General features: G+C 38.3%; 2 protein-coding genes across 14 annotated transcripts; one reads left to right on the top strand and one right to left on the bottom strand.

Annotated features, from left to right (window-relative positions):
- Positions 1-34,777: 34,777 nt before the first annotated feature.
- Positions 34,778-78,392, bottom strand: TGS1 (trimethylguanosine synthase 1). Of its 2 annotated transcripts, XM_046641738.1 has the most exons (13): positions 78,119-78,387; positions 70,992-71,056; positions 68,670-68,842; positions 67,238-68,057; positions 64,836-64,953; positions 63,259-63,345; positions 60,801-60,975; positions 58,781-59,087; positions 56,476-56,634; positions 54,716-54,859; positions 50,628-50,844; positions 49,610-49,688; positions 34,778-37,375 (listed from the first exon to the last, which is right to left on the bottom strand). In XM_046641738.1, the coding sequence occupies exons 1-13, from the start codon at positions 78,220-78,222 to the stop codon at positions 37,247-37,249; spliced, it is 2,577 nt and encodes an 858-aa protein (XP_046497694.1). In that variant the 5' UTR covers positions 78,223-78,387; the 3' UTR covers positions 34,778-37,246. The 2 variants fall into 2 exon arrangements, with proteins under 2 accessions (XP_046497694.1, XP_046497695.1); XM_046641739.1 differs by lacking the exons at positions 34,778-37,375; positions 49,610-49,688; positions 50,628-50,844 and adding an exon at positions 52,587-52,848 and having other exon boundaries at positions 78,119-78,392.
- Positions 78,393-78,481: 89 nt separating this feature from the next.
- TMEM68 (transmembrane protein 68) lies at positions 78,482-118,293 on the top strand. 12 transcript variants are annotated; one of them, XM_046641742.1, is made up of 9 exons: positions 78,493-78,617; positions 83,399-83,449; positions 85,749-85,793; positions 86,397-86,790; positions 97,021-97,188; positions 99,981-100,174; positions 105,153-105,213; positions 106,998-107,137; positions 116,964-118,293. In XM_046641742.1, exons 4-9 carry the CDS (start codon positions 86,466-86,468, stop codon positions 117,066-117,068), a joined length of 993 nt encoding a protein of 330 aa, XP_046497698.1. In that variant the 5' UTR covers positions 78,493-78,617; positions 83,399-83,449; positions 85,749-85,793; positions 86,397-86,465; the 3' UTR covers positions 117,069-118,293. The 12 variants fall into 12 exon arrangements, with proteins under 12 accessions (XP_046497696.1, XP_046497707.1, XP_046497705.1 ...); XM_046641743.1 differs by lacking the exon at positions 78,493-78,617 and adding an exon at positions 78,698-79,059; XM_046641745.1 differs by lacking the exon at positions 78,493-78,617 and adding an exon at positions 78,698-79,639 and having other exon boundaries at positions 83,420-83,449.
- Positions 118,294-144,179: the final 25,886 nt, after the last annotated feature.

The raw sequence follows: 144,179 nt of genomic DNA, 5'->3' as shown, positions 1-144,179 counted from the left end.
TGTAGCTCTGGTTTCTTCCACTCTTCATCCATATTCAGATATTGGCCTAGTTGTGCATGTGTGTTAGGGTGTGTGTGTTCGTGCAGGTGTGTCTGTGTATATAGAGCATGTTATTTAGGGGTGTGTATATGTTACCGGCACATTGGGTTCCTGTCCCCGGGGATAGAAATCAAGAGAGACAACGGGAGTAGGAAAGTAAAAGTTTATTAGCTTGTGCACAGGACAGGCATGAGGGAGCCGGTGCGGAAAGGAAAGGGGCCGGCTGTTTAGGGAGCAGGATTGTGGGGCTTTTATTAGGCAAAGGCTGGGGAGGAGGGCCTTGTCATGGCATGTAGAGGCGGGGTTGTGCTTACGCCTGCACTGTCATGTAGCATGCTACTACAGGCAACACATGTATCATTGGCATGCTGGCTCTCCACCCTGGGTGTGATTTGTACTATGGTAATGGGGCTAGGGTCACCTTTAGTGGACTCCTGGGTGCTAGGGCGCATGTGTAAGCCCAAGAGAGTGGGGAGGCTGCGGAACGTGGAGCTTAGTGGTCTCTATCTGATCCTCCAAGCTTGCGGATTGGCTAGGGGCCTTATCTTGTTAGTCCAGGGGCCTTGCAGATGGCCCTGTCTCGTTAGGCTAGTTCCTGTCTCGTGTATAGGAATGGAATTTGAATGTGTGTAGAGGTGTGAGTATGTAGTGGAGTATGTGTGTATAGAGATCTGTGTGTACACAGATGTGCTGGGTGTGAGGATGGGTAAAGACGTGTGTGTGTAGGATGTGTGTTTGTGCTCAGGGGCATGTGTGGGTAAGGATGTGTGTATAGGGGTGTGTTGTGTGTAAGGATGTCTGTGTGTGTTTATGCAGGAGTGGGGGTCTGCGGGGATGTGTGTGTGTTATATCTGTGTGTAGAGGTTTGTGTGCATGCAGACACATGTCTGTGTGCCCAGTGAAGTGTGTAGGGATGTGTGTGTGTGTGTGTAGGGAGCGTAATGTCTGGGGAAGGAGGTTTGAAAAATGGGTCAGCTGTGGGGAGGGGTTGAGGGAAGTTTAGAAAATAAAGAAGACAGGGTGGCTTGAGGCCAGATAGTGCAGTCTTGAATATGGAGGTTACAACTTCGCTTAATGAACTCTGAGAGTCACTGACCACTGTTTCAGGGGCAGGATATAAAGATGCCACAGGGAACTACTGCCGTGCTGCTGGTTCCTGCGGATTGAGAGGTTGGAATTTGATGGTGGGGGTTGGGAAGCGTGGGGTGAAGGAAAGGTAGAGTGGTCACAGCTGGGGGAGATAGGGGCTCAGTTATCCCTCAAGCAGAGGTCAAGCTTGGGAAAGTTAGTGAACTCACTAAACCTTGGTTTCTGATCGTTAAAATAGAAAGGACAAGACTTCATAGGACGGGGGTGAGAATTAAATGAGACACAACTCATAAAGGATGCAGCGTGGCTTGGCTCATGGGAAATTCTCAATAGATAATGTCAAAGGAGAAGAGGAAGAAGAAAATACAGGGAAATGAGAGGAATGCTTTCTTTTGGTAGAGAAAGAGGAACTATTCTGTTTTTGACCTTTCAAACTCTTTTTACTGTGTCTAGTTCAGAGTCAAAGTATGAATGCCTCCAGACTGCATGGGGTAAAACTTTCAGCAGCATTCAGACTGCTCGAGCTGGTCAGGGAAAGGAGAACAATCCCCTGGGGGAAATACAACCCTCCTGGTCCCCCCTCAACTGCTTTGTGCTGTAGCAGCAGGGGAGGGATGACTCACTGAGATTTAGGAGGAATTGCAAATGCACCTCCAGGATGAAGAGCTGAGTTTGAAGCCTGGATGTCTCTCCAGTGCACCAAATGAAATAAAAGGAAAGTATGATGGTTTGCGTAATCTAGCATATCAATATAAAGATGTGGGAAGGTTTGTCCAAAGGAAATGGGTTACAGTTCCTCCGATTTTTAACTTATGCTGTTACACCTCCTTAGTCCTTTACCCTATATATCTATAAATAGGAATAATAAAACTTGCCATTTATTTCTTTTTCTCTACTGCCTTTTTTCTTGATTCTTCTCTGGGCTAATAAGTGTTGTTGCAGAAGTTTTTGCGCTCTTCAGGCAACGCGCTGAAGTATTTGCACACATTATCTCTTTTCGATTCTCACATTTATTCCACACTGTTATCGTTGCGCATTTGCTGTGTGCTAGGTGCCCTGACTGTGGCGATTGTTCCCATTTCATGGCAGAGAAAACTGAATCTCAGGGAGATCAAGTCTTGCCCCAAACAGCCCAGCTGGAAGTTGGCGGAGCCCAGCTCTGCAGCCTGAGCCCGCACACTGCGCACTCCCACTCCCCGAATTTGTTCACCCAAGCCTAGGGGGAGAAGCTTTGTGAAAATTCCTCATGACAAACATAAGTTACCCTTGGCCAGAAGGTCAAATACCACACTTGTGTTATCCAGCATAAAATGTAGATGAGCGTGGTGGAACCTCAAGACAGTGGGCCTCTCTAGCTACCTTTAGATAGCATCCTCTACCCCGAAAGGGGCTTCCTTGGAACACTGAAACCAAAGTGGGAGAGAAATTCTCTGGTCTTTTTCAAACATTGTGCCACATGAAGGAGAAAAAAGAGGCTAGGAAAGAAAAGGAACGGAATAGCTGGTTAACCATAAAATCATTTTGAATTTATTATAAGATGAAATTATTTTCTTTTCTAAAAATAGCTTTCTGGTTGACTTTGAGATAGCTGGGAAGTTTTAGTCTAACGGATACCAATTTGTAAAAAAGCAAGATGGAAATAAATGAAGAAGAAATTTGTTTCTGTTCCAATACAGTTTAGACGTTAAGAAAAAAGTGAAACTTGGTTAAATGTAGAACTGACAATACTGTGGAACAAAGAATAAAATTTTTGAGAAGTAGACATTTCTCAATGTTGTTTTTGCTTAGGTTGAGGGTCAATCTTAAACAATGAACTCTTAATAAATTTACAAATTCTAAAAGGACATTTTTCCAGGACATTAAAAGTAAAATTAAAATTATAAATTGAATATAACTACATTACAGATGTTATGAAGAATAGACTCCCACAGGCCTATGAGAATGGTCTAGAAGGGAAGGAGGTTGTAAACTGAGGACAGACTTGGCCCACTTCACAGTGGACTGGGCTTCCACACTAAAGGAAGGAAATATAATGCTTTTTGTTTCTTTTAAAAATCTTTATTGTTGTTTGTTCGTTTTGATTTAGAACATATAGACGTTTGCCAAATTGCATGCCGATTTTTCTGTAAATCAAATGTTAGGGGCTAAGTTATATCCACCCCCCCAAATTCATATATTGAAATATACGAAATATATATTAAAATATATGAAAATAGGTTCATGTGGGTGGGCCCTATTCTAATATGACTGGTGTCCTTATAAGAAGAGGAGATTAGGACATTACACACAGACCAAAGGAAGACCATGTGAGGACATAAAGAAAAGGTAGCCCATGTACAAGACAAGGAGAGAGGTCTCGGGAGAAAACAACCCTGATCTCACCTCGATCTCAGACTTCTCGCCTCCATAACTGTGAGAAAATAAATTTCTGTTATTTAAGCTCCCCAGTCTGGGATATTTTGTTATGGTAGCCCTAGCAGACTAATACAGCAACCAACCAATAAATAAACAAAACTCAGGGAAGAACCAAATCTTCAGGATCCCAAACCTAGTGGCAGCATCTCCCCAACATCTTCTTCTTCAATGATGGAATCACAGATTAGGGAAATGTAGACAGAGAAATAAATGTAAACGTAGTGTGTGTGTGTGTGTGTGTGTGTGTGTGGGTGGGTGTGGGTGTGTGTGTGCATGCACATGTGCCCATGCATGTAAGTACGTACTTCTATTCCCTCATTCTGCTCACCAAGAGGGCTTGGGAGCAGCATCATCCCAATAAAAATGAGCACACCAGTACCTAGATATTGACTTCTAAATACTATTCTCCTCTGAAAAGGTACAGAACACCATGGAGGAATGTCCAATTCCAGGCCTAGGGCAAGGAAAGTACAAGATGAGGTTGGAACATCTTTTGAGACAGAAAGCAAGAAAGTACTCAAAAAATGGTGAGGTGTCAAAAGGACACTGAAGTCACTTTTCAGGAACTGCCACTTGCCAAATCTGGTTCAATTTGGATATAAAATAAATAATGAGAGTAACAAATTTATAATGCATTATAGGTAACAGATTATAACCAACAAGTAAAATAGAAAACATGGGTTTATGCTGATATGTAAATTGAAAGTTTGATGAGAAACAGGATATTTACATAGTTTCAAAGCTTCTCCCCACAGACAAATTTGTTTTAGATCAGACAAAATAGACTTTAAAACAAAGACTATAATAAGAGACAAAGAAGAGCATTACATAGTGATAAAAGCGGTCAATCCAACAAGAAGATATAACATTTGTAAATATTTATGCACCCAACATAAGAGCACCTAAATATAAAGAGCAAATATTAACAGACCTAAAGGGAGAAATAGACAGCAACACAATAATAATAGGAGATTTTAATACCCCACTTACATCAATGGATGGATCATCCAGACAGAAAATCAATACTGAAACATTGGCATTAAACAACACCTTAGACCGGGTGGACTTAACAGAGCATTCCTTTTATGGACTCACAAAGCATTCCTTCCAAGAACAACAGAATACACATTCTTCTCAAGTGTATATGGAACATTTTCCAAGACAGATCATATGTTAGGTTACGAAACAAGTCTTAATAAATTGGAGAGGATTGAAATCATATCAAACATCTTTTCTAACCACAATGGAATAAACCTAGAGACTAATTACATGAAGAAAACTGGAAAATTCACAGTACGTGCAGATTAAACAACATGCTGCTGAACAAGCAATGGGTCAAAGAAAAAATCAAAAGAGAAATCAAAAAAACACCTTGAGAGAAATGAAAATGGAAATGTAACAACCAAAGTTTATGGTTTGCAGCAAAAGCAGTTCTAGGAGGGACGTTCATAGTGATAAATGCCTACTTCAAGAACCAAAAAAGTCTCAGATAAACAGCCTAACTTTACCCCTCAAGGAACTAGAAAAAGAAGAACATATAAGCCCAAAGATAGTAGAAGGAAGACAAATGACAAAGATTAGAACAGAAATAAGTGAAATAGAGACTAAAATGGCAGTAGAAAAGACCAATGAAACTAAGAGCTATTTCTTTGAAAAGGTAAACAAAATTGTCCAACTTTCAGCTAGACTCACCAAGAAAAAAAGAGAAAGGACTCAAATAAATAATATCAGAAATTAAAGAGGAGATGTTACAATTGATACCACAGAAATACAAAGGATCATGAGACCATTATGAACTATTATATGCCCCAAAATTGGACAACCTAGAAGAAATGGATGAATTCCTAGAAACATACAACTTACCAAGACTGAATCGTGATGAAATACAAAATCTGAACAGACTGATTACTCATAAGGAGATTGAATCAGTAATCAAAAACCTCTCAACAAACATAAGTCCAGGACCAGACAGCTTCACTGGTGAATTCTATCACACATTCAAAGAAGAATTAATACCAATCCTTTTCAAACTCTACCAAAAATAAGAAAGGAAGGCACTCTTACAAACTCATTTTATGAAGCCAGCATTACTCTGATACCAACACTAGACAAGGATGCAACAAGAAAAGAAAATTATAGGCCAATAACCCTGATGAACATAGATGCAAAATTCCTCAACAAAATATTAGCAAACCAAATTCAAAACCCTGGTAAAAGGATCAAACACCATGATCATGTGATTTATTCCAGGGAGGCAAGGATGGTTCAACATTGGCAAATCAGTCAACGTGATATATCACATTAACAAAACGAAGGATAAAAATCCTATGATCATCTCAATAGAAACAGAAAAAGCATTGGACAAAATCCATTTATGATAAAAACTCTCAACAAAGTTGGTATAGAGGGAAAGTATCTCAATATAATGAAGCCCATCTAGGACAAGCCTACAGTTAACATCATACTCAATGGTGGAAATTCGGAAGATTTCCTCTAACAGCAGGAGCAAGACAAGGATGCCCACTCTCACCGCTTTTATTCAATGTAGTATTGGAAGTCCTAGCCAGAGCAATTAGGCTAGAAAAAGAAATAAAAGGCATTCAAACTGGAAAGGAAAAAGTAAAATTGTCACTATTTGCAGATGACATGATATTATATAAAGATAACCCTAAAGACTCCACCAAAAAACTGTTAAAACTAATGAATGGATTCAGCAAAGTTTAAGGATACAAAATTCTGTTGCATTTCTTTACACTAATAATGAACTATCAGAGAGAGAAATTAAGAAAATAATCCCATTTACAATTGCATCAAAAAGAATAAAATACCTAGGAATAAATTTAACCATGGAGGTGAAAGACCTGTGTATTGTAAACTACAAGACATTAAAAAAAGAAATTGAAGAAGACACAAATAAATGGAAAGATATTTTGTGCTTATGGATTGAAGAATTAATATTATCAAAATGTTCATACTACTTAAAGCAATATACAGATTCAGTGCAATCTGTATCAAAAATCCAATGGTATTTTTCACAGAAATAGAAGGAACAATCCTAAAATTTGGGTGGAACCACAAAAAACCCAAAATAACAAAAGGAATCTTGAAAAGATGAACAAAGTTATAGGCATCACATCTCCTCATTTCAAACTTTATTACAAAGCTATATTAATCAAAACAGTATGGTATTGGCATAAAAACAGACATACACATCAATGGAACTGAGTGGAGAGCCCAGAAACAAACTCACATGTTTATGGTCTATTAATTTATGACAAAGAAGCCAAGAATATACAATGGGGAAAGGACAGTCTCTTCAATAAATGATGTTGAGAAAACTGGACAGCCACATGCAAAAGAATGAAACTGGACCACTATCTTACAGCATACACAAAAATTAACTCGAAATGGATTAAAGACTTGAAGGTAAGACCTGAAAACATAAAACTCCTAAGAAAACGCAGGTATTAAGCTCCTTGAAATAGGTCCTGTTGATGATTTTTTTAATCAGACACCAAGGGAGAAAGTAACAGAAGCAAAAATAAACAAGTGGGACAACATCAAATGAAAGAGCTTCCGTACAGCAAAGGAAACTATCAACAAAAGGAAAAGGCAACCTACTGAATGGGAGAAAATATTTGCAAATCATATGTCTCAAAGGGGCTAATATTCAAAATATGTAAAGAACTCATACAACTCAATAGCAAAAAACCCAAACAATCTGGTTAGAAAATGAGCAGAATATCTGAATAGACATTTTTCCAAAGAAGATATGCAAATGGCCAACAGTTACATGAAAAGGTATTCAGCATCACTAACCATCAGGGAAATGCAATCAAAATCACAATGAAATATCACTTCATCCTTGTTAGAATGGCTGTTATCAAAAAGTCAAGAAATAACATGTGTTGGCGAGAATGTGGAGAAAGGGAACCCTTGTACTCTGTTGATGGAAATGGAAATTAGTACAGCCACTATAGAAAACAGTATGGAGGTTCCTCACAAAATTTAGAATAGAACTACCATATCATCCAGCAATTCTACTTCTAAGCATTTATCTGAAAAAAATGAAAACAGTAACTCAAAAGGATATATGCACCCCATGTTCATTGTAGCATTATTTGCAATAGCCAAGATGTGGAAACTACCTAAGTGTCCATCAATGGATGAATACATAAAGAAAATGTATTTTATGTATATACACACACACACACACACACACACACATTGGAATATTATTCAGCCACAAAAAATGAAAGTTTACCATTTGTGACAGTGTGGACGGACCTTGAGGGCGTTATGCTAATTGAAGTAAGTCAGATGGAGAAAGAGAAACACTGTGTGATTTCACTTATATGCGGAATCTATAAATAAATAAACAAACCAAGGTTATAGATACAGAGTACAGATTGGTGGTTGCCAGAGGTGGGGGTTGGAGGAAGGGAGAAGTGGGTGAATTGTTTTTGTTTTTTTAGTTTAAATAAATTGAATTAAAAAAACTTTCTCCCCACAAAATGCTCATTAATTCTAAAGGGAAGAAGAATAACTGTTCAGTGGAAAAGCCTGGAAGACACAAATTTCATCAAGTGACCAAAGTAATGAGTTGAATTGATATTGACATGACCTGCTACAATACACTGAGAAGGATGTAGCATCATTTCTGTGATATTCCATCAAAGATGCAGACCCTGAGTCTAATCATGAGAAGAAACATCAGACAGGCCCAAACTGAGGAACTTTCTACAAAATAACTTGCCTGTAATCTTCAAAAGGGTCAAGGTCGGGGGCCGGCCCTGTGGCGCAGGGGTTAAGTGTGCACATTCTGCTTCTCAGCAGCCCGGGGTTCGCTGGTTCAGATCCCAGGTGTGGACATGGCACCACATGGCAAAAGCCATGCTGTGGTAGGCGTCCCACTCATAAAGTGGAGGAAGATGGGCATGGATGTTAGTTCAGGGCCAGTCTTCTTAAGCAAAAAGAGGAGGATTGGCAGTAGTTAGCTCAGGGCTAATCTTCCTCAAAAAAAAAAAATGGGTCAAGGTCATGAAAGTTAAGGAAAGACTGAGGAACTGTTCCAGTCTAAATGATGCTAAAGACACCCAATAATTAAATGTGATGTCTGATTCTGCTCTGAATCCTTTGCTCTAAGGGACGTTATTGGGACAATTGGCAAAACTCAAATGGGGTCTGAAGATTAGATGATAGTAATGCATCCAGGTTAATTTCCAAATTTTAGTATTTGTTTTGTGGTTATAAAGGAATTATAGACAAATTGCTCAGAGGCGAATGTCGTTTAATATAGGTTTTATTATTATTCAGGTATGGTGAGGCCAACAGATTAGGAGATGATTGCCATTGAAAAGATAGTTTGCTACTCACAGTTCCCAAGAGGAGGAGGCACATCGCTCCAGGCAGGGCCACATGGGGAAGCACCAGGATGGGTCAGGAGGTAGAAGGAGGGAGAGCATAAATGTGGGCAGGAGCCTTTACTGTGGTTCCCATGGGAAGGAACAGGCGAGGCAGGGTGAGCAGGCTTAGGATTGGCTAGTTTGAATCATTTCAGCAAGCTCTGGGGCACAGGGCTGTCCCTGATTGTCTGATACTTGACTCTGGGGTGATCAGGATAGGTGGAGAGTGGCCTGGAGTGTGATAGTTGGGGCGTGGACTCTGGATTGGTTGGTGTTCATTGAAAAGTGCCTTGCTGGCAAGTTGTTTGTTATCTCTAGGAACTGGCTGCCCGGAGAGGGGCAGTCCCTCAAGGGTCAGCAAGGCCCCAGATGTCAAAGCGTCAGGATACAGAAATAAAGGACATAGTTACTACAGATGGGACAGCAGGTCAATAACAGCGTAAACTGATGGAAGAGAAAAAGTCTTTGTATTGTACCTGCAATTTTTCTGTAAGTTTAGAATTAGTTTGAAATTAAGAAAACAAGTGAGAGAATGGTTTACAGGTGCGCCCACCTTCACTCCACTGGACTTTTGGAGGGCAAGGGGGATGTTTGACTCACTCTGCATTCCCCAAGGTGAATGTATTGAGTGAAGCAAAAGGTCCTGTTGTTTCCCGTTGTGTGGTTGCCTCCTCTGATGCTTCTGATGCAAGTTTCTGTGCTCTCCATCCATGGAGGACAGTTTGTGTTTTTCTCCTAAATCAAAGTCTGCTATTTTTTCAAGATTTTCTAGCAAGTATGAGACGTCAAACGTAAAATAAAAGCACCGTAGCGTTGTTACTCCCTCCTTTTTCAGTTGCTCGATATCTACTTAGACCCAAAAAGGTACAAAGTCAGAATTATTCTCACAGGTGCTAATAGCAACCTTCCATTATTTTCTGTACTGGGCAAGTGGTCATATTTTCTCAAATGAGAGTTAGGGTCTGGCAAACAGAAAATTTTACATTAGAACTTTCTGGAAAATCTGGTCATTGTATTTACATGAGATGGAGAAAAATTGGGGGCATGAGTTACAGAACAGTCTCTGTGGAGAATGGGAGATGAGGGCAAGGGATGCTGTGACGTGCCAGCTTTGAGCCTGAGATGGGAGGAAGGGAAGGGAGTGGTTGGTGGAGGGTTATCCACCTTCCATTCCTGCTGACCTACTCTCTACTGGTCCTGAGGATGGCCATGGGCTGAGGGAGAAGGGGGAGAAAGGGGAGAAGGAGGAAGAGACATCCCAAGAAGCTGAGCAGCGAAAGGAAAGGAAGCCCTATGGTCGTGGATCCACCTGACTGGGGCCCCATTCCCTGGTCTATTACTGTTTGAAGATGAAAATGGATTGGGACACATAAGTCAGAGGCCACCGCAGCTAATAATGGACCATAGTGCCACCCTGGAAATAACAAGGATGACCGAAATCGATGATGAAGTGTCCTTATGTGTGAAGTAAGGGGTATTAATAGATGATTTGGTCACTGTAGGTACATTCATGGAAGATAGAACCATAAGGAGGTGTTCAGAAACTTAAAGAGTTTTGAGGTACGTGATTATTTGAAGGTGACATCAAAGCTGGATTATTCAATAGGCAGACCATGCAGGTACACTGGGCACTTGCAAAACAAGGCAGGAGAAGGAAGGAAGGAAGGAGGGCGGGAAGGAGGAAGAGAGGGAGGGAAGAGAGGGAGGGAAGAGAGGGTAAGAGGGAGGGAAGGAGGAGTGAGGGGGTGGAAAACTACCCCAAATTTGACAAAGAAATCTAGAATGAAGCTATTTTGTTTCAGCATACGTGTATTTTTCGGTTATATGGACTGCTCATCCATCATTTTTGTTTTGCCTGATACGTGAAGTGTGAGCTAACTTGTCGATGCTGAGGGACACGTTGAAGATAAGAGGAGGTGACTGCCAGAGGCTTGAGTGGCATGGCCAGTGTGGGAGAGAACTCAGATGCCCCACTGGTCTGACCTAATGAGGCACAGTTTATGTTTACAGAGATAACTCTGGCTTTTCAAGCATTTACAACAAAACTTCATACTTGGTATACAAGTTTGAAAAGATCTGAAAAGCTTCAGTGTTTTTAAGCATTTGGAAAATTAAACAGTGGTTTGTTGTATGTTAGAATCCTTGTCCAATTTGCCTTGGACAACCATTCTCGGGGCGCATCTGCTCATATTCTGTTAACATGAGAGACTATTCCTTGAAACACTTTTTTGGGAAAAGCTACAGCCCTCTTCTCACTGAAAACAGACAGCAAGGCAACCTGTCCCAAGTCCCAGGACACAGGGACAATGGGGGCCTGGCAGAGCCCCGGTAGATATCTGTCACTGCAGCGGTCCCTCAGGGTCCTCCCTCAGAGCTTTCTGTGTTCCCTGGAGCTCTGAACCCTGCCCTTGCCATCAGCGTGGGGTGTTGGGTGACCTCTGGCATGTTCCATGGCCGTGCTTGAGTTCTGCCTGATTCCCTGTGTTCTCCACGTATGACCAACTGAAGCCTCATCCAGAACCTTAGCAGATGGTTTGCTCTGTGCTGTGTTCCGGAAATAACATTTTTGGCCACTTGGAAAAGAGACCATCAGTTATCAGGAGCCATCTGTATTTGGGTGTTGCTGCCTATTTCCTCGAGCTTCTACCATCAGGAACTGCCCCCGGACCGTGCTGCATTATCAGCAGTTGGTATCAATCTAGCATCCTACAGCCTTTTCCGATAACTCTACCACGTTCATAAATCTACAGCTGTCTTTTTACCAGGCCCAAACATTTGAATGAAAAGCTAAAACATTTATTCATCAGATTTTTTGGCATAGATGAAACCAACCATTTGGCTGTTCCCAGGATCCAGCTGTTCAGCATCACGTAGATAAATCCTAAGATCTTGTTATTTATCTCCCTGTCTTTCATCACTTACCAGGACTGTATCCCCTAAAAAGTAGGGAAAGTCTCATACCATAGGCAAGTCATAGTAAAAGGATTATTTTGTGTAGGCGCTGAAAGAACGTGAAGTTAATTTTCCTCCTTTATAAGCACCGAAAGAATATGAGTTAAATAGAAATCCAGACAAGATTAGAGCCGAGACGCCTGGTTCTTGGGGTCAGCCTTGCTCTCCCTCAGCTCTGTGGCATTGGGCAAGCCACAGCCTCATCTGTCAAAGAGAAGGCTGTGTCACATGACCTGTGATTCTTCCGTGTTGATAGGCCCGATGCATAGACTGTCTCAGTAAGATGGGGCTCTTAACTATTCAGCAGTAAATACTCATCCCGGATGTTACATTTTCTTTGGAAAAGGTCTGAGATGGATGTGAGGTTATGGTGGGAGGAGATATGATTCTCATGATAGGGTCTGATAGGGTCTGGGGATTACTGAATGGTAAAGTTAACTTGAAAGGGGCAAGCCATTCCTCCACTGCACAGAGACGGTCCTTTTTGAAGGGGGCCGACTGCGATGGTCCGTTTGGCTACCCGTGGATGAAGTGACTGTCTCAGACTGAAGAATAGAATTGAGTGGGAGGGCTGTGAGAAGTGGGGACACAATCAGAGAACTTTTGTGCTGGACAGTGGCAAGGAAGTAGGCAAGTCCCCTGGAGAAGTTTCCTGCAAGGCAGGAGATAAGGCCATTGTCAGAGCAGCATGTCAAATGGAAATACAGTGCCAGCCACACATATTGTTAATGTTCTAACAGCCACGTTGCGGAAGGTAAAAAGAAGCAGGTGAAATTAATTTTAACTGTCTATTTTATTTACCCCAAATAACCAAAATATTATCATTAAACATGTAATTGATATAAAAAATTATGAATATATTTTGTATTTCTTTTGGTGCTAGGACTTTGAAATCAGGTGTGTGTTTCCCCCTCAAAGTACATCTCAGTTTCACCGGCCACATTTCTAGTTCTCTGTAGCTGCGGGAGGCTGCGGCCGCCATACTGGACAGTGAAGTGCTGCAGACTTGAAAGGAGCTGAGTGGGTGGTCCCTGGGACCCTGATCTCCTCCTCTGGAAGCAGAGGGTATGTCATTAGTACTATCAGAAAACTGTTTCTTTCTTTAATTTATTTCATTTAATGAATTAATTTATTTTTGAGGAAGAATAGCCCTGAGCTAACATCTGCTGCCAATCCTCCTCTTTTTTGCTGAGGAAGACTGGCCCTGAGCTAACATCCGTGCCTATCTTCCTCTACTTTATATGTAGGACGCCTACCACAGCATGGTTTGCCAAGCGGTGCCATGTCCGCACCCAGGATCTGAACCAGCGAACCCCGGGCCGCCACAGAGGAACATGTGCACTTAACCGCTGTGCCACCAGGCTGGCCCTAGAAACCCATTTCTTTTGGACCATGACCTCAGTTATTCCCTAAATAATTCCTCCTTTGGTGGCCCCCTCCTTGGTTTTATGCATGCCAGTCTGCTGTGTATGCAAAGTGGAATCCTGGGAGTTCATTTATCTGAACCCCTCATTGGTATACTTAAAATAATGTCTAAGAGAAGTGGCCTAGGGCTGGGGCCAGTCACTAAGCGAGACGAAGGAATCACAAAGAGATGCTCAAGGAGCAGGAGCCTGCCAAGAGGGTCCTGCAGTCCCTGTCCACTGAGAACTCGTCCTTGCAGCGTTGGCTGTGGCCATGGCCAGGGGTTCAGATCAGAAATAGATGAAGATGGAGGGAAGAGGGAATGAAACAGATGGTAATAGATGGAAGATACAAATACAGAAATACCAAGCTGTTGTTTATAACTCAAAACCTGCAGAAGCCACATGCTGGGACTCCCCTTCAGGAGGCACAAATAAAACAGTGTATTGCAAATCTTTGGAGAGAAAAGAGAAGGGTAAATCAATAATTCCAACAGAAGAACCCCCTTGCCGGCCCAGCAGGCGCAGGTATAAGCAACCCCTGGCTCTCTCACGGGTCATTCAGCACGAGGGGATCGGGGGCTGCCTCCAATTAAACACTAAAGATTATTATCACCAGTAATAAAGGAAATAATTCCGCTGATCATGGTTTGGGCAAAACTTTTGACACTCCTTTGGTAATCAAAAATAGCATCATACGTAATTTAATGTACAAAAACAAAACAGTGACAAAATATAATCATGTTGAAAAAGAAAATCCTTTTTGTCCAAATTTCATTGCAGACCAAGCATTTGAAAAAACGTTTTATGCTGCGTAAACAGTCATTTAAAGTCCTCCCGGGGGGCAGGTGTTGGGATTAGAGTACTTCTTAGAAAACCAGCAATTTAGAACTGTGGCAACTTGCTGAGGAGTTCCAGTCCCGCATAGAGGCCCCAGCCGCTCACACGCAGATAGAGACCCGCCCAGGGCCGCCCCATTCCCGCCTGGGACCCGCGACGACTGCGGCTCGTGCGACATTCCTGCACAGCCAGAGGAGGACAGCAGATGCCAGCAGCGCTCCGCCCCCGCCCCGAGACGCTCTCCCGGGTGCGCAGAATTTTCTCCTCTCTCGGCGCCGCAGAGCTCTCCTGAATTCACCTTCACGGGGAACAAGAGAGCCTCGTTCAGCGAGTCCCAGCGCGGGGCTGGTAGGGGATTCGGTGATTCCCTGTTGGGGTTGCCCTCTGAAATTGCTCTAGAGTCTGAGACTGAAAACAAGTATTGGAGATACCGCTGGGAGCGGGGGATGCACACAAAAGGCATTCAGAGACCTATGTTTCTCTCTGAAGGCCTTCACTCCTTCCCTTGGAGCCAGTGGAGGCTTCTCGGGAGAAGAACGTCTGAGTGGCAGTTGGAACGACCATCTTCCCCGTCACTCTCTCTCCATCTCCTCCCTTGATTCCCCATGCCGGCCTGAGGCTGGGGATTGAGAATACAGACTGTGCAGTTACGCTTTCCTTAAAGTACATTTCTGCACACTTCAGATAGATGTGCATACAGAGTTTACTTGAACTGTACAAAATACCTCCCACTTCTCTATATGTAGAATATTCTGCATGTCCCTGTGCAGACCATGGAGACAGACGCGGAGCGGGGAAGAGTATGGCATCCTTTTTTACAGCCCCCCAGCCACACCTCACACAGATATCTGTTCAGAGGATGAATGAAGCTTCATTCAGCAACCTTTCCTGAGACCCACTTTGTTGGAGGAACTGTCCTAGGCATTGGGAACACAGAGACATCCGCTAGCTCACCTGGAGGGAAGCTAGCTCTCATCAAAATAAGGTCTGGGGAGATAAAGGGTTAAACGTGCACGTTAGATAAGGGAAGAATAAGGTCGGTGTGCTGTCACATTACAGATACACCTAGACAGGTGCCCAACATATTTTTGATGAGTGACTAGGTTAGGAAAATAAAGGTGCTACACTAATTATGGAATAAAATGGAAGCTTTTAGCTAGAAGTTGAAAGGCCGTCTGGGGTTTTTATGTTTAAGAAACTTGCAAGGTATCAGATCCTAGAGATTGAAGCTTGAAATCTAAAAGGTAATTTAATGATAAGCTAAATGGCTTCATCCAAATTAGGAACCAAACCAAACTGAGGAGGGGACAATGCATGGGATATTCTTTAAAACCATCAAGGTATCCCCCTCAAGTCGGCCTCTCAGCAGTCCTCCCGCTCGCTGTCCTGTCCGGCAGGCAGGCTCGGCTTTGCACCACCCCTGAGCAGCGAGGGGTGTGGCTTAGGTCTTCTCGGTGCCTGGAGGGGTTCCCGCGGTGTCACTCCAGGATCCGCCGCAGAGATCTAATTTATTTTCCCAAATGGTTAACTAATTTATAGGAGGAAAAAAACTCGCTTCCATTAGCAAATAAGCCCTTCCTTTTGCTCCACGTGTTTGGCAGCGATTACCAATCTGTTACGGCGTTTGTGAGGGGACAGAGGGCTCGCAGCCTCGGAGGAAGGCCGCACGGATCCCGAATTGGGCCGCGTGGAATCCGCTCACAGCACCTCCTGGCCGGAGCGCCTTACCACGTCCACAGAGAACCGCCAGCTGGTCGCCAGCTGGTCGCCAGGAGGAAGCCCCGGGAATGGAGAAGTGAGAAGGTTTCAGCATCGTAACGAAGTGCACAGCCCCTCTGACCGTGGCCGGAAAACCGCGAATGGAAAAAAAAAAAAACTGCCCTGAGAAACCCTTCGAGAACTTGCGCAATATCAGTACCAGGGCTTGATTTCCTTACCCGAATTAAAACACACACTTTTCTTTTTAATTGCAGACTCCTCTTCCGTGCTAGTTCAAGGTTCGGAATCTCACAAAGGGCTTAGTCGGGAAAGGCGAGACGTGCGGGTCCTCTGCTGTTTGGTTTTCAAGGAGGGCGTCGGTGCGCCTGCCGAACACAGCTGAGCCGAGGAGAGGATGGGGTCCCTCGGTTGCCGTCAGCCTGGGCCCTGGGGCCGCGCCGGCGTTTCCAGGCAGCTCCTCTGGTGCCCTGAGACCCGCTAACTTGTGTGACGGCTCTGAGCTCGATTTCCTCATCTGCAAACTGTAGCCATGGGTAGCGCTTCTCTCCCAGGGCGTTGTGAAGAGGACATGAGATTAGGGTCAAGAGAATCACCTTGTATAGCCTTAACGCACTATTTCAATCTTTGGTTAACTGTTAACTAAGAGAATCACTTTGGTTAACTATTAACTAAAAGAATCACTCATATAGAAATGTCAATGTCTACCCCAAACTAACTTTCCCCCTCTCTTTTCTCACTTCTTCTTTTTCACAGAATCAGATTACACATTTTGTTATTAGATTAAGTCAATAAACATCTAGTGAGTTCTACAAGGACACTGAGCTAAATAGGTTCGGGTTGAAATGCCCTCAAGAACCTTACTATCTAGTTGGGAAAAAAAACCACATAAATACACTAGAAGCTTTTAAGTGATACTCACATCAAATTATAAAGGAACAGTGGAGGAGGTCTGTCTCCCCATGGCGTGGTTAAGTACTGTATTCGTTTGCTAGGGCTGTCATAACAAAATACAGACAGGGTGGCTTTTAAACAACAGAAATTAATTTTCTTATGGTTCTGGAGGCTAGAAGTCCAAAATCAAGGTGCTGGCAGTTTCTTCTGAGGCTTCCCTCCTTGGCTTGTAGATGGCGATCGTCTTCTCCCTGTGTCTTCATGTGGTCTTTTCTCTGTGTGTGTCTGTGTCCTAATCTTTTCTTATAAGGACTCTACTCCTTTTGGATTTGGGCCCATCCCAATGACCTCATTTTAACTTCATTACCTCTTTAAAGACCCTATTTTTACCTTTTTAAAGACCCTAAGATTGTAGTAGGAGATATTCTAATACAGTCATATTCTGAGTTACCTGGGTTAAGGTTTCAACATACAAATTTTGGGGGACATAGTTCAGCTCATAACATTTAGCAAATAAATGGTGCAGACTAGGGGTCCAGATGCTGCCAGGGGAGTCCTGGATGAGCCACAGAGCAACCTCTCACAGGAGGTTCAGGCAGGTCCAGACATACAAATCCTTCTTTGGTTCTTTTGGGGATAGGCTGCCTGCAAATTAGTGCTATTTAAATAATTTGCTATCTTCTAGTTTAAAAGTTCAATAATTCCTGGTTTATTTTTATGTCTACAGGATATTGTATCAAATATTCAAATCAAATGAACAAGTTCAAAGAATCATTTGAATAAATGACTTTGCTTGTGAAAAACAGTAAATAAGTTCATTGCAATTTAATTATTTTTATCGTTCCCCTCTTTCCCTTCCTTATTCCTTTGGAATGGGGAGGGTGCGCAAGGCTGTGGAGATTTTGACCGTCCGTAGGCCATGGTAACAGCAGAGGTGAACTATAGATGCTGAACCGTGGGGCAGGAGATGTTGCGGGAAATTCGGTGATGTGGTGCCTCTTCACAGAGGAAGTGCCCCTCAAACTGAAGACTTGAGCAGATCAATAGATCAATAGATCCACTTCTACCAGATTGTCATAATGGCTGCACAGAACTTCTCTGCTGAGTTTTACATAGCATTTCCACAACTGTGCTGCATAGTTCTAAATAGTATTTCTCTATGTGTGTGTACCACAATCTATTTAAGAATTCACTCCTTTTGAGTATCTTAGCTGTTTTCAACTCTTTACTCAAAAGAGCACTGCAATGAACATCTACCTTATGAGTTTTATTTTGCATTTAAATTCTTACTCTCCTATAACCTGACTTTTCTTAAGCATAAGCAAAGTTCTCTGAGGCTTATGGTCTTTGACCTATGATAACATTCATGGCTTGCTTCTGGTGCCTAGTCATCAAGATTAGACTCAGCTACTGAACTGGTGTCGCTATTACATTCTCTCTCTCTGTCCTGCCATCCACAGACGCAGACACACAGACACACAGACACACACACACACACACACAGTAAGCCTCAAGAGTCTTGTAAAGGAAAACCTTTGAAATTCTAGGTAGGATTTCCTCTAGTCAACGTAATCTAGCTTACCTTGCGACCAAAGTAAAATAGAGAATTAAGGGAGTTATCTCAACAACCGCTGCTAAAACCTTGAATAATTTAGCTGAGGATTTTAATTTCATTTTCCACAGTATCAACTTCAGCTTCATGCCTAGTCAAGAACAACTGTTTCTTTCCTTTTTGAATAAGAGTTTCAGACACAATCATGGGATAGGGAGTGCATATTTGGCATTTGGTTTACAGAATAAAGATTAAATACAATACTTTTTGTTATGGTTTTCTCCTTTGTTTGGGTCAAGTCCTAAATATTTACAGATTAAATTCTGAAATTAATTTTTGACTTAGAGCACTGCTGGAAAATCACAATTTGTCATATTAGGGTGGAAGGATTTCTTGTTTTATTTATTCATTTATTTTTGTTAAACTGCATGGAAAAGAAACTTCCCAACTAATAGTGAAGCCCTGCACTTATATCACAAAAGCAACCAAAGACAATGTGTAAATGAATGTTCTGTGTTCCAATAAAACTTTATTTATAGGGGTCAACCAGGTGGCATAGCGGTTAAGTTCACATCCTTCACTTCGGAGGCCTGGGGTTTGTGATTCGGATCCTGGGGACAGACCTACCCACTGCTCATCAAGCCGTGCTGTGGAGGCATCCCACATTGAAGAACTAGAAGGACTTATAATTAGGATATACAACTATGTACTGGGGCTTTGGGGAGAACAAAACCAAAAAACCAAAACAAAACAAAACTTTATTTATAGACACAGAAATTTGAGTTTCGTTTCATTTTCATGTGTTATAAAATAAAATACTTTTCTTTTTCAAAATAACTATTTATAAATATAAAAACCATTCTTATCTGACAGGACTTACAAAATAGGTAGTGTGCCAGATTTGGCCCGTGGGCTATAGTTTGCTGACCCCTGACCTAGAAGAAGTGAGAAGTTTTGAATATGCATCGCTATCCTTTTTAGTTATAGGAAATTGAAGGACAGTTGGTGCAAGGTGAGGAAGATGAGGTACACCAGCCAGGGAGTGAAGCTTTCTCACTTTAATATTTCTAGAGACTGGCTATGGCCACAGTAAGTCTAGAATTGCTGGGTCCCCTCCTGGTTGCACTGGCTGCTTGTTGCATGGTGGCTTTGAACAAGGGCTACAACATGTTTTGAATGAAAAAACACCTGCTTACAATGTTAACCAGACTCAAAGGCAGAAAGCATAGCAAATGAAATCTTTCCATGCAAGCAGGCTTTTCCGGTAGTGAAACTAAAAAAGCAGCAGCACATACTGATGAGTCTGTTTTCACATTTGTACTTGAGGGCATGACATGGGGACCACACCTGGGAACTCTTCCACTCTGAGTTGCTGCACAGTAGAAACCAGCAGACTTCCCAGGAGGGGAGGCTGTCTCATGAGTGTTTCATGGAGTGGGCCCATAACTGCCTTTAATGTTGAATCCTAGTTTTTTGAATGGTATTTTAAATCCCATTCTTAAAACTTGTTTAGGAAGTAACGGAAATAATAACCTGTATTTTCTTAGCACTTTCACAACACTACAGCATTGTTATCATCAACATCTTCATAGTCAAATTTTTTAAGGCAATATAGTGTCTGGAACAGCACTAAGTGCTTTGAGCCCTACAGCAACCCCATGGGATCTGATCACCTCCATTTTACAGCTAAGCCAAAGGAGGGTCGGTGAGACACTGGCCTGTAAACACAGGGGTGAATGACTCTCAGACCTTTAACCACTACACTACACCGTCTCTTAATTTATCTCCCCAATTATTTTGTGAAGCCAGAATTGTTATTTCCATTTTAATGGGCAAAGAGTCAGAGACACCGAATGACTTGTCCACACTGGATTAAATTACCGTCTTAAGCTTTCAAGCCCAGTATTGACACTTCTTTATGATGAAAACAATGCAATCAGGAAGGTGAGGCTTTTAGGTTTAAAAACAAGAAGACATAACTCTAATATTCATGCCTTTAACTTTACTCATTTGCAAAAGGATGAAAAATGACAAAATTCTTAGGAAGGTAGGGTTTTTTGTTTTGTTTTGTTTGAGGAAGACTGGCCCTGAGCTAACATCCATGCCCATCTTCCTCTACTTTTTTAATATGTGGGACGCCTACCACGGCATGGCTTGCTAAGTGGTGCCGTGTCCGCACCCGGGATCTGAATCGGTGAACCCCGGGCCACTGAAGCAGAACGTGCGAACTTAACCACTGCACCACTGGGCGGGCCCCAAAAAGGTAGTTTTTATGTAACAAAATAAAAGGTTTCTCATTAACACCCTGACAAACATCTTTTTTTAAATTGAGATATAACTGACATAGAACATTGCATTAGTTTTAGGGGTACAACATGATGGTTTGATATATGTATATATCCTGAAATGATTAGCACTATAAGTTCCATCACCACACACAGATACAAATGGTTTTTTGTGATGACAACTTTTAAGATCTACTCTCTTAGCAACTTTCAAATATGTGATAAAGTATTGTTAACTATAGTCACCATGCTGTACATTACATCACCGGGACTTATTTATCTTATAACTGGAAGTTTGTACATTTTGACCGCCTTCACCCATTTCACCTGTCCTCCACTCCTGACCTCTGGTAACCACCAATCTGTTCTCTGTATCTGTGAGTTTGTGTTTTTTAGATTGCACATATAAATGAGATCATATAGTATTTATATTTCCCTGTGTTACTTATTTCACTTAGCACAATGCACTCAAGGTCCACACACATAGTGACAAATGACAGGATTTCCTTCTTTTTTATGGTTGAATAATATTCTATTGTGTGTGTGTATCTGTCTGTCTATCACATTTTCTTTATCCATTCATCCATCAGAGGACACTTAGGTTGTTTTCATGTCTCGGCTGTAGTAAATAATGCCACAGTGAACATGGGGGTGAAGATAGCTTTTTGAGATAGTGATTTGGTTTTCTTTGAATAAATACTCAGAAGTGGAATTGCTGCATCATATGGTAGCTCTATTTTTAATTTTTTGAAGAACGTCCATACTGTTTTCCATAGTGGCTGCACCAATTTACATTCCCACCAACAGTGCACGAGGGTTCTCTTTTCTCCACATCCTTGCCAATACTTATTTCTTGACTTTTTGATAATAGCCATTCTAACAGGTGTGAGGTGATATCTCATTGTGGTTTTGATTTACATTTCCCTGATGATTAGTGATGTTAAGGACCTTTTCATGTAACTATCGGCCATCTCTGTGTCTTTGGAAAAATTCGGAAACTCTGCCTAGTTTTTAATCAGATTTTTTTTTCTATTGAGTTGCATGGGTTCTTTATATTTTTGGATATTAACCCCCTATCAGATATGTGATTTGCAAATATTTTCTCCCATTGTGCAGGTTGTCTTTTCATTTTGTTAATGGTTTTCTTTGCTGTACAGAAGCTTTTTAGTTTGATCTTGTATCACTTGTTTATTTTTGTTTTTGGTGTCAATCCAAAAAATCATTGCCAAGAGCAATATCCAGGAGCTTACCTCCCATATTTTCTTCTAAGGGATTTATAGTTTCAGGTCTTATTTTTAAGTCTTTAATCCATTTTGAGTTGATTTTTGTGTATGCTGTAAGATAGCGGTCCAGTTTCTTTTGCATGTGGCTGCCCAGTTTTCCCAACACTGTTTATTGAAGAGAGTGTCCTTTCCCCATTGTATATTCTTGGATCCTTTGTCGTAAATTAATTGGCCACATATGTGTGGATTTATTTCTGGACTCTTATTCTGTTCCATTGATCTATGTGTTTGTTTTTATGCCAATACCCTACTGTTTTGATTACTATAACTTTGTAATATAGTTTGAAATCAGGAAGTGTGATGCCTCCAGCTTTGTTTTTCTTTCTCAAGATTGCTTTGGCTATTTAGGATCTTTTGTGGTTCCATATAAATTTTAGGGTTATTTGTTCTATTTCTGTGAAAAATGCCATTGAAGTTTTGACAGGGATTGCATTGCATCTATAGATTGCTTTGAGTAGTAGGGACATTTTAACAATATTAACTTTTCCAATCCACAAGCATGGAATATGTTTCCATTTATTTGTGTCTTCTTCAATTTCTTTCTTGAATGTCTTATAGTTTTCAGTATACAAGTCTTTCACCTCTTTCGTTAAATTCTTTTATTCTTTTTGATGCAATTTTTAGTCTTTTTGATGTGATTGTAGATGAGATTGTTTTCTTGATTTCTCTTTTTGGTAGTTATTTATTAGTATATAGAAATACAACAGATTTTTGTATATTGATTCTGTATCCTGCAACTTTACCAAATTTGTTTATTAGTTCTAGCAGTTTTTTGGTGGAGTCTTTAGGGTTTTCTATGTATAATACCATGACCTCTGTAGATAGAGTTAGTTTCACTTCTTCCTTTCTGATTTGGGTGCATTTTATTTCTTCTTCTTGCCTAATTGCTGTGGCTAGGACTTCCAGCACTATATTGAATAAAAGTGGCAACAGTGGGCATCCTTGTCTTGTTCTTGAACTTAGAGGAAAAACTTTCAGCTTTTCACTGTTGAGTATGATGTTAGCTGTGGGTTTATCATATATGGCCTTTATTATGTTGACATATGTTTCTTCTATACTCAGTTTGTTGAGAGTTTTTATCATGACAACCATCTTTGATCCTTCAGTTTTCCTTAAGAATAATAACAACGAATACTAGCTAGTCCTTACCACATGCCGGACACACAGAGCACTTTACAAACATTAGCTCATGTAATCCTCAGGACCACTCTATGAGAGAGGTGTCATTGTTATCTCCATTTTTCAGACGGAGAAATCAAATCGCAGAGAGGGAGTCTCCATTTCTAGAATCATCTCTGTATCCTCATAGGTCTAGGGCATAGAGGTCCCCAGTTTGTTAAGTCTCATTTGGGCAGAAGAGTGCAGTAATTCTGGAAATGGAGTACCTGGGTTACAATCCCTGCTCTCTCATTTACTAACTCTTTGTACTTAGACAAATCACTTAGTCTTCCAGTACCTCAGTTTCTTGATCTTCAAAAGTGAGTGAGATACTATTTAACTCATAGAGCTCTTAACGTGCGTTAACTGAGTTAATACACACAGAGCATTGACAGCAGTCTGCCTGTTGTGAGCAGTGCATTATTTCGTTTTACCACAGTTGGAGTTGCCTCCATGGAGCTGTTTCCCAGCCCTGATGATGACGTGTGCTGATGTCATCTAGTTTCTCTAGTCTGCTCCCTATAATCATCAAGGGCTAGGCTGGAAAATGGCTTAATAAGGAAGTAATGCAGGTAAGGCCACACTAAAAATTATAGTTGTATAATTATGTAATGCCAGCCCTGGTCTAGTGATTAAGATTTGGTGCTCTCACCACCATGGCCCAGATTTGTTTCCTGGTCAGGGAACCACACCACCTGTCTATTGGTTGTCATACTGTGGTGGCTGCATGTTGCTGTGATGCTGAAGGCCATGTCATCAGTATTCAAATACAGGCAAGTTCACCCATGGTGGACAGGTTTCAGTGGAGCTTCCAGACTAGACAGACTAGGAGGAAGGACCTGGCCACCCACTTTGGAAAAAATTGGCTGTGAAAAGCAGTGGACCATTGTCTGATATAGCGCTGCAAGGTGAGAGGATGATGCAAAAGACCAGGCAAGCTTCTGCTCTGCTGTGCACAGGGTCGCTGTGAGTCAAAATCGACTCGAGGGCACTAACAACAACAAAATTATGTAATAAGTACTACATATTGATGTACATCAATGTATATTTATATACATACTTTTGCATTTTTTTGTTGTAGTAAAATATACATAAAATTTACTTCTTTAAAATGTATATTTCAGTGGCATTAAGTACACTCACACTGTCATGTAATCAACACCACTCTCCATCTCCAGAAATTTTTCATCATCCCCAACATAAACACTGTACCCATTAAACAATAACTTCCATTCCTCCCTCCTCCCAGCCCCTAGGGTTATCTGGGTTACTGTTCTACTTTCTTTCTCCGTGAACTTGACTATTCTAGGTACCTCACATAAGTAGAGTCAAATTTAGATGTATAGATTGAACACGAAGAATTATGTGCGTGAGTTAGAGTTATCCACTCTATTTTTTTCCACTCCATTTTTTTCCTTTCTTCTTTTTCTTCCTCTACTTCATTTTAAAAACAAATCATCTTTTGCTGCTTTTTCATGTGGGGAAAAAAGGCCCTCAAAATCTGTGGGGGAAGGAACATAGACTTGGGCAAGGAAATCATGGCAAAGGAGAAGCATGAGCCTCATGAGAGAGGAAGAGTGGGAAGTCATTAGGACATAAAAATCATCCCTGTAAAAAAAGAGTAGTAAGGTGAAGAAGGTAGAAATCCCTTCCCCCTTGGTGGGCCCCTCCATTTTCTCATTCATTTTATTTTTTATCCATGTTTTTCTGGACTCTTTCTATACGATGGTGGAAGCAATTGAAGACATCCCCGAGAGCTGTTTTTAGGTCTGTACTTTTGAAAGGCACAGTCTGATGGATAGGGTCTTGATGGCCACTCTCTCTATTTACTTGTTTTAGTTAGAATGCCTTCAGCTGCAAGAAACAAAAAACCTGGCCCAACTGGCTTCAATAATAAATGGAATCATTACTAATGTTGAGTTGATCAGGAGTATGGTTTCGGGTGCGATTCGTTCCAGAGATTTGTGGCTGTGGTTTACCCTAGGCTGTAAGAAGGCTGCTCTACCCCAGGGGCTATAGCTTCTTATTTATGTCTTCTTGACCATATACAGCAAGTTCTACTTTCCTGCTGATTGAAGTGACTTAGGTTGTGTGTCCACTTCTGATCCAGCCATTGTGACAGGGCACATCGGCTTTGATTGGCTTTGGCTACTCAGGGCCCACCTTTAGAAGAGAGGAGAGGGTCCATCCGTCCAAATCACATGGCAGGGAAATTCGGGATTCTTTAGGAATGACTGGTAGGTTGGCAACCACTAATATCTTCTATGATAGTGCATAGGTTATTAACGCAAAGTCATGTATATTGTACTTCATAGGGCAACTTAGGGAATATCAAATCAGAGCTTAAATTAAAACATCCCAACTCCACCTTGCTGTTAACATCAATTGCCTTGGGGTATTTTAATTCAAGTGCTGCCTCGAGAGCCTTGTCCTGCTGCCTAAGATGTGACTCTGCTTTAGGAACTGAGTGTTGGGACTGGGTTTTAAACCCAAAATTAAAGTTGTGGCTCTAGCCTTTAATAACAAATCTGCTCTTAGAGCTGGGCCCTGGGCCCCATGCTTTAGAGGGAGCCACGTACCACAAACACCAGTATACTGACAGGCACAGTGTGTGGGCTTCCAGTGGTACTCTTGGCCTGGGTCCTGCAAATGGTAGGGGCGGGCCTGACCATGGATTTATTGAAACGCTCTCAATCTCTGCTACTGTGTGAAGGATGATCACAGCTGCCAAACATCCTCCTGGGACCGCCTGGTCGACCAGCTGAGGTAGCCAGCTCTGTGAAGGTGCATGCTGAACCGTGAAAGCACCACACACACAGATTAATTGCTACAACATACAGTTGCTGCTGTAAATATTCTCTGGAAGGATATAGACTGCTTTACAGGTTTTGTTTTTTTCAAGTGCCCAAATATTTAGTTTTGATTACAGATTTTTTTCACTGATTTATTGCTCACTTTTTCAACTGGAGTAGGTCACTTTCCTCTAAGGTGAGTGAGAGAGAAGCAATTTTAAAAACTTGTCACATTACAGTCTTCCATAATTCAAGAACTAAAAAATTATTTTAAAAAGAAATTAAAATTAAAAAGTTTAATGTAAATTTTACAATCACTTGAAAAGTAGTAAAATAGTAAAATTAAATCTTTAAAATTCTTTCATGTATGAACAGTAAAAAATCGGACAGAGCAAAGCTACAAAGTGAGCTCAAAATTGGCACTTTAATATTGATCACATGGTGATGCAAAAATGTCACTAATTTTTGTCATTTTTTTTTCATCAAGAGAATAGGAAAAGTAAATTTACCTTTAAGAGTCCTGCTGGGTCTGAATTTTTCAGATATGGTGAAAATGTTCATGTAAATAAAGACTTCCCTGTCAAAGTGTCTTTGGGACATATGCAGTGTTTGGTAAGGCTGGATGGGTGTTGCCTGTATTATGGGCAGAAAGGAGAAATCAGTGGATAAGTGAGCATGAGTCGAGAAAGTGCTCTTAGGAACTCAGGGCAGAAGACAGAGATTTAAGAATTGTATGTACTATTCTTGATTTTGAAATGAACTGATCATCTGATTGTGGGTTAACCTCAATTTCTCTAAACTAAAGAATTAGACGATGCCAGAAATGCTTGCCATGTATTGAATGGAGTAATTTGTAAGAAAAACTTTTTGCCATCTTTCCAGGAAAGTACAAGGACAAGGACACATAATTATTCTAGCTGCAGATATGAAATGCAGTGATTCTTAAGGGTTTTACATTTTAGCAGAGGTTTTTTACTCAAGGTTTCGACTCAAAGAAGTGGTCCATAAACTGTCATAGGACAGTGTGATGGTCTGCAGGTGAGTATGCAGGAATTCATGGGAGCTCAGGGAGGAATGGATCCTACAGAGGGTTTGGGGAAGAAAGAGGGGACTGGAAGGCAAGGCAGTGACAAGGAAGGCCTCCTGAAGTAGTGACGTCTGAACAGAGACCTGAAAGCTGAGTTGGTTTTAGTCAGGTGAATTACAGCTCGTTGGGGGAACATTCCAGTTGAGGCAACAGACTGTGCAAAAGCTGGGAGGAACTGAGAGCAGTAGGATCAGGGTGGGATGGTAGGACGCAGAGGGTGAACGGTGTGGCTGGGACGTAAGCAGGAGCCAGACTGTGCTGGCGTTTTAGGCCATGGGAAGGCATTTGAGCTCTATCGTGAGGGCAATGTGAGGCAGGATTCATAAGTGATACTCAGAATTTTCACTTGGGCAAAGACAAGGATGGAATAGCCATGAAAGAATTTTAAGTTGGGAGAGATGTGATCAGATTTAGCATTTAGGAAGAGCACTTGCTCTTGCTGCAGAGTTGGAGGATAGATTGAAGGGGAATGGCCCTGGAGTCAAAAATAACAGTTAGGAGGCCACTGCAGAAATTGATGCTAAAGACGAGGATGGCCTAAACTAGGATGTTATCAGAGAGACTCAGTGGAGAAAAGATGATTCATCAATTATTTAGAAATTAAAAATTCTTGCTGATAAGTTGCATACGAACACTAAGTCAAAACTTCTTTGATCAACCAGGTGGACATAGTAGCCTCCATGGCTTCCGTACTGCGTTAGTATCTATTGCCATGTAACCAATTGTCCCCAAACTTAGCAGGTTAAAACAACATACATGTTCACCTCACAGTTTCTGTGAGTCAGAAATCTGAGTGCAGCTTGGCTGGCTGTCTCTGACTCAAGGTCTCTCATAAAATTGCAGTTAAGCTATTGGCTGGGGCTGTGGTCTCATCTGAGGGCTGGGCTGGGGAGGCATGTGCTCCCAAGTTTGCTCACTCACTTGTTGGCAGGCCTCAGTTGCTTGCCACAATGGCTGGTTTCCTTCAAGGTGAGCAATCCAGGAAAGTGAACAAGAGAGCCCAAATGGAAGCTAGTCTTTCTGTAACCTAATCTTAGAAGTGACATACCATCACTTCTGCCAAATTCTATTTGTTAGAAGAGAGTCAGTAAGTCCAGTCCACACTAAAGGGGCGGGGACTCATACAAGGGTGTGAATACCAGGAGGCAGGGATCATTGGGAGGCCGTCATAAAGGTGGCTCACCAGTTAGCAACTATACATTAAAGGCATCACCTTAGCTTAGGTTGTCCATTAGTAAAGATTTTAGAAGGCACTATTGCAAAATGATGCAGAATTCCAGAGAAAAAATTATGAAAATGCAAATCAGTTTTTAATGTCTCATTATCGGTGTTATTAAGAAGCACTAATGATTATCTGATGACAGTGTAAAGATTTACTTCTCATACCATTTGTAGTTTTTTATCCATTTTTTCTGTCTCTTTTCATGCTATACTGTTCACTGGTTTTATTTTCATATGCTACTGTACAAAATCTTAAAACAGATGGTCTCATCTGATATAGTTGTCTGGTAAAATGCAACTAGAAACTACTTCTCTCTAGAGAGAACCTTGATACCAAATGGTGAGACTGTCACCAGAATCTAATTAAAAAAAATTAAAAGCCCATTTTGTGAAATTCAATTCTAGGGAGATAAGCCATAATGGCTTCAAACTGTGGTTTACATTTTCTCCAAGAGAAGAGCATGTGACCATTCCAAGGTATGGTATCTTTTCTGGCACAGGTGTTAATTTTGTGGCACGAATAAATACGTGTGGTGAGTCCATGCAGTGGGCACAGAGAGAACAAACGGGTTGGGGTCCCAAGGGGGAGAACTTGAAATCTCCCTCTTCAGCCCACTCTCAGCTCTCCTGGGCTCTCCAGTGTTTGTCTTGAGGTTGAATAAGAACAGAGAAGGACAATGTAGATGTGCTGGGCTCTGCAAGGCTGAGCAGACAGAAATCACAGGGCTCACTCTGATCACCCGAGAGGTGGTATCAAGACCGAAGAAGGGGGCCTCAGAGTGCACTATTTGTGCTAGAGAATATGCTGTCAAAATACTTTTGAACTGTAAACATTTTGAAAAAATGCATTTATGTGTTTTCATCATCTTAGTCAAAATACAAATAGCTGTATAATATTTCCTTGAGTAGAAGAAATATAATTTACTTATCTATTCCTCTTCATGGAACATATGGGTTGTTTTTAAATTTTTCCTTATAATCAATAAACATCTTCATGTATATATCTCCCCCCGACCCCCACCACCCCACTCAAGTGCTTCCTTAGGACAGATCCTCAGGAGTCAGATAAGTGACATAAAGTTAGTTTATCCAGGCTGGACTGAGGGCTAAAGATCAAGAGGCCAGGATGGATGAGACCATGGCCAAAGACAAAATGGGAGTGGAAATGGACAGCTGTGCAGCCAGTCCAATGAACGCATCAGTGGAGAGGGCCCAGGAGGAACAGCATAATCCGGGGACAAGGCAACAGACAGACACAGGGACACAAGACAAGAAACTGTGTATTTGGAATGAAACGTACCTGTTGGAACATAAATCATTGAGTTGTGGCCACAGGCTTGGGTTGGAAGTGAGCTTTAAAGAGCTCTAAGCCATTTCAGATTCCATTCCACTGCTTTTGCAAAAGGCATTAATGATGACCAGCCAGTGAATGACTGAGTTATTTTATCATGACACACTGGCACTGGATGTTACTACTTTTAAATTGCTAACTGATGAGATACAAACTAGTATGTAAAGGTTGCTTTAATTGGTATTATGAATCTCTGAAGTCTACCAGGGCCTAACACACTTATTTAATAAATGATTACTAGGGTGAAGAAATATATTTATTGTGTTTGCATACTATTTGCATTTTATCATGTAAATTAATGTTTAGATGCTTTTTTTTCTATTTATTACTAGAAAAATAACTTAAAGAAAATGAATTTGGATGAAGGGAGCACATGTCTTAAACAGAGTTAAACGCTTCTCTGGGCCCTTGCTGCATGCAGGTTGGGAAGGGATTCCCCAGAATGGCTTCCTGTGGAGCCTGAGTTCTTTATTAGGTCCCAGGGAGAGGTGGTCAGGCCTCCTGAAAGAATTCAAGCAAATTCATCCAAGATCCATAGGCAGTCTAGGCTCAGGAACAGGTGGCTGCAATAGATACAGCAAAAACCTTCAGCACATACGTATACTAAGTTTAATCTGTTATATAATTCTTAATTATTTAAAGGATTAAAAAATCAAGAATATATTTCAATCGGGACAATTAAACTATTACAACCTTAATTTAGGACTTCCTAAGCTCTTATCTGAGATAATGTGAAAGACTGATTTTCACATTTCCGTTTGGCAGGAGGAAGACTTTTACAGTATTTCATCCTGTGCTGTAAAATGCAGATCTGGTAATTTTACTTTCCAGCTTAAAGTCCTATGGCTCCCTATCACTAAGAATGAAATCCAGGGGCTGGCCCCGTGGCCAAGTGGTTAAGTTCACGTGCTCTGCTTCGGTGGCCCAGGGTTTCACTGGTTTGGATCCTGGGTGCGGATGTGGCACTGCTCATCATATGCTATGCTGAGGCGGCTTCCCACATAGCATAGCCAGAGGCACTCACAAGTAGAAATATATAACTGTCTACTGGGGGGCTTTGGGGAAAAGAAGAAGGAAAAAAAACAAAACAAAAAAAGAAGAAGATTGGCAACAGTTGCTAGCTCAGGAGCCAACCTTTAAAAAAAAAAAGAAAAAAAGAATGAAATCCCAATTTCTAAGCATTTTAGATTTAATTATAAAGTACCAAAAGCCTCAAAATGAAAAATAGCGTTCTTTTCTGTTCTTCAGAAATCTAGACCTGCACTATTGAAATGCGAGCCATTAACAACTAGTCACATGTGGCTGCTGAGGATGAAGCGTAGCCGGTATAAATTGAGATGAACTCTAAGTTTAAAACACACACTGGATATTGAAAACTTAGTAAGAAAAAAAGTAAAATATCTCATTAATAATTCTTTATATCCTTTACATATTGAAAAGATAATATTCAATATGGTTAAATATATTATTAAAATTGATTTCACCTGTTTATTTCTTCTTTAAATGTGGCTACTAGAATACTTAAAATTACATTTGTGGCTCATACTGTATTTGTGGGATAGTGCTGATCTAGATGATTCTCATTAATATTCTTTAGTATTTCCACTAGGCACCTTGCTTAATTACAGAATGCCTTCCCCAATCAAAGCTGGAGACTTAACCCACTCTTCTCTTGCAGAAAAGATAGTTTTGTCTTTCTTCCAGGGTCTCCGGGAACTCAGCATCTAGTGGGGAGAGTGAGTAAGGAACTGCACACAGGGCTGACACTAACTTGCCTCTCTCCTGCGAGCCCCACCGCCTACCCTCTCTCAGATCTGCTCCCCCCACACCGCCTCCCTGCTGCGGGCACATCACTGATTGCGGATGAGGACTGCCTCCCATGCCTCCCACTTCCAGTCAGGCCTAATGCTTGAGCTAGATCTCTCGAAAGGGGATCTTCACCTGGAGTCTGTGGGCCACTGTGGGGATCAAGATAGAATTCAGGCAGTCTGTGAACGTGCATGGCCAACACAAAACAAAAACAAGCTTTTAGCAATACCTGTGCTCTGCCATCAAAAGAAATTTAGAAGTTTTCATGTAATATTCTAGTTGTGGCAGCTTTCTTGACATATCATTTACACGTATCACTACTTAGAAATTGCTGTAGCCAGTATATCGTCCCATAGATTTTACTTAATGTGCTAATAAAAAAGGGTCCTGCTGGGTTCAGGATGCAGTTGGTACTCCCTAGCATGGCACAGGATATCCTGCGTACTCTTTAGCAACTTCTCCATGAATTTGACATTTTATATACTCAGTATTCTTTTGCCTTTGTTTCTCCTAAATGTTGTTTCCTTTCTTGGAATGTCTCCTCCCAATTTGTTAACCTGCAAAATTTCTATTTCTGTATCTCCTCCTGTGATAACTTATCACGCTGTTTAAAGGGCAACCTTTCCATGGTACACAGCATACTATGTCACACTTCCCAGCTCCTTGAGGGGACAATATGAGTCTTTATCATTCACCATCCATTCCACTGTTTCTCAAAGTCTGGTATGTAGCATTCTTCTAGGTAGTAAATGGATGAACATTTTTTATATTAACATACAAATACTAAAGGGGATAGTGATTTTTCCTTTATGGCACTATTTGAAATTCTTTTTTGAATAAATTTTAGGTTTTTAAAAATTAGCTGAGTTAAAAAAAACAAACAGCACATATTGACACAGATGTGGCAACATTATGATGGTAGCAGACAGTGGCCTGAAGTTTGGGAAGCACTGGCGTGGCTGAGGTCTTCCCTCTGCCTGGTTAGGCTGTGACCATGGCAGGTGAGGGCTTGGGGAGTATTTCAAGTTGCCTCTTAGATTCCTCTGCTATTTCCTTCAGTATTCACCTGGGTCCACTTCTCAGTAGCGTGAGATAAGATTAACATTTGGGAAGATGAGTGAAATGTATACAAAAATCTTTTGTGCTAGTTTTTCAACTGTTTTATGACAGAAACTACTAGAAATGAAAAGTTAAAGAATGAGAGCAAATATCAGGAGATATGTACTAACTTTATATCAATAAACAAAAATCTAAGTGAAAGCAGATATTTTCTAGGGAATTATAAATTATTAAAAAAATTTTGAAGGCATTAAGAAACTTGAATAGAAAGGTAACTTAAGGGGCTGGCCTCATGGCTGAGTGGTTAAGTTTGCGTGCTCTGCTTTGGCAGGCCAGGGTTTCGCCGGTTCAGATCCTGGGTGCAGACCTAGCACCACTCATCCGGCCACGCTGAGGCGGCGTCCCACATAGCTCAACTAGAAGGACCTACAACTAGAATATGCAACTATGTACTGGGGGGGCTTTGGGAGGCAAGAAAAAAAAAGAAGAAGATTGACAATAGATGTTAGCTCAGGTGCCAATCTTGAAGAAGAAAAGATAATTTAAGAAAATGCTACCATCACAATATCTTGCTTAAAAGGTATCAGGCCCAATTTTCCTGGAGTTCTACCAAGGGTTCAATGAACAGATATTACTAATGTTATTTAGGACACAGAAAAAAATGGAAGATTTTCCAAAGCATTCTGTCAGAATAGTGTAACTCTGATACCAAAACCAGGCAAGGTGCACAAAAAACAAAACTAAGCAAAACAAAGTAAACTTATCAAGTGCAATCCCAGAGTGAACTAAAATAATACATTATGATAAAGCAGGATTTAATGGTTGAATAATTTGAAATTTTTAAAGCAATTTGGTACTTTATTAGATTAAATAAGAACAAAAAGACTCTGGAAAAGTAATGTCTTTAATTTTAATGCAAGCTACAATAACATTTAATAGAAATGCTTCTAAACTTTCACTGCAAAATGAAAAGCAAGGAAAGAGTGCCATTATCACAACATTCCTGGCAGTTCTAACCAATGCAATAGGAAAAGAATAAGAATTAAGAGGCACACATATTGGCAAAGACAAAAACTCATATGTGGATGCCATAACTGCCTATTTAGAAAATCGAAGTCAATCAATTGAAAAGCTATTAGAACTATTAAAAGAGTTCAGTAAGGTGACTGGATATAAGAAAAACTAAAAGCATTATTACATACAAAGGATATATCTACTAGAAAAGTTAACAACAAAAAAGATCCCATTCAAAATCAGACAAACTAAAATATCAAGCAATAAACTTGGCAAAAATATGCAAGATTTATACAAGTAAAATGATATAGACATAAAAGATCAGAATAATAGAGGGACACATTAAGACTTTGGATAGGAAGATTCAATGGTTGAAGATAGCTTCCTAAACTAAAATTAAAAATCCCAAAGGATTTTTAAAATATACCTTGAGAAATTCCAGTGCATCTAAAAAAGTGAAAATGCTTAGAAAGAGCCAAGAAAATTTTAAGAGACTAATGATGGGGGGGGTGGGAGGTGGGGAATACACAACAGTCAACACATATAATGAAAACTACAGCAATCAACAACATATGGCACAGGAGTGGACAAGTGATCAATGGAACAGCAAGAATTTCAGAAACAGAATTACATACACACACACTGGTTAGATTTCAAACTAACAGAGAAAGGTTAGCTCATTTAATAGAAAATGACGTAGGAATTAGCTATTCATTTGGTGAAAAAAATCAGATGCCTCACACATGTATTTGGGTAATAAATATATGAAAGGTTGCTTATACCTCACCAGTAACCAGGACATGCAAATTAAAATAACTTTATTGTCTGTTGATTACTTTGGTAACAATAAGTGAAAACATGCAATGTTTTGAGGGGGTGGGGAAAACTCACCCCTTTCATGCATAGTTGGTGAGAATATACATTTTCGGAGTACAACTTGACATTATATACTAAGTAAAAAAATAAGCATGAACTTTGACCTAAAAATGGCACTTGTAGGAATTTATTCTACTGAGAAATACACATTGCAGTACTACCTGCAATTGGAAAAACCAGGAACAATTTGAATGTTCACAATTGAGTAATGGTTAAAGAAATTCTCATAGATTTGTACTACGTGACTATTAAAAATGATAACGCAAATGTGTATGTATTGATGTGAAAAAATTTCTAAAACGTATTAAAAACAAAATCAAATGTCAAAATAACATAATCCCACTCCATCTCACTGTGGGACAGCTTTCATTGCATAGGGAAATGCTTCAAAGGATTCATACCAAAGTGTTAACAGTGTTGGCCTCTGGGAAACGGAAAGGAAGCTGGGAGAGGGGGTGCAGAGAAGGGGCTCAAGGCAGGGGGTGTGGGGGGGGTGTTCACTTTATATTCAAATTGTTAAAATATATATCCATTTTTACAAAAATGTGTTTAAAAAGTTTTGCAATCTAACAAGAAAAAAAAGCCTGAGTTGGGCTAGAGCAGGGCTGTCGGCCTCGCTTCTGCCTGACGCGGAGCAGCTCCAGGGCTTTACTTTTCAGTCACTTCACACATTTGGCTTCTTGGTAAGATTTCACTTGAACACAGGGGTCTCCTAACAGACTAAGGTTCTTGTGAGCACTAATCATCTATCAATGAGTGTATAAATCAGTTATATGTGCTGTGATTAGTGGGCAGGAATATTTTAATCTTGGTTAGGCTTCCTGTTACTCATCTCACAGAAGATCATGTATGTTCAGGAAGACAAATTAGTTTTCATATTAACAGTACACAATTAAGAAAATGTATTGTGGAAAATGTGTATGCATGAAAGGTTAAGTGACAAAAACTAAAAATAACTGGTGATTTTGGAAATCTGCTTTTACCCCTCAACCTCCTACCCCAGAGGCTAAGTCTAAGTAGTTCTAGGGGCCACGTATAGGACAGTTTATCACCAACGCTGCCATTATTTAAAAAATGGTGACAAGTTTATGATATACACACTAATACTCCATGACGAAAAATTACAAAAACTGAGAACACTGACAGATTTTGATGTTGTAAATTAATAAAAAATTAATTTAATACTTAACGACCAGCTCAATTGCTACTGTACTGCAGGGCAATCACACACACATAGTAAAGTTTCCAGAAACTAAAGTTAGCATTGTCTCCATTCTCCAACAAAGTTCCTTTTATTTAATAGTTATTTTTTCCAGTACTTACTGTAAATCCCCTCAATTTATTTTGATTCCCCCAGCTCCATCCCAGCTGAAGCCATGTTTTCTTTGATGTTTAACATGCTCACACTGTTAAAAGATAAAGGTCCCAGATCCCCCAATGACCAGAGTCCTTTGTCTCTGTCTTTTTACCTACGTGTAAAAATGAATGAACACACCTTTTAGATGAATGAACAAGCAACACATATTCTTCCTCCTTTCATGCCATTTTAATAGAAAAAGAATACAAACTCCTCTATTACAAAATATATTTCATACTGTTTTTGCAGTGTAAATTTTAAAAAATAGTAACATTATAAAAGGATGTTAAAAAGAAAATTCCAGATGGAACAAAGACACAAAAACAAGAAAGTTCTAGAAAAAAGCTTGGATAAATATATTTATATTCTAGGATTGGAAAAGATCTTTCAAAGGATGTAAACCCAGAAACAAGGAAGAAAAAAGACTGCTAAGTCTGAGTACACAAAAATTAAAAAGTTATGCATGAAAAAAAAAAAAAGAAATCGCAAAGTAAGTCTAAAGGCCAACAGCTAACTGGAAAAACACATTTTTAACACCTACTAAAGACAAAGGGGTCTTCAATTTACAAAGAACTCATACATATTAATAAGAAAAAGGTACAAATCCCAAAGAGAAATTGATAAGACAGGAATAGCCAGTTTAAAAGGGGAAAACTATTTTAAAAAACCCACGATATATGGAAATACTCTCAAATCTCATTCATAATTAAGGAAAAGCATACAAACAATAAGATACCATTTTTCTTGCACACGATAGCAAAAATTAAAATGCTTGATGATGGGGAGCTGTGGAGGGGCACTCTAATCAGAGCACAGAAGAGCTGATAACTGCAAAAATCTGAAAACAGCCCAGTGCCCATCATTAGGGAACTGGTTAAATTAATTATGGCATATCCAGAAGATGGAATACAAGCTGGCCATTACAAGCAATGAGGTAGATCTGTATGCAGGTACGACTGTGGAAAGGTCTTCAAGATACACTATTAAAAAAGTAAATACTTAAAAAAAAAAGATACATTAAGTAAAAAAAAGGAAGGGGCTACTGAAGAGTGCAACGATAAGGGAAAAAAGTATATTAGGGTATACTGCAATTCCTTTCTGCCCTCCAAGGAATTACACAACACAGGTGTGGTTATCTTTAGACAAATGAAGAAAGGGCAGGAGAAGGCGGTGGGAGACTTGTACTTTTCATTTTGTATATTCTGTACTGCTTATGTTTCTACCCTTAAAGGTATAACATTATTTATTTCAGCAGGGGTTAAATGGGTGGATAGACTTTTTTCTTTCTGTCTCTCTGTATTAAAAAAACCACAATAATTGTTTACACACACACACACAAAGGTGTTAAACCAAAACATACGAAATTAAAAAAATATACAGATACACGCACGTACATACATAAACATACACTGACTGATGTTAAGCACAAAGAAGAGACTACCTTTTCCATATCAGACACTCACTATCCTAACATAGTTAAAATTATCCAAATATCTCCAAGTGCATCATTAAAAGTCATTTAACTTTCAATTTCATATGTGATATAAGACTATGGGTACAAAATACCAGTGACTACAGAAAAGAAATTCCGAGTGCCCCATCTGAATAACGTTCTGACCACTGCCTGATCTTTTTGTTTTTCTCCCAGCTCACAGAGATGATTCAGGGGCTGATCTTCGGATCAGGTCCCCAAAATAAGCAGTGATTGTCTTCAGTTTGTTATTAAGAAAGTTTTGTTCTATTTCCACTTGCCCTCCAGGCCCAGCTAAGGACGCCACCTAAAAAAAGGAAGAGAAGAAAGTCACACATAGATAAGTATGATTTCAAAATAAATCTTTCATCCATATGCTTTATCAAATAAGATGACTCTGGCTTTTTCTTTAAGTCCTTCAAATCATGAGACATCTCAAAAGCTCATTATTACTTTCCAGGTAGGTGTTAATGAATATTTGGTGGCAGAAATACCTTTTTCAGAGACTTTTGATATTATGGGAAAGACCATAGGGCTATCTTACTGTACAGGACCTAACCTCTCCAGGGCCAGAAGCTAAAAAACTCAGAGGAAGAGAAAACGAACATTACCCTTCCCAAATATCAGATTTATTTATTAAGATAGAAATGTAAAGAACGACTCCCTTTCCTGAACTTTTGTCCTGTTTACCTTACCTTCTGCCTCTTGCCCTCATCTTCACTCAACAATATTTGTTGAGTTCCTGCTTTACGACACTAGGAATACATCAGAGAGCAAGACAGATATGACCTCACTCTCACGAGAGTTCTAGTCTCTACTACCTAATTTTTCCTTCTCTAATTGGCCTCTTGTGCTGTTCTCCCAATTTGGAGCACCTCCTCCACCTGCTGCTCTTTTGCGTACGTGTGTGTGCATGTGTGTATTTCTAATGTTCCCCCTTTCTTATTGTGGTAAAATAAATATGGCTCTTTTTAAGGTCTACGAGAGTACAGTGAGCAATCCCTTTATTAGGAAGCTAAAAGCACCAACCCCCCTCCACCTCCACAGAGTTAACATCAAAAGGATGCTTCAGACTAGCAATGCTTTACCCTAAATTCTTATAAAGTTTTGTTTTAGTCCAACATTTTTTCATCCAACCTCTCAGGTCTATTAACTAGCAAATATATGACCTTCTAACCCATGATTACATCACCAGAGATCAGCTCACCAGGGTAGCAGTGAGAATGATTAAGGGAAAGGGGAACGTAGTGGGAAGCCCTGGGTGTCAGAGAATTGGACACACTGAATGTTGGAGAAAGGCATACCCAAAGTATCAGGGACAGGTACAAACAACAGGAGACATGCAATTTCTGTTACAAATTCTGTAATTGTAATTGGCAAAACTGTAGCTGTGTATTTTGCAAAGAGAGGTGTGGTCAGTTTAGTTTGGTTTGGAGGCTGCAAGCTCTACTGTCACAGGTATTACACATATGACACCAGCATCTGGCACAAGGTAAGATTTATTGTGCATCACCAGTGAGTATGTATTTTAAAGCACTTCAACTTCCTCTTATAAAAAAAAGTCACAGATACAGAAATAGGGAAGAAACAACAGGTCATTCTATGGTACATTCTTAAAATAAGAAAAAAAAGAAGCTGTCCCACCAAGGCAGTAACAGTGTCAACATGAACCCTCGCCCACAATGGGACATGAAAGAGATGGCTGTGTTTTTATCAACAGGAATAGATGGTAACAGAAGTTAAACACAGTATTATAATTATTAAAGTAAAACAAGAAATTAAAAATAGCTTAGTAGTCTTAGAGTGACAATTATTAGGAATAATTATTTTATTTTCTATCTTGGTAGCTTCACGTCAGTCTGATTTTTCACAAGGAAAGGCAAAATGAAGAATTTTGTCTTTAACCAATAAAAGGCATTTTTGACTACTATATCTAAAGTACAATTGTTTCACAATTTACCTATGAGTTTTACCTACAATTTTTCTATGAGTTAAGATATACCTTAAGTACAGTACTTCTCTTGTTCCTTTAAACAGAGATTTATTTAAAGAAGGTGAGGTTGGTGAGCCGAAGCTTTCTCGGGGAGTTGGTGGGCTGAGTAGGGGTGGGGAATGAGAAGGGAGAACAGGTCAGGTTCAGAGAACCCAAGTAGACCTGAAACAACAGCAAAAAATCTGCTACGGTTGGCCTAGCAGGAAAAAAAGCAAAGTCAAAGGCAAATTTTAATACCAGTTCTACCAATAATTTGCTACATCAATTTAGAAAGCCATTAAGATAGGCTTTGGTTTTCTAGATCTGAAAAATAGGAACACTACCTGTCTCTCTGAAAACAGCATTTTGTAAGCCATAAACAGGATTACATTAAAACAAATCTGAGAAGATAGGGTAGTTTCTTTTCTCTCTCTACTTTTTAGAGGGTTGCCTGGAGTTGGGGGCTTTGGATAGAAAAAGGAATGAAGACAGGCTTCATGGGAGTTTTCTGAGGTCCATTACAAAATAGTTAATAAATTATTTTATTCAACAATTATTTACCGAGTGCTTATAGTTTTTTGTTCTAGGCAGTGGAGTACAGCAAAAAAAACCCCCAAAATCCCTGCCTTCATGAATCTTATATTCTAGCCGGGAGAGTCAGATGATGGACAAACAAAGCAAGTATTGCTCTTGATACTTCAGGAAAAGGTAAATCTATGTCAAAATATAATGAGCAAACTCTTATCTGGTTCAGTGTTTAGAAAGAAACAAAAAAGCCAATGTTACTTTCAAGTGTTCTAATTAAAAATAATTTCTAACTTTGGCCTTTTTGTACTTTTCCACAACTATATATATTTTAAAGGTCAGAATTCTGGAGTTGGAAAGACTGTAAAGATTACGTAGATCAAGCCATTAATACTTTGCTTTAAGCAAACAATGCCATCAATTTCCATCTGTCTTTAATTTTTCACTAGCAGGTTTAACTGGCAAAACGTTATTTGGTTCCTTCCCCTTTGTCAGTTAAAGTTTAATAAATTGAGAGAGAGAGAGAGAGAGAAATAGAGGGAAGGAAGAGGGGAGGAAGAGGCAAGGAGGGAGGAAAAGGTAGGTAGGTAAACATATAAAGATTAGCAGCTGTGGTTTACATGCTAAGTTTTTGGCATATTACCTAAACATACTAGATTTACCAAAAGAAATCCCAATTAGCCCGGACTGGAACTACAACTAAGGACTGAAGTTCCAGCAACTAGATTTTATACCAGGCAAAAATTTGTCTTCAGGGACTGGGAGGGGAGAGACAGGTGAAAATCACAATGAAGGTCAGAACTTTAGTAAAGGGTAAGGCACAGATGATTTAAGAGTCAAAGAAACAGTAAAAACTGCACTTTTTTCAAAAGCAAACTGACAAAGTAAAAACGTATGATAACAACGAATGAGAGAGCATAACTTCCAAACTGGATAGTAATGGAAAAAGATATAATAAAGACTAAAGACAAGAACACTTCATTATAAAAAAGATGCAGAAGAATTAGAGCACTGAAAAAATGTGCTATTATTATACTGGAGAAGTGATTATCTCTGTAATATGCAAAAGTTTGCTCAGAAGCAAATTACACTGGGTGAAAATGAAGCGCACTTTTTATGGGGCCTACAGATCTGTCGATTACAGTAACAGGGGCAGGAGGCATCTGAAATACTGGCTGTGATTAGAAACCTAAGGCCAAACAGGAAAGTGTGGTACCCATGATTCCTTTTTGCCCTCATGTTTCCTCTGTTACATCCAACTAATAGCTACACAGAAATAAACGTAAGTTGGGTAAAAATATTTCTGGCGAACAGTTCTCTGGGAGATAAAAGAAGAAAATATTTTCTATCAGTGGAAAACCAGGCAACACTCAAACTTACAGATATTTATTAAAATTAGTTTCATTTCTCTATGTGGCAGACAGAAATGAGATTTCTGTGCCTAAGTGAATAAATCTTACTTTTTTGCTGAGAGTTTTCCAGATAACTTTACTGCTATCTCAGGCTCTCACAGATATTATTTCCTCTCTTTTCTTTCTTTTCTCAAATATTTGCTTGTTGATTAAAACAAATATGATTTTAAAAAGCCATCTTTGTCAACAGAAGCACACTGGTGACAGGTTGAAAAACCTGGGCACCAAAAGCTCCCCTATGTTAGTCTATTAGGAGAAGGCTGTCACTCACCAGTTCACTAAGCTTAGTCCCTCACTCATTCTCAGAACCCGACACCGCAAACATGAAGACTGCTCCCAAATTCAACAAGTCACATACGGCACAACAGACCAGAGAACTGGGAAGCCCCTGGCTATTAGCACAGGACCTGAAGGTAGTACCATGTGTGGCATCCTTTTATTTTCTATCTACATCATTTATTGAAAAATTTATTGAACGGAGTGAAAGAAATATAAGCTTATCTTCAGAAGCACTGTGCCTTCTCAATTTGACTTACAAGGCCAGTGTTCCCAGCCCTTCTGGAGAATGATTATGTTTGCAATACAAGAATGAACAATATTATTCTAATTGTCCAGTGGCAAACTTTGAGGGAAAAGCTGGCTAACAAACACTAGAAGCTGATCAACTGCATCCTTAATTGCAATGTATGATTAAGTAGTGGATTTCTGTAAGAACAGAGTTGGTCCAAAAACCTGGCAACCAGTTACTAGAAGAGATGAAAGAATACCTGTGGCAGATAAAGCTCAGCAGCAAGTGCCTTTCATTTTGTGGCGAATTTTTAGCCCTCTGTTGTCTTTCTCTCCAATCAGGAATGGAAAAGAACTCCTGCAGCAGAAATTCTTTATAATTCCCTTTGCTTCTCTTGTCACCTCAACTTCTATTCACTGCTCCCAATCTCATGGTGGGCTAACTCTCTAACAAGAGATGAATCTGCTCCTTTTTGGCAATGAATACCTCGTCAATGGAAGACAGCAAGGCACTCTAACTCTGCCCTTGAGAGCCAGAATGACTTGGCAAATCACTAAACTTCCCTAGTTCACTCATCAATAAAATCAGGCTGATAACCTGACTTGCTTACTCCAGAGCTGTTACAAAGATCCAATGAAACATACAGGGGATCCTACAAACTCCAAGAATGCCATTAAGACAAGAAAGATTTATTAAGCTTCTATGTTGTATATAAACGCAGGGTACTGGTCCTTTGGAGGATGAATGCAATTTTGAGGGTTCTTTTTAAAATCTGGGTATTTTCAGGTTAAGCAGTTTTAGAGTTTACTATCCCTACATGTACCAAAAGTCTAACCCACTTCGTAGCCCTCCTTCTAAACTCTCTCCTGCTTCTGGTGTCTACACCGGTTGGGATGACATCATCATACTTACCACATGGATATAGTCGTGGCTGTATGAGAGTGCTGCCATTAGACAAGATTTTCACCATGGAAATTTCATTTAGAACAATTTGATACAAATTTCTTATCAATCTCAATATTTAGAAACAGTAGGCCCCAACTGTCCTTTTATTAAATAAGCAGATACTATAATAGCTTAGAATGAATACTTGCAAAGAAATTAGTGGTAAATGTTTATTGTATTCAGCCAAAAACAAACACTAAAAATGCTAATAAACTCAATTCAATTATATTTAAAATGTTTTTCCAAATAACAGTATTACTCAACAGTTTCCATATTTATAAAGCTTTAAGTATTCAAAGGCATATATATATATATACATATATGAAACTATATTCTTCTATATGGTAAGTTTTAGAAATATTGCCAATAAATAAGTCCTCCCTCCCTAATAAAATAAACTATTAGAAGTGTGATGACTGCTACAGGTAGAAACTTTTCCCTGCCTAGACACCGTGTATTGGCTCCAATGGGAGCCTCAAGAACCCTGCCAACTAGAAAGAGATCTGTTGATTAAATCTAACATTAATTTCTATACTTAAATATAAAATTTAAACAACTGCAGGATAAGTTTTTACCTACAGTATTAGGTCAATCTGTAAACATTTTCCTGCTTTATCAAGAAATAAAGGGGCCAGCCCGGTGGTGCAGCAGTTTGTTCTGCTTCAGTGGCCTAGGGTTCGCCGTTCGGATTCCAGGTGTGGACCTATGCACCACTTGCCAAGCTGTGGCAGGCATCCCACATATAAAGTAAAGGAAGATGGGCATGGTTGTTAGCTCAGGGCCAGTCTTCCTCAGCAAAAAAGAGGAGGATTGGCAGCAGATGTTAGCTCAGGGCTAGTCTTCCTCAAAAAAAAAAAACAAAAAAGTAGTAGTAGTAAACTAGATGGGGTCTAGACTCATTGTTAGCATGTCTACTATCTGGGGGAAGTCATGGAAAGGTGGAGTATATCTACTACACGAGTGCCAGAATTTATAAGATGTAAGGCCTCCTAGTTAATGTTTTCAACACAATTCTTAGCAATGATGCTCAAAGTTGCCCTGCTCTGTATATAGAAATGCGTCACGTAACAATGTTTTGGTCAACTATGGACTGCATAATATGACAGTGCTCCCGTAAGATTAGTACCACATAGCCTAGGTGTGTAGTAGGCTACACCATCTAGGTTTGTGTAAGTACACTCTATGATGTTCATATGATAAAATCGCCTAATGACGCATTTCTCAGAACACATCCTTGTTGTTAAGCGACTCATGACTGTACTGATATAAACATATTATAAGGAAAAGTAACTAATTTGACCCAAAAAGTACAAATGCTATTACTTTTCTGAGGCTAGACATTTTAAGAGTTATGAAATCAAACAAAGATAAGGAGGTACTATCTCAAAGCAACCAAGAGCCATTCCTCTCACCATTCCTGTGTCTGCCTAGGAGACAGGACTCCTGTTGGAGATTCCGCTCACAGGGATTTCATACAAAGATGGGGTCTGATAATCGTTACTGCGTAGCTTCCTTGGGGAGACTAACCATTCTACTCTGCTCAGAGACCTCTATCTGTATTGTACATGTTTACTACTTAAAAGAGAAGCTTTTCATGTTTGGAAAGCATGGTAGATCCAAAGCTAGTACTGGCTGTAATTCTATGGCTGCCAAAGGAAAGAAAGAAAAGAAAACACAGCAAGATACAGGCATCACGGAGATAAAATACTTTTACCCTGGGCTCTCTGAATGGAATATAATCAGTTCCCAAGTTTCCATAGTGATTTCAGAGCGTGAGATATACCTCCCCTCCAAAGAGCCTATCACAAAAAGATTGTCTAAATTATTCACTTCTTGAGTTTGATAGAGAGAGTATGGATAACAAGGGATACATGTCCTGGAATAGCCCCCTAACAGAAAAAGGGAATAAGAGATGTAGGTAGTAAGGGACCTAGAAAAATATTTTACTAGATATAGAAAACAATTAGACTCATCTCCTATATGGAAAGACTACAAGACAAGTTATACTGGTACTGAGTCCATACTCTGTTTAACTATTCTCAATATAAATATTATCCAGAATACAAATCTCCCTGGATGGGAAATGAATTGTTCTTTATAGACATTCCTATGGGAAAAATACAGCCTGAGCTTCAAAAGCAGACCCATAAACTTTGGGAACTCAACCCATTTGTAAGTTCAGGTTGTTGTGACATTCTAAAGGTTCCTTAACGAAAAAGTTGACTTCTCTGTAACTCTGCTCTCTCGATCTTGTAGTACTGTCTCTCATTTTTTAAAATCCTACATATGGATAGATTTCCTTCACTTTAAAAAGAAAACTTGACTTCCCACCATAATTTGATCCAAATTCAATACCAAACAATATAATGTACTTGAAATCTCAAGTTTCCTTTTTTGACTTTTATTATTCTCTAGTGTCGTTACTCCCTCTAGAGGTAGAAAATTTGAATCAACTACCAACTGTAATTCTGGTAGGTTTTTGAAAGTAATAAACTAAAAACACAAGTTAAAGAAAAAGAGTTAACTTTCTCCTTGGGCAAGTGTTAATTTAACTAGAAAAAAATTTACTCACTGTAACTTTTACAATAAATAGTGAATTGCCTATTGTCATTCAAGTACCCAAATAAGCCCATCTAATGTTTAATTTAAGAATCATATAGCTCTAATGAGACTAGTAGGGAGTATAATATTTACATATGAGAACAATAAGAATTATAGAATCAATAGGCTCAACCTTATCTGGGAGTCTAGAACGCAGATCTTAGTCACAAGAGCAGCAGATATTAGGTTTAATATCAAATTTGGTATGTAAATGCATGAAGCAAGGGGAGAGTGCTTTTTCTTGTAACCGGTATAGCATACAGTATTTGGGAGGCCTAATGTTTAGATGAAATGGCTTATAAATAGATGACAGGCAAGATCTAATTCCATCTTCTTCTAACTCATAGAGTACGACCTTAGGCTTGTTAATTTTATTTATTTTTTATTTAACCCAGAGACTCTCAACTCTGGCAGCACATTACAATCACTTGGGGAGTTTAAAAGATTTATGCTTGGACTTCAACCCACAAAATAAATTAAGAGAGAATCTTTCCTGGTGAACCAACATCTCAGTGGTTTAAAAAAGCCACTCAGCTAAAACCATAAAACTCTTAGAGGAAAACATAGGGGAAAATTTTCATGACATTGGATTTGGCAATGATTTCTTGGATATGACATCAAAAGCAGAGGCAACACACAGAAAAAATAGGTAAGTTGAACTTCATCAAAATTAAAAAATTTTGTGCAGCAAAGGACACTATGAAGAGAGTAAAAAGGCAACCCATGGAATGAAAGAAAATACTGGCAAAGCATATATCTGATAAGGATTAATATCCAGGATATATGCACATAAAAAGATGGTTAACATCACTAATCATTAGGAAAATGCATGCCAAAACTACAATAAGATAACATTTCATACTTATTACTATGGCCATCATTAAACAATAACAACAAACAAAATAACAAGTGTTAGCAAGGATGTGGAAAAACCAGAATGAATTGCTGGTGGGAATAGAAATGGCTCAGCTTACGTGGAGAACAATATGGTGATTCCTCAAAAAACTAAACACAGAATTACCATATGATCTAGCAATTCCACTTCATGGTATCTACCCAAAATACCTGAAAGCAGGGACTCCAATAGATATTTGTATACCTATATTCACAGCAGCATTATTCATAACAGCCAGAAGGTGGAAACAATCCAAAATGTCTGTGGTGAATGAATGGATAAACAAAATGTGGTATACACATACAATAGAGTATTATTCAGCCTTAAAAAGGAAAGAAATTCTGACACATGCTAAAACATGGAAGAACCTTTAAGACATTATGCTAAGGGAAATAAACTAGACACAAAAGGACAAATACCGTATGATTCCACCGAAATGAGGTACCTACAACAGTCAAATTTATAGACACAAAAAGTAGAATGCTGGTTGCCAGGGGCAGGTGGTGGGGCAATGGGGAGTTAGTGTTTAATGGGTCTAGAGTTTCAGTTTGGGTAGATGAAAAAGTTCCGCGACGGATGGTGGTGATGGGTGCACATAATGTGAATGCACTTAATGCCACTGAACTGTATGCTTAAAAAGGATTTATGGTAAATTCTGTTATGTATTTTACCACAATTGAAAAAAAAAAGCCACTCGAGCAACTCCAACTTGCAGCCAGAACTGAGAACCAGTGTTCCAAAGACTAACCAGAGAAGCCGAGGATGGGGAAGAATAACAAATTAACATGAAAATATGTCCAGTAACAAGTGAGTGTATCTGGTTTCTGACAGGAGGAAGAGAAAAATCTATAATCTGGGATATGTGTATAAATTAAATTCTATCATTTCACAAATATTAAAGTGGTCTATTCTTCCCTCTGGAGAAAACGTTATTTTTTCATACTGGTCCTCTTCAGAATCTTAGTCACATTTACATTCTTTTCGTAATAACTTTATAATAGGATCTTCTACACAACAGACACGAGACTTTATTGAGGGTTACAGGCTAAAGGTACTGTGATAAATGCTTTACACACTTATTTCATTTATTTCTTAAAACCACCACCTGAAAGCTATTAAGTGGCAGGGCTGAGAATAAACTCAGGTTTGACTCTGAACAGCTTTTTTTTAGCCCATTACCTGAACATTATCCACATATTCCCACTTCCATGTCATCAATGTTCTTGCCACGTTCTCCGAACCTCCTACAACCAACTCTTCTTTACCTTTAAAGTCCAGTTTACATGCGATATCATCCAGGGCCTTTTCTGAAATCATCCACCAGAAAACCAGCGCATTTAATCTCTACCTTTCTTATGAGAAGGTTGCATTATAATAATAATTTATGTATTTATCCTGTAATCCCTCGGAAGAGGCTGAACTAGTATGACTGCTGACTCCTGTAAGATAGCTCTGGAGACACTAGAGGGAAACCACCAAACAAAAGAACGGTAGGATGAAGGGTAGTGCCTCTGGCCTGGAGCAGGAGGCAGGTGCTTGTGGGAAGATAAGACAGGAAGGAGGAGAACATGAAACGTGAAATTCTCTCTTGTTTCTCCTTGCCCAGTGCCTTGCCTCGTAGGAACAGTGTATGCCGTCTCACTTGCACACACTGAGAACTCCGGTCTATGCTCAGAAGTAAAGTTAGGGCAGTCTAAAAAGAAGTTCTGCTGTGAGACGCTGAGACAAACAGGTGGGACCCAAGCTGTGGCAGCTGCCTTCTCACTCCTCCCTGTCCAAACCCCAGAGCTAATGAATTACACTCTAAGATTAGAGTACAGCCTTTAAATGCTGCTTCTGTTTGGCCCCATACCAAAGAGGCGGGAGCTGTGTCCTGAGATGGTATTCCGTGATAAGTATCTATGGTCTTGTGTGCCTGGGTTAACCACCCCAGAGCTTACTTGCCTTCATCTCGAGGTTATCACTGGGGCCGTCACAGCCTTCCACAGGGGTTCTCATCCAGGCTACACACATCACAATGACCCAGGAAGCTTTACTAAACTGAGGCTTGGATAGCCACGGTTTTTACATGTGTCCCCAGTAATTCTAAAGCGCAGCCAGGGTTGACACTCACTGGATTCTGGCCTGTCTTTTATCCTTTTGCATTACCTGAGAATACCCAACACTCATGAACACAGACAGTTGAGGATTACAAGTATTTCATAGAAGAAAAACAAGCCAGATTATAAATTACATCAAATGCAGAAAGGACAGAACAGATTAAGAATTTAAACTTCTTATAATAATAAGATTAGGGTGCAAAAGAAGAAAAACAATGCAGAAATATTAACCATAAAGAATATAAAAGAAGTCTAAATAACAGTTGAATTAAAAAACAAAACACATGGGCCTGATAATAGAATGTACACACTTGAGGAATGAATGAGATGGGAGACCAGGTTGAGATAATTTCCCAGAAGGACAAAGGAGACAAAACACTAGAAAATATACTTTTGGAAGGTTAACATCCCCATAATAGATGCCCCAGAAAAAGGAAAACAATGGCGAGGAGAACAAAGCTGAACAAATAATGGAGATAATTTCTCCAGAATAAGATGGAAAAGCTCAGAATGATAAGGTAAGCTCTCAGAGCATCAAAAGGAGAGAGAGAAAAAACCCACACCTAGGAACATTGCAGTAAAATTTAGAATATGAAAGACAAAAGATTTTCAAAAGACTATTTAGCACAGAGTAGACATGTAATAAGTGTTTATAAAAAATCAACAGAGGCCGGCCCCGTGGCCAAGTGGTTAAGTTCGCCTGCTCTGCTTCGGCGGCTCAGGGTTTTGACAGTTCAGATCCTGGGCACAGACGTGGCATCGCTCATCAGGCCATGCTGAGGCGGCATCTCACATAGCACAACCAGAGGCACTTACAACCAGAATATACAACTATGTACTTGGGGGACTTTAGGAAGAAGAAGAAAAAAAAAAAAGAAAAAGATTGGCAACAGACGTTAGTTCAGGTGCCAATCTTCAGAAAAAGAAATCAACAAAAGCATGAAAACAGACGTTAGTTCAGGTACCAATCTTCAGAAAAAGAAATCAACAAAAGCATGAAATAAAGACATTATCAGATCTTTATGAGGCAGTTATGACACCAGATCCAATTCTACTAGGGAAAAAATAAGATGACTAAAATAAGTGTTCATGGTAAGAATGGAATAAGGATATGAATGTTAGAATGTCTGAATGTTAGTCAAGCATCCTATATCCCAAGACTATAGTTGAAACTGATCTTGGCCAAATTAAGGTTTCATCTGCCTGTATATTTCTATTTAGGCTACTAGTTTCAGGAATACCTAAAATCTCTATTCTCAAGGTAGGTTCCAGTTTAGAGACAAACCTTGGCTAGTTTAGGCGAGCACATTTGAATCATAACACATTCAGTTATCTTTTCAGAACATATAATTAAAAGCGCAGAGCGCTCTATTTATGTTTAATTATGCCAGGAGCCATGGAGATGAAGAGGATGAAACAGGCAGGGATTCAATGGCCAAACACTTCCAGTTTTCTAATAATAGTCAAAACCATGGACTTCTCATGAACACCTTCTCAATTAAAGAAATACTCTGTATCTTTTTCTGCCCATTCTTTGTAATAGCTATGCCAGGGGCTCATAGAAGTTCCTCAGTAATGGCTTACCTGGTCAATATCAGCATTTCTTGGAAGAAAATAAACAATGTTATTGGTGATCTTCTGAGACAGTCTGAAAATTTCAAAGGTAGACAGCATTAAGGAAAAATAACAAAAGCAGCAGTTAATTTCTGATCACAGATATGTTGTTTACTTATTATAGCACAACCCAAATGTATTTTGATATGTAACAATGAGGCGCACATTTAAATCCTCTAATGGAACCTAAGAGAGAATTAAGTAGCGGATTTTATAATTCCGCAGCATACTGCACTTGACAGATCCGAGGTTAGAGGTTAAACCTTTTTATTCAATTATCCTAGTGGTGGGCAACCAAGGGTGAGAAATATACATGCTTCCTCTTTTCTGCCATTTCCTAGTTATTGTGAAAGACAAAGAATAGGAAAACAGTACCACCGCTCTCCAGTTAAGTAACTGTCCATTGTAGTCTACATTCTGTTTTAATTAGCAATTGAGAAACACATTTCCTGTTAGAGTCAAACAGATGATTCCTCTGGGGAGTAGAGATTAAAAGGGGATAAATAATAAATAAATGCTATTCTTTATGAAATAAAGGTATGCTTCAGTATCTTGGAAGAGTAACAGGAAAAATCTGAAGATACACAGAGAATTCGCACACGTCAGTGTGCGCTGAAGAAAAGTTAAGCAATAATCACCCAGACTTTAGGGACAGGTCTTGAGGAAATTCCCAATTTCCAGACACTAACTCCACAAACAATTACTGCTTTCTAGTTCTTGTTTTGTAATGGTAACACTGGATAGTAACCAAAGTAAATATGATCTCACATTTGCCATAACTTTCGGAGATCACTAGTTAATTTTTACATACCTGCTTTTTAGGCAAAACAAACTGGACTCTATCAACTGCTATCAGCTAATATCTCTCCTCTTCACTAATTTCTTTCTTTCTCTCAAAGACACACACACGCACATACCCACACACACACAAAACCCTGCCTCTCCACAACCTCTGTTTGAGTAAACTCTTAGGTCTTTCAAAGGATATCCATCAGGAGACATCATCGTCCTAATGTCAAAGGTCTCTGCAGTAGCATAGTCTGGCCCTCCCCACGGAGGGCTGAGGAACACAACATCGGCCTTTAATTGAGAAGCCAGCAGCAGGAAATCTCCACAGATGAACTCTATCTTGTCTGCTATCCCATAAACTTCTGCATTATTGCGAGCAAGATCAATCTTAACAGGATCAATATCAATGGCAATCACTAAAAATGGGAACGGGAAAGACAAATCAAATGATACCGGGTTACATAAAGTAGTTCATCTCAGCAGTCTTTTTATTCTCTGTACAAGTACCTTTTTTTCAAAGACTAAGGGAGATTTGGCCATATATGCCAGAGACAGAGAATTTAATAAAAATTTAAATCTAAGTTACAATGTTTCACTTGTGTTGTATCAAGAGAATGCAACTGAAGGACCTGGCTTTCAGTTCTGACTCACTCAAAAAGCTTTACCAAAGCAAGTCGTATGTATCTATGCCACCATATATTTACTGAGAGCCACACATGTGGTCGGCCCTGCGCTCCATGCAGTGGACAGTCTGAGGAGCGAACAGCTGGAGAAGCCACCAACTGCACGTAAAGCCTATAAATGCCAAGATTGCAGAAAAGACCAATTTCCTCAGAACGAGGCAACCTCCAAAGGATGACAAATTCGACAACTTCTACAGAAAAGCAAAATAAAACACATTTTGAGAAACCTATATGGCCACCTTATGAAGAAGAAATGCAGAAACACCTGCTGATGATGTTTAATGAGACGTTTTAGGCAGAGGGAACAGACAATGTTATGTTTTCACCAAATGGGCTTTCATTTAATGTATTACAATTTCATAATTAGCAATGCAAACATGAGTTAATTTTAGCGCTCTCATGTCTTGCAGTAAATTACTACTCGAGTGCAGCTGTATGTGCACCAGTGGCAATATTTTATATCTGGAAGGGCTAAGTGCAACCCTGATGCATATACCATGGTCGTCAAGGAAATGGAGGTGTTTTCCAGAAAATGCTGGTTTTGAAATATGTTAACACTTTTGAGAAATAATGCACTAAATAAATTACTTGAACAATGAATACAAGCAGCAATTATATGTTGCAAAATCATGCATTTACGATGCTATTTTTCTGTTCTAAATGAACTGACATACATATTTATAAGAGGAAGGATGAAAATGTCCTTTTCAGCTGCTCAGTCTGCTACATTTATAGTACAGAGACAGATGGAAAGATATGCTGACAATACCAAAAATTCGATGGAGAAAATGACTTTCAACATCAAATATATTCAGTAATCCTCATGTTTTCATCTGCACTTCTCTTGGAGGCCGACTTTGTTTCTAGGTCTCACAGAATGTAAGCATTCAATCTATCATATAAATGAAATACTGACTAATGTTTGATGATACCATATTGAATTGCACTATCCAATAATGGTAGCCACTAGCCACATGTGGCTATTACCTTTAAATTGATTAAAATTAAATAATATTATGAATTTAGATCCTCAGTTATACTGCCACATTTCAAACACTCAATAGCCATGTGTGGCTAGTGACTACCATACTGGGCAGTGCAGATACAGTACATTACTTCATCACAGAAAGTTATACTGGATAGCACTGATGCAGAAATACTGGAATACATAAAAGGGAAAAAAAATCTTTAACAGCAAAACACAAAACTTCGTGGATTCTCTAACCATTCAGTTGTTATATGCATAGATAGCAAATATGTGGAAAGAAGTCTGGCACAAAGGGATCATGTCAATTATATACAATGCCATTTTCTCATATGTGTATGTATAAATGCATGTGTATGTATATATTTATACAGAGTTAAAGAATAATTGATTATATGCATATGTGTGTATATAAACACACACACACACACACACACACTACTTTAATCGTTTTGAATTCCCTAACATAAGGCAGTCAGCTCGACCACACTAGGGGTAGCATATCTAACTAACATTAGAGTACCTGTGAGCTACTATCTTTGGTTTGGGGAGAAGGTCATAGGACATCCTACGCTGAACACGCTTGAGGGTTTCTGAGCTTCCAGTTCCATACGCTGCAAGGACAGAAGCCAGACCATGACGACAGTGGGGAAGCACGGTGTTTACTCCCTGTCTCCTTTTCTTCCCAGAGGCTTGCAGTCCGTGAGTGCGACTGACTGGAAGACCCTGAGCGGCTGTGAAGGACGTCAGCTCTGTAAGGACACGGCAGAAGCAGTCTCCTCTCAGCTCCACATGAGACCTCGCCCTTCACTGAAGGCCTTGGTAACAGGCCTCTATTTGAAGAAATATAAATCTACAATACGGACTGTTTCCAGAATATTTTGAAAAAATTTCTGATCTATTTGCTGCTTTATCAGAGGGCAGATATTTTCATTGTCATGTTACAATACAATGCCAAAATGAAGACAAATTTTACAACTTTTGAGGAAAAATCATGTTCATGCAATAAAAATTGATTTGAGTTCGTAGAAAAGACAGAGAAGAACTTTAACAAGAGTAAACAGTGAATTGAAGGGGCAGGCCCAGTGGCACAGAGGTTAAGTTCACATGCTCCACTTCAGCAGCCCAGGGTTTGAGGCTTTGGATCCCAGGTGCCAACTTATAATCAAGCCATGCTGTGGTGGCAACCCACATACAAAAGAGAGGAAGAATGCCACAGATGTTAGCTCACGGCCAATCTTCCTCACCAGAAAGGAGAAAAAAAACTAGTGAATTGAAGGAAAACGAGAAAATAATTACTATTCCAGTAAATATGAAAAAACCTTTCATCCAGGCTACCACTAAAGTCAGCGAATGTCATACTCTGAACTGTAGGAGTGACTGGATAAAGTCATCAGTATCAGTCTTAAAATCAATGTTAAGTTTCACTTTATCATTTTCTAGCTTCTATATTATGCTTTTCAGAATCATATGCTCTCCTAGTTAACATTAACAACTTTATATAAATTAACAAGCCTCAACTGAAATTTTCAAAATGGAAGCTACAATAAAAAGACACTGGGGGAAAAAAAAGCATTTTCAGATTATGACTTAATAATTGATGTCTCTAAAATATCACATTATACTACACTTTAAAAATATCACATCATACTACACTTTAAAAGGAATTTAGAGGGCCAGCCCCAGTGGCCTAGTGGTTACATTTGGCATGCTCTGCTTTGGAGGCCCAGGTTTGGTTCCTAGGCAAGGACCTATACCACTCATCTGTGAGCAGCCGTGTTGTCATGTTGGCTCACATGCAAAAAGAGGAAGAATGGCAGAAGATGTTACCTCAGGGAAAAATCTTCCTCAGGGAAGAAAATAAAAGAGTTTAGAATGAAAGACAAAGGGTATCAGATTCCGAAAAATGAGTAAAAGCCCTGGCTTTACAACTCAGCTATGTCAATTTGGGCAGATTGTTCAATTTTTTACAGCCTTCTTTCCCTGGGGAAACAGCACACGGACTAGCTACTTGATGCAGTTCCTGGCAGATACATAGTAACAGAGGTTTTCCTTCTGGTGATTCCAAAGTCTAACCACCACCAGGATGCTCTAATAGTTAAAAGATGTTCAGTGTCTTAGAATGTTAAAGCTGAAAAGTATCACAGAGGTTATTTCAATTTAACGTCTCCTTTAAATTAAGGTTAATTGATGTCCAAAGTCATAAAGGTAATGATTGGCAAAGCTGGTACTCCGGGTCTACTCTTCTTGTCTTCTAAAAAATAGGCTCCCATTTTAACATTTTAAGTTTTATATAATGTTATAATCCTGGCTCCACCAAGCTGTGTCTGGGTAACCTTGGGCAAGTTACTTCATCTCTTTATTCCCGTTTATCTGTGAAACGCAGATAGTAAAAGATACACTTCACAAGACTGTTGACTAAATAAACGCATATCAAGCCATTATACCAGTATGTGACACAAAGTTTATGCTTAATACATGCTAGCTATTATAATTTTAAATATGTGGCATTAAACTTTTAATCATATATTAAATCTCAGCAAACGTCAGCTGAAGCAAAATGAAACATTTAGAATAAACCGAAAATAAATTACTTTTCTTCCATTGATGGCTAATTACCTCTCTTTCCCGTTAAGGCAAACTGAATGGTATTTCCTCCAACTCCACAAAATGCATCTACTACAGTGTCACATTTGAAGGACTGATTGACCCGGCCAGCAATGTGCTCAGCGATCTTCTCAGGTGTAACTGAAAACCAGCCCTCTGTGAAGGAAGGGGATTGCTGTGAAGATGTTCAATTTCAGGAAGCCAAGCCAAGCATAAACACAGCAAACGTTACTATATATTATATAGTTAAAAAAAACCCTTAGTTTCTCTTTTCAAAAACTTATAAATTACCTAGTTTAAAGAAAAGCTCTCTCTCTACAAAGCTTGTTATAAAAAGCACTAGTACCATTCCCATTCCAAATTTCCACACAAGCAATGACCTCAATTCTTGCCTGATTCTTTTGTAATATACTTCCAATAACTGAACGCAATTCCAATTTTTCTGTTAGAAGTATTAACTATTGACTATCTACTATGGGAAATGGGAAGTTAGCTAATCTAATAGGCCAGTTCCCCAAACTCCACTGAGTTTCCCAATTATTTCATTCCCAACAGGGAGGCAATGATCCCAATTTGTACTGGACATTTTGGAAAAGTTCACACATTTCTAAAGGGTCAGGAAAAGCAAGGAGCTGACAGCAAAAGGCTGCAGAGTTGCAGGAAGAGCAGAACCCTATCGTTTTCAGAAATGACGTCCTACACCCACTCCAGAGGAAAGAGGTTACTGTCCTCCTTCTTTCTTAATAGAAGAAATTTACATTTTTTGTAAAGATATTTCTCTGAATAAAATGATGCACCAATTTTCTGGTTGCCTTTCCCTACCAAAACTTTAAATGGCTCCTCATTGCTGGAAGAATAAAAATATAAACTCTTTTTATAGAATTAAAAGCTTTTACCTAGTCTTACTTCTCCTAACTAATTTCTATGTACTTTCCTCAAAGCACAGTATTTTGTAAAAAATTATATGAGGTTCACAGAACCCCTGAAATTCTACCACAGATCAAGTCCTCCTGATTTTGACAGTTAATAAAGATCAATATTTAAGTGGCCCCAATATGAAAATAAGCATCAGTGTGCTGAACAGCTGTTCGAGGTCACAGGAGGAAAATGAGAAAGAATTCAACATTTTCAGCATTAATTCATTAAATTACATCTTTCTGCACTAGGTATTTCTTCATCAGACGTTGTGTTTAATAGCCTATCAATTCCTTTTGCTATCTACCCTAAGATGCTACAAATACAGATTAGACCTGAGTCTGAAGTTTTAAATCACGTATAAACCCAAATTGAGAGACTGTAGAAAATAACTGGCTGCTGTATTTTGGAAAATGTCAGTCATGAAAGACAAAGAAGGCTGAGCCATTATTCCAGATTAAAGGAAACTAAAGAAACATGAAAACTAAATGCAATACATGATCCTATACTAGAAGAAAAAAAAACGCTTTAAATTATTTGATGAAATTAGAGTACGGACTGTAGATTACAATAGTGTAACAATGTTAAATTTACAATTTTACTGAGTACATAAAAATATCCTTGTTCTTAGAAAATACACACTGAAGTATTAAAGCAAAGGGGCAACTGGATGAGGAAAAAACACATACACACACATATATATATACACAGAGAGAATGATAAAGCAACTGTGGCAAAACATTAAAAACAGCTGCACTTTGGTAAAGGGATATGAAAATTTTCCTCCCATTCTTGCAACTTTTCTGTAAGTTTGAAATGCTTTTGAAATACAGGTAAAAATTACATGTATACTTTACCTCTGTCCAATTTAATCCCATCATCAAAACGGGAGAAGAGCCTGTATCTCTGGGCCCAGTACTTTGCCAGCTCAGGAACAGCAGCTATCTCCGGAGGCAGACCAATTATCTTTTTGTTCTTGTTTTTCTTTTTCTTCTTCTTCTTCTTTTTAATTTCAGCTACAATAAAAGAATATAAAGAATATAGATGCTAACTATGAAAAAAGGAAGGCACAGGTGACTTTATCTAAAAGTGTAGCCACATCAAATCATTATTTGGGACTGTGCTCCAGAACATGTATACAACACCAACACCACACCAACACCACACCTGGAGAAGCAGGAGGGCATAATGGAAACTGACTTCAGAGTACAGCCTCTAGTTTGCTACTCATTGGCTCCTCAAGCTTGGAAAAGTAACCCAGGCTCTCTAAGCTCCAATTTTTAATTTCTCAAAAGGAATGAAGGAATGAGTGGTATTTTATATACTTACTTCACAGGATCGTTAAGAGATATGTAGAGGTACTATCATAGGTATAAATGTTATTCTCTCTGTTAGATAAGACACTGCCTTATTTGGTGAATTATAGAATTCCAAACATTACCCTTCCCTTCTTTAAAATAAAACCTCCCAAGGACTGATTAAGCTTGAACTCTCAGCTACATCAATCCTCTGAACCCAGCCATGACCTGGAAGTCATATGGCCTCTGAGAAATTGAAACAGAGGTCACTAGCTCTATTCAATAGAAAAAGATCTCATTCATTCAGAGACTGACTTTTTCTTGGATAGACAATTTTTATTAGTTTTGTTATTTGGCTTCAGTTCTGAACAGATTAGAAGCAGCAACTTAGAAAGATGAGAGGGCTATAACAGCTAAGCACAGTGACAAGAACTGATGTTGAGAAATAAAACTCTACTACATTTAAATGGTCCTCAAGGATAGCACTGTATCTTAATATGGTTATCTGATCATTGCAAATAGCAAAAGGTGTCATCAACAGCAATGTGCAGCGAGAGCTTGTCAAGAGAGGGGACAGTGACATTTTGAAGGAACAATTCCTTAGTGTGCAAGACCCTCCCGTACAAGACTTAACATTAAGTAATCCAAAGTACTAACTGCCAGAATTCCCCAGGTCACTCTAACAACCAACATCTTCCAAATGCCCCTGAGACGGTGCTATCACCACACATAAGAACTACCAGCATCGACACAAATGGTGATGAGGGAAGTAGGGTAGAGCAGGAAAGGGGGATTTAGGAATCAGACAACTTGGTACCAAGTCCTAGCTATGCCACTTACAGCTGTGTGATCTCAGGCAAATTTCTTAATTTCTCTGAGCTTTACCTTCCATATTTATAGAACAGACATAATTACACCTACCTCCTTGGGCTAATTTACAGATTAAATGAGAATAAGGCTTGTAAAAGCATTTCAAAAATCTGCAAGTGCCACAGGAACATCAGTTGTACAATGACAGTAAAAATAATTTAAACTACTTTAAGTATGCTGTTTAGAAAGGCAAAGAATATGTGATTCAGAGATCACAGGTCTACACAGACACACACATACAAAGAAAAAAAAAATCAAGATTCAAATAAGGTATTTTCCTCAATACTAAGTTAAGAAAGAAACCATCACAATAAATATAATTGTTTCATTAGGGCAAGCTGAAGTAATTCATCAATAAAACTGAATATTATGGAAATAATTTTTACCTTATAAAAGCCTGAATGCTCCATTGAATACAATTATTATTTTGTAAATTATAAAAGAACATCTGCTGTAAAAATAAATTCAAATAGTACACAAGGGCATAAATTGAAAAGGCTACTCTGTTCTCCATTCATTATAGCCAATTACTGTAAATACTTTTTTATATCAATGTACTACTCAAAAAACAAACTATCACCACCAACCACCACCACCACAAAAAACCCAAAAATATAAAAAAGAACTATTAAAAAGAAAGCCAGGGCAATACTAAATTTCAAGAGGAATAAAAAGGACTGGCCACTTTTGGCCCATTGAACAGAATGTAGTGGCAGAGATCAATCTTAAGGGCAAAGACAAAGGTACTCAAAGAGTTCTCCCACATACTTTATCTTTTATTTTATCGAGCTTGCTCAGCCAAGAGTGAAGAGTGCTCTGGGGGCCAAATCATAGCCATTAGCACACTTACATTTAATATGCCTTCTCTCAATTTAAAAATAAATAGCAGTGAATCCTTAGGTCTAGATGTTTCATAAGTGAAAACTAAGGAAAAACATTTTAAAAAGCGCATTTATCTAAATCCATTAGCAAGTTCAAGCACATTTAGTCTTACCTTCAGTTTCTACCTGAAAAGACACTGGTGCATCCTGAGTAACGCAATCCTCCCTATCTGTAACAGCTGCCACTGTACTGTCCCCTTCACATTTTTCTGTTTCGAGTTCACCAGTTGAAGAGATGGCATGACATGTTTCCGGTTCTGGATTGCTTGTCTCCAGTGGGTCATCATCTTTTTTAACAGACGTTTCTTGTTCCTCTGAACCACTGCTTGTACAAGTGTCTTGCACATTGTCATGAGAAATTGACTCCTGCGATGCTTCCTCATTCATTGGTTCATTAATCCACTTTAGGAATTTTTCTACCTGAAATTGTAAGATGTTACAAGCATGAATTAATTCCAAATTACACAGAATATTTCCACCTGCTTTACCATTTGTGACTTGACTGACAAGCTGCGTCATAGTTATTAGCTCTGTTAAGTATGCTGTATCATACAAGCTAATGTGAGGAAGTAATTCCAAGCTAACTGCACTTTGTTATCTGAACATACCATGACTTTGGTAAAGACGTCTTTAAAAGGAAGAAAATACCAGATTAAACACAAGACTATGACCTTCCTGTTATCAATTAACACTAAGACGACAAAACTGTTCCAGTAGCTTTCCATAAAGGCTTCTAACAATGTAACTGTACCATTACAAAAGTACTTATCTATTGTTGAGTCATTAATTTTAGTTTTCCAAATCATATAGAGCTTTCCGCAATGGCCCAGGCCACAATCTGTGTTAAATGGTACTCAGCATCAAAGAGGAACTCTAAAAAGATTTAGTGCCAATCTGTCTATGAAGCAGGAGAGCCAGTAAAATGATTTCTGAAAACTAGGTTTCTTCTTAAATGTTAACAAGGCTCAAGGTCAGATGCCATATACTTCCTTGCAATCTTCTGGAACAAGAATATTCTTTGTAACAGATCTTCATGACCTTCCTAAGAGTTAAGAAATCAGAACAAGAGTGGTAGACAGAAGGTGGGCATGGACGACAACCCAGAATCTTCCTTTGTGGGGGCTGTGCCCATGTATCAATCAGATATCTAAGGACACAAGAGCCACATTTATTTTTTTGCTCAACAATACTTATTAGTTATGTTTCTGCTCTTCTACAGATGAACGTATGGGGACTATCACACCCAGCACACTATAAAAAGTCCTATATGACTGACTGGACTGATATTGGGAAATCTGTTCCCGATATAACCAGGGCCACCAAAAAATTAAAATATCACCAGCAACCAACCAATCTGAAATACAATGAAAACTAAAACCAGCTATAAATTTGTAGCATGGTCTGGAAGAATGCTGGAGTTAGGAAGGATCATGAATGTATCCTGAGGGTAAAGCCAAGTCCTCACAGGTTCTGAGATTTTCCTCCATTGCCCTGAAGACCCGCTGGAGGTGTGACTGTGACAAAGGTTCTGCTCACTAGAAGGCGGCTTTTTTTCCAATAATGGAGAAGGATCACTCATCAAACCAAGCAATAGCAACTGCAATTACGTTTGCTTTCCAGGTACTTGGATGGCAGGTACAGCAAAGCAAGAGAGAGAATATGAATATTCTAGTTAACAGTGTAAATCACTAAATCAGCCTTGAGCCTGATGCTGTTAGGACGAATTTGTCAGGGCAAAGGCTGATCGATCACCTCTAAATGACCTCAAAATTAAGGCTGATAAGCTTAATAAAAGCTTTGTCAGAACTGGACTTCTAGGATCCTACTTAGACGCAAGTAGATAAGAAGAGAACATCTCATTGTAACTATTTACACAAGGCAATTTTACCTATTTATCTTCCCAGACACTACATTTTGTAGCTTTCAGAATGTCCCCTTTTCATTTTATCCCCAACTTACTTTTCTCCAAATTTAGTTCACACAATTTTTGCCTTTAGGATGCAAGTGGAAAAGAATTTTAGGTACCCTTATACCTGGTAGAAACAGGGTTCCCAATTGAAAACAACAATTTCAATAAGTCAAGCTAACAAAATGAGATTCTACCTGTAAATATAAAACAAAATTTATGCATACCTTGCTCAAAGTTTTGCTTTTCTTGAAAAATGTTTTTTCTGACTCTTCAGTAAAGAAGATGTGTTTGTTTTTCATATTTATTTGCCTTCTCATGTCCAAGAACTTTGACTTATACTTCACATTCTTCTGTAGATACCTGACCCGTCGCTGACTGAAATTTGAAATTCCACCATATCTGTGACCAAACCAAAAGAAGCTGACTCAAACCTTAAGTTCTATGAATTTGTTTTTTTATATGACTAGAGAATATAACCACAATTTTCACTATTTTTCTATTTAGCAGATCTACTTTAATTTCATTTTTCTAAACTATGAAAATTATGAAATAAAGTTTAAAATGCAGAGGAGTTTAAGGTCTAGCTTGTATGTTAATTCTCAAGTAAATGTGAAACATCAAAGTTGGAAATATCAGCATATCTTATACAGAGAAGAAAGCAGAAATTACATAGTAAAACGTAATAAAGAAATAGTAGGAAAATATAACCCCATTGCATGTTGGGGAAATACAATTTTTTCTTATGGTGAGGTGATGCCAAACGTCTTTAACACATACCTGGATATGTTCAAGTTATCTTAAAAGTAGTCACTAAATTCTTAACCTAAATCAATCTGAACTCACCAAACAAGCAAACCCCTATTATTAAAATAGAGAATGTCTACTGATTTAACCATCTGAATTTTTCCAGTCCTAAAAAATATATATTTGCAATGAAGCCATCTTTGACTCTGTCAAGCTTCACTGACTGCCTCTCCTACAGACTATTAGGGACTTAGGGTGTAGTATACATTTTAGCACTTATAAACCCCTGAACAGTTTGATTTCAAATGTCAGATGTTTTCTTCTAGCCATATTATAAACTTCCTTATAAAAAGTATATCTTATCCTTCTGTTTTAAGTAGAATTGGGTTATTTAAACAGGAGAATAGTTAAGTTAAATCCCAGGTAACAGAATAAATTTCTGTGTGTGTATACCAGCAAGAACTACCCAAGAAATTTCTCAATAAAACCACATGTGGGTAGAAATAAATTCTGCTAGCAATCAAACATGGCAATATCAGGAAAACTCTTTATACTACTAATTTTTATGATTGTTAGCCTTAAATGGTTACATGAACTACAACTGCCTTCAAGTACCATACAGGAGAGATTAACTGATAATCTTTAAAAAAATATTCATAGATTATAATTATGAGATGTATTTCTGAACTAATTTGTATTCAATTTATGTCAGCCTTGAGACCTATGTCTTTTTTTTGCTGATTTCATAATGTGTAGGTATCCACTAAAATTTCACAACTAACAAAAATAAATCTCCATGCTTAGAAACATCAAAGACTAACCTTCATTTAAACCACTGGTGCAAGCTGACATAAATGGCAGGTCTTTAGTGTGTCTTATCTACTCAGTTCAGTCATCAAGTCACATGCAATAAAGCTTTCAAGTTTCCTTATATTTAATGCTTGGGAATTTAATCCCAGAGAAAACTTGTATTTTCTGTACACAAAAGTTCAGGGTAGCTTTATTTGTAATAGCAAAATACCACACAGGATCCAAATGTCCTTCAATAGACGAATGGTTGAACAAACTATGGTACACCCATACAATGGAATACGATTCAGCAAGAAGAAGGAATGAACTACTGGTACATGCAATGAACCAGGGGGACCTCAAGGACATATGATTAGATCTCAGGAAACAACCTAGATGTACATACAGGATGACAATTAACGCATGCCTCCACCAAAAGGGATGAGGTAAATGTATTGATAAGCAGGGTGTTCGTGGTACACCGTTGAGGGAAAAAAGCAAGCTGCAGAATATGTATAGTGTGATTCCATTTTTGTGTTTTATAAAAAGGCAGTAACGTATATATGTACATAATCATAAAAATGCACATTAGTAAATTTAGTAAGGATATATGCCAACCACTGCCTACCTCTGGGAATGATATGAAGAAAAGATTTTCACTCTTTACTTTTTACTTCTGCTTTGTTTGAGTTTTACCACTTTCATAGTAAAAAAGAAAAAAAATACTGCAGGTTTGAACTTTTCAAGGCATGTTCACTATACACTTTAGATGTACACAGAGGTAGATACGTGATATGCTAGGGGAAGAGACAACCATGCTTAGAAGTCTCAAGCGTTGGGCTTGAGTCCTCTCCAGGAAATGTTGTGATCTTGACAAAATGAAAACCTTTGTAAGCTGCAGTTGCTTTACCTATGAAATTGGAATTGTAACACTGGATTGCTATGAGGTGCAAATGAGTTGATATATGTGAACATATCAAATGTACGGTGATATCTCTAACATTCTTATCAAGACAGGTTAGTGTCTTAATTAACATCTCAGATGCGACCAAATACATAATCATTATTAGCTATCTGAATATCAGAGAGCTTTAAAATAGCTGAAGTGCTTAAGATTTCTGGAAGACAAGAGTATTTATGTATAATTACTTTTGTCCTGAGCCATGCTGGAATCCTAGAAGGGAACCATTGTCATCAAAGTCTGAATCTGGGTTTTCATCGATGTCCAGTTCATGGCTAAACAAATAAACAAAAGGCAAACAGTGATAAGCCATTACCTCCAGAGCACACCAGTACAGGCAAATATCAAAAGGTACATATAGCCAACCCATGCAAATTCCCCATCACAACAATCAACCGTGGCTCACAAATCAGGGAAGACAGGAAAGAGCACTTTAATCAGGATTTTTCCAAACAAGATAAAATACGTAGCATGTTTGGAACACAGCAATAAGCACTCAAATCTTAAACCATGTCAAGTAATTATCTCTATTCTTGAACATGGTACAAATATGGATCTCTCCATTTTCCTTTGGGAAAACACCAGTAAAAGCAGCAGCCTTAAACTAATCTCCTAGAGTGCTATCTCTAGAGGTTTTCCTTGAAAATAAACAAGGAAACATTTGAAAAGTATCAATCCAACCAAAAAAATTACAAAGGAAAAAATACTGTTAAGAAGAATAAAGTTGTGATACAAGTGAGTGACATTAAGTAACCCAAGATCATCCATCTACTGGGGATGCCTTCTAGTGAGCCCTACTACCTGGGCGACAGTAACAAATGAAAATGGTGAGAAATAATTCTTACAAATTACCTTAAGCTCACTGAAGATTTATGGAGGAACTACGAGGTCCCAGGAATCTAAGTACACACACACAGTCTCTGCCTCCAGGAACTAGCAGGAACTAATGGAGGAGTTAACAAGCAATGTCTACCATGTAGAAGGAACACAGTAAAGGCATGCTTTTATGCGCTAAGGTACTGAGCCTCTGAAGCTTGCTTACTGTTTTTCTAGAAGCTGTACGGAACATAAAAGTCTTATGTGAAACACTTCATATCCTGTCAGAGAAATGAAACGTTTCCAGCTAACAACCAAGTTCTGTAATGTGCATCTTTTTCTTGTATTTTACAGCACTAGCATTTGACCATATCCTACCTTACACTATTCTCTACTTGTTTAATTATACATATCAAGGGCGTAGCTAGAGAGTACTGCCTCTGAAAAAGCTGGTCTGGGCTCCGGTTTCAGAGCTGCCACTGTTGCTATATAAGTCGGGGCAAGGCATTTACCCTTGTTTTGTCTTAGTATTCCTATCTATAGAATGGGAGCATTACATTGGATATATCTGAGGTCTATTTTAGCAATAAAATTCTGTGATAATACATACTCAGACTTTTGAAAAAAAACTAGAACTTCCTCAAGAGAGACCATACCTACTTCTACATTGATAGCTACTGTGTCAGATCTATTACAAGCTAGTTCCAGTCTTCCCAATGATCTCGCAAAAAGGCATCAGTTCCTTTTTACAGATAAAAAATTGCGGCAGAATAAGAGGCAGAGTTGGGATCTGACCATGCTCCAAAGCCCAGGGTCTTGCCAGTGTGTCTTGTCTCTTCTCCTCACAGGATCTGCAATGTTGTAACATAACAAGTGCTTTATAGCCACTCACTCCTGGACATGAGTGCTTATGCTCACACATTCTGGAGAGAGAGTAATAGCAACTTGCCTCCTCTTGAGTTTGCTTGGCTTATGATCAGGCGGATCTTCTTCACTCTCATCCCCATCAATATGTTTGGGATGAGGTCTGTCTTTGACTGTGTTTGCTTCTGAAGACCTCTGTGAATCTAAAGAGGCAGAGATATTGCAGTGAACTTTCCCCTTGGTTTGACAACTCTTCTGCCATTTGCAAAGGCAATCAAAATATTTCAGTGCCTTTCCTGCAATGAACCCTACGTGCACATCAGGGAAAATGCCAGATCACATCTACCTGGTCTGTGTATCTACATGCAGAGTCTGAACACAAAAAATGGAAGCTATGTCTGTTAAAGTTTACAAGTTTCCATGATCTAACTACTTAAAAAGTGAACTAAAACTACCTTTATCTCTTGGCTGTCCAAATCTACACAAATTAATCCACACAGTTACCTTTGCGATAGCTGTTACCTAGCACATTTTGATGGAATTTTAATCTAAATGACTCTAAAGATGGCACGATCATATTGATTAAAAATAATCTCTCATGGCTGGCCTGGTGGTGTAGTGGTTAAGTTCATGCACTCTGCTTCATCGACCCAGGGTTCATGGGTTTGGATTCCAGGTGTGGACCTACACACCACTCGTTAAGCCATGCTGTGGCAATGTCCCACATACAAAATAAAGAACGATTGGCACAGATGTTAGCTCAGGGCTAATCTTCCTCACCAAATAACCAACCAACCAACAAACCAAAAAACCTCTTAAGAAGCAAATACATTTAATTGTCTCTAATATAGCTCTGAAATTAATGATGGAAGTAACAGAAAGATAAGCATTTAAAAAGCATTTTTAACTTGTGGTGGCTCCAACTGAGGCATATGTGTTTGTTCTATATTTCTTCCAACTGGAAAAAAGTGGGTGGGCAGGACTAGAAGTTGAGAGGTGTCTGCAACGTAGACAATGGGAAGCTTTGACTGCACGGGGACAGACTATTTCAGGAGAACAAGGAGGCACAAAAAGTAGAAAATATACTTATAGAGAAATGCAATAAATACCCTACGTTTTGATCTCAAGGGAAGATCTACAACAAAGCAAAACCTAGAATTCTCAAGCTGATCTGACGGCAGTCACACTGGAGCTACTTATAGAAACGGCCAATTAGATACATAACTTAGGAAACAGGCAACAGAAGGCAGAAACTATCAGGTTTACTATGTTTGGAAAAGGAAAAAAGTAAGATCAGAAAGGATAATCAAAAGGAGCAGCACGAAGCAGTAAGATAGGGGCCAACACGCTGACCAATACACATATTTCAAGTTGTATGGTCAAAAGAAGTAAAGAAAGTAATCAGGAGAGTAGTGAAGAGTATGAAAAGACTGATATAAAATAATCATATAGAAAAAGGATGGAAAAACAGCAAAAGAGAAAGGAATGAGAATACTGTACTGAATTGAGCTCCATTGTAAGAGTATAGAGAAAAGAGAAATAAAAAAGTAGATAGAGCACTTTTGTAACTCAGTAAAGGAAACTCTCAACTCGATGAAGTTAAGATCAGCGATCTGAGACAACAAAGCAAACCCAAGTGTTAAGTAAAAGGCCAAAGCCTTTTGCTTCATATAGGAAAAAGGCTGGGAAGAAAGTCCTTATAAACCAGACTTTTCCAGTACCAAACATCAAGGATGTCAAGACAACATCTTAGTGGGCGTCATAAAAAAATTCAAAAGTTATATAAAAATTTCCTCCTCCCCCGTTTTCCTAGTGCCATCAGTTGGTAGTATCCTTCTCTCTAGCGAGAGCATTCTCATTTGCCCTACCCTAACTTCTCTGAACAGACCTCTTGCTGGCTTTTAGTCCTGACAGTGGCACCAGTCTGCAAAATGATTTTTTTTTAAATCACTTAGGCAGGAGTCAACCAATTTCCTAATCCTGGATATTTTATGAGAATCCTGAGAGCAACCCTTCCACTTATAAATTAGTATTGTGCTCTGTTCAGATTCTCTGTAGACCAAGACTTCACTTGCTCTGACTGAATTCTAGATATGACTCACCTTCACACTGGCCTAATGTCAAGTGCGTACTCTCAATCACCCTCTAACAACCTCCCATGAGCTCACAGGAGAAACTCTGACCTTCCAAGCTCATGCTCAATTAGATTTCTCAAGGGATTTCCAAGTTTTAATTCACTGGCCAACAAGGTACAAGAGGAAGGAATGATAATTCCAGAACCCCATGCAAATATTCTTTTTATTTATATAAACGGTAATAAACAACTAGTGAAATAAAAATGACAGGATTAAATCATTTCATTGTTATACTAGAAAGCATCAGTTGGCATTATTTAACTCTACCATAAAGGATTAGTGCTAGTTATTTTGGGAGAGAGATTCATTTTGCTAACCATTACTCAGTAGGATAAATCTTGGTCAATCTTACCCTGAGCTGGTTGGTCTGTGCTTCTATTCCCAGATGAGCTCCTTTCCTTGGTTCCACCATTACATGGTTCACTTTGGCCAGAAGCAGGGCATTCTCTTCTGCTGTTAACTTCACTTAGCCCCTGACGTCCATCACAACTTACAGAAGAATCTAACTGGCTCTGTTCTACTTCCTCTGAATTCAGACTTATATTACTAATTCCATCAAGTATTTCACTATGATCTTTATCACCTGAACTAGAGCTTTTGCTACCAATTGATGAAGATGGAAGGGAAAGTAAGCCTGCTTTCATGCAATTTTCACCTTTCTTGTTGTCAACTTCTGTTTTAGACCCACAAGTATCTGTGTCACAGCTTTGTGAGGCATCAAACGTCCAACCCTGAGCTTCCCAATACTGAAACTGTTCCAAATAATACCAGTAAAGTTGACTATAATGTTGTTCCCATTCTTCTTTTGTATCAGGAACGTTCCAAGGTTCAGAGCATAACGTTTGACCCGAATGTTTTTCTTGCCAGCTTTGCCATAAGAGTACTCCACCATACTCGTTCCAATACTTTTCCCATTTCTCTGTAATTTCTAGCTTTGGAGATAACGTATTTTCAACAGGAAGATTTTCAGTTTCAATGTCTTTCTTGGTTCGAAGCTTACACGTTCTGGTGTTCTCACACCGTTCAACTGAAGATGGATCATCTGAAGCCAAAATGTCATCCTCTTCATATTCTTGTCTCCAAGATTCTCTCATCATTTCATCTAAGTACTTCTTTTGCTGCTTCTTCTTTTTCTTCTTTATTTTCACTTTATTCCTAGTATTCATAGATACCTACATAGATAAATAACTTGGATATGAAATGCACTTCATAAACTAAGTAGAACCCAAGTCTACTTTGGATCCAAGTCTATTTTGACATTAAATTAAACAAAATACCTTCAACCTCCTCCACCCTGGGCTTTCAGTTACACAAACAAGTGAATCTTACTATCTAAGTTTCTAAGAGGAGGAAAAATCATGAGACATCACAACTTGCAGTTTTGGTTAATTTATAAATATGGACATTTAAAAAGAGGTGGAGTGCTCTAATTCATAAGTGCATTAGATTTAAGATAAAAAAATTCCCTGTGTTGGACCTGGCCCCAGGCCTAGTGGTTAACGGTCTGCACGCTCTGCTTCAGTGGCCTGAGTTCGGATCCTGGGAGCAGACCTACTCCACTCACAGCCATGCTGTGAGCGTGTCCCACAAATAAAATAGAGGAAGACTGCCATGCATGTTAGCTCAGGGCTAATCTTCCTCAAGTTAAAAAAAAAAAAAAAAAAGGAGGATTTGCAATGGATGTTAGCTTAGGATGAATTTTCCTCAGGAAAAAGAGAAATTCCATGTGTTATTTTATGAAGAAAACTAAGAAATAGAAATAATAAAAGCAAATTAATATTTACCTCAAAATTTTTATGTGCAGATGTCCCACCAAACTGAAGTGGCAGTCCCATACTTCTCATGAGTTCAGCCTCGGAATCCAGTTCACTTTCATTTAGGCCTATGCTTTTGCTGTCATGTGATTCTGTAGTGCCATGGGAATAACCACCTTCCTCCTCTTCTGTAGCCTGCTCTCCTACAGACAGCATTTGTTAGCTTAGTTTTACAGAAAATTTACACACAGGTTTTATTATCCTCATTTTAAAGAAGAACCTGAGATATAGTTATTACATGATTTGCCCAAATAAAGATACATAAATGTTACAATTTTTAAGGGGAAGAAAAAAAACGGAAAAAAAGGAATTGATGGTAATATGAACTAGTAAGAAAACAGCTAACTAAGAATTAAGAGACAACGTCCAGTCTGGCTCTGCCTGCCTCTATCCCTCCAGCTGCCAACTCGGCTTGCACTTACTGAGCATCTCCTCTGTGCTAAGCACTGTGCAAAGTACTGAGGATGTAAGAGGGAACACGGCAGAGTAACCAGAGGGAAAAGATGTACATCTTCACATCCCTTACCTGAACTAGATCAGTGGATTTAAAATAATGATTTGTGGAGTTATTCTAGGAGCTGTTAACAAGAGAGGTGAGAGGTGAGTCTTTAGGCCCCTCACAGGTACTGCAATCACAACTGGGATTTACGCCCTGGGACTCCGTGAGAGAGCTGATTTAACGAAAGTGTTCTGCCATTAAAAATATGAAATCCACTGAACTGAAAGATCCTTTCAAGCTCCCTGATCCTAGGTCTTATAGGAAACCTGTTTTATTATAACAAAACCAAGTTTTCCTTTATCCGAATATGATTGTCTAAAAGTAGATCATACCACTAATTGGACTAATGCCATTCAAATGCTCTATTAACCACTTAAAATGTGAGCTAAAAATCACTTTATACTCAATTAGGGCTGAGCTGCACTCCCACTAAATGATTTTAGGCAACAGAACAGGGAATCTTACACAGCAAATAAGGAGACTGAAAAAAAGAGAAATCCTATATGCACAAATTCTACTAAAACAAAGAGGGAAATAAGATACCTATCTAAATAACGAAGGGCAGTCCACTCACCATTCCATTCAATGACCTTATGATAGCTCAGGAGAGAGCAAAATAGGAAAAACAAATCAGCTAAGTTTTACGTTTCTCTCACAGTGTGCGTATTTTCTAACGTGCAGTGGAAGTCTCGTATCTAAAAGAATCTTCTTTGTACAACATAACACTGAAACACGACCAAACATTTCAGCCACTGAACAAACAGTGATTTGCTCCATTACTGTGAGAATTAAAGGGCAGGTAACATGACACACTACTTGTGCTGATTTTAGTCTATAACTCATGCTGCAGTTTTCCCTCTGTCTAGAAAAACATAAAAGATCTGTGTGGAAAGAACAAATGGGGTCCTGATAGTGAAGTCTGAGAGAGAGCAAAATGGTTTTCAGGTAACTAGGTGAGGCTCAAAGTACAGAACAAATTCTATTTGTTATTTGAGAAAGTTAACCCAGACTGTGTCCTCTTTACTTCAGGCAAGACTATGGATGTTCACTTGGAATTTACCCTGAATCATTTATCTACACAACTGTTCAAGTATTTAAACAAGGAGGCCATCAGGGTGAGGTGGCTCTAATGTCTTGGTAGCCTAGCCAAACAAACCCAACCCTAAGCCAGAGTCAAAGCACTGGAAACTGAGAAAATGAAACTTAACACCAACCAATCACAAACAGCTAATTCAGCTTTCCCAAATAAGGTGACTGCTTAAACCATGGCCAATCAAATCATTTCCTTGCTTTGTTTCAGCATCTTCTCTAGAAAAATCCCTCCGGGAGCTTCTGTTGGTGGAGCGCTCCTAATCACCTTTGGTTTGGTGGTGCCCAATTTGAATCCATGTGTGCTCAAATTAACTCTTGAAAATTTTAATGTGTCTCAGTTTACCTTTTAACATAATAAAATTCTGCTGAAGAAACTGTACATTCTCTGCTTTTCAAAGCTTTAAATTTTAGGTTGCTTTTATTTAAAGACGACAACTGGGGAAAGAATGCTTACAAAGGGTAAAAGAGGCTACCTGGAGCCCACACAGGAGCTACCTACAGGAAAAGAAAACACCTGCTTTGATAGGGATTCTAGAACCAGATTATAATAAAAAATAAGGACTGTCTCTGATTATAGGATTATTTGCCATTTATAGTATTTTATGCTAACAATACAGTATTATAACAAATCATACTTAAATTAATACAGTATTATAGTTAATTTTAGCAAAAAAGGGCTATATAGTTTTACACTGTATTACCTGCATCACTGCCATTGTCTTTAACATAGTAGCCTTTTAATCCCAAATTGCACAATTTTCGATCTCTGTGAAGCAAATTAAACAGTCAATATCGAAAAAAATTAAACTATAAATTTAGAGAAAAAACAAGTTCAACGCAGCATAGATTAATTAGTAAGAAAGTTAAGAAACAAAAAAGCAATCTGATAATATATTTTCTTCATCTGTAATATAGAGGTAATAATACATCTCATGGGATTGTTATAAAGATTGAGAGTATATGTAAATCATTCAGTATACACCATATGTCAAGCATTTATAATTAAAACTACTAATTATTAAAATTAAGTGGTAGTTTTGGATATTGGGGGAAGAATCTGACCCTCCCTATGATATATAAACAATGAAACGTTCTCTAAGAAGTGAGCACAAAACTGGAAAGACTGTCTTACACATGTATAAAGCCACATGCCGACCCTAGACCATTTGCAAATGGGCCAAATTATTCATTGCCTAGCAGACAAGATGTTCAGAGGCTGAGCAAAAACTATTTTGGGGACTAACATAAAATGAAGTTCTTATTTAAATATCATCAAACTGAAACATAAATCAAGACAAAACAATTCAATGCCAATGACCTTTAAAAACACTGAATAAACTGTTCCTTACATACATACTTCTAAATTTTTCCTTTATTTTCTAAGATTGGAAACTACCTAACTAAAATAAACCTAACAAAACGCTTAAAAAAAGGTGGGGCAGGGGGGAGGGAGGATTTTGCTGTTATTACCTTCCTACCAGTAAATTCAACTCCATCATCACTGCTATAATAAGGCCATCTGCAAGTAATAGCTAATACTACTTTTCTAATGGAACTACAATAAATTCAACAAAAGAAAATTCTTGTGTACTTGATATATTTCATATCCTTCTGTTTGTTTTCTGATACTTTATAAAACAAAGTAGGTGGTGACACCGCAGGATAGTGAATGGGGGAGGGGATGAAGTGCAAATGTGATTTGGCAGCATGCCCACTGGCCTCCAAGAACATGGGATACTGGTGGGGCGAGGGAGGGAGTGGCAGCCACAAAGAGGGTATCAATGGCGTGCCTTGAGCACTCAAGGATATGGGACACTAAGGCGTCAGGTGGAGGAGAGTGCCCAATATGGTTGCAAGATTGGTTACATGTAGCAAATAAGTAAATGTACTGAGTGAGGATAATGATAGCCAAGATTCTCCTACACACACACATATTTATGTATGTATGTAAAATACATATATGTACTGCCTAACTTTGTCTGCTGAGAGGGCACAGAAGCATTGAAATTCCAGGAGCAATGAGCACAATGAGCACCCAGTACTTGGTTTCTAAATATTCTCCACTAAAAGGAAGCAGGGCACCTTGGAGAAATGGCAATTCCAGTTTGGAGCACGGACTGTAAAAGATATACCTGTAGCATCTTTTTGTACCAGAAGGTTAGGAAGAGTTCAAAGAATGCCAGGGACACATCAAAAGGATACAGGAGCCACCTCAAGGGGCCCCCACTAGCCAAACTGGAGAAAATATGAACATCAAAATGAATGATGATAGTAACAGAATATAACTCATCAGTAAACCAACAACCCACAGTCCATGTTAATATAAAAGGAGTAAACGAATACGGGGGAGAGAAGGGAAGTGCTCCATACAGAATGCTAACCAATAAGTGCAGAAGGAATGATGCAGACAGAGAATTGCTCTTTGGCAACCTCCAGAGGTAGTTGATTCAGGCAGCAACAGGGCACTTGACATTGGAATACCTCCCCACAAAACACTAATTCACACAAAGGGAACCATTGTGAGTTTACAGTAGAGAAATCTGGGAAAAGGAACACGATGAGTTAACGGAGCTCAACATCACTAATGGTGGTATGAGTCTATAGAAAGTGCCTCCAGAAGTGAAGCAGAGCTGAGCAAAGGATCATTTCTGTGGCATTCCTGAAGAGAAGGCTGGCCTGGCTCTTCTCCTGTTGAAACGTCAGACAGACCCAGGTTAAGTAAGGTCATCCTACAGAAGGTAAGGTCTGAACCTTTCAAACTGTTGAGGACATGAAAGGGAGAGAAGAGTGAGAAATTTTTCCAGATTGAAGGAGACTGACAAGACATTAAGTAAATATAACAAGTTCCTACATGGAACCCTAGGTTGGAAAGGAAAGAAACCCTGTTGGCAAAGTTGGGAAATTTTAATTTGAGTTCACTAAAGTGGTTATGTAGAACAATATCCTTGTTTGGGGGGAAATATACAATGAAATATTTAGGAGTGATGGGGAATCAGGTCTGCAGCTTGCTCTCAAATGGTTCAGAAGACTCAAGATTGTGATTGTGTGTGTGTGTGTGTTTATGGAGAGGGAGAGATGCAATAAATGCAGTTAATTGTTAACCGTTGCTGAATCTGGGTGAGGGGAATATGGATGTTCTTTGAACTATTCTTGTAAGTTTGAAATTATTTCCAAATGAATTAGTTTAAAAATAATTACATAATTAGAGCCTGTTATTTATAGCACAGGCAGCTTTATAACAAATATCTACCACTCCATCATTTTCTATTCTAGGCTTTGTATATATAAGGACACACAAGTTTTACGTAATTCTAATCATAGTATAGCTATTTTGTATTCTGAGATGTCAATTAACACAAGGCATTTTTCATGTTACTACAGAGCCACTTGTAACGATTATTTTTAAGAGGCCCCTAAAATTGTAATTATGTCGTCTTCATACAGATAATGTATAGAAAATTGAATGTGTAGATGAAATAGAATTATTACTCCAATTACAGAGTTCATAAGACAGTATGTTAATGTAATGTCCTCAGAAAGCAAAAATTAATTACAATACAATGTTCTATTTCCTACTTTTGAGAGGAAGTGCACAAGTGACCGTATTTAGTATGAGAATCAACTCAATTACTGAGAAGTTATTTGGAACCTATGCTAACACTCATTTTCTATGCTTTCTGCTATATGGTACTGATTTTTCAGTTTAATAATCTCTTTTAGAATTTTGCCAACAATCAAATCTGTTGTTGTGAGATTTTGAAACAGATTTTTCTCTACCTGGAAAATCAGGGTTACACTGAAAAGCCTCTGAACTTCCAGCATGTCTCCCACTCTGGAGGACTTCTCGACAATTCCAAGATCATATCTCCAAGTTCTTATTGTTCTAAAGGGTTATAATTTGAGCATTAATTGATCTAAAGGAAAAAGCCATTCTTTTTTCTCTACTTATTTTGAACACAGAATGTAGTTTCTGAAAGTGAAGTAGAGCTTGTAAGTTTTAAGAATATACATGAGAGGCCAGCCTGGTGGCATGGTAGTTAAGTTCGCACACTCCGCTTTGGTGGCCTGGGGTTTGTGGGTTTGGATCCTGGGCAAGGGCCTACACACTGATTATCAAGCCATGCTGTGGCGGCATGCCACATACAAAATAGAGGAAGCCTGACATAGATGTTAGCTCAGGGACAATGTTCCTCAAGCAAAAAGAAGAAGATTGGCAACAGATGTTCACTCAGGGCCAACTGTCCTCATCAAAAAAAAAAAAAAAGTATGAAATTACGTGTAATGAAAAGAGTGCACATTTTAATTCAAAAAGAATAAATTCAATGTAATTGGTGATTTATATGGTAGTTAAATTGTTTTAAATAAAGTCACTCTAATTGAAATTCCGTCACAAACAGTTTCCTAGAGGTACGGTATGAGAATTTTTCTCAACTTTTTATATTTTGTAACTTAGATTCCCTCTCTTTCTTTTCTTTTTTGGAAAGGAGACTTCACGAAGACAGTGCCAAGACTCAAATGGGCTGAAGGCTAAGAATTAAGGATGTAGCCTTGGCTGGCACCATATGCAAGCTGACTCTTTCTTGGCTTGCACATCCAACAATACAGCCAGGTACTCTCTTCTGGTGAGCTCCTCGGCCCCACCCACAGTGCTAGCCTGCACGCCTTTCAGGGTATGGGCCACCCCAATAGGTCAGGCCAGGTCCAGAGGATGGAGCAGAAAGACACTTCGTGGGTGAGAGGTGAAATAGGTGTCCAAAGTTACCACTAGTATATCACAAGGTTCTGGATAATCTGAGGCAGAAAGATTAGCAGCAAGAGAGAATGCTAGCTTCTAAATTTTTATGAAAAGTGTTTCTTACTTAGGGCAACTTTCAACAATCTCCAAGAACATTCATCACCAGAAAAGATGCATTTCTGATGCCTGGTATTCAAAGAATTTTCCATTATACTTGCTAAGTGTTCTCTATAAGGCAATCTTTGAGTTTGATCAGTGTAACTCAATCCACAGAGAATAATGATTCTGGAAGAGTATCTGGACCTGGCACATTGTAAGGACTAAATAAACCCTAACTGCTAAATTGAGTTGTAAAGCTGGAGAAGAGACCTGCACTGTAGTGACCCCACTAAGATACTGCTCCCCTCAGAGCCCTGACGAAGCAGCTCATCATCACATCTTTGAACACAACCATCATCACTACCATGCCTAAGTCATCCTGTTACTGCAGTACCTGACACATGGATGGCTAAAACACATGCTGAATAAATGAGGAATTTTGTGGGAAAAAACAGATGAAATGATTTTGTTGTGCTGTTTACGAAATACTAGAGGTCACCAACAGACACTGCTACCTGGGTATAATCAGAAGTAAATACAGGCCCTTCAATTTCCAGAATGGTTCTCTATCTCGACTAAAATACACTAAAGTATTTTAATAAGGCTCCAGCTGTCCTAGTGACTTGAGACCACTTACGTACCTCAGTCAGGAAGATTCAATAAAATCTTATGTTCTAGACAAATTAGAGGGATAGTGTAAAGACTATGGAGTCACACAGACCTGGGGTAGAAACCAGGGCTGCCATTTACCTGACAGTGTGATTTTTTTAGGCCATTACTGAAACTCAGTTTTCTACTAGGATAAAGTAATAACAGGACATTCCAGCTCAGAGGGCTGCTAGAATGCTTAAATGGAAAACAACAATAACAACAAAAAACCCCCACACATATATGAAATGTAAAACAATTAGTGCCTGGCACTGAGCAATTCATCAGTCTGGTAGATTATTTAAAAAAACTTCTGCCAATTCTACTGGATATTTTTTTAGTCCTCATTTTGCTTGATTTAGCAGCTTTGCAATGTACTCCTTCCTTCAACTGTTTGGTGACAGTATACTTGAGCTCGCCTTCTACCTCCTTCTCAGTTAATCCATCTCTCTTCTCTTTTAATCTTTAAAAAATGTTGGAATTCCTGAAGGATGGATCCCATTCCCTGACCCTCTCTTAAATGTTAAATGACTGGCTTCAGTTACTATCTGTACCAGAATGGCTCAAGTTTTTCAGACCAGCCCAGACTTCTCCAGAGCTCCAAACCAATATATCCAACCATGTATAACATCTACCCTTGGACATCTCATGGTACTCCAAAATCAAAACGTGCAAAATCGATTACCTTCTCACTGCCATTCCAAAATAAAAACCCATGGCTCTCCAGTGATCCCTATCTCAGTGAAAGTCATCAATACAAGCCAGAAACAGAAAAGAGGGAGTTACCCTTGACCTAGTCTCCTCCTCCTTTCTCTTCCCTTCATTCCCCGACATCTAATCCAATCGTAAACTCAACAATTTCTCTCCTATATTTCCCCCTTTCTCCATTTCCACTGCTACCAACTCCAATCCAAGCCACCATCACCTGTAGCCTGAAAAATGGTTCTAAGCGCTTCTCCTCCTCCAAACGATCCCCTCTGCTGCTGCTGGAGTAGCCTGTCTTCTACAAAGCCCTGCGTGTTTGACGCTGCCTACCTCATCAACCCTGTCTTCTACCTTCCTTTCCCGGTCATTCTGCTCTAGTTTCACAGGCTTTCTTTTGCTCCCTCAGGCTTTTATAGAGTTCTGCTTCCGGAATGCCTCCTCCCACTCAAACACATCCCAGTATATTTCCACACGCTCTTTAGACTTCTTTCCAAACACTACTTCTTCAAAGTTAACTCTCTGTGATCCGTGGAGAAAGGTTAGGTTTCTGCTGTCCTGGCATCCTGTACTTCTCTCCTATAGCACTTTTAACTATAATTAACCAAATAATTATGTAATTATGTAGTATAATTACATTAATTATGCAATTATGTAGTATAATAATTATGTAGTTGTCTTAATATTGATCTCCTGTGCTAGAACGTAAACTCAAAGGATGTAGGGACAGCTGTGTCTTGTTCCCCAGTGCCTATCAGTACTCAATACAAAAAGCACTCATTGAATGAATATGTGCATGCATGAATACAAAGATAATACTTTTTACCTTACATTTGACACAGTGTTTAATTTCTTTTTGGATTAATTTTCCGATTACTCCACAAAAACACATGACAAATAAGAATTTCTTCAAACTTAAATTCTACAACATTAAACTGTATAAAAGTCTATCACCTAAAATTCACTTCCACAAGTTGTAACAGTAACCCTGTAAAAGGATTAGGGTAAATATACCTGTTTTACAGAGGAAAAAAAGATTTAAGAAGTTAAACGCACACACCTAATATGAAGAAAACCATTCTTAGCATCCAGTTCTTTAGTCATTTTTTTTTACCTATCTTCCATGCAGGGTAATTTTTTACACAAAACAAAGATTTTCCAAAAATAAAGACAGCTCAAAAACTGATGTAATTATGGTTAAATCTTTTATCTCAGGTAGTCAGAAGTTCCATTTGTGCGCATTTGCACTTTAACAAATGTTCAGCTTTTAAAAAAGATGCTAACCAAAACAAGTTACTCATCTTTAAACCCGCACCTTGAGGTGTCACATCCATTAGACATTTCATTTTACATTTCACTTTCCCCCAACTTTTAAAGTCCCCTCAATTTATTATTATAAAATGATATCTATCAGCTACCACAGTTTTTCCTAACAGCTTACAAGGCAGATTTACTCCCTCACTTAACGGCAGTAGGCTACCACGCCGCAGTCTGAAGACGTTTTTTCTCTTTCTTAATCACCACCATGCCCAAGGGTCAAAGACTCCGGTCGTGGTTTCCGGGATCAATTACAACTAGCAAGCATCAACTACATTTCTGGGAAACGATGGTACCAGAAATGAAGAGGAACACGTTTTTACTTACTCCACAAACGCCCTGGAGCAGAGGCAAAGGATTTTATAATCCTCCCCTAGGTCTTCAATGAAGAGAAACATTTCGGCCACGCGGCTCCACTTCTCGCAGCACATCTTCCCACCTCGGAAGAGGCAGCCCTGCGGTCAACGGCGCGGGACCTGCCTCCGCCGGCTCTGCTCGGTTTCTGGAGACCAAAAGAAGCCTCGGCGACCAGTCCCGGAGCGAGGGGTTAAGAACTGGCCCGGGGCCGCTCGAGACCGCAGCAAGCAGAAGACCGCCGCCGGAAGTGGCTCCGGGAGGCCACGGGAAGGGGCGGGGCGACGGGCGGTGTCACACTCAACTCCTCCCGGGCTGCAGCCGCGGCGCCTTTTGGCTTTTTTCTCATAGGTGGCTCGGGGAAAAGCCGGCCGCTCAAATTTCTCTGCTTCCCTCGGCCGCTGAGCCGCCGAAGAGCTCCCGCTGCCGCTCGAGGGTGAGGGCGAGCCGCCTTTGCTCCCTCCCGCCCGAGGTGCGTCAGGGCCCGCCTTGGAACTCCCCGCGGTCCTCCCGCCCGGCGCCCGACCGCCGGTGAGACGCGCGGCGCTGGGAGTGGCCCGGGCCGCGCGTGTTGGGTCCCCGGGGCCGCCCTGGAGTTCCCGGACTCGGCTTCCCGCCGGCCTCGGTGTTCGGCTCTGGCACCAGAGTGGCCGGGAGGGGAGGCCCTGCTGGGTCACAGCGAGCCCATTCACCTCGCCCTGCATCTCCCCTCGCGCGCAAAAACCTCCAGTTCGGCGTGTTTCGTCCCAGCTCAGGTCACGGTGGGGCGAGGTGTCTCCGGGCGCCCTGGAGGCCTCTGGGCCTCCCGCTGACCTCCCTGATTCCGAGATCCGAACCGAGCCTGCTGTGTATCGAGCTCAGGGAAATTGTGTGGCGATCACGAGAGTGTAGTGGAGAGGCCGCCTGGGTAGTGGGTGAGAGCGCTCGCGTCCAGACAAGTCGGGCTTGGCATCCTGATTAATGCCCTTTACTACTATCTGATACCCGCGCAACTGACTTAACCTCTCCGAGCCTCATTGTGATTATCTGTAAAATGGGGATGATTAATAGTACTGCTTCCTAGGGCTGCTGAAAGGACTAAATGAAACCATGCTTATCAAACCTTTTATCTGTGCTATTAGTAGTTTGGACGGGTACGGGCTTTGTAGCCGCCGGACTGTCCCGGTCCTTGGGGTTTGCAGTTTGTAATACAGGTCTGTGCCCTCAAGCTGCTGATTAATAAGAAAATTGCGTGTGCACATAATCAGGATGTCGAAAACTGGAACTGCACTGCTAGATTTGAAAAAAGTCAGTATTTGGTGCGTGGGGTTCGCTGAGACTTCCCAGGCAGCTTCCTCCGAGGAGCAGGTTCGGACTTGAAGGTTGTTGGAGCAGTTAGGGCTTGGCTTGTGCTATTGATGCCGAAGTTGCTTTGGTCTTTCTTTAGAGGATATAAAACCTGAGGTAAAACCCAGACGTTTAAAACAGTCGCTGATGTTTTGCCCGCATTTACAGGTGGGTGGAAATAGAAGCTTAATTTTCATATGAAATGTTTATTTCCACATCCTTCCTACTGCCTTACTTTGATGTTGGAGAGTTGCTCGTTTTAGTGACTCAAGAAGGTAGGGGTGCTACACGGGTACGGATACACCAACATGGCTGTGCAACATTTTAGGGATGAGGCTAGGTTAAGAAAATAAGAGTGGAACAGTGATTATCAAACAGTGGAAGATTTTAGCTAAAAGTTGGAGGACATTCTAGGATTAAAAAAAAAAAGCCTTGAAGGGTAATTCATATCAGAACTAGTGTTTGAAGCTTCAAATCTAAAAGGTGTTGTTTTAAAGCTAATATGATTGGCTTTGCCTGATACCTCAACTAAAATATTAAACTTCAGCTTTACGGATTGTTTGAAGTAGAATGCTTATTCACTGCAACTGAGTACTAAGCACCTGTTAAATCATTATTAAATATGCAAAAAGGAAAAGGGCAAATTGACTTGTATTTCAATGAGTATTTCTTTTAATTCACATTTTCAGGATATCCTCAATGTGGCTCATATACTAAAAGTAAGAAATGGATCTGCTGCCATCTGTGGTAAAAGAACTGGTTTACTGTTAGCGCTGTCCAGTTGCTTCCAATTCCTAGTGCCCTTGTGTACAGCAGAGTGGAACTCTGCCTCACCTTTTGCTCCATCCTCTCATCTTCCAGCAGTACATCAGATGATGCTCCATTGCTATTCATAAAGTTTTCATGGCCAACTTCTTTGGAAGTAGGTGACCAGATCCTTCTTCCTAGTCTGTCTTAGTCTCCTCCACTGAAACCATGTCCACCATGGGTGACCCGGCTGGTATTTGAAATACCAGTGGCATAGCTTTCAGCATCACAGGAACATGTAGCCGCCACAGTATGACAGCTGACAGATGGGTGGTGTGGTTCCCTAACTGGGAAATGAAAGTAGGCCTGGGCAGTGAGAGGGCCAAATCTTAACCGCTAGACCACCAGAGCTAGCGAAAAGTACTGGTAATGGGTGTTCAAAAACAGGTTTATTCCTTTAAAGTTTTCTAGGAAACAAACTAAAAAGTTCTCTGTTCTGATTTATTAGTTTTTGAAATGTACTGATTTAAACATCTGTAACGTCAATTGTAGTAAATGTTCCTCACCATCAGTATCAACATGGTGACATTTCAGCCTGTCAACTTTTTCTTACAAGTTACATGAATTTCGGGTGAGAAAATTGAGATGCTTTAAATGTGATGCATAGGATTGCATTTTATCATAGATTTTTTTTATAGGAAATAACCTGGAATTTTGGTAACTAAAGTATTCTATCTCCCCCCAAAATCTTTAAACAATTACAGTTTTTATTGGATTAAAATAAAGTGATAAGGAGTCAAGTGCAGCCTGTGGTAAATCAGAGGAGGAGAAGGGCCAGGCATAAGCAGAGGGAAGACGGATATTGCAGTCTTAATATTTTCAGCTTTTCTATCAGACAGAGAGGGAGAGAGAGATCAAAGAAAGTGTAATGAATACCTGAGTAGGAAGTAGCAGAACTGGGTTTTAATTTTGGCTCTTGATTCTTCACTGAATTAATATAGTAACTTTGGGCAAGTCAACTTGGCTTTCTGTTTTTAACTTTTTTCCTTCAAAATTAAGAGGTTGCATTCAGTGAGTTCTAAAGCCATTTTCTCGTATTATCAAAAGTAAGTTAAATTTTATCAAAGCATGTTACTCAAATTCCTCTCATAGTTCTCTAGTGGCAAGTTTTAGGACACTGTCTTGGTCCACATTTTTGTAAAAGATTTGGATCTATAGTTCAGATCTATCTGTATTTAGTTGGCATTTGTTAGGTGCCTGCCATGTGCCAGACACAGTGTTCTAAGTGCTTTATGTGTGTTTTCTCATATAACTATCGATTTTGTTTGCTGCTGTATCCCCAGTGTTTAGAATAGTGTTGAGCACAACCTACTTGCTTGATAAATATTTGTTGTGTAAATAAATGCATAACCCAATGATGAAGTCTTCTTGGGCCATCCCCTTTCTTGTACACTGTGTTCTATCCCCTCTGGCCTAGTCAAGGACAGGCCCCAACAGTTCCCTCCTCTCCTGCATTATCCTTCTCTCACTCTCCCGTTGACAACATTATCATTGGTATTAAAAACTGCTGTGTTTTCTCTCATCTTAAAACAAGAGTAAACTTGACCTGCATTTCCCTCTGGATACCCATCTGTTTCTCTATTCATTTTTGCAGCGGTATTCCTCTGAAGAGTTGTCCATATCTGCTGTTTACAATTCATTTCCTCCCATTCGTTCTTGAACTTACTCCACCTGACTTTCATCCCCACTGTATCAAAGTAGTTCTTGTCAGGGCTTGCCAACGCCTCTGTGTGGTAAAGTCCAGTGGTCAGTTATCATTCCTCATCTTACTATACCTTTCAGCATCTTTTTAAACAGCTGAGTACTCCTTCCTTCTTGAAACACTTTCTTACTTTGACACACAGAATGCTGCTCCTGGAAGAAGGATGCTGGTTCTTCATTGTCTTCCCAACTTGTAAAATGTTGAGTGCCCCAAGGCTCAGTCCTGGACACTTTTTTATTCTAAATTCACTCCCTAGAGGGGTCTTCTTTAGTTTTATGTTTTTCAGTACTGTCTATATGTCTCCAATTTCCAGATATTTCTCTAACCCTGAACTTCCTGCTAAACTCTGCTTATGTCTAGCTCTCCATTTAACATCTTCACTTAGATGTCCAGTAGAATCTTAACATGTTCAAAACTGAGTTCCTGATCTCCATCCCACCCCAAACCTGTTCTTCCTGCAACTCTATCTTTTCACAAGCAAGCTAATGATGATGATGATATGGCAATGCTTATTTAGTACTTACATGGTGAAAGGCACTCTTCTTACCTTTTTTAACGTATAATCTTCACAACAGTCTTATTAGGTAGATACTGTTATTATTCCCATTTACAGATGGAGAAACTGAGGCAGAGGGGTGTTCAGAAACTTGCCAAGGTCACATAGTAAGTGGCAGAGGCCCGCAGGATACAAACCCATGTTACCAAAAAACCAGGTAGTCATCCCAGACCTCTTTCTCACTCACATTCTGCATTCATTCATCAGCAAATCCTGTTGGCTTTATCTTCCACATATATCCAGAAGCTGGCCATCTCTTAGGACCTTCACTCTGCCCCACTTGTCTAAGCCACTTTAATCACTCATCTCCATGATTGCAATGACTTCCTGTTTGCTCTTTCTACAGTATGTTCTCAATACAGTACTCATTTAAAACCCAAGTCAGGCAATCTCACCCTTCTGATGCTTTCTCCATCTCACTTCGATAAAAGCTGGCCTACATAGTTTTAGTTTCTGTGCATAGTTTCTCTCTGCGCATTGCTGTCTGCTCTTCCTGTCTTCCTCAGCCTGCCAACCTTGCTGTTCCTCAGACCACACCAAGCGCACATCCTTTGTACTTACTGTGCTTTTAGCCAGGCATTCTCTTCCAAATACCCGCATGGTTTACTTTCTCACTTCCTCCGGTCTCTGCTCAAGTGTACCTTTAGAGAGGTCTTCCCAGACTACGCTATATAACGTAGTGACCCCCTCTCCACTCCTACCCTGTTGCCTTCTATAGAACTCCATATTCGTCTTACCCTGCTGTCTATTTTTCTCCATAGCACCTATCATCATTTTACTGTTATTTTCCCAATTTTACAGATCTGTTATTATCTGTTATTCTCCCAATTTTATATATACTGTTATTATCCTAATTTTACAGATTATCCTGTTATTACCCCAGTTTTACAGATCCCAGCAAACTGAGGCACAGGTGGGTTACTCTGCATGTGTCTCTCAATATCAGGTACCTCAAGTCAATCACAGTGAGTGACCTGAATGATGAAAAATTATGAAACCAAAATATGAGGAGTGGTTGAAAGAATTATGGATTTTGACTGGAAAAGGGGGTTTTGCAGCTCATGATAGCTGTCCTGAATCTTAAGAGGTTATCGAACGGAAGAGGTTCTATGGTACAGAATTCTTCCCCACTAGGAAAAAGTTACAGTGACGTAAGTATAAGGAAGATCTTTTTAGCAGTTTGATGGATGGTTCTGAAGATAGAATGGGACACCTTTTGAGTTTTCTGGAAGGGTTTAAATCAAAATCAAGGGTGACCATTTGTGGAGAAGGTTCTCACACGCAGCACTGCGGCGCTATAAAGGGACTGCCGGATCTCGTGAAGGTTTCCGTGTAACCTCTCTCACTGGAACTCTTCCCTGTACTGTGTTTGTTAAGTATATATATTAAATCAGAATGCGATTGAGGTTAAGAGGTGTAATTCTGTTAGCAATTTGGGTTGGGGGAGGTACTAAAGAAGGTTTTAAAATCATAAGATTTTACAATCCTATTAAAAATGGGAAAGGAGACTAGATTACTGTGGGCAATTGTATTAAGCAGTAAGGGTTGGATATCAAAATGATTGGTTTTTAGGCCTTGGAAAAGCTCCTTTTAACATATTTGAGAGGCTATCATAGATTTTATTTTAACAATATTTAAAAGCTCTTTTTCTGTTGAGATATAATTCACCATAACATTTGCCATTTTAAAATGTACAACTCAGTGGTTTTTAGTATATTCACAAGGTTGTACAACCATCACTACTATCTAATTCTGGAACATTTTCATTATCCCCAAAAGACACCTCTGTTTCCATTAGTGGTTACTTATCGCCCCATCCCCCTGGCCCCTGACAACTACTAATCTTTCTATCTCTATGGATTAGCCTCTTCTGGGTATTTCATATAAATGGAATCATAGAAAATGTGGCCTTTTGTGTCTGACTTTTTTTTTTTGCTTAGTATGTTTTCAAGGTTCATGTGTATTGTAGCATGAACCAGTACTTCATTTCTTTTTATGGCTGAGTAATATTCTGTTGTATGGGTCTAGCACGTTTTGGGTTGTTTCCACTTTTCGGCTATTATGAATAATGCTGCTGTCAACATTCCTATACAAATTTTTGTGTGAATATATTTGGTCCTCTTGAATATATATCTAGGAGTAGACTTCCTGGGTCATATGGTAACTGTGTGTTTAGTTTTTTGAGGAACTGCCAAACTGATTTCCACAGTGGCTAGACCATTTTATATTCCCACCAGCAATGTATAAAAGTTCTAATTTCTCCACATTGTCAACACTTATTTTCCATTTTTTTGGATTATAGCCGTCCTAGTGGGGAAAGCTCCCATTTTAAAAAGTAATAGGTTTTGCTCTTTGGCATTCTAAATAATCAAACACTGGTAAATTATAGTGGTTTGACTCTTTAGAGGGATTGATTAGAATTAATGTAAATAAAGCCCAGGTTGTGAGCTTGGTGTGAACTATCTTCACCTTCTGGTACCATAACCGGCCCAGATGTCTCACAAGTAAATGCTGTTGGTTACAAGGAAATTAGGCTGAATCCTCCATCCCTGGAAGAACGTGTAAAAGCGCATGCCTTGCTAATAAGTCAGTTAGCAGGGTAATCTTGGCATAAAGACAACATATAATTGCTCTTGTGTATCTGTTTCTCCTTCTCCCGCCATCCCTTTCTTTCATTCAGTCACTTTCTGCTTCACCCACTAAGGATTTGAGATGATTTCCATTAAGTTTATGTGGTATGGAATAATGATAAAATATCTCTAAGAATAGATTCAGAACCTGAGAAAGCAGGAATGGAAGAAAGAAATCTTATGTAAGAGAACATGATCATGAGGGCTAGTGTGAGCATATCATCAAGTATCATATTTGACCATCAGCTTATTATCTGGCAAAGTTACTAAAAAGAGACATAGCTGGTTACACATCTTAAGGCTTTTTCTCTGAAGAAGCAAAGTTTTTTTATAGCTATGAATTAAAAAAAGTCTCAGGTGGGGCTTTATGTAGTGGAACTCAATAGTGTAAGAGGTGTCCTCACGAAAACATTGGTAGTGTGAGTTTAATTTTTAACTGTGATATGCTAGTGTGGGGCTGTATTCATATTTCTCACACGTTTGTGAATATCTCTTATTTATTTTATGGAAATTCTAACTCTAGGTATTAACAATAATCTTTTTTTAATCATGCTTTTCTTCCATTTGTATTCTCTTTTCCAGAATTGATACATTGAAGCTTAGAACAAGATATTTGTCTAATTTCTGGTGAGTTAAGTGGCTGGTTTAGAGAGTGACGTAATTGTATGGCTGTATTTTCAGTCATTTAAGATTTAAGAGAAGTTTTAGTGATTGTAAGATAAAAATGATATTGATAAATTTTTATTATTGCATAATGTCAAAAGAACAGAGCTTGTCTATAAACCTGCTTATAAAGGACAGTACCCAACAATGAATGTCATCATTTCCTAAAGAATTGGGTTACTTTTATTGAGTCAGATATTGATGTTTTCTTTTGTGAAGAACAGAGTTATCTCAGCATAACCTAGTTTAAGATACAAACATTTAATATGACCTACTTAAGATATAAGTCAAATTATTAAGATCAATCTGAAATTTCATTCTTCATCAGCTTCATTTTCCTCTCTAAATTATAGCTTGCGAGTTATTTCAAAAGCTGAACCGAACACGCTTCATGAGTGGACAGATGAAACCTTATAATTTTTACATTTAAATCTGCAACAAAATTAACCATTAACAATCTACTAATTTGTGGTATTAAGAAAGGACTCTATATAGTATTTGTGTAGACTAAAACATACAACTTTTCAGCTGTGAAGAGAATAACACTGGATTATTTTCCCCTTCTAGTGACAAAATTAAAGACCTGCCATGACAATGAAGAAAGAGACTGGATTTGTCATTTTCACCTAAAGAAAAATGATAGACAATAATCAAACCTGCGGTGTGGGACAGGATACTATACCCTATATGACTTGTCTGATTCACATACTCGAAGAATGGTTTGGTGTGGAGCAATTAGAGGACTATTTAAATTTTGCAAACTATCTCTTGTGGGTTTTTACACCACTAATACTCTTAATACTTCCTTACTTTACTATCTTTCTTCTCTACCTTACTATTATTTTCTTACACATTTATAAGAGGAAGAATGTATTAAAAGAAGCATATTCTCATAATTTATGGGATGGTGCAAGGAAGACGGTGGCAACTCTGTGGGATGGACATGCAGCAGTTTGGCATGGTAAGGAAGATTACTTTGATCTCTGTATGTTGCTATCCGTGTGTGTGGCACTGAAGCTATATCATCATTCCATTTTATTGATTGAGAAGATCCTGAAAAGCGTAATGGGCAGGATATTAACTATTTTCCTGTTATTTATTTGTATGCCTTGTGTATAAATATCTTTCTTAAAGTGTTTTTTTCCAAACACATAAGTTTCCATTAAGCAAAGAACCACACAGCAGTGTAGAGCATTACTGTAAGCTAAAATATAAAAATTTATATTTAAGATATCTAAGAGTAAGAGACTAATTAAAACTATATAGAAAACTTTTGAAATGAAATGTATCATTTACTTCCATTTTGTTCAAAGTAAGTTTGACTTTCCCAGTGTAGAGATTTTTAAAAACTGAAATAATATTTTTATTTAATTTTATTTAATATTATTAAGTAATATTTTAATATAAATGAATAATATAAATATTAATGTAAAATAAGTAATATAAATAATGTTAAATTAAATATAATTTGCATACCATAATTTACCCATTTTCTATTTGATTCATTTCAGCAGTCATTATATCTTTCTGAATAAATAAGATAGCAATAAGTTTCTCTCCAGGATATTTGTTCTTTGAGATTGTGATGTTATATGTCTAATGATTGGTTCTTCATTTGGCCATCATGAAAATTTCCCTCTAGTGGCCTATTTTCAAGGACTTGGTGTTTTTCTCTACCAGTGTTTACCTTATTTGTTGGTCTCTTCTGTTTTTGGACTATATAAAAATATAGAGCATTCAAAGGCAGGTAACAAAGATATGCTTTCTGTATCATGTTTTTGAGCATCAAAGTGTTTTCATAGAAAGACGTGGAAGGAAGTACAGATTTTGATACAGGCACTTGAGGATATGCATCACTGTAGTACAGGCTGCTATTAGCAAAGATCACCGATGACATGCTTCTCAGGCTAACATGTTGTTATTTTCATACTCCATACATACTTACATACTTAGAAATCTCTTTTGAGCATTTACTATGCCATACACTGTCAAATGCTTAACATGCATTAATTCTTTTAAACCTTATAACATAATAGATAGATTCTCTGTATTATTTCCGTTTTATAGTTTTCCCATGAGGAAACTGGAGAACAGAGAGGTTGTTATTTGCCCAAGGCATGCTAGGAAGCTAGGAAGAAGAGCAAGGATACAGCCTCAGATGTCAGGCTCTCAGGCCTGTGCTGTTGTGCTCTGTGCTGTGTGGTAAGTTTGTGCCAGGTCAGGGATTCAGGGTCATAAGTAGTGGTATTCAGCAGGTTTGCAAACAGGAACCATATTTCTTTGATGTATTGAATTTTTAATATTTACTTATTAATGCTAGTGCTCTTGCCACTCAGTATATCTCTCATCCCCTCTCATGGTTGTTTTACGTGAGGCAAGATGATGCTTCAGCATTCCATGTGTGTATGTCTGCAAAGACTGCATCTGTGTAGACTGCTGTTGTTCATTGTCTTTAAAACAGTGATAGAAAAATTCAGTGGCATCGTTTATAATACACCCCCCTCCCATATATACACCCCCTATATTTCAGGATAATATATATTTGAAGAATTTGGATTTATTTATATTTCAGGAGGCATGATTAATTTGGAATAATTCAAGCACTAAACTTATTTTGTAGCAGAATATATAAGGTTTATTTATTTATTTTTCCGAGGTATTTTTAAATGTACATTATGGCTCAGAAGCAGTCAAATATATAATTCTTAACCTGTTTTAATGTTTTATTATGATAACATTATATTTTATTAGGAGAAGTGATACTTTAAAAAATGATTTTCTTTACCCTGTTCTTTGGTAACATATATAAAAGGCTTTTGTGTGCATATTTGGACTTTGTATTGGTGTCAAATCAGTTTTAATTGGTGGTTTTTAAAGACTCTTCAAAGGAATTTTTTAACTAATAAAATTTTCATTGTAAAAAAATGGCAAATATAAAAAAATATAAAGAAGAAAATAATAGTGACCTAAAATTTATCATGCAATTGAGTTCTATTAAAATTGTGGTGTGATTATCATTTTTTGTATTTGTGACAAATTAGTCTTTTCTCTGCTACTAAAGCCTTCTTAGTGACTTCTAATGACTACATGGAACTCTGCAAATCCTGTAACTAATTTAGTCAGTTACCTACTGAATCATCATTTATTTATAATTTGTTTACTGTATCTTTGTACAAGAATCTATGCAATGTTTTCTGTTTTGAAGTTAAATTTTACTCTCATACTGTACATAATGTAAGCGCTCTGTTATTTTTCAAAAAATTCTCTGATTCTTATGTGCACCATAATGCCTATACTACATTAAGAGTTAATTTGATGTTTCTTAAATACCTATATTTCAAGGTAATTTGCTTGGTGATAGGTCAAGGAAGTCCCTACTCTCAAGTTGCTGACAGCCTTTAAGCTATAAAAATTTTGACTTATATTTCAAAAAACATGTTTGGAAAAAATGAATGGTGGACTCTTAATATTTAGTGATTTCCCATGAAAAGTAATATGATGAAGAGTCCTCAATTAGATATGGAGATGTTTTTGAGAAAATTAACAACTATATATTTTAGCACAACTGTAAAGGTAATGAAGACCACAGCTTTCACTTCAGGGAAATAAGGAATATTTTATCTTTGGGGCTTTGAGTTTGTTTTATCTTGTGTTTTTGTACGTATTGTTGTGGTTTTGTTTTTTGTTTTACAAAGGAATTTACTTCATTTTCTGAAAATGATATTTATGCTTACCTAACACTAACATAACTGATTCAGTTCATTGTTAATGCAAAATTTTGGAAGAATGCAGTGATTTGATTAAATAGTCTGATCATACGTTTTACTATTTATGTTAGTTACTGATTTAAAAAAAATAGAACGTAATAGCACAAACTCTACTTTCTTTTACTTCATATTATTTTTTAAAGAAATGGACACACTTTATTCACTGAAAGCTTCCTATAAATTAAACCATATGTAGCAAAGTTTTTTATCGGGAAATTAAAGTGGAGTATCAAGAGAACATCCCTCTCTATGTCAGTTGGGTGAGAGTTTCCTTTCACCTCTTCTGTCTTTCATGCTGCGAAGGACTCCTCAGTCAGACTGCCTGAGTTCAAAACCAGGCGCTCCCAGGACCTGACTGGGTGACTTTGGACAAGTTACCTAACTTCCTTCCCCCTTTTCTCTTTCTTCTCTTCCTCCTACCCCCTTCTCCCTCTTCCTTCTCCTCCCTTCCTTTTGCAACAATTATAATTTTCTAAAACTTCACTTTGAAAAAATTTAGAATTACAGAAAAGTTGCAAAAATATACAGAGAATTCCTGTCTATTTTTCACTCAGCTTCCCCTGATGTTAACATCTTATATAACCAATTGAACAATTGTCAAATTAAAAATGGTACAATATTATTAACCAAACTAAGGATCTTATTCAAATCTTACCAGTTTTCCCACCAGTGTCCTTTTTCCAGGATCCCATACTGTGTTTAATTGTCATGTCTACTCCAATCGATGACAGTTACTTAGTTTTGTTTTTTTTTTCTCTTTCATGACCTTCACGTTTTTGAACAGTACTGCTCAGTTATTTTGTACACTGTCTCTCAGTTTAGATCTGCTGTTTTTCCATAATTGGATTAAATTACATATTTTTGACAAGAATACCACAAAAATGATGATGTGTTCTTCTCAGTGCATCATCTCAGAGGTTCATGATGTTGATATGTCTTATTACTGGTGATGCTAACTTGATCACTTGGTTAAGTGTCTGCCAGGTTTCTCCACCATAAAGTTGCTATCCTTTACCTTGTAATTGATACGTAACTTGGGGGAGCTACTTTAAAACTGGGTAAATAATCCTTCTCAAAGATGCTTAACTTTTCTGAACTTCATTTTCCTCTTCTGTAAAATGGGTTGTAAAAATTCAATGAAATTTGGTGTAAAGTATTTAGCATAATTTCTATTACATACCAAATGTTCAATAAATGTTAGCTATCATAATTATCAAGCATTTTTCTCCAGTAATTTGGAAGGCACTAAAATACATCATCTGCCTCTCAATCATTATTCATATGTTCAAAATCACTAGTATTTTCAAGATACAGTTTTAGGCTATCAAATTTTTGACTATTATTCCTGGTAGGAAATGCAGTTTGCCACCTAATATGCACACACATGTAGGTACTGTTTCATGAAAAGTGGATATACTTCCTGCGTGTGATCTGTTCTATTTCCTATTCTACTCTTTTTTATTTAAAAAGAAAATCCTGGTCACAACTTACTAAAGGGATTTCACAGCTCACTAATTAGATTATAATGAGCATTTGAAAAATCACAGATGTAGGTTAGTGTGGACTTCCTTGTAGTAGGAGGTGTGATATGCGGCAAAAGCATACGCTTTGGAGTTAGACAATGGGCTTGCTTCCTGGCCCTGCCACTGTGACCTTGAGTGAGTTATATGGGCTTTTCTCACTTAGGTTTCCTCATCTGTGGAGGCTTTTTGTGAGGGCTAAATTAAATAATTATTATGGATCCAGTACAGTCCCTGGCATGTAAATGCTGAGTGAATGTTCATTCTTTTTTCTACAGGACAAAAATAAAAGCACTGTTCACAGAGGAGGTAACTTTTGAACAAAGCCTTGACAAATGAGTAAGAATAAAATTGAGTAAATATTTCCCACTACTGTATTTTAACACTAAATGAAATGGACAGTTTTGCAGGAAAACAGAAATGATCAAAATTGGTTTAAGTAGAGGAGAGAAATAGAATAGACCAATAATCATAAAATAAATTGGAACAGTTGTCAAAGTCTATCTCCTCCTCCCTTCACAAAGGGCCAAGAGCTTTATGACAAATTATACCATATTTTTAAGGAACAAATAATCCCCATCAAACTGTTTCAGAGTGTAGAAAAAAGTGTGGAGCTACACAGTTTATTTTGCAAGGCTAACATAACTTTGCCGTCAAAACTAAGGAGATTTGCAGGTCAGTCTCATAGAAAATAATTTTACTAAGTTCAATACTTCCGATAAAAAATCTTACCAAGTGAGGACTTAAAAGTACTACTTTAACTAATAAATGGAATGTTCCAGAAATCTTCAGCAAACATGATCTGTAATGGAGAAGTGGAGAAATATTAAAGCAATTCCAGTAAGTAGGAAACAGGATGAGAATGCTCTCACCTATTTAACATTGTCCTGGAGGTATAATATAATTATAGAAATAAGAAGAAAGATTAGAAGAGACAACTGAAAGAACCAAGTGAAGCAACTAACAAACCTACCAGTACTAATAAGATTGATTAGCAAGGGAAATGGGTATAAGATCAACATAAAATTAGTAACTGTTCATATGCCACAAATACTCATTTTAAAAATGGAAAGGAAAAATTCTATTTAAGACAATCTAAAAAACATGTAAGAACACTATGGAGAAACTGTATACTTTATAAATGGAATTCAAAAGAGTTGAATAAGTGGATAGAAAGTATCAGTGCAGTAAAGATGTCACTCTACAGCCCATATTTCCGGTCCATTTATTAATTCAATGCAATTCCAACTGATTTTTTCATGCAACTCTAAAAAGTTTCATATAGAAGAGTAAATAAGAATGACCAAGGCAAATTTGAAAAAAACAAAAAGGGAATATTTTCCCTGTCATATCAAAAACATCAACGTTATTTATAAGAGTAAAATTATATGGGGAAAGGATTGTCATAAATTGATCAAACAGATTAAAGAGCCCAGAAACGTGTATTTAGTAAATGATAAAAGTGGTATTCCAAATCAGGAAAAGATTTTAAGAAAATGTTTGACAATCTCCGAATAGGAAAGGTCTTAAAGATGACACGGAAAAACAAAAGCGACTGAAAAAGACATAACTAAAACAGATGTCAAAAGATGGGGCAGGTCAGAACAAGTTATTTACAACATATCTTAGAAAATAATAGGAAGAAAAAAATGTAACTTAAAAATAGCCTAAGTGCGTGATTAGGAAACATAAATGGCTGATAATTATAACATACACAAGCCCACTAGTAATTAGGAAAACACAAATTAAGACCACACTGAGATAGCATTTTTATCCAAAGACTGGCAAAAATTAAAAATCTTGATAACATTAAATGAGGAGAATGTGGAGAAATGGGAACTCTCATTCAATGCATGTGAGAAAGTAATGTAGTACAGCCAGTCAGGAGGATGGTTTGGTAGAATCTATTGTAATTTAAAATGGGCATATCATAGACCAACAGCTGCCCTTCTTCGTATCTGTTCTATTGGTATACTCACATGTTTAGTGCACAAGGATGCATATAAAGGGATATTCAATGCAATGATGTTTGTAAAAACTTGGAAACAATCCAATTGTCCTTGAATAGGGAAATGGCTAAATGAACTGTGATAGGAATTTTTTATAGAATACTTTGTAGCCTTTACAAAGAATATGATCACTATATGTGCCTGTCCAGGGTAGATCTCCAGGATACATTGTTGAATGGAGAAACTATAACTATAGTCATAGTAGGATACCATTTATGTTTTTGTTTTTAAGAGACACCAAATTGGGTATTGAAAGAGGTGAATTTTTTTTTTTTAAAGATTGGCACTGGAGCTAATAACTGTTGCCAATCTTCTTTTTTTTTCCTTCTCCCCAGTACATAGTAGTATATATTCCATACATATGAGTGAGTGCCTCTGGTTGTGCTATGTGGGCTGCCGCCTCAGCATGGCCTGATGAGCAGTGCCATGTCCGAGCCTGGAATCCCAGCCACTGAAATCCCGGCTGCCAAAGGAGAGCGCAGGAACTTAACCACGTGGCCACGGGGCCGGTCCCAGGATACCATTTATGTTAAACATACATCAGTGTCAGTAAATAAAATGCAGGGTGTCTTCAGGACTAGAAGATGGATCATTCGAGGGTGAGAAGTATGCTGCATGATGACCCTGGAAAGGCAGACTGAAGCTAGGTTTGGAGGAATCTTGGATGCTGTGCTCAGGAGTTTGGGCTTTGTTTTGTAGGTAGTTTAGTTCTACGTGCTTTCCTGAGGAAGATCCGAAAGGATGGCATTGTTAATTTACCGTAGTGTGAAGGCACATAGGCTTAAAGATGGATTTTTGATGACAAATTTAGAAGGGATCTACCTCTTGGAAGATTATTGTTATCTAAATTCATGATACTGATGTCTAAAGCAGTAGGCAGTTAACTCATTTACATAATGAATAATTGCTATGGAGATGAGCTCCATGTGACCTTCACATCCCCTCTCTGTGGGCTAAGCTGCATGGGAAGCCAAAAAATCAGAGAGTGCTTAGTGAGCGTGCGGTCAGAACATGGGAGACAAAAATTCATATTTAATGGCATCAAATAAGAGCGATTTTTATTACAGAATAGGAATTCTCTTATTAATGGGGCCAAGACTACCACTCTAAACCTGTATTTTGAGGCTTCCCTTCTCAGGACAGTGGTTGGATGGACAGTGACAATAATTGCCTTTGGGCTTGCTTTTTCTGAGCTGCTATTGCTCATCAGATCCCCTTAGCGTTGGTATGCTATAGTCAGGAGATGATGGGGCTCGACTTTGAAACTAAGATTGGGAAGATGGATAGATTTAACAGAGTTTTGGAGGTAAAATGCACAGAACTTGGTGACCAGGTGGATAGAGTCTGCAGGAGGAAGAGTTAAAGTGCCCTAAGATGTCTACTTCTGCTAGACAGGGAAACATGGGACAGGAAGTGCTGCATGTCACTTGAACAGGAGCACAAAGGTGGGAAGGTATATTCAAGGAGCCACTGTTAGTCTGTGTGGTACATGAAGGAATCTGACTAGTATCACTTGATAGGCAGTTGATCTAAAGGGGCTTCGAAATGTTGGACTGGAGTGATAATCCACTGATGCTTTCTGAGCAAGGAGTGGCATGATCACGTCTACTCCAAGAGTGACACAGTTAAATAATATTTGAACATAATGGTTGCTGGTACTGTGGTAACTATAGTCGTCAATAATTGAATTGATTAATTACTGAATTTTTCTGCTTTCAGTCAGGTAAGTTGGTTTAATATAAGTAGTTCAATTATTTCTTAATTCTTTTTTTTTTTAATATTCTGGAAAGTGAGAGAGAACCTCAGGAATATTCTGTATGGAGTCCCTCAAAGAAATATTCTTTATTTCTCAGAAAATTTATCTGATGGGACAATTGATCCTGTTGGTAACTTCAGACAACCTCAGTGATTGTTCTGTAGAGCTTAAAGTAAATTGAATTACTTGAATTAGAATTAGGTAATTGGAAAGAAATGTTCAAAGCATAGAAACATACAAAGTCTTGAAATATCATTAAATTTAATTTTTAAAAACATTCTCTTGAGTCCATTTAAAATATTGCCAAGTAGTTTATTCCTTCAATACTAGAATCACAGTTATCACACGTAATTTAATTTGTTTGGTGAAGACATTGTAAACTACATTAAAAATGAATTTTCTGCTCTAAAATATACACTGAAGCTATTTAAATGCTTGTTTCTTAGTAAATCAACAGGGATAAACTTAAGGCAAGCAACAGACTGCTAGCTTCAGATTTCTGTCTTCTGGACTTTCCTTTCATCTTGTGCTTGTGAGCGGCAGGCCTTCCTGGGACAGATGTTGTATGTGGGGCGATGTGGCAGCAGGAACTTCCTTTCCTTTTCCGATAGAGCCATTCGAGCTTTCCTTCGTTTTTACCCTTCCTTTTTCTTTGAGCTTAATTCTGCCCTTGGCCTCTGAACACCTGTGTTTTTTTTGCCAGGACCAGGTGAGGCCATGGTCTGTGATGGCATACCTGACAGTGATGAGATGGGAAGGAAAAGCGGGTCTTATGACTAGAGCCGTGATCACATTCCATCTGCTCCTCATAGTATGAGTTCCCAACACCTGTGATAAAATACCCAGGGTATTTTCTTCTGAAGCTTAGGTGGATCTTACATAAATCTTTTATATTCCCCACAATCCACCAACAGCACAGGATTGGTGTGAAAATGTGTTGTTGGTGGGTAGCAGTGTGAAGGACTGTAGGCAGGTTAATCTCTTTAGCTGTGGAGGAGAAGAAAGGGATGGCCAGGAAGCCAGCCTTGAACTGGGGTTAAGTTAGCAGGCAGCCTGGGAGGGTTTTCTGCGCCTCTCCCGGTGTCAGGTTTTGCTTTTACAAGAGAAGCTTCCAGGAAGTGAGTGGGGTTTTGTTCTCTGTGCTGTTAGCAGAGCCTCTCTTGGGTCTCCTGCCTGCCCTTCCCCTAATTTTTCTCGTGAGCACCATTGAGGCCTGTGGAGGAATGCTGGTGCGTGAGCGCGGACTTTGTGTCGGGTTCCCAGGGATTCTACGCTCAGTGCTCGCCTACATCCGGCTTTTAGTGGTTGTGAATGTTGCTGTTGTTTTCTTCTTACCCCCTTGTATAGCACCTGCCTCTTCCTCCCATACTCAGTTTTTCTGTCTCTTGTTAGAGGGGCTTGCACCCTTTGGAGCTCAGTTCACCTGATTGAGAGGACCTCAGCTTTCTGACATGCTGCTTTGTCTCATTCTTAGGGTGAGAACAAGATTCTCTGATGGCTACAGAGTTTATTCTAGTTTTCTCCTTTTCTCTATTGGCTACCACCTCTCTAACATTGAGAAACCTGGCTCACATTGTCTTTAATATGTAGACTTATTTGATCAATTCACCTGTATGTAACCAATTTCCCATCACTGCCACCATCCTCTGCCACTCACAGATACCCCCTTACTCCATTCAGGTTATGACATCCCAAACCAGGCTACTTACGTGTCTGGATGCCGTCCTCATTTCACTCAGCTCTCACCCCCCTGCTTGCCCCAACCTTGGCTTCCCTCTTTTTCCCACTCAGGCCCCAGCACCCCACTCTCGCCTCTTCTCCTGTGCTTGGGCTTTGACTCTCCACTTTAGGACACCCAGTATGGATGCCCTCGTCACCCTACCTGGGCTCAAATACTCCAGGCCACCCCTCCACACAGGTGCCTGCTTCACTCTGGCCCACCTAATGGCTACAGGACTGATTTGTTCAAGAAGGGAAAGAAGGGGAAAGAGGAAGGAGAAGAAGGGAGAGTGGATGGGAAAAAGGAAGGCGCATGCACTTCTGTAAGGAAAGACTGAGTTTCTGAATTAGTAACCATGCTTTAGGTGTAAATAAACTAATAAATATATTTTAAGCATGTGTATTTTGTCTTTCTAACAGGTTATGAAGTTCATGGGATGGAAAAAATACCAGAGGACGGACCAGCACTTATAATTTTTTATCATGGAGCTATTCCCATAGATTTTTACTACTTCATGGCTAAAATTTTTATCCAGAAAGGCAGAACTTGCCGAGTAGTAGCTGATCACTTTGTCTTTAAAATTCCAGGTAAATTTTCACCGTAGATAATGATATTAAAATATTTAATTAACATGATCAAATTATGTGATAGTTTATGTCTCTGAGCTCTCTGGTATCGTTTGGAAGAGCTTTTTGCCTTTTCAGGGTGACACCCTTGGAACTCCAATTTAAGAGTGTCTAATTATCCTTTTTAAGTAATATATCTAAATGTCAAAACTTTATGGCCAAAATTTTCTTTCTTTATTAACAGGTATTTAGTCATTATTTTCCAAAGTTAAATCCTGAGCTTCACATCTTAAAAATAAATGTAACTTTTGCCAAACAATTAATTTATGTTTTGGTGTAGCAGATAGTTGATTTTTCATATGATGAATTTTTTTCAATGATTTTTGGAGTTTAGTTTTATAATGATTAGTGTTTGATTACTGTCAGTTTGATAGCAAATCAAAATTAGTAAAAAAAATTAGCCAGGATGTATTTTGTCTTCATGTAGAATAATATTTCCTCAGAATCCTGTCCTAAAGAGTCTGTTCTATCTTTTATCATACTTGACTTGCCTGATAGACTTATAACACTTAAAATTGAGGACTACATTCTTTTTAATCTGTTCATAAAGGCTTTCTACCTTTTAAAAAAGATTAATTAGCTGAATGGTTTCAAACATGATAAAGTTTTAAAAAATCATTCTAAAATAAACTCATTGAGATTAAATCTTATTTTCTTCTGTCACTAAATCACCAGAAGCAAGCTAAGAAAGTGTATAATATGTTCTCTGGAATAATAAAAGCAAAGGCCACCCATCAACCAGGCAGATAAACACCAAGCAGTGAATGAAATGACAATCTACTCAGTGCCTTTCATAGACATGGTTAATGTTTTGCGTATCCTTGTGTCACTAAAAAGCCCTTTCTGCTTTGTCTATAAACTAAATTGGCTATAAAAAATTTTTCTTTAGAAAGTAATATGATCACTTTATAATAAATTTGGAAACTAGAGAAGAGTAGACTATCATTATAATCTCACCACCCTAACATAGCCAGTTATCAGTTTGATTTATTTTGCTTCATTTTTGACTTGAATTTTTCACATATTTGCAAACCATTTTGAGTTCTTTTTAAAAAAATTTAATTTAGCATTAACATTTTCCCATATTTTATAAAGAATAGTTTTAATGTGTGACTAAAATACTTGATTAAGTAGTTTTCTCTTATGGAACATTAGGTTGTTTGCATTTTTTTTTCTTTTTATACATAATAGAATGTGAATATTTTTATTTAACATTTGGCTTTTTTTTTTGTGGTGAGGAAGATTGTCCCTGAGCTAACATCTGTGCCAGTCTTCCTCTATTTTTTTTGTATATGGGATGCTGCTTCCACGTGGCTTGGTGAGCGGTATGTAGGTCTGCGCCCAGGATCCGAAGCTGTGAACTCTGGGTCGCCAAAGTTGAGTACACAATCTTAACCACTACACCACTGAGCTGGCCCCTAGTATTTGGCTTTTAAACTATTTTTTTCCCCTTTATGATCTTGTAATTTATGAAACCTCTCCTGTTCATTTGTTATGAGAAATGCATATAGTTAAATCAGTGAACTTTTAATGTAATGTAGGATGAAAACTATTTCAGTCTTAATAATATTTATAATCTTGCTTCAGATCCTTAAACCAATGAGAAGTTTGGTTAGTCTGTACAGTTTTCACTACCCATCCCCATATTTTCCAGTCTCAAGGAATAATGTATACTAACATCAGTCCTCTAAAGTTCCAGTTTAGGATTTGGTTAAAATATTTAATTACTGATAGAATTATTTCTTGCATCTATAAGTAGTTATAATTTGAAAAACTGTATAATATTAAGACCTAGAATTAGCTGTTCCTGAGTTAAATACTCACTTTATTAAAAACTCTTAGTGATTTTGCTATTATTATTGATTTTAAAAAATTTAATTGTGGGGCCTGGCCCGGTGGCATAGTGGTTGAGTTTGCACGCTCCACTCCGGTGGTCCAGGGTTCACAGGTTCAGATCCCCAGCACGGAGTCAAGCCACACTATGGTAGCATCCCACATAAAATAGAGGAAGATTGGCACAGATGTTAGCTCAGCAACAATCTTCTTTAAGCAAAAAGAGAAAGATTGGCAAAAGATGTTAGCTTAGGGCCAAGCTTCCTTACCAAAAAAAATAAAAAAAAAATTGTGGAATTAACATCTAACTTTTCGTTTCAATAGGTTTGATTGTGGCTTGCCAATTTTGGCAGGGCTAAGCATAGTCAGATTCATGTTCTCTTGAGTGATTCTCTTATAGGGTTCAGCGAAGATTAGTTTGGTGATGGCTGATGGGTTACCATTTCTGATTGCACTAATAAATACTGTAGACAGTGTTTGGCCATGAGATGCAGTGGAAGGTGCTTTGGCCATACAGGCCTGGACCGGAATCTCTGCCCTGCCATTTGCTAAGTGTGTGACTTTGAGCAAGCTACTACTCTCTGAGCCAACTTTCCTCATCTGTAAAATGGGGATAAGAATCCCTGTTTTGCAAAGTTTCTGTGAATTTTAATTGAGTTTGAATACATAAAGTAGCCAGAGTAGTAGGTGATCACTAAGGAGGTGATCATTAGTAGGTGATCCAGAAGACATAATTATTACTTTACCAACAGTATTAATCTTACATTAACCCTAAGAGTTCTTGTTGATTTTAAAAAACGTAAAGAAGAACTTGCTGATTTAAGTATAGATAGTAAGTTGTGTAGATTGTGAAAATTTTTGTCTTAAAGAATTAGACAAGAAGTACTTAAGATATGTCTTCATCCTAATGTTTCTTACAGGGTTTAGTTTATTACTTGATGTATTTTGTGCTCTACATGGACCAAGAGAAAAATGTGTTGAAATTCTGAGGAGTGGTCACTTGTTAGCTATTTCACCAGGTGGAGTTCGAGAAGCCCTAATTAGTGATGAAACCTACAACATCATATGGGGTAATCGTAAAGGCTTCGCTCAAGTTGCAATTGATGCAAAAGTGGTGAGTTGGATAAAACTAATTATTAAAGTAAAGCTAGGTTGAATTTAAAATAAATGCTTAAATAGTGAGCCAAAGTATATAAGAATGTAGATACTTACATTGCACTGTTTTAAAAATCAGTGTATATAGCTCTTTATAAGGTAACAATAGAGAAATATATTTCTTGTGCATGGGAAGCCATCTTTGAGAAAAATAAATCTGGAAATCTGGCAAATATATAGCAGAGTTTTATTTTACATTTCAAAATCTGGCTTCTTTTAATCAGATTTGTAAAATTCTTTGTATTCCTTCAGTTATCTTTTTTCATACGTATAATCCAATTCTGTGTATTTTAATCTTTTGGTACAATTGAGTTGGCATATTTCGGTGCTGGTTGTTGGTTGGTTCTATTACAATTCTTTCATCTTTGACCAATTTATATAACAATAGGCCTCAAATAATATGTGACTCCTATCATTTTTTATCAACAAATGTGATCAGCTATCTAGTAGTATGAAGATGAGAAATAGATATTGATGTAATTTTGATATTTTTAAAAGACTTTATGAATGAATTAGTCACTAAAATTAAGTGTTGCTCTGGGATTCACTGTAATTATTCTACTTAGTAGACTGAAGAATGTGAAAGCCATTTGTCCCTTTCTTTTGCTTTGGTTAGTATTTCTTAGCTTTTTGGTCTCCATATTGTACTTTATCCTATGAAACACTTATTTATTACTTATGGAATGTTTCTTCTTTGTTTTCATTTTAGATTGTCTGTCAGAAAAAGAAATTATAGTACCTTTGACAAGGTGGTGGTGTTTTTTCAGGCCAGTTAGTTAGAATACTGTCAGTCCTTTCACATTTCACTTTTTTTGTATACCCATTGCTGCCACATAAAGAGACCAGTCTGCACCCTTAGCTTGCCTGTTCACCTTGCAAATACAGACTGTTGATTAAAAAGGAAAAGATTATGGGTGACTCATTCTAACCCAAGACCAGTATTTGAAGAAGAATGGAAATTTTTATATAAGTTTTTAGTTGCAAAGTTAAAGTGCATTGAGCTCTTGTTCTCTCCCGTACATGTGTGTATATACCTCCTGGAAGTAAGTTATTGCTACAGTGCTTTAATAATGTGATCCTAGTGTAAGAGTTAATGTGCCTGCCCAAGCGCTTAACAATAGACAATGTAAAAATTTAAACACTGCTGTCCTTCAGTAGATTGCCAACTCCCTGAGGACAAGGCCGTCCTTTATATTCTGAGTCCCTAGAACAATGACTAGCACTTAGTAGTCTATTTGTATTTGTTGAATTGAATTGATTTTTTTTAACACAATATTAAACATTACTAGAAAGGAGCTTTTTGAATTTAATTTTATGTTAATAGTATTAGTGATATAGAAAATTAACTTATAACACATTTTATTTTCCAAAAAGTCTTAAGTCCTGATATAGAAAACAAAACCTTAGACTATATGAATAATATAGAATACAAAAGGATATATGCACAGTTGTACAAAAAGTAAGAAAAACCAATGTAATGTGTATTAAAGCAATGATAAAAGCTGAAAACCTAATCAAAGATAGTTCAATTTTTAGGCTTATATTTTGAAAGAATTATTTCTTCTAAGTTTTAAGATAAAAATGACAAAAATAGATTTGGAATCACATAAATTGATCATCGGATTCTAATTTCTCAGCTTTGAGTTTACAGTTTTAAGGAACATCATCTGGAAGAAGGCCTGAAAGAAAGAAATTATATAGAGAAAGAAACTCTTTTTTCCAATCCTTGAAAGAGTTTCTAGAGAATTGACATAATCTAGATAATTTAATTAAGGCTTTTATACAAAAACGAGAAAATTTAATAAACAGCCTTTTGTGAGTTTTAAAACAAAAGTCTTTAACATTTGCTGATTTACAAAATAGCAATATAAGTTTGATAAATATTGTACCACTTCAACTTTTTGTAGTGCTTTTAAAGGCTTTCTGTTGGTACTCCTGTAGTAAGTAGGTGACATATGTAATTATTCCAATGTTGCAGATGAGGAAACTCAGTCACAGAGAGATGAAGGGATGGAGGGATCGGGTCATGCAGCAAGGCAGAAGCAGAGCAGAGCAAACAGTTCAGGACTGCAGGCAACGGTGCTGTTGCCATCCCTGACTGCGTTTCACAGTGAGTCTGCTGACCTTGAGATTAGAGGGGCCTTCCAGGTACATGAGGGAAATCTCTCAGTCATGTAAGGATATAGTTGTAAATGGCACAAGTATCCCATCTGGAAAACCCCTTCACAGGCCTCACACAATTATTGTAAACTTTGAGTAAAAATTTAAGACTGTTGTTGCAGGATTAACTACATTTAAATTGTGACGTATAAATTAAATTGAAAAAAATCTAGATTGTCAGTGCAAGTTCATAAAATATTGGTAGAAAATATTTAAGGTTCATCTGAAAGTTACAGGCTTTTTGATATAACATAAATCTCTTATTTTGTGAGTTTCTGAGAATTATGATTTTGGTAAGTAGTTTTAGGTCGCTTCATATCTAAATAAGTTGGGAAAAAAATTTGCCCATTTACTCTAATTGGAAAACAACAGATGTAAAAGAAAATAGCATTTGTGTCAATAAAATTGTTTATGTGTATTATTGTAATCTATAAAAAACCTTTGAGATGGGAAAATTATTATTACCCCCATTTTTTACATGAAGGGTTAGACATGGTAAGTAACTTGTCAAATGTTTCCTGCTTTTTTTAGTGGCAAAGACTCCAAGACCATGTTAAATCGATTCCGCAAGACTAGTTTTACCAAAATACACCTTCTCTCTCTCTTGCACACATATGTGCACACACATACATACAAAGACACATGTATACATGTAAGCAGAATTTAATTCTGGGTTACTTATGCAGCTACCTTGTATACAAAGTATGTACAAGGAAAGGAATGAATAGTTGTTCTAGAGTATCCAGTTGTAACAAGGTAATATGGTTTGTGGCTTTAAGGCTGCAAGCTTGAATGCAAATTTAGAAACCATGTGTCCAGACTATAGCCTGGAATACCCAACCTGCTAGGGTAAGCTTTCTCCTGTTTAGTAGAGTCTAGAAAAGTCCACCTTCTGGAGAGTTAGCTATTTAAAGGAAGATATGTAACCTGAAGAGACTTTATAAAGTGAACACTTGAATACAACTTTGCGGTTCATGCTAGTCAGTAGACATAAATCCAGCAGTACTGGTCAGAGAAGGCAGAATGGTGTGTATATATATATATATATATATATATATGTGAGCTGAATGGTTTCTGTTCCTTTTTGGGCATTTTAAATTTTCACCTCTAAAGACATTTTATAGCTATTTAAGACATTAGGATTTCAACCTTTTATTTTACAAAACTAGTGGTGGTTTTCTAGATTATAATCTGAATTTTTTACAAAAGAGTCAGTATACTTTGTCTTATGTGTTAGCTGTGTCAGTTAACTCCATCAGATTTTAAATTCTTTACCTGACTGCTTTTCTTTACCTGACTGCTCGTTTTTCTAACTGGTTTTAGGATTGCCACTGCCTATTTCTGCCTAATTTGTTAGAAGCAATGTCTCTCTGTTCTGTTTGTTCATTCATCACACTTTCTTTTAGCACTAAATCTGTTCCAGGCACTGTTCTAGGTGCCGGGGCTACAGTAGTGAACAAAGCAATGTCCCTGCTCTTAGGGGTCTTCCTTCTGGTGAGAGGAGAGATGCGATAAATAAATGATCAGTTACATGCGAGGCAATAAGTTTTATGAAGAAAGCTATACTTTTAGTCTCTTTCCTTCTGTCCACCGTATTTTACTGTTTTCCAAAGCTGAACAGGAATGACTTTTTAAATGTTAGCTTATTGAAATATTTCAAACTCTGCTCACTAAGGCAGGTAATTCTGATTTAGGCAAATGCTGATGGTAGACTACAAGTAGAGTGGTGCTCACTCCCTTCCCCAAGTTTTATCTATTGTAAAACATCATTTAATTTGGTATATTTTGTATACATGTTAAAGTGTTTCATTCAGTTTTTTATCTACTTCAGTTCCACCATAGCAAAACCTCCTTACATGATCCTTTGCTACTTCATCCATTGTTTTATGACGTTTAGTTAACGTCTCCATTTAAAAAAGTCATACTTAATCATTGATATTCATGGAAAAATAAAACCCATGAATAGGTGAGCAGAAATCCTCTAAAACTGATATACAAAGTTCTTTTCTATATTTCCTTTTTCTTTTTGAGGAAGATTAGCCCCGTGCTAACATCTGCTGCCAATCCTCCTCTTTATTTTGCTGAGGAAGGCTGGCCTTGAGCTAACATCCGTGCCCATCTTCCTCCACTTAATATGTGGGATGCCTGCCACAGCATGTAGCTTGACAAGCGGTGCCATGTCCGCACCGGGGATCCGAACCGCGGACCCCGGGCTGCCGAAGCGGAACGTGCACACTTAACTGCTGTGCCACTGGGCTGGACCCCGCTTTTCTTTTGAAGTGAATCTTGTAGTTACTTTTCATTGATGTTGGACATTTTTAGGTTTAATAAGCTCACACACAAAAAATGGACCCATCATTTAAATTTATATAAATTTGCTGTAGAGAGAATCTCTATCTTGTAACTTTTCCTTCAGTGAGCATACTATTCATTAGCACACTAAAACCAATTTAATTTACCAGATTCATTTTATTTAATGACATTATGATAACTGTAATCTTTATTTTGAGTTTCAGGTGATTATGTGGAATGATAGGAAAGCTGGTAAATGAAATACTAGATACTACCACTAGAGGGTGGTGCTTCCCATTTATATTTTTACAAATGATCAAGTTAAATTTAGTCTGATAAATCACACTAGTGATAAAGTATATCTTTATTTTAAAATACCCTATTTTCATAATCTTAAACAGGCTCTTAAAAGTTTGCATTAGTGACTCAATAGAGACATTGAATGGATTAATTTATTTACTTTTTAATTCAAATTCTCTCTTTAGCCCATTATTCCTATGTTTACACAAAATATTCGAGAAGGATTTAGATCACTTGGAGGAACAAGTAAGTTCTGATTCATATGGTTTTTATAATTATAATGTAGTATTTAGAATGTAATATTTTAAATATTTGGGCTTTTGAACTCTGTAAGGAATCCTATTGAATTGTCACTTTAGATAATGGATGTACTATTTAGATGTTTTTCTGTGTAAAGTCTAAATGATAACTGATTCTAAGTAATGGCAGTTCTTTAGTTAGATTTTTGTTGAGTCTCATATACATACTGAAGCTTATTTGTCAAGGGTTTTTTGAAATTACAGAGTGAATTATCTAATTTACTGTGTTAAACCATATTGTTGAGGTTTAGAACAAATTTACGTATTACTCAGACTATCTTCCTAACTTACCCCTGAAGGAATATGATGTTGAAATAAGATTAACAAGCTAAGGAGATACCATTTGCTTTGGTTTATTTCTGTTACTTCTTGCTTTTTGTTTTTTTTTTTTTAATATTTTGAACTACGATACATTTACATTGAAGAGTTCTTTTTGCCTACCTCTAATTTATTGATAACAGAATAATTTGGATCTAGTTATAGGAGTGATAACAGTTAGATTTGCTTTTTCTTTGCTGTATCTTTGTTGCTTTCTTTTATTTTGAAATTTTTGTAGTTTGTTTTTGTATCCACTGGTTTAGGTGTTCTAGCTAATTGATTATATTTTATATCCCTAGCACTGTATTGTTAGTGTTCCCATCCACATGCAACTCTCCTCCTGAAGACCTTTAAACTGCTGTTGTTTCTTTTATGTCTAATGTTAGTATATTGTTGGTATTCCATTATGTTTTTTAGGTCTTACTTTTTTTTTTCCAAATTTAAGTGGAAAGGCAGATTGATGTAATATTTAACTTTTGTTGTAGAATTATTTCTTCTAATTTTCTTTGGATTATTTCTGCAGAATTTAAGTTGCAACCCAGAAGTTATTCCTAATTTTGTTTCTTTAATTGTAAAGTGGTTTTAAAATTCTTTTTGACTTTTTCTTTTACATTAACAGTTGAGTATCTCAAAAATTAGTCTAGTGATTTTTTTGAGTATTACTTTGGGTCTTATGGTATATTCTCTGTTTCCTTATGTAAACAGTGTTTTAAAGTTTCAGTATAGTTCATGACTGTGTATTTCATGTTGCTTGCCGTTTTGGATTCATTTTTTTTTTAAACTTAGTCCATCAGTTTGTTTTACATTATTACCACTTCTAAAAATCTTGCTAAATTTCATTCTTGGTCATTTACATTAATAATTCCTTGCTTGTGTTTTTTTCAATTTACAATAATGTTTTTAGTCTTTACCCAGTTTATTGGATTTTTATTACCCATTTTAGTCTCAGGTTTACATTAATTTACCTTATGCTTCCTTTTTTTTCTTCTTTTGTTCATATAAGTCATGTATTTGAGAGTCTCTAGATTTTTTAGCTTCTAGATTTGGTTGAAGTCTTTACCCTTTGTTTTGCCTTTTAGAATTCTCATATTTTTTAAAGATCATCTTTTCTTTTTGATTAACAAGCATTATTTTGTTGAGCACTTTTAGGTTTACAGAAAAATTGAGTGGAAAGCACAGAGGGTATATACCCCTCTCGTCCCCCAGTTTCTCCTATTAACATCTTGCATTATTGTGGTACGTTTGTAACAATTGATGAGAAGCTCATCTTTTAAAAAAAAATACTGTATTAATTGCCAGGAGATGATACTGTTTTCCACCTTGCTCGAAGTCTTACGTATTACAGTTTGAAAGTTTACAATTACATTCTCAGAATATTTAACCAATTAAAATGATTTTGTTACTTTAAAACAGGGTTTTTTAGGTGGCTTTATGAAAAATTCCGCTATCCATTTGCTCCAATGTATGGAGGTTTTCCAGTGAAGTTACGCACCTATTTAGGGGATCCCATTCCGTATGATCCAAAGATAACAGCAGAAGAATTAGCTGAAAAGGTGAACTATTCTTTATTTCTTAGTCTTTGGATGGATTTTTGCTTTCAATTATCATATTAAAAATTTATTTATTTATTCATTTATTTATTCATTCATTCAATAAACATGTTTCAGATCTGTGGGGACTTTCCACCCAGGGGACATTTGGTTATGTCTGGAGACATTTTTTATTGCCACGATGGATAGGACTTGGGAGGTGGTGGTGCTACTGGCATCCAGTTGGTATAGGCCAGGGATGCTGGTAAACATTCTAAAATGCACAAGACAGCCCCCACAACAAAGAACTGTCCATTCTAAACGGGCAGTATGCTGACATTGAGAACCCCTGTTCTTGGCACTGATAGTTATGAAGTTTTGTAAGTGATGTTCAGAAAAAGAAAGCTTTGACCTCCATGAAAAGAAAGAAATTGTTCCTGTCTGGTAGAAATATCTTGGGAGGAAAATGGAATCGTGTTTAAGAGTGTGGATTATGAAGTCAGGTTGTTCCTGGCTCTGCTATTTGCTTGCTGTGAGACCTTGGGCAGTCCCCACCTCACTCTCCTAGTCTGCAGAGCAGAGAAGAGGATAGTACCCACTCATAGTTATCCCTGAGGAGTGCATGGGGTTCTTCATGTTGATTGTTTAGAACAATGTCTGGCAGATAGTAAGTGCTCCATGAATGCTGGCTTACTGTTGTCATGGTCCACTGGGGCGGATAAATAACGGGATCGGTGTTTATAACATGATAAGTGTTACCACAATGGTGTGCCTATGGCAGAGTTTCTCACCCAGGGCACTATCGACATTTTGTTACGGGGCCTGTCCTGTGCGTTGTGGGATATTTACCACCATCCCTGGCCTCTACTCACTAGATGCCACTAACTCTCCCCCTCCCCACCTCTCACCAGTAATGACAATTAAAAAGTGTCTCTAGACACTGCCATATGTCCCCACAGAGGGCACAATCTCCCCTGGTTAAGAACTGCTGTGCAGGGTATTATGGAAGCACAAAGGAAAGGCATCTAAATTAGATCAGGGACGCCTCCTTGAGGGAGGTAATACTTGGACTGAGTTCTGAAAGACAAGAAGGGATTAGCTGGGCAAAGAGTAATGAGGTAGAGGAAACTGAATGTTTAAAGGGACGGCAACATGAAATAGTAGAAAATCTTTGGGAAGTTGAGGGTAGTCTGGTTTAGCTACTAGGGAGATTGCAGGAGATGCACCTAGAAATGTAGGGAGGGTCTGGACTGTGATGGCCTAAAATTGATCTTGTTTCCTGGAAGCCGGGGGAGCTGTTGAGAGCAGACGACTGAGGTAGTAGGTTTGCATTTTGAAAGATCACTAGAAGCAAGATGGAGGCTGACTTTGCATGAGACCAGTAGAAGCTCAAAGGGGAAGGAGACTGCTTTGTGAGGGAAAAGTAGGCAAAGCTTCCTAGAATGAGAGCATCTGTGGTGGGTTTTGAAAGATGGGCATGACTTGGACGTGTGGACTTGGGGCGGGGGGGAAGCGTATGAACAAAGAAACAGTGGAAGGAAAGCTGACCGCTTATACCAACAGTGCTGAGCAGTCTGATGTGATTAGAATAGCAAGGTTGGGATAGACCTAATAAATTCTCCTCCAGGAATTTTGCAAAGCACATTAACGTGTTAAAGGTTCTAGGGAGCCCTGCCGTAAAGGGATCTATTTAACTTTGTTTCAAAGAGCATTTCCCAGTCTCATCTGACCAAAACTCTTTCCCTGTTTTCCCGTGAATAGCACTTAATAATAGCTGTGGAATAAAGTTGGGGGATCACTAGCTTAGTGGGTAGAGTTTGGTTAAGATCAAACTGGGAAAGTAAGTAGGAGCTACATTTTTAGCCCCTTAAATATCAGACTAGGGAATTGGTCTACCAAATACATTTCAATTGGGGTTGGCCTCTGTTTGCAAGTGGCTTACATTGGTTCCACTCAAATTTTTTTGGCCGAGGCAAGCAGATGTATGACCTCTTCCTCTACAATGGTTTGTGAAAATGACTCTAGCAATTGTGATTATGTAGATACATATAAATAAAAGTGCAGAGGTTATACTATTTTTTTTTTTTTAGTTTTCTTATTTATTTATTTTTTTGTGAGGAAGATTGGCCCTGAGTTAACATCTATTGCCAATCTTCCCTTTTTGCTTGATGAAGATTGTTGCTGAGCTAACATCTGTGCCAATCTTCCTCTATTTTGTATGTGGGACACCGCCATAGCATGGCTTGATGAGCGGTATGTAGGTCCTCTCCCGGGATCTGAACCCGTGAACCCCAGGCCGCCGAAGCAGAGCACATGAACTTAACCACTGGTCTGGGTCCTAGTTTATTTTTTAAGAGCTGAGGTTATGCTATGAATTTTTGTCTCTAGTTCCCAGAACAGTGTTAGGTGTTTAACTAGATCTCAGTAAATATTTGAGGAATGAATGAATTAGATAATGATCTCCTTATTTACTTGAAAGGGAGAGCAAAGTACAAACTTGAGAGATTTTACAGTGATAGAGTGTACCACACTTGAAAACTAATTCTATATAGTTACCTGCAGGATATCCAGGTATATATTTATGTACATAGGTTTTTGGAAATATTGTACTAGAGTTTGGGAGAGAAGTCAGAATCGGTGATAAGGATTTAGGACACATTTGTACTGAGACGATTACTGAAGCCATGAGCTTTACACGGCAGATTAGAGAGAGATTAGAGGACTGAGGAGAGACTGTGGGAGACGTAACATTTAAGGAGTGGGCCAAGGAAGTACTGTCAAAGCTGACTGAGAGGGAAGTGGCGGAGAGGTAGGATAACAAGTCAGGTTGTATGAAAGAAGTCAGCAAGTGAGGTTTGTAAAAAAATAGGAGTGAACAGTAACATTAGTTCCTGCAAAGAGGTCGAGGAAGATGAGCATGAGAAAAGACCACTCAGTTTGCGATTATACTTTCAAAGAGTATAAAACTACATAAGAAGCAACAAATATCTTGCAATTGAATCACCTAGGAAATAGGATGAGGTATTTTGATTATAACTTTTACACCAGCCTTTTGTATACATAGCCTGACTTTTAAAAAATGTTTTAAATTATGATCAGAAACACGTAAGTTTATCAACCATGTTGAAGTGTGCAGTTCAGTAGTATTAAATGTCTTCCTGTTGTTGTGCAGCAGCTCTCTAGAACCTTTTCATCTTGTAGAATGAAATCTCGGTACCCTCTGACACCAACTCCCCATTTCCTTCTTTCTTCTTTTTCATATATATCCATCAACACTTTATTTGGGTTCCTTTACGGGCTGCACAAGATTCTTTTCTATTTCCCAGCTTTATTGAGATATAATTGACATATAACATTGTGTAAGTCTAAGGTGTACAATGTGAAGATTTGATACATGTATATATTGTGAAATGATTACCATAATAAAGTTAGTTAACACCTCCATTATCTCACATAATTAACCATTTTTTGTGTGTGTGTGACAAGATTATTTAAGATCTACTCTCTTAGCAACTTTCAAATGTATAAGATGGTATTCTTAACGGTAGTCACCATGCTGTTCATTAGATCCTCAGAATTTACTCATAACTGGAAGTTTATACCCTTGACCAGCATCTTCCCATTTCCGCCACCTCCCAGCCCCTGGCAACCACCAGTCTACTCTCTGTTTCCATGAATTCGGCTTTCTTAGCTTCCACATAGAAGTGAGATCATACACCAACCCTCTGTTTCCTCCTTCCCCCAGCCCTTGGCAGCCACCATTCTACTTTGTGTTACTGTGAGTTTGACTACTTTAGATTCCTCATATGAGTGGAATCATATACTATTTGTCTTTTTGTGACTTGCTAAGTGTCATTTCACTTAGGATGATGTCCTCAAGTTTCATCCATATTGTAGCATGTGACAAGGTTTTCTTCTTTTTCAAGGCTTCATAATGTTCCACTGTATGTATATACCATATTTTGTTTATCCATTCTATTCATTGATGGACATTTGGGTTGCTTCCATTTTCTTGGCTGTTGTGAATAATGCTACAGTGAACATGGATGTGCAATTATGTCTTCAAGATCCTGCTTTTAATTCTTTTGGCTGTATACCCAGAAGTAGGATTGCTGGATCATATGATAATTATATTTTTAATTTTTTGAGAAACCTCCTCCATACTGTTTTCCATAGTGGCTATGCCATTTTACATTCCCACCAACAGTGTCCAAGGGTTCCAATTTCTTCACGTCCTAATCAACACATTATTTTCTGGAGGTTCTTTATAGTAGCCATCCTAATGGATGTGGGTGGTATCTCATTGTAGTTTTGATTTGCATTTCTCTAGTGATTAATGATGTTGAGCAACTTTTCATAACTTTTTGGCCGTTTGTCTTTCTTCTTTGGAGAAATGCCTGTTCAAGTCTTTTGCCCATTTTTTAATTGTATTATTTGGGTTTTCTTTGTTGTTGAGTTATAGAAGTTCTTTATATATTCTGGATATTAACCCCTTATCAGATAGATGATTTGCAAATATTTTCTCCCATTCCATAGGTTCCTTTTCACTCTGTTGGTTTTTTCATTTATGTGCAGAAGTTTTTGAGTTTGTTATAGTTCCATTTGTCTACATTTGCTTTTGTTGCCTGTGCTTTTGGTATCATATTCAAGAAATCATTACCAAATCTAATGTCTTGAAGATTTTTCTCCTGTTTTCTTCTAGGAGTTTTATACTTTTAGGTCTTATGTTTAGGTCTTTAATCCATTTTGAGTTAATTTTTGGGTATAGTATAAGGTACACATCAAACTTCATTCTTTTTCATGTAAATACCTAGTTTTCCCACCACCATTTTTGAAGAGACTGTCTTTTCCATATTGTATGATCTTGGCACCCTTGTCAAAGATCATTTGACCCTATATACAAAGGTTTAATTCTGGGCTGTCTGTTTTGTTCCATTGGCTTGTATGTCTATCTTTATGCCAGTACCACACTGTTTTGATTACTGTAGCTTTGTAATGTGTTTTGAAATCAGTGAATGTGAGGCCTGTAACTTTGTTCTTTTTTAATTCAAGATTACTTTGGCTATTCAGGGTCCTTTGAAATTCCATATGAATTTCAGGGTGTTTTTTTCTATTTCTGCAAAAAATACTGCTGGGATTTTGATAGAGGTTGCCTTGAATCTGTAGATCACTTTGGATGGTGTGGACATCTTAACTATATTAAATCTTCCAATCCATGAACATAGGATATCTTTCCATTTATTTGTGTCTTCCTTAATTTCTTTCAGCAGTGTTTTATGGTTTGCAGTGTACAAAAATTCCTCCTCCTTGGCTAAGTTTATTCCTAAGTATTTTATTCTTTTTGATGCTGTTATAAATGAGATTGTTTTCTTATTTTCTATTCAGATTGTTCATTGTTAGTGTATAGAAACACAACTGATTTTTGTGTGCTGATTTTATATCCTGCAACTTTGCTGAATTGTTTATTACTTCTAATAGTTTTTTGTGTGGAATCTTTAGAGTTTTCTATGTATAAAATCATGTCATCTGTGAGTAGAAATAATTTTACTCTATCTTTTCCATGCATACTCTGATTTAATCCTCACATCTACCTTATAAGGTAGCTCTCTTATTGCTGTTTTACACATGAGAAAACTGGATGAGTTATTCAGCTTTGCTAGCTTATGCTGTGATAATAACCAACCACAGAATCTTAGAGACTTAGGACAATAAAGCTTTCTTCTTGTTCATGTTGTGTTTCCCCTGAGGTCCATGTCTTTATTCTGGGATTCACCTGAAAGAACCCCATGTGGGATGTTGCCATTTGCATGGCCAAAAGAAAAGGTTAGGAGTGCAACCATGAGATGGCCCTTAAAGTTTCTGTTTTAAAGTGGCTCGCTCACCCCCACTGACATTTTATTGGCCAAAGCAGTCACATGGCCACCTTGGACTTTAGTGGGGCAGGACCTGGATTCCTCCCACAGGGATGGCCCAGAAGAGAGGGGCCTAGGAGGCAGAGGGGATGAATGACTGTAATACGCTCTGCCTTACTGGGACTCGGCAAGGTCAGACATTTAGAAAAGGATGTGCAGCTGAAGTAGCTGTAATGTTGTATTAGATGAGACCATTCAAACCAAGCAGCTGATATGGAGGAAGTTTCGCAAAAGTAACATTAATGATACGTTATGTGCCTCGTGTATGAACTTCATTCTTAGAAAACTTACCTCCAGTTACTCTGCTGGTTCATTAAGTATACTCACAGTTTATTGCTCTCCTTTTCCTGAAAGTAAAACCCCATGACACTGGTTTCCCGGGTCAGGACCTGCTCTCCACACAGTGCGACTCTTCTCTCAGTCACAAGCGATACCTTCCTGAGATGGCTCCGGGAGCCTTCCACCAGGGCTGAGACCTCCCCCCGTGACGCTGTTCGGCCCCCACACACTTTCTGTTAATATAGCACATTTCTTTGCTGCTTCCTGACAAACTCTTTCTTCTTTAGGATATAACTGAATTCTGTTTTGTTCTTTTTAAATTTTTTCTTGCCTATCAGGATTTAAGTGAGTCAGAGCTACTTAAGACTGCTTTTTACAAATACTGTCTATTTTTATGGTCACAATAGAAGGTAGTGGAGAGAGAAGGGGAAAAAAAGCCTGGATGCTAATCCCCTTTCTCCCGCTAGGCAGCAGTGCCACTTTGGATAGCTGCCATGCTCTTCTCCTGCCTTGGTTTCCTTATTTGTAGAATGGGGAAATCGAACTAGGTGATCTCAGAGGTTTCTTCCAGGTCTAAAATTAAATGATTCCTGTTCCCTTATTTTTCTCAGTTAAGGAAAATATATTACTGATAGTTAAACTCCAGTAATTTTTCATATGATAGAAAAATTTACTCACATTCATGTCTCTGGTAGAGTTAGATATTTTGTGTATTAAAATATATAAATGTAGTAAAATCTTAACTAATTCAAGTTAAGTAAGAAAGAAAAGGCCTTTCCAAATCATTGAAATACCTCAGTTATTGCCCCCAGTTACTTTATGGACTTTATTATCAATACTTAAAGTAACAGAAGTAGTCTACCAAAGCATAGGTTAGTAGAATTTCTTGAGGGAATTTGCTTAAATATATAGTTGCCATATCCATATTTTTTATTGTAAATTGTCATTATTGAACTAAAATATACTTGAAATAATACTTGAAATTTTCCTTTTGTAAATATATCGTTGTGATTTTCCCATCTTCATTGTTAATAATATAAGCATAAACTATAGCATAATGACCCCTGGATTATCACAAACTCAAAATTACTAGCATCCAAATTAATGTAGAAATGAAACTTCATTTAAAAAATGGATGATAGACTGTTCAGGTATTTGATTGTGGAGAATGACCATTTTGTAAACACTATCTAAATCTGAATTAAAATACCCTGTGCTGATGCTGAAGAGGACACCTGGGATATTTCCTTAAAGTTCTCTCAGTCTTAATCCCTCTGTTGTTTTGTTTCCATGTTTACACTTTCTGTCTCTTTGCCTCTCTCTACATTCTTATACACACATCCACATATAAATACATTTATATAAATAATATATATAAATATAATATACATATTAAAGTAGAAAGAAGATGGAGAGAAGTAGATAGATTTGCATGGTATTGAGGAGGTGAAACTAATGGATGCCGTCAGTGGATTGAGTGTTATGAATGAGAAGCGTGAGTTAAGGATGACTCCCAGGCTTTGGCTTGGCTAGATTCATGGTAGTGTCATTTGCTGAAATAGGGAACTCAGGAAAGGACAGAGTGTGAGGGAGAAAGAAGGTTAGGCTAGTCTTGAATTGAGCAGTTTGAATTTGAGGTGCCTTTAAAATATTCAAGGGAAGTCTTATTGAACGTTCCTATCTGTAGCTGAGAGGGCTGGAGATAGAAATTTGAGAATCATCTGCAAATGGGTGGTAATTAAAGCTGTGGAAATGGGTAAGATTACTGAACCTTTGAAGAATAAGTCAGTGCCTGATTCTGGGATTATAAATCTGCAAAAAGAGGTTGAAAGGCCAAAGCTAGCTTTTCTTCAAGTGTGTGAGTTCCAGAAGCAAGTTCAATGGTGATTGAGAAGTCAATTAGGATTAAAAGGACGTCCATTGGATTTAGTGACAAAAGGAGGTTGTTGGTGATCTTTCCAAGAGTTGTATTTTCTTAATGCAAAGCCCTGATATTTCTTCACCCAGCAATCATTCCTTGACACCTCAATTTGTACTGAACAAGTTCTGTTCTTTTCCCTTGGTATTTAACTCCATTCACTGCTTAATTGAAACCTAATTTTAAAGCCTTATGCCACCCAGCTTATGAACGCATACCTGAAACTCCAGCAGAACCCTCCAACTTGCCTTTCCTTAGACAGTGTTTCCCGGTGGTCTTTCTCCTCATGCTCCTTCCTTATGGAAATCTTACTGGTCCTTGGAGACCCAGACTGAACAGTACCTCTGTTCATGCGTCCTTCCCTGATCACTGCCCACCAAAGGGGCTCTTGGTCTGAATTTTCACACCTTCTTTTCACATTTCAGATGATATGTCTCACAAATGATCTTATATTTTACTTACTTTGTACTTGATTATGCTTATTGAGTTATGTCCTCATTGAGATTAGAAACTTAGTTCACTAACATTATAGCTTTCAAAGCATCTAATATTTTCTGAATGAATGAATAAAATTTTAAAAAATACTTCACAGAACACGACCTGTGTGTTAGTCACTGTACGAAGTACCTGAAGACACAGTTTCAATTTCATTTAATTCTTATAGTAAGTGTATGAAATAGTTCTTATTCCACAGACATGAAAACTTGTGGTTTAGAGAGGTGTATTTTTTAAATACATCTTTGGGCTAGGGTTTATTAATTATATTTAAAAAGAGATGAAGGTCCAAGATTATAAAAAAGAAGGCTCATTGAAAGGTTGGCATCTAAAAGGAAGCGTGTTTGCATGTCATGCATGCACTATCTGTATGCATAAAACATTTTCTTAGATAGCCACAAACTGATTTAAAAGTAAAAATTGTTGAGGTTGGCCCAGTGGCATAGTGGTTAAGTTCGCATGCTCCACTTTGGTAGCCTGGGGTTTGCAGGTTTGGATCCTGGGCACAGACCTACATACTGCCCGTCAAGCCATGCTGTGGCAGTGTCCCACATACAAAGTAGAGGAAGATGGGCACGGATGTTAGCTCAGGACCAATCTTCCTTACAAAAAAAGAAGGGTAAAAAGTGTTGAAATTTGTCATGAATTTAATGGGAAACAAATAGTTTTAGAAGATTTCTTGATATATCCTAATTGACTTTTCTGTTGCTATGACTTAATTTAAATTCCTGGTAAACTATCTAGAAATTAAGGTAATGAACGAAGATTATCAGCTCATTCATAGTTTTCCTCACTTTTTCCTGTTGTGTTGCCTGAGGTAATTGGTAGGTCTGGTGATGAAAGAAAAATACACAGAAGTTTATTACTGGCTGGAAAGGAGTGAAGCTACCACCTGGCTGCTAGAAAATTTCCTGCTACTTTTTTTCTTCGGATTTTTTTTCAGTCCTTTGTAGTGTTTAATGTGTGCAAGGCATTGCTGTGCTCAATGCTCGAGAAACACTAAGCTGTATCTTAAGGAGCTTACGATCGGGGTAGGACATAGCCCTGTGGACACTAACTGTGATTCATGCGTAAGTGTAAGAAATATGCTCTGGGTGTCTGAGGAGGAAATGATCAATTCTGAGGAGAGATGGCTGCCACATTAGGGAGGGCCTCTTCGAAGTAGTGGTATAGTAAATCTTCACAAAATAAATGATCTATATTGAGAACTAAAAGAATAATGGCTTTTCTTTTGTTTTCTTAATAGACAAAGAATGCTGTTCAAGCTTTGATTGATGAGCACCAAAGAATACCGGGAAACATCATGAGTGCTTTGTTAGAACGTTTCCATAAAAAACAAAAGATCAACTAGAAGATGATTTGATACATTTATATTAATATGTGTGTCTCTAGTACTGTCTTCTAAATTTTGTAGGTACTACAATAAGTATTTTTTAACAAATCATGTTAATAAGCATCTTTTGCTGAACTTGTTTAAAATTGTATTGTCAGTTTTGTGTTTGCAATCAAATGTGTCAAATTTAAACAATAACTCATTAATGCCTATTAATTCAGAAAATGATCATGTTTCTTTTTATAAATTCCTAATGTATGATAAACATTTAGATTCTTAAAGTTAAGTTTATTAATAAGAGCAATTTATGTTAAACAAACATTCCGAAATATGCGTCTAATTTCTGTATCTGTTGCACTGAGGTAATTTTGCGAGATGGCATAACCTAGGGTTTAGGACAGACGCTTAAGTTAGAAAAGAAAATGCGCTTTCCTCTTCCTTTCATGATCTTGGGCAAATCGTGTAATGCTTTCGTGCCTCAACAATTCACTTTTTAAAAACATGTTATACTATGGTGAGCAATATTATTTTAAATTCTTTATATTTGCTGTGGTTGATAACCATAGAACCGAAATTATAAGTGAATTAATTAAACAATACCAAGATCTTTTAGAGTTTATGTATATATTTTGTTTATAAGATGTTTAAATTATTCCTTCAGATATGATGTCGAGTTGCCAAGCACAATGAAAAACATGTATTGCTTTTCATAATGAATAAAAATGTAGAAAAAATAAAATTTCTAATTATTATTATTTTTTTAGTATTGTGTTTTTAATGAGAATCTGTGAACAAACAGTATAGGGTGTGCTGTACATTGTCAGCCCTTACTATGGCATTTAATAGTGTCAGGTTAAAATCACTGTTGTGCTGTGTTTCATATCTTAGAAGTGGATTCTAGGCTGATGACAGCGGAGCTAAAGAAAGCTCTGCTTTTGCTCCATATCGTGGCTTGTTCAGTTTGACTTTGCAACTAGTCAGATGGTTTATTGTTTCATTAAAAATATACTTGAATGATGAATTTATGTGAACACAAAGCTTTCTGAAAAATTAATGGCTTTCAATTTGTTGTCTCCTTGAAATCTGAATTTTAAAAGTATTTAAATGGAATAGTACCAGAAATCAAATGCAGTATCTCTTCTTCCTTTATAGATATTAAATTACTTGGATTTTTGTATAACAAGTGTATATGTATGATATGTGTAATGTGTATAAAATTAAACAACATAAAAATAAAAGTCAAACTGCATTGTAATTCATTTTCTTGTGAAGTTGCATGTGTGACATTTTCTTATTTTAAACTGATTTTTTTGTTTTATTGTTTATACTTTCTCACCCACAATCATAATCATCTATCTCAGCCACAATGAATAAACCTTACTTTCCAATGTAATAAGTATATTTGAATTTCAATTTCAGTGAAAAGACTCAATTAATGATTATTTGCAGCTTTTTTCCCCTCTAGCAGTTTGCAGTGTTTATTTAAAATTGATAAATATTTCCAGAATGAATGAATAAATGATCATAAAGTGAATGAGAATAATGTTTCTGGGCAACTATTGGATTTTAAAAACTGAAGAAAAAGCAACATTCATTGCTAATGTAGCAAAAGCGATCATTTTTTGCAGTAAAGTTTACTGCTTTACTTAAAACCGGTTTTTGTTCTCTGATACTCGAACAGGAAGGCTTCCTGTCTTGCTTGATACGAGATTTTTATCTTTGCTATTTTATCTTTGAATTTAAATCTCACGTAGAAGAATGAGAGAATATGACTAAATATAGAAATATAAATAATAATGGAAAGAGGGTGTTCTTGACCCTTTTTGAAGGGAGTGTTCACAAGTCAAAATCTGAGGAAAGGTAGAGACTCTCCAGAAGCATGAACATGGCACACTTTTATGGAAATCTTTCATACCCTTTTTAAAAAAACTTTCATTTTGAAACAGTTTTAAATTTACAAAAAATTTGCAATAATAGTGCAGAGTACTCTCATAAACTCTTCACCCGGATTCACCAGTTGTTGTGGCACATTTGTTTTATTCCTTTCACACACCCCTCCTCCTCTCTCTCTCTCCATGTAGATAGCTATAAAATTTTTTCTCCTGAGTCATCTGAGAGTAAATCGCAGACACCATGTCCCTTACCTTTACCCTTGACTGTAAGGCCATCTGTTTGCAGCACCACATAGCAATGACCAAAATCAAGAAATTTATCATTGCCATAATAGTATGATGCAATCTGAAGACTGAGTTCAAATTTTACCAGTTGTCTCAATAATGTCCTTTCTATCAATTTCTCTTCTTATCCATGGTTCATAGCAGGATCACACATGGCATTTAGTTTTCCCCTCTTGTTAGTCACCTGTAACTGGAATGATTCCCCAGCCCCTCTTTGTCTTTATGATACTGACATTTTGGGAGATGACAGACGATTTGTTTTGTTGGTAACCCTTCAATCTGTGTTTCCCTGACATTTTGTCATGATTTGATTCAGGTTATGTGTTCTTCCAGAAATATGACATTATTGGTGCTCTTCCCAGTGTGTCACATCAGGAGGTGCACAATTTTTGTTTGTGTCATTAGTAATGGTAGTAACTTTGTTCACTTGGTTAAAATGGTGCCCACCAGCTTTCTTGCTTGTATAGTTATTTTTTCCTTTGTAATGAATAAGTTTATGGGGAGATGCTTTGAGACTATGTAAATATCTGTTTCTCATCAAACTTTCACCCACTAGTTTTAGCATCCTTTGAACGAAATATTGCCTGAATAAATTATAACTATGAGAGTTTCAAAAGTGTGATTTTCTACCTCTATTATTCTACGTTTATTATTTGGCATTCTACAATAAGAAAGATCTTTCCAATTTCCATCCCTCACACAGTTATTTATTATCAGCATGGACTAAAATTCAGATTTTGAGTCCCTGCTTTCAATTCTTTTGGGATATATACCTAGGAGGAGAATTGCTGGATCATATGGTAATTCTGTAACTTTTTGAGGAGCTGCCGAACTTACCCACAGAGACTGTACCATTTTATATTCCCACAGCAATATACAAGGGCTCCAATTTCTCTGTATCCTCACCAACACATTTCATTTTTTTTGATAATGTCTATCCTAATGGATGAAGTGGTATCTCATTGTGGTTTTGATTTGCATTTCCCTAATGACTAATGATGTTGAACATCTTTTCATGTGCTTATTGGCCATTTGCATATATTCTTTGGAGAAATGTCTATTCAAGTTCTTTGCCAATATGTGAATTAGGTTGTTTGTTGTTGTTGAGTTTTTGGAGTTCTTTATATATTGGATATGGATATTAACACATTAGATATATGATTTGCAAATATTTTCTCCTGTGGGTTGCCTTTTTACTCTTATGATAGTGTCCTTTGATGCACAAAAGTTTTTAATTTTGATGAGGTCTAATTTATCTTTTCCTTTGTTGCTTGTGCTTTTGGTGTTATATTCAAGAAATCAATGCCAAATCCAATATCATGAAGCTTTTCCCTCATGTTTTCTTCTAAAAGTTGTTTTTTTGTTTGTTTGAGGAAGATTAGCCCTGAGCTAATTACTGTCAATCCTCCTCTTTTTGCTGAGGAAGCCTGGCCCTGAGCTAACATCCATGCCCATCTTCCTCTACTTTATACATGGGACGCCTACCACAGCATGGCTTGTTGAGTGGTGCGATGTCTGCACCTGGCATCATGGCACCCGGGATCTGAACCGGAGAACCCCGGGCCGCTGAGAAGCGGAACGTGTGAACTTAAGCGCTGCATCACCAGCCGGCCTCTCTTCTAAGAGTTTTATACTTTTAGTTTTTAAGTTTAAGTTGATTTCTGTGGTTTAAAGTAAGGGTTCAACTTCATCTTTTTTGCATGTGGATGTCCAGTTTTTTCAGAACCATTTTTTGAAAAGACTGTCTATTCCATTATGTGGTCTTGGCACCCATGTCAAAAATCAACTGACCACATATGCAAGGGTTTATTTCTGGGCTCTCTATTATATTCCATTGGTCTATATGTCTGTTTGTATGCCAGTACCACACTGTTTTGATTACTGTAACATTGTAGTTAGTTTTGAGACCTAGAAGTGTGAGTCCTCCAATTTAGTTCTTTTTAAAAATTGTTTTGGCTATTTGGAGGCCTTTGAGATTTTACATGAATTTTAGGATGGGTTTTCCTATTCAGGGAAAAAAAAAACTATTGAGATTTTGGTAGAGACTGTATTGAATCTGTAGATTGCTTTGGGTAATATTGTCATCTTGACAATATTAAGTATCCTATGAACACTGAATATCCAGTGGATATTGAGTATTCATGAACATGAGATGTCTTTCCATTGGTTTATATCGTCTTAAATTTCTTTGGGCAATGTTTTATAGTTTTGAGAGTAAAAGTGTTTTGCATCCTTGGTTAATTATATTAAGTATTTTATTCTGTTTTAAATGGAATTATTTTCTTAATTTCCTTTTCCACTGTTCGTTGTTAGTCTATAGAAATGCAAATGATTTCTGTGTGTTGATTTTGTATCAGCAACTTTGCTGAATTCATATATTAGCTCTAACAGATTTTTTTGGTGGAATGTTAGCGTTTTCTATATATAAGTTCATGTCATCTGCAAACAGAGAAAATTTTTCTTCCTCCTTTCCAGTTTGGATGTCTTTTATTTCTTTTTCTTGCCTAGTTGCTCAGGGAAGAACTTTGGACACTATGTTGAATAGATGTGGTAAAAATACACATCATTGTCTTTATATGATTATTTTTCATGTTCCAAGATGATGCCTGTTTATGTAACTGAAAGAATAGATGTGAATCTATATATCTCTTCCATGTCACATATGTTGACTTCTACACATAATGCTGGTTTGTGGTAATAGGGTTATTTTGCATTCTGGGTGGCTTATGGTATATTTTAGATCATAATTCAATATCTGTGAAACGTTTGTTCTGTCTTGATCATCCATCTAATTTACTCTACAGCAGCTGTTTGCTTATCCTATTCTCACTTTTCTACTATGTGCCACACAGCAGTGTTGAAAGTCAAGTACTCATTCTTTATTCAGAACCTTTGTTCAAAACTACATTTAACATTATTTCCCTATTTAGGACTATTGTTTGATAGGGAATACAGAACACGCTAATCAACCTAGTAGGCAAAATCAAATTTCAAGCGTAAACCCTCTCTTTTAAAAATTACTGTCTATATATCATTTTATACAAATCAAAATTGTGACCCTAAACTCTATAGCTCTAAATCAGAAGACACCATTTTCTGAAAAAGCTGTATTACTCTTTACCTCTCCTCAAAAAATTCTCTAACACAAAGCTGCCTTTGGCTTATTCTGGGTCAATGAAGGAAGAAAAAAGATTCTCAACAAAATGTATCTACTAAACGCTCAGTAATTCTCTGCCAGTGAAATTGGGCTTGATCCTGGTATCTATTAACTTACGGAAGTAAAAGTACACTCTCATTCTTGTTTTAAATCCAATTTTCTTTTATATCGGAGAAGTACATGTGCTGAATAAAGCGTCTAAGGAAAAGCAGCGAGCGGTCCTTTGCCCTACGTGTTCCCACATCGGCTAGTCTCCCACTCCAGACACTTGCAGTTCTTCTAGCTGCTTCTGGGAATCACCTCTAAATAACGTGCTTATATACCACTACTTCTGGATTTGCCTGCTCATTTTCCTACTAATGTCCTACTGAGAAAGCTGGTGATCACTTACATCCACTGTTCCTCACACCTCTGCTATCTCCGTTCTTCCAATTGAGTTATCCCAACTGGGGCTTATATCAGTATTCAGTATTACTACGACTATGCAAATATGTTTATGGAGGAGCCATATAGTATACTATGATTAAATTTCCTTTCTTCCACAGCCTTTTCCATTCTCCTGCCAAATTTGTAATTATTTCCTTTTTCATTTGGTTAATTTTCTGTGGGTCCTTACAGTTCGTCCCCAATCTTTTCTACATAGTTGTAAAAACACTCAAAACAGCATTTACAGTCAAGCACATCAGCCAGTTTTTATTTGCTCCTCTCTTTTCGTGGTGCTAACTCTGCTGGCGCCTTCTGTACATCTGTTGCAATCTAGCATAGTTTCTCGAATCCTGCTGTGTCATCCTAGGAATTCCTTTGACTTTTCTCCTTTGGATTCCTGTTTCCTCCATCCCATTCTCCCTTTTTCTTGGCTAATACCTCTTGGTGAGACATGTCCTCCAGCAGTTTCCAGAGAAAGGTTGCATCAGAGATACATGGTTAAGCTTTTGAGCAGCTTCACACTTGTTTGGTAAATTACCTGGGCATAGAATTCTATGATAGAAATCATGTGCAGAATTTTTGAATCGTTTTCTATTATCTTCTAGTATCTATTGTTGCTCACATAAGATATTTGGTGCCATTTTGATTCTGAATGCTTTACATGGCATCTATTTTTCTCTCTGGTAGATTCATTTTATCCCAAGTCTGAAATTTTTTGATGCTTGTTTAATTTTTCATTGTTTGAACTGGGTACTTGATGGGTTCTTTTAATTTGGAAATTTACATATTTTATTTCTCAGAAATTACCTTCCTGTTTTTGTTTTTAGGTCTTCGAAATTTTTTTCTTCTTTTGTTTTTGTGAGGAAGATTGGCCCTGAGCTAACCTCTGTGCCAATCTCCCTCTATGTTGTGTGGGATGCCGCCACAGTGTGGCTTGATGAGCAGTGCTAGGTCTGCACCCAGGATCCCTGGGCTGCTGAAACAGAGGGCACGAACATAACCACTATGCCACTGGGCCAGCCCCAGGTCTTTACAATTTTTAATTGTGAAATGTATCATTTTATCCAAAAGTGACTATAATGTATATCCACATTTGCCTGTAAGTTTTCTTTCTTGCAATGTTTTTGTCAGGTGTTTTTGTTTGTTTGTTTGTTTGTTTTTTTGTGAGGGAGATTGGCCCTGAGCTAATATCTGTTGCCAATCTTCCTCTTTTTGCTTGAGAAGGATTGTTCCTGAGCTAACATCTGTGCCCATCTTCCTCTATTTTGCATGTGGGACACCACCACAGCATGGCTTGATAAGCAGTGTGTAGGTCTGCACCTGTAATCCGAACCCAGGAACCCCAGGCTGCTGAAGCAGAGAGTGCCTACTTAGCCACTATGCCACCAGACTGGCCCCTGTCAGGTTTTTGTATCAAGGTTATGTTGGGCTTAAAACTTATAAAAATAAGCTTTTCTACAGTCTGGAAAAATTTCTATAATACTGCTATTTCTTCCTTAACCAAACAGAAGAATTCACCAGTGAGGCCATCTGGTCTTGGAATTTTCTTTCTAAGAAGGTTTTTACTTGCTAATTCAATTTTTGTAATAGGTACGGTTTTTCTTCTTGGTAAGATTTTCTATTTCTTCTTGATAAGTTTGGGTAAGCTATGTTTATATAGGAATTTGTCCATTTCCCTAACATTTTATTGTCATGAAGTTGTTTGTAACATCTGGTAGGATTTGTAGGATAATCCTCCTTCTCATTCCTGCTATTGAGAATTTGTACTTTCTCACGCTCTCTCTATCTTTCTAATCTCTTTGTGTCTCTCTTTTTCCCTTGATACAATAGAACAGGGCTTGCCAAGCTTTCTTTCTGTAAAGGGGCTCTTTTACAGTAGATATTTTTGATGTTGTAGGCTATAAACTGTCCTAACTAATATAATGAGGCTTCAAAGTCTGCAAATTGATTGGTTGCTCGTTTATTGAGCTGACGAGTTTTTAATCAGCAGGTAGTTTTCAAGTATTTATTATGTGCTAAGCATTGCTGTATGCTCTGTAAAGCGCCAGATAGAAAATATTTTAGACTTTGCAGGCCATGTAGTCTCTGTCGTGACTACTCAACTCTGCAATTGTACTGTGAGAGCAGCCACAGACAATATATAAATAAGCAAGCATGACTATGTTCCAAGAAAGCTGTACTTAAACGGACACTGAAATTTGAATTTCATGTGTCACAAAATGTTGTTTTTCTTTTGATTTTTTTCCAAACACTTAAAAATGTGGAAACCATTCTTGGCTCACAGCCCATCTAAAACAGGTGTAGGGCTGGCTCTGGCCCACAAGCTATAGTTTGCCAATCCTTGCTATAGAAAATTCAGATTCCTTGTCCTTTTCAGAGTCTTCTTTTTGTTGTTGTTGATTTTCTTCCCATTTATGTTTCTTTTCTTTTCCAATAATTTCTGCTCTTATCTTTATTATTTCCTTTTTTCCAGTTTCTTTAGGTTTAATTTATTGCTTTTATAACTTTCTGTGATGGATACCTAAATCATTGATTTTTCAGCCTTGCTTCTTTTCTAATATATGCATTTATTTTTAAAAGTTGCTAGGAGAGTAAATCTTGAAAGTTCGCATCACAAGTAAAAGAATTTTGCAACTATGTCTGATAACAAGTGGTAACGAGATGTATTGTGGTGATCATATTGCAGGGTATACAAATATCGAATCATTATGTTGCACACCTGAAACTGATACAATGCTATATGTCAATTATGCCTCAGTAACAAAGAATAAAGTCGTAAATTTCTTTCTAAGCACTATTTTAACTGCATCTCACAAATTTTGATGTTATTTTATCTTTCAATTCAAATGTATCTAATTTCATTTTACTTTCTTTTTTATTTTCTTTATTTCTTTCTTTGATACTAGAGTAGCTTAGAAGTGTATTGCTGGGTAATTTAAAAGTGTATTGCTGGGGCCGGTCCAGTGGCGCAGCAGTTAAGTTAACACGTTCCCCTTCTCCGTGGCCCGGGGTTCGCTGGTTCAGATCCTGGGTGCGGACATGGCACGGCTTGGCAAAAGCCATGCTGTGGTAGGTGTCCCACATATAAAATAGAGGAAGATGGGCATAGATGTTAGCTCAGGGCCAGTCTTCCTCAAAAAAAACCACAAAAACAAGTATTGCTTAATTTCCAGCCACTAAGTATTTTCTTTTTTGTTGTTGTTTGTTTTTAGTTGATTTCTAGCTTAATTCTACCACAGTCAGTGAACATACTTAAATGATTTCAATCATTTGAAATTTGCTTTATGATCCAGTATATGGTCAATATTTGCTAAATGTTCCACGGGCACTCACAAAGAGTTTTCTCTTTTAGTTTTGAATGAAGTATTCTATATCTGTCAGATAGGTCAACTTTGTAGTTTGTAGTTTTATCATTATTCAGGTGTGGTGAAGCCAACAGATCAGAAGATGACTGCCATTGAAAAGATAGTTTGTGACTCACAAATCCCAAGAGGGGTGGGGTGAAGACACCACACCATGCAGGGCCACAGGGGGAAGAACCAGGATCAGTCAAAAGGCAGAGGGAGAGGGGGGCACCATGGGCAAGAGCCTTTATTGTGGTTGCTGTCGGAAAGAACAGGCGAGGCAGGGTCAGCAGTCTTGACCAACTTCAGTGGGCCTGGGGCATAGGGGCCATCCATGGTGTCTGGTTCCTGGGCCTGGGGTGGTGAAGGCAGGTGGATGATGGCCCTGAGTGTGAGAGCCAATAGAGGAGGTGGTTGGGGCGTGTGGTCTCTGAATTAGTTTGCATTTGGAAAGTGAGCTCCAGGGCTAGTTGTTTGCTATCTCTTAGAATTGGCTAGCCCTGGGCGGGCCAGTCCCTGCAGGGTCAGCAAGGCCCCAAGATGTCAAAGCATCCGAAGACAGCAGATAAAAAGATGTGGTCAAAATGGGGGGAAACACGAATCCACAGGCCTGTGTTGAGTTTTGAGTAACTGTGAGACTCTCAGGGATGTCTACAGGTGCTTAGGTGCTTGTTTTAGCTGGAGACTTAAATTTGGGGACCAAACTATTAGAGGTAGTGACAATCAAGTGGTTTCATAAGGTTATTTATGGAGAGGATGTAAGAGGAGAAGAGCAGAAACACCAATAGTTCAGGGGCAAAATGGAAATGAGATCCCACAAAGGAGATGGAGCAGGCGAGAAACCATGGGAGGGTGCTGTGGCACATAGCTGACGATGGCGCACACCGCGGCGCAGCACCCATGCGCTCCTCTTCCTGCAGGAGGAGACGGCAGACAGAAAAGGAAGTGGAGAGAGGACTAGAATGTTTCTGTCATGGCTCCAGCCTACTTAAGTTCAATCTTCTAGTAACCCCCCTGCCTTTACCTCCCCTGCTCTTCTACCTTTTTTTTTTTAATTGTAGTAAAATACACAACATAAAGTTTACCATCTTAACCATTTTTAAGTGTACAGTTCAGTCCTGTCAAGGGCAGTCACATTGTTGTCCAACCAGGCTCCAGAACTCTGCTTTATCCCAAACTGAAGGTCTGTAGCCCTGGAACACCTCCTCATTCTCCCCTTCCCCCAGCCCCAGGCAAACGCCATTCCACTTTCTGTCTCTACGAATGTGACCGCTCTAGACACCCCATGTAAGTGGAATCATACAGTATTTGTCTTTTTGCGTCTGGCTTATTTCACTTAGCATAGTATCCTCAACATTCATCCACACTGTAGCATGTGTCAAAATTTCCTTCCTTTACAAGGCTGAATAATATTCTGTTTTACATATATATTACATGTTGTTTATCCGTTCATCTGTCCATGGACACGTGAGCTGTGTCCACCTTTTGGCTATTGTGAATAGTGCTGCAATGAACATGGGTGCACAAATATTTTTTCAAGACCCAGCTTCCCATTCTTCAGGGCGTGTGCCCAGCAGTAGGGTTGCTAGGTCATATGGAAATTCTTTGCTTAATTTTTTGAGGAAACTCCACCCTCTTCCCCTGCCCTTCTACTTTTACAGAATGCTTTGACCAGAAAAGATGTGTTAGAATGTAACAACAGGAAAAATGTTTTGATTTCTTCTAGAACATTGAGAGTAAGCTTAAGATGCAAGTGGATAAAAAGTCAAGACAACGATAAGGGGAATGACATGAGGACAGATAAGAAAAAGTCATACAGCGGAGGTCAGAGGGCCTCGAGATGAAGAAAAGTATTCAGTGCTGGGTGCACGGAATATCATGGCAGCAACAGAAAGAACGCTTTCTAGATTCCAGCGCTCTGAGGGAGCAGCAACAGAGTCAATACAATAATTGAGCCTTTTTAAAAAAAAAAGTACTGTCACATCACTGTTATCACACTCATAAAGCTTAAAGTAAACATTGTAAAACTTACAGAATTAAAAACACTGAAATTTCGAATCTGAGCATGGCCTTCGCATTTCCCAACCCAGGTCCCTTCCTTGCTAGATGAGAAAACATGTTTTTTTCATTATTTATTTCTTGAAATGTTAATGGGAGAATGGGGTGTGATCTATAAAACAGTTAGGGGAAAAAAAAGCTAAATTATGTGACATTTATGGGGCTTATTCCGGAAAAAAATTCTGACACAATAGGTACTCAACAATGTTTGTCAAATAAAGGAACAAATGCATTACATTTCAGTCTTCAAGACATTTTAAATTAAATTATGTGTTTAAATGTAGAAATGAAAAATGAAGTTCTTCTAGTATGGGAAACTTTGATATAAGTTTAAATTAAAGAATTTATTGGCTTTTATACAAAAATCTTTATATTTTCAGCAAAGAATTGAATTCTGGCCAATTTCCAGTCCGCTCTCAAGCTTTTCTCAGTCTTTTCAGTGACATTGCTCCAGCTTTACTCCCTCATCCAGGGACATTGACCTGGGCACCTTCACCACGAGTGCCAAGTTTCAGGGCACTTCATTCCAGAGCAGAGACTTTCAGGAAGTGACCACCTGCAGAGCTGTGGTCAGGTTGTGGAAACAATCAGGATGGTGACACCTGGGACTGCCAGCAGCAGGCCCTGTCACTACCCTGAGGGCTGCAGGGCCGGGAGAGAACACGGTGTTTCCAAGGCACAGGAGGAGATGAACCTTAGAGAATGAGCGTCTGGGTAAGGTACGGAAGCAGGGAGTGAGCAAGGAAGAAATACCCATTCTCTCCTTCGTCCTCCAATTGCCTGCTGATGTCTCCTGCTGTCCCAACCCAATGGGAAGCCAGTGGAAGGGAGCCTGGGGATGCAGTCAGCAGGGGGCTTCCTATCATAAAGGTCAGGGCAGATAAAGGTGGGGAATGGACACAAGAGGTGGGAGAGGGGGCAGAGTAACCAGTGCGGAATAGGATTTGATAGCAGAAAGTGACAGCAAGGGGAACAGAGCTGCCAGATCTTCCTACTCCCGATTCCTTTAAGACAGGGCCATTGCTTTCAAGCAAGTCAAGTGGTGAAAGTCCATAGAGGGCAGCTGAGGCATTTAGGATGAGTGAAGAGAATCCATTCTCTCTGGGTGACACTTAGCACTCACTCCATAAATATTTATTAAGCACTTACTGCTGGGCAGGGGTGACTCCCTATTACTCTGGAGCGTAGGTACACGCTGCTACTTTAGGAGGAGTCAACCTGCAAACGTGTTTTGTTTATTTTCAGTTTTCAGTTTCAGTTCCTTTAGGTGGGCCTGTCCCGTCCAGCTCATCAAAGGCCTCGTGGCTCACGCCCATCTTGCACCAGCCTGACTCACACCTGCCCCCTGCTGGCAGGAGAACAGAGCCAAGCTGGGTCTTGAGGTCCAGAGACTGTTTCCAGCATAGCTTACCCTCCACAAACTACAGCTTTCTTTTCTCCTTCCTTCTATCACTGCTCTAGCTTCCCTGTTAATATTTAATTTGGCACCCTGACAACACGCTTGTCCCACAGGTCAGCATGTACCCTACCTCTGTGCCCACTCTGTCCCCTCTCTGGTCCCTGTGGGGCCCTTCTCACTCATCTCTGGTCACACGGAGCGCTTGGGCTAACTCCTGACAAGCGTAGACAGGTTCTTGAAGACCAGCTTGGGGCTTTTAGCGCAGGCTCCTCAGGTGGCTGTCCTGCTCCTACCTGCCAAGAACTGGCACCACCCAGTCCCCGAGGACTGTTCCCCGAGTCCACATCTCGAAGGGAACCGGAGCTCCTCCACCTTCCCCGCTGCCATCCCACCTAAAATCCAGCAAAGTCTGGGGAAGGGTTTGGCTTTTGGCAGAGAAGTTTGTCCGTGGACATTTATTTGCACCGTTTCTAAGCGGAGATCTTAGATTTGCAGAGGGAGGCCTCACCTGAAATGGAATTTGGTCTTTGCAGATGAAAACAGCTGGAATGTTCAACACAGGGCTGGAAGAAATCTTGTATATGTGTTTAGTATTTATTTATGTGTGTGCTTTTCCCCCTGAGGAATATAGGAGTCAGACCCTCAAGGCTGAAGCCTAAAATTCACATTACAGAAATAATGAAGGGTTTTCCCCCCTTCTTTAAATACATACCTCGTATGTCTTCATGTTTGTTATGCATTCAACATTTCTGGAGGAAATACACAAAAATCAACTTATAACGGTTACTTTTGGGGAATGGGAATGGTGAGAGGGAAATTTTCCTTTCTCCTTTGTACTCTCCTGTACCGATGTTTATTTTATAATAAAGGAAAACAAGAATGCCCAATATTTAAATTTAAGGTGTTAAGATTCTGTAGAAGTAAATCCTGTCCATCTCTCCCAATCTTTAGTAAGACCACTAAAGGGCCTAGTGTGAGTGAGATTCTGCAGGGTTGGGGATGAAGGGGTTGTTTTTTTTTCTGTGGAAATCAAGAAAAGGGACCAGGATTTATGTCGAGGTGGGTTGGGGGCAGAGCTCATTGGGGCTTTCTAGGCAATTCTGGAACTGAACAAATTCATCAGAAGCTCATCTGGAGACCACGATAACCAAGTAAACAGTACGCTCCTTGGAATTTACAGAATTTGGTCTTACTTAATTTTCCCAGCAAGTCTGCAAGGTAAGTGTTATCAAGATCCCCATTTCACAGATGAGGGAACTGACGCTTAGAGTTTATACAACTTGCTGAAGTTCACACAGGGGGCAAATAGCAGAAGTGGGATTTGAACATGAGTTTAGTTAGACCTGAGTGAGTCCCCACTCTTATGACTATGCTACACTTCCACATCCTCTGTGATCTCTGTTTAATATTCCTCTTAAAATGTAACATCAGGAGTTGATGCCATAGTCCCAATATGACCCGTCTGGTATTGAATAAAACAAAACTATTCCTTCTTTTGACCCGGGTGTTCTTATTAATGAGCTCAAGATTACATTAGCCATCTGATACATTTGGCTTACATTGAATTTATAATCAATATAAAAATCACAGCTCTTTTTCACAAGAACTGTTTTAAAGCCACAGGTCATCTGCAAAAGGAGGATGAGATGAGAATTTATTTCTCTGAACCAAACGTTGTTGATTATCTACTCAGTATCCGTTCTTTCCTTCTTTGCTTCTGCCTAATAGCAGCCTAATTTTATTCAGGTATCCTTCCCTGCTCCAAGATTTCTGTGTGTCTTAGGGGATGCTGACCCCACCTGCAATTCCAGGTGTGGCCCAGTTGGTCTCAAGGTAGTCTCATGCTCTTGAATTGCTAATAATTTTGACCTGGGAGATGGAAGCAGAGGTAAGCTGGGGCCTTTGGAAAAATTCTTTCTCATTTTTCTGGGTGAGCTCCTGGAAATGACACTTTCTCTCTTTGTCTGGATTTATTGCACATGGATGTGAGCCTTGGATCTGCTGTGAACTTGTCACTCCCAGCCTGGGAAGAAGCCAACGTCAGAGGAGACCAAGTAGAGAGATTTGCAGGGAAATAGAATTGGAGCCATGGGATTAAGTCAACCCTCAATGCCATTCTCCCTCTGGACTCCCAGTTCTACAAACAAATTCCTTTCTCTCTTGTTTAAACCTATTTAACTTGAATTTCTTATTACTTGCAAGTTACCCATCCTGACTAATGTGGGGATCAAATGATATAACATATAATTTGTTGTGGGCTAGTTTCCTTTCTCTCTGACATTGGAGAGTAGCTGGTGCGGGGGTCACGTGGGAAAGCTTTGGATGTCAAGGTTCTCAGATAATTTCCTGTTTCCACCTCCTCTTGGTTGTGTGACTTTGGGAGACTTACTTACCCCTCAAGCCGCAATTCACCTCTTTGAAAAGCAAAGGTAATAAAGCTCCTGTCTCACAGGTTTGCTGAGAGGATGAATGGAAATCATCACTGTAAAAGGTTTGCACTTTGTGGCATCAGTTGCAAAATATAGAAAGCAAAGGGTGTAGGGCCTACTTCATAATAGGCACTCAGTACTCAGTAAATATCTGCTATTATTGTTTACTTCCTGGTGTGTGTGTGTGTATGTGCAATGTAACTGTTGGACCCATATGAAATACTTCACATGCATCCCTGTTAAATTTTATACTCTTTATATCACCTCATCATTCCAAGTTGTAATGATCTGTCTGATTCTGTCCTCCAACATATTGATATTTCTCTTTTAAAATTTCATTTATTTTTTAACAGCTTTGTTGAGATATATCTTTAAGTTTTGATTCAGCCACAGCTTTGATTTGCAAGTTTTCTCTTGATCTTAACCCAAGTAGTTGGTAAACCTTCATCTCTGAGTGTTGTTCTGACCCCACCTGATTTCAAGCCCCATGTCCCCCTTCTCTCTACTGCCCAAGTCCACCCGATTCTCACTGGTAGGTTCTGCCCTTCCGAGAGCCCAAGAGGGAAGGAAACGAAGACTTACTAAGCATCTACTATGTGCTAGGCTTACTGCCAGGCCTCGATATATTATGCCTTTTAATCCTCACCCCAAGTGATCTATAAATACAGAGGAAACTGGAGCTCAGAGGTTAAATAACTTGCTAGAAGGAGCTGATCTGTCTGCAAAAGTCCTCGACTTTTCCACAACTACCACTCCTGCTCTGATTCCCATCCTGCTTGTGGTCTAGGCAGGCTGGAGGCACTCTTTCTCGGTGTTGTGGAGACCCAGCATTAGGCCAGGCGTAGTGGGTGCTGTGGTGCACTGCCAATCCTCCTTCGGCACGGAGGAGATTTTTCCCTCAGTTGCTGAAGGTTGAGTGGTGGGCAGCTCCTCTGGCATTGCCGTCTGCTCAAGGGGCTGCTGCATTACCCAAGGGCATACCCCTTCCCAGGCACTAGCTCACGTCCAGTGACTGGTCCGTGGGGGCAGAACACAGGCCTGACCCCTGTCCCAATTCAGGATGTCTCTAAAGGGCCACCCCAGCTCCAGACTTCCCCATGGGGTTGGCTGAGGTCTTCTGCAACTGCATCATTGTTCGACTGCTCCTTCTGCAGTCCTGTTTCCTTCACTCTCTTGTGGTCTGGAGACTAGCCCTCTGCATGCTAACATCCATCTCAGAGACCAACCACACTGCTTGTCCAGCTCTGTGAATGTACTCCATTTCCAGCTCTGACCAGGCTCCTTATATCCTAGTTCTGATCATGGAGTCCTCAACCCTGAATCTTATTTTCATCCCTCATGTTCAACCCCAGGTTCCTGTGCATCTTCTCCCCATCACCTGCTGGAGCCATGAATATTGCCTGCTTCTAGGCTCCTAGATATAATACATTGTTCTCCCAAATCTCTCATTAAATAAACTTTCTCCAAAAAAGAGTTGAGACTAGTGTGGTATACTCATTCTTAGCAAATTGAGGGTGGTTTTAGCTGATCGTCTCTTCCTTTTCTAAGTGATCACAAGCAATCTGCTTGACCAGCAGAGTTAGAATTGCTGTAAGCAGAGTGTCTGTGTTAAACGATTTGCTTAGCTTTCAATATCCGCATTTTCTTTCTTTATCAGTCTTGTGTTCTCAGACTCCACCTCTGCCCCCTCTTGAAAATTAAGACATTTATCCAAGTTCCCCCTGGAAATTTTGGTCCCAGTACTGCTGTCCAAAATTCCTTGGATATTATTAATTATAAATTCTAATTCATCTGGACCTGGAAATTTGAAAACATCAAAAACAATCAGAAGTTAGCGTGTTTTGACAAACATATCTTAAGCATCAATTCCCTCGCAGAGGCTTATTCACACTTTTCTAGTTTGAAGACATTTTCTAATGAAGAAGACCAAATCTAAATTAAAAGTGAGCGGTTTTGCTCTGTTATTAAATGTTTAGCTTTGTTATTAAATGTTTTCAATTTCTTATTTAATGCTCTGTCATGAAATGTTTAGTACTCTCTTAGATCACAGGTACCTGCTGTGTGATAAATCCTTTACAGACATGACTTAACTGAGAATCCAATGAGGTAGAACTTATTTTCTCTTTTACAGAATATATGAAATGGTCCCATTGCTGTAGAGAGAAAGAAATTTAAGCCCCCAGAGGCTAAGGGATTTGCCCACAGTCATGTCACTAGTCAGGAACAGAGGAGAGCATCCCACCGCAGCGCCCTCTGTCTGCCCCAGAGCTTGCCCCTTTCCACCTGCACTCACTGCTCCTCACTGGGCCACCAGCCCCAAGCGTTGGTCTGTCCTTCTCTTCTTCTTGCCGTCTAAAAGGCTCTTGCATTGTGATGGTCAATTTTATCTAATAACCTGACTGGTCCACAAGGTGACCAGATATTTGTTTATACATTATTCTGGGTGTGTCTTTGAGGGTGTTTCTGGATAAGATTAACATTTTAAATTGTTGACTGAGGAACACAGATTGTTCTCATTAATGTGAGTGGACCTCATGCAGTCAGTTAGAGGCCTGTGGGGAAAGAGAGAATTCAGCCTCTGCCTGTCGGTTTTCGAGCTGAGACATCAGTCTTCTCCTGCACTCAGACTGGAACTTACACCGCTGGCTCTCCTGGGGCTCTAGCTGGCAAGTGGCACACCATGGGACTCCTCAGCCTCCATAATTGCGAAAAGCAATTGTTGTCTGTTTTGCTTTAGTTTTTATTGAGGTCACTTTAGTTTATAACATGTGTAAACTTCAGGTATGCATCATTATATTTCAATTTCTGTGTAGACTACATCACGTTCACCACAAAAGTCTAATTACCCTCCGTCACAGTACACATGTGCTCCTTTATCCCTTTTCTCCTCCTCCCTCCCCACTTCCCCTCTAGTGACCACCAATCTAATCTGTGTATCTATGTGTTTGTTTGTTGTTGTTGTTTTTAATCTTCCACTTATGAGTGAAATCATACAGTATTTGGCTTTCTTTGTCTGACTTATTTTGCCTAGCATAATGCCCTCAAGGTCCCTCCACGTTGTTGCAAATGACAAGATTTAATCTTTTTTATGGCAGAGTAGTATTCCATTGTGTATATATACCACATCTTTATTCATTCATCTGTTGGTGGGCACTTAGATTGTTTCCAAGTCTTGGCTATTGCGAATAATGCTGCAATGAACCTAAGGGTGCACGTATCTTTTCAAATTAGTGTTTTCATGTTCTATGGATAAATACCCAGAAGTGGAATAGCTGGACATGTGGTAATCCTAGTCTTAATTTTTTGAGGAATCTCCATGCTGTTTTCCATAGCAGCTGCACCAGTGTACATTCCCACCAGTAGTGCATGAGGGTTCCCTTTTCTCCACATCCTCTCCAGCACTTGTTATTTCTTGTCTTTTTAATAAAAGCCATTCTGACAGGTTTCATGTGATATCTCATTGTAGTTTTGATTTGATTTTCCTTAGTAATTAGTGATCTTGAACATCTTTTCATGTGTCTGTTGACCGCCTGTATATCTTCTTTGGAAAAATGTCTGTTCAGATCTTCTGCCCATTTCTTGATTGGGTTGCTTATCTTTTTCTTTGTTGAGTTGTATGAGTTCTTTATATAATTTGGATATTGACCCCTTATTAGATATATGATTTGTAAATATCTTCTCCCAGCTGTTAGGTTGTTTTTTCGTTTTATTGATGGTTTCCTTTGCCATGTAGAAGCTTTTTAGTTTGATGTAGTCCTGTTTGTTTATTTTTTTCTTTTGTTTCCCTTGACTAAGGAGACATGATGTTCAAAAAAATACTGCTAAGACTGATGTCAAAGAGCATACTGTCTACGTTTTCTTCTAGGAGTTTTATGGTTTCAGGTCTTACATGCAAGTCTTTAATCCATTTTGAGTTAATTTTTGTGTATGGTGTAAGATAATTGTCTACTTTCATTCTTTTGCATGTGGCTGTCCAGATTTCCCAACACCATTTATTAAAGAGACTTTCCTTTCTCCATTGTACGTTCCTGGCTCCTTTGTTAAAAATCAGCTGTCCATGAATGTGTGGGTTAATTTCTGGGCTCTTGATTCTGTTCCATTGATCTGTGTGTCTGTTTTTGTGCCAGTACCATGCTTTTTTGATTACTATAGCTTTGTAGTATATTTTGAAATCAGGGAATGTAATATCTCCAGCTTTGTTCTTTTTTTCTGGAGATTGCTTTGGCTATTCGGAGTCTTTTGCCATTCCATATGTATTTTAGGATTCTTTGTTCTATTTCCATGAACAGTGTCACTGGGACTTTGATGAGGATTTCATTGAATCTGTAGATTGCTTTAGGAAGTATGGATATTTAAAATATGTTAATTCTTCCAATCCATAAGCACAGAATGACTTTCCATTTCTTTGTATCTTCTTTGATGTCTTTCAACAACATTTTATAATTTTCAGTGTATACATCTTTCACCTCTTTGGTTAAATTTATTCATACGTATTTTATTCTTTTTGTTGCAGTTGTAAATGGGATTGTATTCTTGATTTCTCTTTCTGCTATTTCATTGTTAGTATATAGAAAAACAACTGATTTTTGTATGTTTATTTTGTACCCTGTAACGTTACTGTATTAGTTTATTATTTCTAATAGTATTTTAGTGGATTCTTTAGGGTCTTCTGTATATAGAATCACATCATCCACAAATAGTGACAGTTTTATATCTTCCTGTCCAATTTGGATCCCTTTTATTTCTTTATCTTGCCTGAGTGATCTGGCTAAGACTTCCAATACTATATTAAACAAGAATGGAAAAAGTGGGTATCCTTGTCTTGTTCCTGTTCTTAGAGGGTTAGCTTTCAGTTTTTCACCATTCAGTATAATTTTGGCTGTGGTTTGTCATATGTGGGCTTTATTGTGTTGAGGTACTTTCCTTCTCTACCCATTTTATTTAGAGTTTTTGCCATAAATTGATGCTGTATCTTATCGAAAGTTTTCTCTGCATCTATTGAGATGATCATGTGATTTTTATTCTTCATTTTGTTAATGTGGTGTATCATGTTGATTGATTTGCAGATATTGAACTATCCTTGCATCCCTGGAATAAATCCCTCTTGATCATGGTGTATGATCCTTTTAATACATTGTTCTATTTGATTAGCTAATATTTTGTAGATGATTTTGCATCTATGTTCATCAGTGATACTGGCCTGTAATTTTCCTTTTTTGTATTGTCCTTGTCTAGTTTTACTCTAAGGACAGTGTTGGCCTTGAAAAATGAGTTAGGAAGCATCCCCTCTTCTTCAATTTTTTGGAAGAGTTTGAGAAGTTATGTGTTAAATCTTTTTTGAAAGTTTGCTAGAATTCACTAGGGAAGCTGTCTTGTCCTGGACTTTTGTTTTTTGGGAGGTTTTTGATTACTGTTTCAATCTCCTTACTAGTGATTGGTCTATTGAAATTCTCTGTTTCTTCTTGATTCAGTTTCAGAAGGCTGGATAATTCTAAGAATTTATCTGTTTCTTCTAGATTAGCCAAGTTGTTGTTGGTGGTATATAGCTTTTTATAGTATTTTCTTATAATCCTTTGTATTTCTGTGGTATCTATTGTAATTTCTCCTCTTTCATTTCTGATTTTATTTATTTGAGCCTCCTCTTTTTTTTCTTGGTGAGTCTAGCTAAAGGTTTGTCAGTTTTGTTTATCTTTTCAAAGAAGCTGCTCTTAGTTTCATCGATCTTTTCTATTGTCTTTTTAGTCTCTATTTTATTTATTTCTGCTCTGATTTTTATTATTTCCTTTCTTCTACTGATTATGGCCTTTGTTGGGTCTTCTTTTTCTAGTTCCTTTAGGGGACTTATTAGATTGCTTATTTGAAATTTTTTATTGTTTGTTGAGGTAGGCATGTATTGCTATAACCTTCCCTCTTAGTACCACTTTTTTGTATCCCACAGATTTTGATATGTTGTATTTTTATTTTCATTTGTTTCTCGGTATTTTTTGATTTCTCCTTTGATATCTTCATTGACCCAATAGTTGTTCAGTAGCATGTTGTTTAGTCTCCATATATTTGTGACTTTTCCAGTTCTCTTCTTTTAGTTGACTTCTAGTTTCATAATTTGGTGGTCAGAAAAGATGCTTGATATTATTTCAATCTTCTCAAATTTATTGAGACTGCTTTTGTGGCCTAATGTGTGATCCATCCTGGAGAATGTTCCATGTGCATTTGAAAGAATGTGTATTCTGCAGTTTTGGGATGGAATGTTCCATATTTGTCTATTAAGTCCATCTGGTCTAATGCGTCATTTAAGATCAATGTTTCCTTTTTGACCTTCTGTTTGGATGATCTATCCATTGGTGTAAGTGGAGTATTAAAGTACCCTACTGTTACAGTGTTATTGTCAATTTCTCCTTTTTTGTCCATTAATATTTGCTTTATGTGTTTAGGTACTCCTATGTTGGGCACTACATATCTACAAGTGTTACATCCTCTTGTTGGATTGTTCCCTTTATCATTATGTAATGCCCTTCTTTGTCTCTGGTTGCAGTTTTTGTTTTAAAGTCTATTTGTCTAAGTATTGCTACCCCAGCTCTCTTTTCATTTCCATTTTCATGCAATATCTTTTTCCATCTCTTCACTTTCACTTTGTGAGCCTTGTTAGGTCTGAAGTGTCTCTTGTATGCAGCCTATATGTAGGTCTTGTTTTTTTTTAAAATCCACTTAGACATCCTATATCTTTTGATTGAAACATTAAGCTCATTTACATTTAAAGTAATTATTGATAATTATGTATTTATTGCCTTTTTATTCTTTTTTTCTGGACATTTTTGTAGTTCTCCTCCACTTCTTTCTTCTTCTCTTGCTCTCTTCCCTTGTGATTTGATGACTTTCTTTAATGCTATGTTTGGATTCTTTTTTCTTTATTTTTTGTGTATTTGTTATAGGCTTTTGGTTTGTGGCTATCATGAGTTCATATATAATAACCTATGTAATTAGCAATCTATATTTAGTTCATGGTCTCTTAAGTTTGACCTCTTACTAAAAGCCCTACACTTGGAAAAACTGAGAACCAATTTCTCATAACAAACTCCTTGATATACATACATACCTCCTATTGGTTCTGTTTCTCTGGAGAACCCTGACTAACATATTGCTCTTGGCATTGTCATCTCATCTGGTGCTTCAGTCTGGAATGCTGATCTAAAATTCTATGTCGTGCCATTTTGGAATTTGTTCCTGAACATTTGCAATTTCTTCCATCTTTTATAAATGAGCTATAAAAGTTTGAGATTACTAGAGGGCAATTTGTGTAACTACATAGGTTTTGTTATGTTCCCTTCCATTTCTTTTTTTTTTTTTAAAGATTTTATTTTTTCCTTTTTCTCCCCGAAGCTCCCCGGTACATAGTTGTATATTCTTCGTTGTGGGTTCTTCTAGTTGTGGCGTGTGGGATGCCGCCTCAGCGTGGTTTGATGAGCAGTGCCATGTCCACGCCCAGGATTCGAACTAACAAAACACTGGGCCGCCTGCAGCGGAGCGCGCAAACTTAACCACTTGTCCACGGGGCCAGCCCCTCCCTTCCATTTCTTCATACTTTGTGTTGATACTGGGAGGACTTATTTTTGGATTCCCTCATTCCTCTCAAGCCATTTCCTTTTTTTTAGAATCTCCAGATATGGAAATGTGCCTACTGTTATCTAAAGTCAAGATGTCAATGCTCAGAATTCCTTTGCTTGGCTTTTAAGATATCATTGCGTTTCACCTTTCCAAACAGTTCTTGGTGTTCACAATTGAGTTAGAATAACAATTCTTTGCATTCTTTTCTCTATTGAATGTGGGATATAATTAACTTCAAGGCAGGTCAAGATTTATAAACTGCACTTTGTTTGTTTCTTCTTGGTCAAATGAGATCCTCAGCAGACGTTTTCCTATTTCACCAACTCCTATTTATTTTGGAAGGGAGGCATATGTTTTTTCTCCTCCTTTACTTGAATCTTCCTGCTTTATAAAATCTCCTCTTGTTCATTCTCTATTGTGTTACTTTTGAGGTCTTTGTTTCTTAATAATGCAAAGTTCACCTTTTTGTTAAAAAAGAAGAAACAATAGTTATAAAATGCACAGGGGAAATGAAAAATAAATCAGGAGAAAATTTTGATGCCACTTTCCTTCAACTTGTCAAAATGACATATTTGTATTCTACTTCATATTAGTTTTTTTTAAAGGTCTTTAGTGCCTAAATAGCAAGAATTATTTCTTTTGAGAAACTTTTATCCACTACTAACATATCTCATATCCTTAAATAAATATTTTTCGTTGGTGGCATTAAATGAAAATGAAAATAATGTGTCCTCATCCTCAACGATCTTTCTGAGGTAACACAAGATCCACCTTGGTGAGTGGTTGAGTGACATTCCTGATTACATGGTGCCTGGTTCCAGAATGACGATTTATCAGAGTACAACTTTTTTTTTCTTTTTTCCTGAGGAAGATTCACCCTGAGCTAACGTTGTGCCAATCTTCCTCTAATTTGTATGTGGGCTGCTGCCACAGCATGGCCACTGACAAGTAGTGTAGGTCTATGCCCAGGAACTGAACCCAGGCCGCAGAAGTAGATTGTGCTGAACTTAACCACTAGGACATGGGGCCAGCCTTCTTCTTTTTTTTAATTTTAAAATTTATTTTTAACTTACATAAAATACAATTAACTCTTTTTGATATATAGTTCTTTGTGATTTGAATGTATAACTATGTACCCACCATCACAATCAAGATACAGAACTGTTGCATCATCCACCCAAAAATTTCCTCCATGTGCCACTTTAGTAGTCAACCCTTCTCCAACTCCATCTCCCAGTAACTACTATTCTGCTTTCCATCCTTAAAGATTTGCCTTTTCTAGAATGCCATATCACTGGTGTCATACACACACAGCATTTTGCGTCTGGCTTCTTTCACTTACCATAATTTACATTCGAAATTCATCTATGTCATTACATGTAGTGTAGTTGGTTCCTTTTTCTTGCTGAGCATTATTCCATTGTCTGGATATACCACAGTATGTTTAACCATTCCCCAGTGAAGGGACATTTGAGATTTTTACAATTTCTGGCTATTACAAAGAAAATTGCTATAAATATTTTTGTATAAGTTTTAGGGGAACACAGGTTTTCATTCACTTGGGTAAATACCTAGGAGTGGGACTGCTGAGTAATTAGTTTCCTGTGGCTGCCATAACAGATTACCACAAACTTGGTGTCTTAAAACAACAGAAATTTATTCTCTCACAGTTGTGAAGGCCAGAAGTCCAAAATCAAGGTGTCGGCAAGGCCACACAGGGAAGAATTTGTTCCTTGCATCTTCTAGTTTCTGGTGGTTGCCAGCTTCCTTGGTTTGTGACCACATCACTCCAATCTCTACCTCTGTCTTCACATTGCTCTCTCCTCTGTCTGTCTTCTCTGCATGATCACATTCCAGCATATGGGCTCCACTTTTGACTCCAGCTGACAAAGAAACACGTTTAGTCAGAGTGCACACAGCTCCCCTCTGATGCTCATTGATGAGGTTAAGGGTGTTTCGGGAAGCCAGGTGTCACACCAGGAAACATATTATTTTCCTTATGACTATTTCTTGAATTCTGTTACTTCCTTCTGGGTTCACTTTTTTCCTTGCTTGAGTACACTGAACCAGTCAGAGTTCTTGGTTGCAAACAGCAGAAACTAATTCTGGTTAACTTAAGCAGAAGAAGACTTTTTGTAAGGTTAGTGAGTAGCTTGCATTGTCAATGGAAAGTGTCTATTCCCGGGCTTAGAAAATGTGTAGTCACCAAGGGAACCTACTTATGACACTGTTGCCCCTGAGCTCCTGCTCTGTGTCCCAGGATTGTTGGCTCTACGACCCCTGTCAGGAATAATCTCTGCCTCATCATCTTTACATTATATCTCAATATTCAAATCAGAGGTGGGAACATCCAATTGGCTAAGTCAGGACACATGGTCATGCCTTAGCTGGGAAGATATTGTAACTGTCTGTTCACGCTGCTCTGCTGGGACCATCTCATTCTTATGAATTTGGTTTTCTCCAAAATAGGATGTATGTTTAAATTCTGGCTAGCCAAAACAAAACAAAAATCACAAATGTTTGCTCCACTTACTACGTGGTTCTTTTAGTCATTTTTTTTTCAGTAAGGATGGCTGACTGTTACTTTTCTACTTCTAGTACCACAGAGGATGAATTTATCTTAATATTTTTAACCTCTATCACTGCCATGGTTTGGAACTGAGGAGGAAACGCAGAACTTGAACTCACAGCATTATCTTGATCAGAATTTCTCACACTGCCCAGATTTTTTAGCTAATGTCCACCACTCTGAGCACCCTTGTTTACTGTATCAAAAATGTCATAGCCTAAATTACTCTATAATTTTTAAAAATAAATTTAAAAAAACAACCAGACCAATGGTAAAGATATTTTTAAGCATTTCCACTTAGCATGTGGCTCTATAACAGGATGAAAACCTTGCCTTCGTCCTCGTATTCCCTTCACTGCCTCCTCGTTCGTGCTTCCTTGGTTGGCATGCTACCCACACCATTTGCCCTTCTACTTTTGGACTTTGTTAAAACTTTACACGGAAGAGTGCAGCATTTGCCTTTCTGAGTGGCCGCCAATGGGCCAGATGATGCTATCTGGGCACATGAGGGAGTTAGCTTCCCTTGAGGTGAATGCTGGCAAGGGGGAACTGAGAGGTGAGTGGAAGCTGGGCACATGCATTCCCCTTCTTTCTCTCTGCTGTGGCCTGTTCTGAGCTGCAGTTCCTCTTTGCAACACTTCTGGAAAATCACGTGTGATGAGTAAACATACTACTTAGCAACCTGCTGTTTTTTGTTGTCACTGAATGAAAAACAGTAGCTCAAGCAGTAATACTAGCACATCCCGTTACACTGCACCACAACTCTGCTTGCCTCCCTTCTCATTTTACTTCACCCTCACTGCCCTGGGCTTGCGTTTCCCAAATAAAGTATTGCACCTTAATCCTTGCCTCAGGCTCCTTTTGTAGAAGATCTGGGCTAAAAGAAAGACACAGATTTTAAGTTAACAACTCTCAGATGACTTACTCTGTCCACAGCTACCGAACGTGACTGGTGTAAGGCTCATTTCCATATCTATTCTGTTTTAGAAATCCAGGGAAGGGGTGGGGAATTTTTGTTAACTCCTTAGATTCCAAACAAATCCAATCATATAGAGCATATAGTTTTGATGCTATAAATGTATAAATCTGAGCGGCAATGATTTATACAGCTACACTTCCAGTACAAAGGTCAGAGGCAGAGAGAAAGTTGGGATTTTAGTAATATTAAACAGATCAAGAATAATATCAGTGGCTATTAACTGGCTGGAATAGGGACAGGCAGCCCGATGTGGACACCAGCAATGAGAGACCCAAGAAGACTTGTGCTTTTCCAATCCTCCTCACGTTTCTGTCGGAAAACTCAAGCAGGTCAGCCAACTCACAGGGCTACACAAACGGTACCTTCTATACATGTGTAGAATAATCATCTCTAGTCATCGCTCGTCATTTGTACAATAATTGTGTATTCTGTTAATAATTTTATCATTCTAGCAATTCGTGATTTATTTTAAAATTCTAACCTGAAGTATTAAATGAGGAATAATAGATCTTTAGAGAAATCATTTAGCTCTGTTCACAACGACAGAATTTATAGGCATTCCTCATTGAAAACTCATCCATTCTTATAAAATTAAGACAACTCCAGCTCTTCTAAGCTTCCATATCTCTAAACTCTTCTTGCACTTTTAACTACTGTCACATAATTCAATTCAACATTGTGCCAGCTCGTCCTGCTCGCTCTTTGTGGTCTTATTTTGGTCTTAGCTTCCTAAGTGGGAGGTAAATGTCTTCAGGGCTGTGACTCGACCTTTCTGCTTGCTGTGTGTCCTTCAGGGCACGGAGCTGTGCTGGGCACATAACGGAGGCTTTACAACTACCTGCTAAGGGAAAGTTAGACAACGAATACGCAAGCACTCAGGCACTACAGAATGTGAAACCTCAATACACGGGTTAAGACTAGTTTGTTGGCATGTGACAGAAAACCCCCAATAACAGTGGCTTCAAAACATTAGAAATTTATCTTTCTTT

The sequence above is a fragment of the Equus quagga genome, chromosome 16, assembly GCF_021613505.1.
Source record: "Equus quagga isolate Etosha38 chromosome 16, UCLA_HA_Equagga_1.0, whole genome shotgun sequence".
Taxonomy (NCBI): domain Eukaryota; kingdom Metazoa; phylum Chordata; class Mammalia; order Perissodactyla; family Equidae; genus Equus; species Equus quagga.
This window is presented reverse-complemented; position numbering and strand designations above follow the sequence as displayed.

Excerpts from the sequence above, each read along its gene's own strand:
- TMEM68 (XM_046641740.1), top strand. The coding sequence starts at position 86,466 with ATGATAGACAATAATCAAACCTGCGGTGTGGGACAGGATACTATACCC. Across the intron at positions 105,214-106,997 it reads TAGATCACTTGGAGGAACAA|GGTTTTTTAGGTGGCTTTAT; the intron begins GTAAGTTCTGAT and ends ACTTTAAAACAG. Across the intron at positions 107,138-116,963 it reads CAGAAGAATTAGCTGAAAAG|ACAAAGAATGCTGTTCAAGC; the intron begins GTGAACTATTCT and ends TTTTCTTAATAG.
- TGS1 (XM_046641738.1), bottom strand. The coding sequence starts at position 78,222 with ATGTGCTGCGAGAAGTGGAGCCGCGTGGCCGAAATGTTTCTCTTCATT. Across the intron at positions 64,954-67,237 it reads CACAGACCAACCAGCTCAGG|ATTCACAGAGGTCTTCAGAA; the intron begins GTAAGATTGACC and ends CTGCCTCTTTAG. Across the intron at positions 54,860-56,475 it reads TGGGATTAAATTGGACAGAG|AGGGCTGGTTTTCAGTTACA; the intron begins GTAAAGTATACA and ends CTTCCTTCACAG.